The following is a 142,635-nucleotide window of genomic DNA, read 5'->3' as shown; positions in this document are numbered from 1 at the left end:
AGCAACCGTGCCGCTGGCAACACATTAGGTTTTAAAGGGTTAATAAGGCAACCCTTTACTGCTTATACGTATTTGAGTAAAACATGTATTCTTCATTATATAGGGAGCTACCTAGCATAATAAGGAGGGGTTTGGTAGTTAACTTCTCTTTATTTGATCTATGTTTGGCCAGAAACAGTTTGAGTATTTGAACTGTACTTCCACAGAAAGCAGAGAAGTTTTCAATAAAGCTTTCATAAAGATTGTGTAGAGTTTTTTTTTTAGGAGTTCTCAGTTGATCTTTGAACACCATCACACTGCTGAACTAACAGCAAGTGTTAGCAGGGTATATTACAAATATAATCTATAACCAGCACAGAAAAATACCACGTCGGGCTATTTCTCTCTACATCAACACCACAGAGTAAGAGTGAAAAGATGTTCAGAGAGCAAAGCACAATATAGAATAAGAATAAAATGATGATAGATATTTTATCACCGGCGCCATATCTTGAAAGTGCTCTATAATTTAGTGCCTTGCTCTTGCCACTGCAAAAACCTTTTTCTGACAGCGACAATGCTATGAAACGCATAAGTCTCGGGGAAAAACAAACAAGCCCAGCGAAGAACATATGTACTGTAAAATGCACTGGAGCACTGTGGGACTGTACAGCCTCTACCTGTTCTGTCAGAGCAGCAGCGGCCAAGAAACCAGCTTTAAAAAGAAGCCTTCTCTTCTCACAACTGGTAAAAGCTCATAGCCCTTTATTAATTCAGCGGCCTTTACTGCATTTCTGGATGACTCTAGGTTCTCCTGTCAGTGTGTCTCTGGGTATAAATAAGTTAAAAGCAGTTGCAACTGGAGCTCTGGTTGCTGATGACTGTAACAATGTAGCCTGAAATTCCTTTTTCATTTCCTTAGCTGTGGCTCTTGTTTTCACATGAATATGTATAATCGCATATGTTTTTATTTGAAAACTGGACACGTATATCGATCTACTTGTGCAACGTGACATTTATCTGCACTGGTCTATCGCCAAATAGTATTTGCATACAGCTCATCCTATTTACAGCATATCCACTTGACTCAGCGTGAGCTTGTAAAATCGGCGTATAATGAGCGGAGACTTGCGGCGGCCCAAAGGTTAAAGCAGCAGGCATCTGGGGCAGTTAATGAACACTCGTTGCTCCACACTCGTTACCCACCTTTGAGGTGCCCTTGAGCAAGGAACTTAATCCTGCTGAGTGGCTGAGACTGAGATAGTGGTTGTAGCAGGAAGCTCCCAGGTGTGACTGTGTGGAGCAATTTAGCATCGCAGGAAAAGTGAACGAGGGCTCGGCAAATAGAGTTGGGCTTTGTTAAATAGAGTTTACATTTGTGGCATGTATTTATAAATTAATAATTTTTTTTCACTTTATTAAAAGTATTGAGTATTGCCTTGTTCTACTGGATTTACCTCCCACAAAATCTTTGAAGAAATATTTCCTTCTGGTAAGTATTCCAGTGTTTTGATTTATTTTTTATCGTTTATGTCAGCTGAAGTCTGTTCGAGTCAGTCACTTTTTTAAATTCTTATAACATGTGAGCCTTAAAACTGAACACCGGACTGATACGCTACATTTTACTGCCGCGTCTGCCAGAAAGTTCGCAGCCCGTTTCATCTCTGACAAGATCCAGCATCACTCATGGGTGTGAGAAACGTGCTGTGTTGCTCCAGTGAAAGTTAACCCCCCGACACTCGCCGGCTGGAGTGGAGCGAAAAAACTCTGTGTTTTTGGAAGGCGTCGGCCCAGTCTGATTTGACAAACAACACATCGTGAAAGCTCAAATCCTCACAACTGAGCAGCAGAAACCATTTCAAGAGTAACGGTATATTCTGGTATGCTGTAACGTGTGTAATACGGATGCGTACATAGCAAAGTTGTAGTATCTTAGCTAAAAAAAAACTCAGCAGTTGTAGAAGAAGACACGTCAGACTGTAAAGGTAGTCAGCTCATTTCAGTACACAACTATGTCAGAGTATATCATCACAAATAAACTCATATGTGTGTATGTATGCGTGTGAGTATAGTATAGTAAATATATATTCTATCTGTATAGATAGAGAGATAGATGCACACATACATATATATGTATTTATATATTTATAGGTGACTTTAATTCTATATTATTTCCTCTTTGCATTTTACTCCCTATACTATTCATGCATATTATTTAGCTTAGTTTGAATATGACCATTTCAGTCCTCCATAAAAATGGTCTTATTCAGACAAAACCTAGAAAGATAATCTCTCTTGACTTTGGACTCTGAAAGGCCTAATGGAGGTTTCCCTGTCGTATTAATATATTTATTGAGTCATTTCTTCCTCTCTTTCTTTCTCTTTGATGATGACAGTTCCCGCCTTAAAGACTTGTGACTGATATACTCACCTCTACTCAGAGTCAGGTACGCGATACTACCGCCCTAGCCACAGAGCATCCTAATAAATGAAATTGTTTTCTTTCCAGTTCTGCTGAAATCCCGTTTGTCATTCACCTCAGCGTCTGCCTGACTCAGTGTGCTGTATCTCTGGCGCAGAGTGACTAGGCTAAATTAGTTCAATACACCAGTGAGACACAACGAACAACTATAGTAGTCCTCTAGAGCCCAGGACATAATATTTAAACATATGTCTGCATCCAGCCAACTACACTGAGCTTTGCTGTTGAGGCCGGACTGTGTTGTAGTGCGAGCTAAAGGATTTATTTGATGTGTAACTGTGTTGTTATTCCGCCAACATTCCGCCCTCGCCATCGAACAGTTTGCAACAACAACTGACAAGAAAGGGCGACAGATAATAACAGGATCAAATCTTAATCTGTTGAAATACTTTTGGCAGAAGCACAAAAGGGTCCGCGGCTCTTTAACAGTTCGTTTGATACGGCTGAAAATCCCCTCCAGCTCTCAAAGCTGACAATTTGAACTCTTAACATCACAGCCGCAGTCTCATTTCACAGTGAAAGTATGGAGAGAATCGGGCCAAAAAGCTCGTAATGTGCTCTGTCTGAGTACTCGCAGGGTGGATGTACGCCCGAATCCTCACATTTTATTATTCCAAAAAGTGCTGAAAGAGAGTCTGACCTTCACCACGTCAATCTTTCTCCGTCAGTAGCACTTACCATTGTTCCCATGAATAACGTGATTGTAACTCCATCGTGCTCTCAAGGGCAAAACACAAAAGTGAAATGTATATATTAGCAGACTTTACTGTGCTAGACATCTCGGAGCAGTGTTGTTTTGCTTTGAGCTTTAAGCTGGAGGAGGTTTCACTCGGATCTTTATTGTAAAGATGAGCAGGCTGCAGAGCTCATGGCACCCGGTTACTTTGGCAACATGAAGCGACAGAGCCGGAGTCGGTTTATACTCCTCCTGTTTAGTGAACATTTGGAACAGAATGTGTGGCCCTGTCCACCTATGCATTAAGTACACTGATCAGGCATAACATTATGACCACTGACAGGTGAAGTGAATAACATTGACCATCTTGTGACAATGTTCTGCTGGGAAATCTTTGGACCTGGCATTCATGTGGATGTTACTTAGACATGTACCACCCACTTAGACTAAGACCAGGCACCCCCACCCCATAGCAAATGACACTTCTGACATCGGTACACACACAAAAATGGTTTAGGAACAACTAAAAAAAATAAAAAATAAAAAAACATAAAGAACAGCACAAGGTGTTGACCTGGCCTCCAAATTCACTAGATCCCAAACTAATCAAGTATCTGTGGGATGATCCACAGAGGCCCCTCCCCTCATCCCATAGGACCCAAAGGGCCCCACTAACAACATTCTGTTGCCAGACACCACAGGACACCCTCAGAAGGCCCATGTCCATTCTCTGATGAGTCACAACTGTTTTGGAGGCACAAGGGAGACCTACACAATATTAGGAAGGTGGTCATAATGTTATGCCTTAATGATTTGGATCTAGTTGGTAAATGAACAGCTGGTTTGAACTACTTTATTTAATTATCATAAAATCTTTTTTTTAGTAGTGATTTGAAATATTTTAGTCAATAACAACAGCTGTGCAATACATGTAGTGTAATAAGTTAAATATGCAAATATAACATTTTCATTATATGGATTGGAGACACTTAAGCAGTGTTGCTGCATGCAGTATATGTTCTTGTGTGTGGGAATAATCCCTCTCAAGTTAATTTATTTCCTGGCTGCATCATAATGGATTCCTGCTTATAGCCTAGTAAGGTTTGAAATCTAACAATGCAAATTATTTATTCATTGGTTTTCATATTCAGCGCAGTATTTTTGAATAATTTTTTTCTCTCGTTCGCAGCAGTTCATCATCTCCTCGTTCTGTCAGTGTAAACTGAGGATCAGTGCGCATCAGCTCTATTTAAATCAGTCAGCTGGGCTAGAGGAGGATTGATCAGGCCTTGGAATGGGTCCAGACAACATGTATACTTTATGGATCACTCCCCTTAATCCACAACCATCACAGCGCACTGTCTCCAGCCTTTGCTGCAGTTTGTGCACATCTGCGACGCCCCCAGGAGACTCTCACGAACCGTCCTGCGTCTGATCCCTGTTCTTCTGCCCCGCACACCCACCTCCTTCTCGGTGGTCCACCTCCCAGGGGAGAGGTGCCCTGCATGCCTTCTCAGTTAATCCAAGCCTGCCAGGAAACTGCAGGGTTTGTGGAAAGACATCTGTGTGACCTTCCTTGATGAGCACACAGTGGGTACATCACTCCTGGCTGTGCCATCAAGCTCTGATACTTTGTCATCTTCTCATCATCGACTCTGCTCTTGCCACTTCTCATGGGACAAAGTCAGCTCACTTTAAGTACCTGTGCTGGTATTGTAGACAGTGGCACATTGTTTGGACAGCAGCGCGGTCACGGTGATGCGAATTTGAGCTTGAAAATATTCCTTGACTTTGAACCGTCTGTTTTTAACTGCTCAGTTGAGCCCCTCGGCTGTGGCTTCTCCCCTGCTTTGATAAAAGCGGAGTCACGCCACGCTCGTTGGAGTATCTCGCCTTCAGCACCTGGCTGTCAAGTCAGTGACGACTCTTTCCTCCCAACGTTTAGAGCTTAAAATGTCTTCCAGTCTTTCTCTTTTGAGGATCACGGGGCATAATAGTCAGTCAGAAGAAGAACTTGGAGAAACTGAAGGAAGACTAGAAGAACTGAGCGAAAACATGACACAATGAGGCCTAGCCTATCGCTGCTAAATTCATGCACCCTGCTGCTTTATTCCTAACATCTTATAGGTGGGTAACTTTGCTGCACTGCTGCTGGCACTTTCTCCTGCACCAGTTGTCAGTGGTACTACTTCTTCCTGCCTATCCAGATGGCACTGGCTCAGTAGCTGAATCTCATCCTGCCTTTCCACCAAAGAACATCCCCTCCACGGATTACCACAGAAGATGCAGCTTTATTTTGCCCTTTTCATCAAGTTTAATCCAGTGCCACCTCTCAGCAGTATTTTGCACGCCGACCCAGGCCCTGAACCCGCCATTGTTCTAACGCTTAATCTTCACAATGAATGCTACGTTCTAAAAGTCAAAGCGTGGATTGAAGGATGAATAAAAATCAGTGCATAAACCTCCACCTTAAACAGCACAAAGCTCGATTTGCTGAAGCTCATCTCAAGGCAAGTAAGGTAAACCCTGAAGCCTTGCTCAGATTTTTCAACTACAAAATTGCGTTTACATCACTAGATAAGCCGACGTACGTTCTCTTTCACACAGATGCGTCCAATTTTGGAAAATGCATCTGTAAACACATGTATTTGGAGCATTTTTTTCCCCTATCTGATTTCAAACCCTACAGCTGCATTTTCAATTACATTTTCAGCATGTGTGAGTCAGAATCGCTGGTGCTACCCCAGAGCGTTTGTACATGAAGTCATCTGGCTTCTTCAAGAGACGGAAAAAATACCACAGGCACATAAATAATACATTGTTTTGAGTTGTTTCAGAGCACTCAGCGAGGGGAGAGAAAAGCAAACGCGACATATTAGAAACATTACAGTTTGTTCTTGTTCTTGCCCGCGTCTCACGACACGGAGACCATTTTCACACATCTGTCCCGTCGCCGCGCAAGAGGCCTTCGTCAGGGTTATTATATCAGACAAGTTCAGGCAAAATAGAGAGACAGTTGTGACTTGTCAGAGAATGGACATGGGCCTTCTGAGGGTGTCCTGTGGTGTCTGGCAACAGAATGTTGTTAGTGGGGGCCTTTGGGTCCTATGGGTTGAGGGGAGGGGCCTCTGTGGATCATCCCACAGATACTTGATTAGTTTGGGATCTAGTGAATTTAGAGGCCAGGTCAACACCTTGTGCTGTTTTTCATGTTTTTTTAGTTGTTCCTAAACCGTTTTTGTGTGTGTGCCTGTGGCAGGCTGCATCCTGCTTGGGATGGCTGCTGCCATCAAGGAGTGTCATTGCTATGGGGTGGGGGTGCCTGGTCTGGTCTAGTTGGGTGGTACATGTCTAAGTAACATCCACATGAATGCTACAGTTTCCCAGCAGAACATTGCATTGTCACAAGATGGTCAATGTCAATTACATCTCCTGTTTGTGGTCATAATGTTATGCCTGGTCATTCTGCATCATTTTCTACTTCTTTGTGGTTGGTTTAGTCACTTTCTGGTCTTCTCACAATAATCCTATTAAAGTAGTTTAGTTTAGAATTGTTGCATCCTTGTTTTTATTCTTTTTATAGCAGTGTTGATTAATGTTAAAAGGAAAAGTGTCCTACAGCTTGCAGACTTAAAGTAGTTCTCACACACATTTTGCACTTTCAGCAAAGAAAACAATAAAACAACAGTTAAACATCACAACTACATTTAAAGTCTTGCTGTATACTGTGCAATGTCATGTTTTGATCCAAATGAAAGTATGTCTGCGTTGTGAGCGGTGCCTTTTAACATTGGTCTGGATTTCCAGTCAGAGGAGTTTAAGATCAGGGCAGGGTGCCACAGCCGCAGGGTTTATAATGGATGCCGTATCACTCACATGCAATAAAGCTGATACTCACTCAGTGGTTTATTGCAGCATTTGTTGCCTTCTCGAAGGGTGCATCGAATGACGGAACACACTGCGTGAGATAGATATGCTCAGTGACCCTCTTCGTAACACTAATGTTCATTACTAGCTAATGTGAAACTTTGAAGCTCCCCAGATGGTGTTGGTTGTTATTATTCAAGCTCACTGTTCAGGCCTCATGACCTGTAAATAATACTTTAAACTATGCTGTTTTCAAAGCTGAAAGTCCATTTAGGGAGAGATTTCTGTGTGTCACATCCACTGGTTCTTTTAAATACATAACCGTGCTGTTGTGGCTGTGCAAATTGTGTTTATTATTTCCCAACCTCATTTATGTTAAGCCTCGTGACAGTAAATTGAATGACTTTCATTAGTTAATTTTTTTTTAATCGTGGAAGAAATCTGCAAAACAACAGCATGCAAACTCCAGTTTATAGATTAATAGAGGTAATGCAAGCCCTTCTGGCAATGCAGTGAAGATGACACAGCATAAACTGCCGTAACCTATACTTGAGCCTCGTCAGTCTGGCTCGCTCTGCAAAAACGCCACTCAAACGCTGGTCAACGCTGCATGTTTTTTGGCAGTCGGGTTAATTTTTATTTCTACTTCCTGCTTCACTTTCAACAATGGCGACTGAGACTTTTGGCAAAGTTTCGCCTAAGACAACTCCTACAAATGTTTGGATCTCCAAAACCTCCTCAGTTAACCTTTCCTTGATGTGTTCCATCTTTGTTGATCCAAAATAATCATGCTGAAATTTGCAGAGATGGAGAAGCAGACGGAAATACTAAAGAAGAAACACGCTACTACTAGGCAGACCAATGACAGATCTTGTGGTCTGCTTACCCCCGGCGTTATATTTCTGGAGAGGTACACATGCGGCTAGTTTTTTTGCACCATGGCTGAATATTTTTCCGACTCTGAGGTTGTGGACGAACCACAGCAGTAGCAAAATAGCCGACCATCACGGGTGCGCAAGGCGATCAGAGACGACACCATCCAGGTCAGAAGACATCATCCAGGGTCTGTAGGTCAATCTACAGACCCCGGATGATGATAACAGGTAACTCCGGACTCAACGGGGAACAGCACTAGCATACGATAACAAAATATTGGTGAAATGAACGAGTTTCGTGGCATTTAATGCGTTATTTAGAGCCTGCTGGGGAGGCTGTTTCGGTGCCCCAGTCACTCCCACTATGTGTATACGCTGATCTAATTATCTCCCGAAGGAATACGAATTACACAAAAGTTATATGGGTGAGTAAACGACCATATTTTATGCCAGAAATAAGGTCCAGGTTGTAAAAAACAGTAGTTCCCCTTTAACCCTTTTAGCAGCAGAAAGTCTCAAGTTAAAAACCTTTGTGATATTTGTGTATTGGGTAATGAACATTGTAAGCAGAGACATGTCTAGGATCAGAACTTTAACGGTTCTTAACCCACAATCCATATGTGTTACACTACATACAGTATTGCCTTACTATTCATTTAACATTATACACACTGAAAAAACAATAATATTTAAAAGAGCTCAGTGGCTACCATTTGGACAGTGACGATGTGGACCACTCTGACCTTCACAGAGAAAGGATTCATATGCTGTATTCCATGGCCTACGCACTAAAGGAGCTTGTGCGCCAAGTCGGTACTGGTCATCCGAAATTGCAGTACACGTGAAAGTTGTGTCAGCGCGTTCACTCGCCAATCCTGAAACTTTTTCTTACAACTTCCACTTCATGCATTATCTGTCAAGTTTGTCAAAAGGTTTTTTGAACGCTCGGAGCCCCAGTGCATGCAGTTACACAAAAATGGTCTCTGCAATTTCATCGTGGAAATTGGCGACCTTATTTGTGCTTCCACTATTGCTAGCTACGTGTCAAACTGTATAATATGGTATCGTGGAATAGATATGTGCAGCTCATCCCAGCAGGTGGAAAGTCTCCTTGCTCTTGACGTCATCTCGGGAGTCGATGGACCCAGTATTTTCTTTTTCCACTTTCCAGATGTGAGTCATTCTCACTGTTTGCCAACTCCGTTTTGTCTCGCATTGCGTATTTTTAAAAGGGATGAAATAAGAAAATGCATTGGACTCGGATAAATGTGGACTTGGTGTGTAAGCATAGGAGGGAATACGCTGAAAAATAATTGACAGCTTTTCAAAAATGGGCTCTTTCTACAAACTAACCAATCGTCCATCGTATATAATCAATCATGATTTAATTGATTAACATGGTGTGAAATAATAAGGAAGAATTAGCAGTGAATTATGTAATCACCTCATATGCTCTGCTAAATTCAGGCAGTATTTTAAGCTTATAGCAGCATCAGTCCTGATATTCCTTTTGCTTTATTTGCTGCATAGAAATAGGATCTGAGCTGAATGTGAGACCCTCCTGTTAAATATGCCAGCAAAATTTACATAGACCAAGTCTGCATATTTGGATTTTTCTGAAGAGGGTAAAGGTTGAGAGTCAACATTCATCTTTTATCAGGGCTCGTTGGTCGGGCCATCCACTACCAAATCGGATCTTGTTTGGCATGTTAAATGGATAACTGATAAATTAGTTTTTTTGTTGTTTTTTTTTGGGGGGGGGGGGGGGGGGGGGCATATTTAGCTTATCACCCACTGCGAGTTTGAGCTGAATATCTCTGCACAGTAATTTGGATGAATAAAAGACTCTCTTTAGTATTCAGGTGTAGTTACGGCGGCTATTAGACTAGCTTTACACCTCAGGAATCAGATAGAGAGCTGCTGATCCTGACTGATCCTGTGCTCAGGGCGTGCTTCTGCTAACAGAACAATGATTCATCCTTTCATAAGATACATTTATGCAGAGGATCATATCTGAAGAAATAAATCCACTTTTAGTGCCCTTAAATCTACAATATTGTCTGCAAACGCTAACCCTTCTCTGTTATAGCCTTAACTTACTACAGTTTTAGCTTCTTTTTATTGGCTTTTCATATTCATTTACACAAGCTGTGAGCTTTTTGACGGACAGCTCGCTGTCAGTACATCTGGTTAGTCTGGTCCACAGATAAGATAAGATAAGATAAGATAACCCTTTATTTATCCCACAGTGGGGGAAATATGCACCATATCAGCAGCAGACACACAGGAGATGAAAATATGTAATAAAAATGTTAAAATAAGTACAAAAAATAGAAAAATATATACAAAAGGAATATTGTTTATGCTGGTAAAATCAGTTTGTGAAAGACTAAAGGATATGTCAACATATAATATAATATACACAGATCAACCACAACATTAAAACCACTGACAGGAGAAATATCAAGTATCTGTGGGATGATCCACAGAGGCCCCTCCCCTCAACCATAAGACCCAAGTGCCCCCACTAATAACATTCTGTTACCAGACACCACAGGACACCCTCAGAGGACCCATGTCCATTCTCTGATGAGTCACAACTGTGTTGGAGGCACAAGGGAGACCTACACAATATTAGGAAGGTGGTCAAAATGTTGTGCTTGATCATGTATATAAAGTGGTCTACTGGGAGCAGGCTTGATTGTACAGCCTCACAGCAGCAGGAAGGAAGGAACTGCGGTAACCCTCCTTCACACAGCGCGGGTGAAGCAGCCAGCTGCCGAAGCGGGGTTTTTCCACCAGGGATGTCTTCCTCCACTGGCTCAAGGGGGCAACCCAGAACACAGCTGCCCTTCCTAGCCAGTCTGTTCAGTCTCTCCTCTCTCCTAAATAGATGGTTGGTGCCACCACAGTCCTCCCTGCTCTCCTAAGGAGCTACGTCTCCTTAACAGGTAAAGTCTCCTCTGGCCTTTCTTAAAAAGTGCTTCAGTGTCCCAACCAAACGATTCCAGACCAGCTATCTGATTCCAGGCCAGATGAAATCATGAAATCAACTGTAACCCGCAGGAAGAAAGAGTCTTGTGAAGAAAAATATGAAGTCTGCGTGCTAGTCAAAAGTGTGTAATTCTAAATTTGCTGAAAAGTCAGATAAACAGGTCCATGCATTTTTCCCAAATATACTGTGGTGGCAAACATAATGTCCACCAAGACTGTTACATGCAACATTTTTGGAAATTTCTCAGCTCTCACTGGACAGTTTGACCAGTAAACATTTTTGCCTAATTTTAACAGAAAATGTGATTTTGTGTTGCCAGTTAGTTGTACACATTACATACTGCATCTTTCTCGAGGGGCTGTGTGTGGAGAACTCACAGGCAATTACCTGGTTCTGAAAATGCATGAGTGGCACACAAAGAAAGCACTGAGATACGTTTGTGTATACTACAATGCACGGTTCGTCTCCTTATCCAAACTAGTGTCTTGGATTTGTTCAGTCATTTGCTTGTAAACCAAATGAACCTGTTTGTTCTACAGCTCAGTCTTCATTTATTATGTCTGACCATCTGTTACATGAAACACCAAGTTCATAACACAGGAAAGACAGCAACAATTAGTGCTACACCCTAGTTCATCGACCCATTCATCCATCTATCCATCCATCCATCCATCCATCCATCCATCGCCGATTCCTGCTGTCTTCTCTTCAGGCTGGAGCTTATGCCAGTTTGCGCTGGTCAAGAGGCTAGGAAACACCCAGCGCAGGTCAGCAATCTGTCACAGAATAACACAATTTCACACCCACATTCACACATCTGGGAAAGTCAGTGGCTGCAGTGAACCTGACCTGCATGTCTTTGGACTGCAGGAGGAAGCAGGGGCACCCAGAGGAAAAGCCTTGTGAAGTCAAGTCAAGTTTATTTACACGGCCCGATATCACATAAAACGTCTCAATGGGCTTCGCCGGCTCGCAGCAGCCCCAGCTCCTAACCTTACCCAAACTCTCTACGAGGACAAGGAAAATACCAGCAGAAGATAACCATCAAAGGAGAAAGAGGCAATCTCCAGAGAAACCAGTCAGCAAGACATTCCCCTTCCTCTGACACCTGGCATGCAACTACATAGGAAAGAAGATGGCAAGAAACAGAAAGATTTAACAGATAATGGAAATATCAAATTGGATAATGGCTGACCTGGAAATACGGCTTAAAAGCTTCACCGCCACACAAACCCAAACTTGTGTAAATCTCTTCATGCTACTTACAGTCTTTTTATTACGTGGCCCCTTATACTAGACAGCATGTGGTAAAATACTGTCATTATAAGTTGATTGACCCCAACTGTGGCGATGGAGTATCCATTTGATTAAGTCTGAAATTCAGCTGTCTGCTAAAAGGGTTAACAGAGCTTCCACAAATAATCTGAGCAGGGTGTATCTGCAACGCTGTAAACGGATCAATTAAAAAGCAGGTTTGTTTTTTTAGTTGGAATTCACGATGTAGTCCAGACTGCAACACATCATAAAGTTTCACCACGAGAGAAGTGGATCTGCACTGTAGGATGGCTGCTGCATACAAAAACAACTGAACTGCAGCAAAGGCAGTAGCAACACAAAGACAGGATATGCTACTATTTTACTCTTAAGTGCAGGACATAGACGCCGTAACCTATGCGCGTGGCCTACGTCGGTGCGAGCCGTTTACGCTTGTGCGCTCATCAGTCTGGCTCACTCTGTAAAAAGCTAGTTCGGTTTGCCAGCCGGTTTAATTTTCGGGAACTCGAATGTGATTGGACATCATGTATGAAGGCAAAAGGTCTGCTGTGAACGTACAACTTGCATTCAAAAGAGCTCTCGGTGCAAGTGAAACAAGCCATCCGAGAGCTGCAAAAAAAAAAAAAAAAAGAGAGAGAGAGATTTCAGTAACATTAATGGCTAAATCAGCAGGATGGTACATTACTAATAAGAGCGTACTGGTGAGCTAAGCAATGCATGCTAAGTATATAACCCATATCTGTATTGGATGACAATTTGCACAATGCTGTACATACAACTGTATATTCCATATTTCATTTTGGCTTAGATTTAGATATTTTTTCTTTTCACTGCTGTTTTTTTTTTAAATCTTTTAAATGCTGTGTTTTTACTGTTTATACTGAGCATCTTGCAGAGCTGTAAACAAATTCTTGTTGCACTGTACGACCTGTGTTCTGCAATGGCAATGACAATAAAGGATATTCTATTCAATGAACATGCCTGGATAGTGGTGCATGATCTCAGGTTCCTTTCCATGGAAAAGAAAAAAACCTCCACCACCTCCAGCGAAGAGCACTCTCCAGGTGGTAAGCCTATAATTATCCAAGTCTACTATAAAGAGACGGCTCCACGAGAGCAAAAGTGCAAACCATTCATAACCCTAAGCCCATATTCACTATATAAACACTATATAAAAAGAAATGTCTTCAAATATACATGGACTTGACTGAAAAGTCTCTGTAAAACGCCACCCAATTTCAATGAAAACATGTGAGCGCTAAGTCTAAATGTGCAGCTATCTATCCTATCATTTGTTTGGGTGAAACTGTAGCCTTTTTTTTTTTTTTTAGCTCGCTGATTGATCTTAAGTTCCGTAAACAGTGTGACGCTGAACAGCAGTGTGATCAGCATTAGACCGAATATTGTCACACACTGTTGATGTTCGGCTGTGCAATCAGTGCTGTTGTCTCGCACAGCGGGACATAATAGTAAACGGGAGAAAATGAGATCTGAGTCAAAGCAGTTTAGCGTAGAGAATGTATTATTGTATAGGTATGTGTAGGTCTCCCTTGTGCCTCCAAAACAGTTGTGAGTCATCAGAGAATGGACATGGGTCTTCTGAGGGTGTCCTGTGGTGTCTGGTAACAGAATGTTGTTAGTGGGGGCCTTTGGGTCCTATGGGTGGAGGGGAGGGGCCTCTGTGGATCATCCCACAGATACTTGATCAGTTTGGGATCGAGGGAATTTAGAGGCCAGGTCAACACCTCGTGCTGTTTTTGTGTGTGTGCCTGTGTCAGACTGCATAGGTGGGTGCTACATCCACATGAATGCTGGGTCCAAATGTTTCACTGCAGAACAATGAATTGTCACAAGATAGTCAATGTTATTTACATCTTCTGTCAGTGGTTTTAATGTTGTGGCTTATCGGTGTAAATTGATATGTATTCAAATAAAAGTATGCAATAAAAGTTTGACCAAACCATTCATATAACATTTTACAGACACTGTTTTCCATTTTAACTAAAAAGCTTAATGCTGCACACACTCAACATTCCAAATCTTCCAAATGTCACTGAAGCACAATCCCTTCTTTATCGTCCTTCATCATTCCCTTTTTTCATTCTTTATTGTCAGCTTTTCAAAACACTTAACAGCTCCATAACAGCTCCAAACGCACTAAATTCAGTGCAGAGACACGTGGATGAGCGGAACATCTCCGGTCAGATCCCAACTCGCTTAATTACTGTGACGCCATCTTCTTGTCTGATGTCCAACTTAATTCGACATTGATTTTTAAGCCTTTTCATTATGTCATCAAGCTGCTGCCACGGCTAAATCTAACAAACTAGTTTCAGCCTCGCCATACAGCTACACTACAATCAGTGCTTGGCAGGCTTGAGACAGGATGGATGAAAGGCGAAAAAAGCAACGGTGGTGTCCTTAGTGTGAGCACTTAGGGCAACGCTATACGAAACACACGCACGGGCTGCATATATATCACATTATGCACTTGTAATAGTGTATTTTATGTTAGAATAAAACATGTAACAATTACAAAATAACACTTCCCGGCCTAATTTTATCTCTGCAAGACCCAGAGGAGTCCGGCAATTATGCAGGCTGTCAGGTACAGCTCATGCCGCGTGGGGATGCTTGTACAAAATGATTGAGATGGCCTCACATGGAGCCCAGTGAATGCAAAACTCTCTAGACGGAGAAATATGGGGGGAGGAGTTTTGATGCAATTAGAAAATCAATTGAGATTACTCTGGATCACTGGGACTGATAGTTGCAGGTAAGACACACATTTCTGCACGGGATTCTTCTTGCTTATTTATTTGAAAGAGGAGAGCGTTGTGCCAGCGCTAGTAGCCATTAGCTCAAATTACATTCAGGTCTTTTCAAAGAATCATGAGCACTTAACGTAACGTCAGATGCATCACAACATAGACGGGATTGTTTAAGCAGTCGGCTCTGAAAAAAGATCCACAGCCCTCGTCTGAGGGAGGACACTTTTCCAACAAAGCATGTCTAATTTGAAAAAGAATGAAGGGGGGGAAAAAAAACAATTTCAATGAGCCAGGAAATGTAATGCATCTGGCCCAGCAGCTTTGATGGGAGTCTATCAACTCCAATATGAATGTGAGGATTTGCGTAGCCATTCATGTGTCCCACTCCCCGGCTGAGAAAGAACACAGTTGTTCTATTACATGGGTTAGCGCTTCTATAGGGATCACCTGAGACCTGCTGGACATTTTCCCTCCATATCCGCTCTCGCATTGTCGCCGCTGTGCTAAGTGAACTCAAACAAATAACACCTACAGTATGCAGATGAGACCGGCGAATGGCAAATATACCGTTTGTTGTTTGATTCACTTAAGAGCTTTTATGATGTCATCAAGAGGCAAATTATAGGAGCTCTTTCATGGCCAGTGAATGGGTGGCTGATTTGTAGACATGGTAACAGCACCCAGGTTGATTTTTACAGGAAATATGGGGATACGGGGATATTTTCTGGTTCAAAACAGCACAATAAAATGAGGCAGATGAATCTCATTTAAATGTTAAAACAGTCGCGCCGCCTATAGCGTCTCCTTGTCTAACGAAGGAGAGTCTAGTCTTGTGGATGCGCATTTGTTTTACTTCTTGGTTTAATTAAAGACACAGCGTGACAGTTTAGGAAACATGTTCAATTTTTAACCAATGCTTACACAGAAACATTTGCGCTGTTAGAAAATAATGTCCTACGAAGAAATACTCACTAAATGTGGACTAAAAAAGAGCTCAGAGATCAGCAGAGTGCCATGTCTCCACTCTGAATATAAAGCTACAGTTGTGCATGTGGTTAATTTAGACAGGGAAAGGGGAAACGTCTCTTGCGGACTACCAGCACCTCTGTGTTTACTTGTTGTTTTTACACTTTTTTAAGAAACAGGATACAACAAGACGTATTAATTAAAAGTCTGGTCGAAGATAAGGAAAGCCTCCCACGTACTATTGGAAGAAAAAATCTCTTCAGGTTCTGAAGCTTCTTTCTTGAAATTACCTCTCTAATTCGGAGAGAGACAGAAGAGGGAATTGGACTAGACCAAGCGTTCAAACACCGCAGCAGCAGTCAGGCAATTCAGGAGTGCAAATGTCAAAGGGCGTTTAGGTGCAGTGAAGAGCATGCAGGGGCTGGAGCTTCTCGAACAAACAGCAGAGCAGCTCACCAGTGGTGGGGAAATAGAGGACATCTTGCCAGGGTTATGACTTCAAACATGTAACAGCCTCTGCTGCTCCAGGCCAAGGGAACAGATTGCTCCAATTACAGCAAGCCTCACGCACCAGAGTCCCCTTGACACATGCAACGGTCTATTGGAGTGGACTTAGGGTAGTGGCATGTTGCTCTGGAGCACTGGGGGCCCACACATCCCACTGCCAATCTGTATTCCGTTTGAACCTGCATACATCTCCTTTTAGCCCCGCTTTCGTTTCAGATTCTGTTCAGACTGGCTGTTTTTGGCTGCCAGCGCAGGTGATTGGCACTTTCTCTCTGAATTTATAACAAAATCAATTCTCTAACAGCATCCCTGAGCACATCAATCTAAGAAAGATGCCTTCTACCCCCTCATTTTCAGCTTCGCAGCCTCAGAGTGGTTATAGATGAATCCCTCAGTATCCTTACCCATATCGGCTCTCGGAGCTGTGGCAGAGTGCTGCTTTAATTGGCAGCGTCAAGTAATGCACAACATGTTAAGAGCCAGCAGCATTGGGAATCACCTTGTTAATTGAGGGCCGCAGTTGAAAGATTGACTAATTGATCAAGGCCTTTACGGAGTTAGATAATTCATGGCGGCAGCACCGCGGGGGGAGGAGCCTTGTCAGTGGTGATTCATGCGTCTCTTGGAGAAGAGTTGGTCTCCACGGCCTCTTTTGTTCGGCAGACCCAGTGTGAAGGGGATTGTATCATCAGCACCGCGGCCTATAACTGCTCGCTTCTCCCTCTAAATCAGAATTAAAAAGGTGAGACTGGTGTTGATAGGTTGCCACAAATGATACAGTGTTGTATGTCTGTATGCTTCCCCAGATGGCTGCCGCGCTCCCCATGCACCATCAAGATACAGGGAAGATGTATGGCTGTGTTGTAATGAAAGCATGAAGGGACCTTTAGTCACACAGGAAATGTCTCCATCACGCAGGTGGGGAGGCAATCATGCCCTTGTGTACTGTACTCTGGGAAGAAAAAATGAAATGTGTGGCAACAATGCAAAGATTATAAATTTAAGCACGGGCAGACCTACCTCTGATCGGGAGCTTGGGTTGAGTTGTAGCATAAATATCAACTGAGGTTTTTCTGTTTGAATACACATGTGTGTGAATGTGGGACAAACAGGGCGGTGAATGGAGGGTAAATGTGGCAGTGGTGGCAGTAATGGAAGACAGGAATGTAGTTTGAAGGAGGAATAGGGAGGGAAATGATGATCTATCAAAGTAAGGCCGTATTTTTGTTACTGTTTAGACCAAAACTGTGGAAGTTTGTATTCCTCTGTGCCATATATATAGAAGCAGGAAAAAAGACAGAAATACTATACAGGTACAACTAAGACTGACAACATACCGGGCATTGTCTGTATGCAGGTCAAGCCATTTCTTTAAATTAATATAAAAATATTAAATTCTTGATTTAGTAATATACAACAGGGATAGTAAACACTATGAGCAGGGATTAACCAATTTGCCATGTTGCCATCTGCTGGGTTGCATCAATTTTTCACTGGATAAATGCAATTTGTTGGTGTTTGTTTTTAAAGATCTAATTTGGATAACCGAATACGTAATTATTAACCATATTTTACGTTACTGCTTTTCTAATGACCCTTGATTTTATATATAATTGCATTTAATTTAGGTTTTACTAAAATCCTTTTTGTTGTGCTACAGAAGTCATGGAAAACAAATGTCAATCAGCAGACAGTTTGTTTGCGTTTTGCATTATATCTGGTTACATTTCATTCACATGATCATTTCTAGATAAAGTAAAACTTTATGTTATGTATCGGTTTTGTGCAGTGCCTCATAAGCTCAGCTTTCCTACATTAATTACCATACTCACCATGTGTTCCAAGGACAAAAGCCCAATCTCATCCTGTATTTAAGCAGTGGGTAACATCGTTAGTGACATCACTGGGAGAGACCATGAATGAGGGGGGGAGGAAATTCAGAATGTGTTGTGTAAAAGTTGTATTAAGTGCATGATACATGTGCCCAGTTTGTAAATGGTGGGGAAAATTTGTTAAACATAAGTGTGTTTAAGGAAAGGAAGGTAAAACTGAATAACACTGTCATTTACCTGTTTCTGGAAGGTCACTGTGCCTCATCTTTGGTTCAGTCTAGATTGGTTCCTGCTGATCGAAGGGACTACATAAGCACGACATTTAGTTGAGATTTCTCACTAACTGCATTTGGCTTCTATTTTTTATTTTTATTTTTTTTTTTCTGTTTCATTTTTGTGTACATAATTCTGTTTTTGTTGGAATATGAATATGCCCTCTATAGTTTATTTTGATACAAACCTACTCCATCTTAAATACTCAAACTGTAGATATATTGTACACTGACAACCTATTTGTTAAACTATAAGAGGGACCTAACTCTTCTAAGCACATTAGCCTGGCCACTGCATACTGTACAGCACTCACTACTAAGTGAGGGATTAATGTGCTGATTAATTGATGTTTGATAAGTACCAGCCATTGAACAGGAGCCAATGTGTTACTCAGCTCATTATATATAAATACACAACATCTTATGATCCACAGGGAAAGATAGACGTTGTGGCACATTTAAATGATGTTTGAGCCATTTACCATATTACTAGTATGGCTTTTTTTTATGTATATATGCACACTATCAGAGGAATGAGTATATGAACGTGTGCGTATACGCCGATCAGCCACAACATTAAGACCACTGACAGGAGAAGTGAATATCCATTCACTGATGAGTCACAACTTTTTTGGAGGCACAAGGTAGATCTAGTCAATATTAAGAAGGTGGTCATAATGTTATGCCTGATCCTATGATTTGATGACACAAGGAAAAAACAATAATGAATAAAAAGCTTTTGGATATGGGTTTATGCTGCAAGCACAGGCATAGTTTATATACAAATGTGAAGGTATAATTATGTATGTATATACAAGTGTGCGTATACTGTTCGTTTATTTCACACATTATTTGACATGCCTTTGTGTGTCTGGTATAGAGCTACATTAAATTGGCAGTAATACCAGTGATAGAGATAATGATGGTGATTACAGTGACCACACATGCTAATGTATCATTTGAATACACAGGAAATAGCCTTTGATGCTGGTAAAACGTAGCAGGGCTATGTTTCTCCTCCACGTTGTTCAAGTCACTACCTTATAATAATACTATAACTATAATATAATATAATGTTTGATTATTTCCTTCCTCCTCTATGTTCCGCCTGAAGAGCCACCAACTGCACTGAGGAATGAGATGAAATGAACAGCTTGAAGTATTTTCATGATTTCACACAGATGACTCTCTGCTGCAGTACTACCATTATGAAACGATGTTTTACTCGGCCTCACCATCAAGATTAGAGGGGCATATCAAGAGAGAGGCTTGAGTTTGAGACTCTGGTCTGTCCAAGCTAAAACATAACCTAGTGAGGCTTGCCAGGTTTGCCTGGAGCCAGTGAGCTGCCAAATCTTTCACATCCTACAAGCAAAGGATTCATCACGGCGTTGCTACAGCTGAAAATATGGAAGCTGGAAGTGTTTTCTGTGGCCAGACAGTGAATCAAAGGGTCTTCCCACTCATATTTTAACCTTTCCTGAGCATCAAGTCCACGAACGACTCTATTGATGACTGCAGAACTGCTAAATCATCTTTGCTTTGCCACTAATAAAGCTGAGATGTGAATTTGTGTCAATAAATAAACCCTTTGATGAGGAAATGACCACCAGCGTCTTAACACAGGAGTAATTATTGCTTGGGAACTTAAAATGATTAATTAACTCATCAGTATTTCAGTTGTCAATGTCAAAAATACAGTCTGTGAACATTAAACAAACTGTGAGGTCCACGGCTAGGCAGGGACAAATCCCTCATAAGGCAAATCTGCTCTGAACTAACAGACTAAGCTTAGGAATCGCCTGGGTTTTGATTTCAGAGGACATATAAGAAGCTTATGGAGGACAGCAGTCCTTCAGCCACTTTAGCTGCGTGTCCTAAGTGTTGTTTTAGACTTTTCTCTGATCTCCCTTTGAGCAAATTTTGGAATGAGAGAATATAAGAGACAATTTCAAACATGGCAAAGGTGCATTCTACTAAATACAAGATCCTTGGTAAACATTAAAGTTATATAATGTATGAATTTCCATCCATTCATTATCCATCACATTTTATTAGATTAGATTAGATTCATCTTTATTATTATTGCATATAATACTGGTACATACACAACAAATTGCAGTTTGGCATCTAACCAGAAGTGCAAATTGCAAAAAGTGCAAAATAAAGTGCAACATTGACATATAAACATAAATATACACATGTATATACCTGTAAACATGCATCTTATCCTCTAGAGGGTCACGGGGGCGCTAGAGCCTATTCCATCCCTCATCGGGTGAGAGACAGGGAACACCTTGGACAGGATGCCAGTTTGTCACAGGGCTAACATACTGTTTAAGAAGTTTTGGACCATGGGAGGGATCGAAGCACCCAAAGAAAACCCACGAAAGGCACAGGGAGGACATGCAAACTCACGCAGAAAAGCCCCACCCAGCCTGCGAGTGCAGAACCAAAACCTTCCTGCTGTGAGGTAACCACTGCACCACCGCGCTCTGTGGAAACTTAACGTCAGACATACAAACTGTGGCTACATCAGAATGTTAAAGTTTAGCTAAGGTTTACCTTTTCTCAAAACCAGGTTTAAAGCACAAAAATACACCCTACCTACTGGGGCTCTTGGGGTTCGATGAGTTCTAGGGGCTGCGGCTCAGCTGGCGGTGCAGGTCGTACTAATCCCAGGTTTGATACCTGCCCGGCCCCTCCACGTGGACAAGTGTCCTTGGGAAAGATACTAAACCTCAACTTACTCCCAATGGCAGGCCAGTACCTTGAACACATTGTAAAGTGATTTACAGAAATGGTTAAAAGGTGCTATGTGAGTTCACACCATTTATCATGTATTTATTGATATGCATTTATATACATTAAAAGCCTGTCTTTATAAGTACATAACTTGCCATGCAGTCTTATAATTCTGTTCTATGAGGAAAATGCAACAGTGGCCACTTTCATGAGTAAATTATTTAATTAAATTTCATTCAGTGCTGTTTCAGCTATCTAGTTCTTTTTCATATTGTTTGAAATTTCTTTCTTAAAGTGGAATCACAAGAGCTAATGTCTGTCAATAATCCCCACGGCTGCAACGTGTCTCGTGCCTCCCAAAGACAAAAGACCCCACAAGAGAGTTGCAGTTTTCCATACGCAGCAGAGCCCCCCTCGCAGCAGAGAAACACGAAGGAATGAGGTTCAGCTTTGTCTACCAGTGAAGTTAATTGTTCTTTTCCAAGGTTGCAGCCATCCTTTAACCTCAGAATGTTTTGCCTCCGGATGTTAACGTCCAACTCAGCCTGATGGAAGGAGAAGAGACACGGATCCACCTATGAAATAAAGAGTAAAATAACACATATTATATGAAAAGTAAATATGATAAGTAGAAAATGACATCTGGGCACGCGCAACGTCGATTCGCCGCATTTTACGCCGCTATAATTTAAAAGTTGCTGCACGGTTGAATGGCTTGAAATTTCAAAGGGTCGTTGTTACAACCATCTCAGACAAGGCTGCAGTTTCCTAGGTTACCAGTAATGCAGCTTTGTTGTTTTTTTAGGTACGGGACTTGGGAATAGATCATAATTTGTTTTTGATGAGGAGCAAAAAGGAAGAGAGGGGGAAAAAAAAGTGTAATAGGAAATCTGTAAATGTGCTGTGGGTAAAAAAAAAAAAAAAAAAAAAAAAAAGAAGAAATACTGGCCACAGTGTGTCTCCTCTTTCAGAATTGTTCCTCAATAAGACAATAAACACCTCATGAGGGGTGACGTCTACACAATCACACCGGCGCAGCATATGATTGTGTGTCGCAGATGGATACTCAAAAAAGAGAGACATTTTTTTCTTGTAATATGGAAATGCTTCGCTGTAAATTTCAGCACAGGAACTGCAGACATCCAGCTCTTTCAGACATTAAAGATTTATTCAGAGAGGTCAAAAGTGTCAAAATGTGAACACAGAACTTGGCTGATGGATCAGCACCCATCTGACAGCTGGATGTGATAAGGCCCCTTGGGCATGTTCGGGGATGTGTCTGTGTATTTGTTTAAGAGAGAGGCAGGTGGTTGAGGAACTGAATCACTTTGCTCTGTTTTATTTATATTTTCCTCCAGCTTCCACGCAGAGGAGATTAATGTATATGAGTGCATTGCAGTTGTTAAAATGATGATTAAAGACGGACAAAATGGAGACTCCTCTGTCACACATGCATGGAGCGAGAGCCGGCGAGGTGCTCGTTGTTCTGTCTGGAGTGGAAATCATCAATCAGCACCTCAGGTTTCCTAAATCAATACCATGTGATGACATTCTGGCAGCACTCTGCATACTTCCTCCCCAGACTGTTGGGACAGAAAACAAAGCCTCTCCCTCCAAATCTGCCACGGCGCATCTCCCTCCACACCCCCTTATTTACCCAGGCAGTTGTTCGTGACAAAAACAGCGGCGGGTCACAGGTGCCACCAGAATTAACCGTCTTCTTTCCCTGCGCCAAGTGCGAACGTTTACCCTGCCGCACACTGACACGCGGCTCGGCGGACGCGCTCACCCGAAAGCGTTGGGTTTCAGCTTGAGAACAAATAAAGGATGGACTCCTCCTCACAAGTAGAGGTGACTGCTGACCCAGTTTGAAGCCGGTAATGTTTGCCAAGGTCAGGCGCCCACAGCTTTTTATTTGTTCCAAAAACAAAATAATAAAAGAAACACTTTCTTGACTCAGGTGTATGTACTGTACTGTGTGTTTTTCGTGAGTGTTCACTTTCAGTTGTGTTGCCTTTCTGGTTGTCTGCCACCCTTGTGATCTTGGAAATGATCTTTTCTGTACCTGCAACATGTACCTGTAATAGCAACAACGTTTTTTTTTTTTTTCTTTCATTAGCAACTATGCTGCCGTCACAATGACAATTTTCGCAGTTTTGGTCTTTGTGGGGATTTAAAGCTTTCAAACTAACTGGGTAAAACTGTAGAAAAGGAAAGAAATGTGCATTTTAGCTTTTTTTTTAATAGGATTGGACGCATTTAAGCTACAGTAACAAATAAATCAGCGCTTTCAACAAGAGGTTCTGTTTACAGCTGAGTGTAAAATACCTTTAATTTACCTGATATCATTGTTCTGTGCATTGAATGAAAAACATAAACCTTTTCTGTAGCGTACAGAGCACACATATATATATTTATATTTAATTTTTTTCTGTGTCTTGAGTAGGCTTTGAAGCCTTAATCTCAGTTTTACAGCCTCACTCTGGGATACTGTGGATGTCATTCATAAATCTGACCTGATGGGGAAAAAAAAGCCTTTGGAGTCAAAAACTGTCAACAAAGAAAGCGTGACATACGCAACTATCTCTGTTTCCTCTTTGCATGCTAAATTATGAAGCTGTGGTGGAGGTGGTGGTGCTGGTGGTGGTGCTGGTGGGGGGGAGCACTTTGCTGCCACAATACTGCTCTCTGCTGGTAAATGATCCTCTCGTGTTGGACTGACCTTTGAGTGCTGGAGAGAATGAGGACTCAAGGTTCTATTCGTTAAAGGAAAGAATGGGCACCACAGTAACACAAAGACATAAAAGGTGTCCGCATTATTGGTATTGTTAAAAATGAATACGCTCCATATTTGCATGCGAGAAAGAACATCCTTTTTTCCTCTGTGCCTCGGCGGTGGAGTGTTTCAGGCATGCGCTCTAGAGACGACGTGCTCTCCTTAATGCTTGTGCCCGCCACGCAGATTTACCGTCTGCGTGGCGGGCTTAGTTTTAGTAATAATTCAGGCTTCCCACCTGCGGGGCCCTCCAAGACATTTGGAGCAATATCACTTTGTTGAGATGCTACGGTTTGTGCGTGTAAACGCCACGCTCGCACCTTGTCAGGAGCTAAGAATTTCCCGCAGAGCCCCCGGAGCTGACCACCCACCTCTTTTTAGCCTTGTTAAAGAACCAAAGGGAAATCATATTTCAAGATGATACACTCTCACTTCATCTCCACTATGCTTATTACTGCATCCAGGAAAGATCAAAGCTACCTAAACTACCCTCAGAGCTCGCAGCCCACAGAAGATTCTTCACAGTACTAGAATAACGAGGTGAAGACTGCCTCCACTTTTATCTTTACATTGCTCAGCAAGTGAGTCATATTTGTCAAGAGTAAATCTTTTTGGCCAGAAGTGCCATACTGTTCTTGTAAATGCACCGAGGGAGAGTGGAAGGGTGAAACTGTGTTCTCCCCGCTGCCTTGTGTTAACTCATGTATCGGCATTACCCAAGACTTGCAGCAGTAATCGAATGTGACCAGTATCAAGTGGTGAGTGAGGCAGCAGACTAACCTGGGGACCCTCCCTCTTTCTGTCTATCCTGAAACAGCTGTTTGCGCTCTAATTAAAGGGAAGCAGCAGGTGTCACCTGAGCCCCAACTGCAGGGGCACACCTGGTTGCATTAATTTGATCCAAAGTGGTTTTGACGGACTGCCTGCACTCTAGCGTCCCAGATTAAGCCCACTGAAGTGAGCACCTGCTCGGAGCGAGTGGGCAGGAGCGCTCCACTGACACCGCTCCGTGGAGGTACGCCAAGCTGGCGAGCCCATGTCTTCGCCGTGACCCAGGGGACGGCTCCGTCATCCCTGCCTCCGAGTCGCCGGCAACATCTGTAAGCGAGCAGACCCGCGACGCTGACCTGTGGTCACACTGAGCCGAGGGCTGGGCGGGCCCGGAGATAATTGTCGGCGTAAAACCTCCCCGAGGCTGTAAAGGCAGCTTGTTTCAGATCTCCCGATGATTTCACAGCACATTTAACTTTACACCTCTCATTTGTTACCCCTCCAGGGCATTTCCAAATATCCATTACCGGGTCTCCAAGGAATCCAGCAACCCTTAACCTCTGCTAGACTTTATGCATGCATAAAATGCCTTGGGGATAAATGTGGCACTGAATTTGAAGGTACTGACATGATACGTGTTTGTGTGCCAGGTTAAGCAAACAAATGACCTTCACACTCAAAAAAAAATAAATTATTAATGCAATATTGTGCTCTCTCTCTGATGCTCCAATTGCCTATGAAATTTACATGACCCAGGAATGAAGCTATAGCGGTTCAGATAGGTACTGCTCCAGGTCACACTGCACTCTCTGTGGCAACACTTTCTTTGTGCCATGACAATACATTAATTTCATGAGTCAACAGGCTACGACTGGCAGTTTGTGTCAAGCTAAACAGTGTTTAATTGGATTCTGATCCATGGCAACACGACTGGAGGCTTGTTTCCATCTTTTATTTCAGCAGCACCTGGAGCGTAATGGAGGTGATTACATCCCTCCTGTGGCTTCCCGGTGGTTCTAACCCTCGCAGGCCCCTGGGAATACACCGCTGACAGTCACGGTCCACGCTGCCCTGCTGCCCTCTTTGACTGCTGGCATACCCAGAGCCGCTGCTACTGCGGGTGCTGCTGCGGCTGCTGCTGAGACTTTTTTTTTTTTTTTTTTTGTTACAGCACCACCAAGACAAGCCCAGGTTCAAAGGGAATTATGATAATACAAACCAAATTAATTGCTTACCGCACAAACTCAGACACAGTTGAGAATCCAAACAATGTGTCAGGAAAGACTCCTATTTGCAGGGGCATAAAATCAAAACCGCTCACTTCAAAGCCGAATTAAATTACGAAAATCTGCTCAGAGTGAAATATGAAACAGAATCACTTCACTTTTGATTAAAAACAAACCAAGCACGTAACTCTCATAGTTAATATTAACATGTAAACTATCTGATTTAGTGGGATTTAGGGGTTAAAACGACTTTTTTTTTTTTCTCCACCCAAAAATAAAAACTGCACCACTTTAAAATAAACAAAATACAAATTAAATGTTGAGATTAATGAACTGGGATAATTGTGCACGTCAGGAAAAGAAATAAGTGCATAAAACTGTAAATAAGTGTGCATTTAGTAACAATAATGGAGCTTTAGATCACATCGCAAAGTCTTGCACAGCAAATTAGATGCTAATGAAAGCAATGTGTGTGCTGAAAAGCAAACGGAGGCTGTTAGAAGCAGAATTATTTAGACAATAAAGACTAGAAACAGAGGAAGCAGTTCACCTGTTCACACGTAACAAACTCCACCTGCCAGCAGAGGTGTCATGTATGGTCAACTTGAAGGGGCATATGTGTTTTTTTAATAGATTTGCTATAGGTACTGTTAAAACATCAGCAGTTAAATGTTGTTAAAAGCTTTGATAAATTAATATAGGGACCAAAACTACCTTTATTTACATGCTGTCAGGTGACCCACAGACCTTGGGAAGCAAAAACTGCTGTTAACCCAGAGAAGAAAGCTTTATCCCCAAATCTTCTCGTACAATGTGACTATTAAATTCTATAGTGAACGTTAAGTAATAACAGCAGCAACAGTAAACTTCATATTATATGCAAGGCCCTTTTCAGCTGTCTTCTACACCCACCTCACTGACAGACTGGAGAGCAAAGACTCCTTTGTAGTTTCAGATCTAAGTTGCAAATAAAGATTTAAAGATGCTAATTTATTTTAGTTGTGGCAAATGTGTAAAAAAAAAAAAAAAATGCAGAAATGTGAAAACAGCTTGAGTGCAGCCACTCCTGGTCAATATAAAAAAACCTAATGTCATATGAAGTCATTTTAGTTAATTAAAAAAAGAAAAAACTACATAAATAGATAATATTACTCATGACATTGTACAATAAAAGCCTGAAATATTTTATGAAGGGCACCAGATAAGTAGGCCCGGGGAGGAACCGGCGCAGCGATCGCCCTCTCCTTCCACGTAAACAGGGGAAAGGTCGCTGACCCCTGCCGATGAAGCTTTGGATGGACAACCTGCCCATGAGGTCAGTGCTGACAGCACAGAGAGTAGCAACATCACCGGGCCTCTGACCTTCAGTGCAGGCCCACGCTGTTTTACAACCACAGCGTCAGGCACGTGTGAATAATGCAACGGCCCTCTCCTGCTGGGACCACCCTCGCCGCTCTCACAGACACAGAGGCACAAACACAGCATTCACATCGTGATGTGGCGTTGCTCTCCCTCTGACTCCCATGCAATAATGAACGATGAGTTCCGCCAGATGACGTGAGGTCGATATATCTTACAATACATCTTATAAATACTAGCTTTCTGTTTAGTTACGCCTATTTTTTAAATGAATGATATTCATTTAATGTCATATACAAGAATGGCTCTTGTGCAGGTTACAAAACACTCAAATACACTTTATTCTACTAACTTTGTAATTACCTTTTTTGTCTATCATTTCTTTTATTCCAAAAGCAACAGCAAAAGCTTAAAAAACATAAAAGAACACGCTGCTGTTTTGGCCACCGCGGTAATTTCTCACCTCCGTGCAAGTAAGTGAACAATAGATCGAGCCTCGAGAATTCTTCTGTTTACACAGTGAGAATGAATAGAATTGCCTGAAACATTTTAAAGTCCCCCGTGATTCGTGGAATGGCAGGCTGTCTTCTCTCCAGTTTCCATCTGCTTTACATACACCAACAGCTCTGCGGTTCGCACCGAGATTATTTGAATTTCATAGAGTGTTTGACATTTGATAATAGTGCCGTGTGTTTATAGATTCTAGACTTCCCTGCCGAAGGTTTCATATCGTGTTTGTTCAGGCCTCCCCGTCCCCAAAAAAGCAATTGAATATAGAAAAAAAAGCCCTCAAATATCTCTGTGTGACATCGAAAAGACAAACCCAATTACTGTTTTAGCCTCACATGAGGAGGTACATATCAATCAGTCTTCTAGGAATATCTGTGTTTATATACATTTCTGAGCAGCAGGAGCAAAGGCAGGAAAGGGAAAAGATTTTGCCATCATTTCTTAGAGTTGACTTACAGTGAACGGACTCACCTGTTGAGACAGATTTATAAATTAACTCATGCGTGTCTTTGTGCTGTCACCAGAGCCCTGTTTTGCTATAACTGACTGAGCTACGCTACAGATGGTTGGTAATCTGAAAAGAGGAACAGGCTTTTGAGTTGCTACAAGACTGAGAAGGTTGGGCGAATGTAACTGTGTAGGAGTAGAATGTAGGATGGTGTGTGCCTAGTAGGGAATTGGCAAAACATGACAAACAGGTGTGTGCAGAGTGTAGTGTGCCTGCGTGCGTGCTGGAGTGTGGGTCTCTTATGCGCTCCAAGCACTTAGCAAGATGTCATCCAGTTCAATGTGAGCCTGGCTTCACAGAGTGGTATGTCTCATGTTAAAGCATGTGCACGTGCCTCCACTGGACCAGTGTTAAATACAAATATGTTTTAGAATCTGAAAGCATCCTTGAAATTGAGAAATAGCACTGACAACTAGCTGGTGTAATTAATCATTGCAGTTTACAGCTTTTCGTGCAGTTCTAAAAAATCCTTCAACGCAACGTGGAACCAACGTTTTCCGCTGTTCGAGTTTCCCTCCGGTATGTTTTTGTTGTCCCACCGGCAGCACAGTTCTGTGTGGAGTTGGAGCACCTTCGTTGCCGGTGTCAGTCCTCACAGTTACTGCACAAATGTTATTGGATAAACGGCGAAAATGTGACAGTAACAGGTAAATGCAAGCTTTTAGGATATTAATTCACTTCACAGTAATCACAGTATGTCAAAACGAGTCGTCTTTTGAACGCGCCGTTGTTCAACGTGTTAGCTTCCACTTACGTTATTCTCCACATTTTTTCCAACATTTCACACATAATTTACATAATATATAGATATTTTATGGGGTTAACTAGTAGAAGAACTACGCAATATTCATAATGGTGCTTCATTTTTTTTGATACATTGGAGTCAATAAAGCGTTATAAATATATACATTAATATAATATATGATTCATATATATTTAAATTAAAAAGAGCAACACATTTATAAAATAAAATACAAGTATTAAAAAATATTTTTATTTATTTATTGGATTTATAATCGAGCAGTGTGTGGGTCCTTAACCTTAATTTGTTTTAATTTGTTGCAAAACCAGAACTGACTTCCGGTTTTCCGGTGCATCTCTTCGCGTTTTAGCGAAACTTAAATAAAATTCAACATTTCAAATTTCAGTGATTTCAAAGAGAATGTTGTTGGCTTCCTCTTCCTGCTGCTGCATAAAAAAAAAAAATAGTAAAGGTAAATGGCAAAGGCTCGCTCCTCCCACCTTCTGTAGTTTCTTTCATAATTAAAACTAACTGTGATTCTTCATCATCCCAAAAAAATCTCTTTATACATCTGTCTCTTTCTCATCTCACTCCATCTCTCTCTCATTTTTCTCTCTTTAGCTCTTCCGGCCGTATAAAAATCAGTCTTATCAGCACTGCCAGAGTGCACTTCAGGGTCGTGGCATACCTCGGGCATATGGCACATTAAATGCATCCATTCAGTTCAGTTTAGTTGCGTCAGAGTTCACAAGGCTGCGCTTTCTGTACTCAAATGAATCGGGCGCTCAGAGTTGGCTGCCTCGCACGTTGGCATCATCACCAGCCAACACGGGGCGTCCAAACATGCATGGAGTCACACAGAGGCAGAGGTGCCGCTTCCAGAAACCTTGTGACAAAGTGTCATGGCTGTGCATGTGTCACACTCTTGGTTCTGGCTCGTGATGCCCTCACCTGCGTTTTGTAGTTGCCAATTTGGAAATTTGGCGTGTGCACCTGTTTCACTGCTGCGAAGAGGCTTTCGGTGATTGAAATGACAAGTGTCCTGTGTGTGCGTGTGATGATGACAGGCAGTTTTAGCAGATACAATGATAGGTCCATGACCAGCTAAGCACAGAACGGGGAATTAAATCACGACTTTACCACTGAAAATGTCATTGAATTAAAAGTCAGACAGTCTCTAAACGGTGTTTATGTAAATTTTAATTAAAATTCTAAGTGCTGCCTGAGCAATTGCAGCCTTGACTCACCTCCATTGTCCGCCCCACAGCAGAACTAAAGACCTTCTCATCAATGGCATCGCTGTGGTCAAAAGTCTCTGCCATTCTGCCTCTTAATGAAGAGCAGTTTCCGCTGCAGTTCGGTGACAGCGTGGAATCGAGTGTCGTGGAAACATTGAAGCGGTCGAGGCAGCAGCTGTATAGTGACTCACCGAGTGCCAGCCGCATGCTTAATGCTCAGGTCATTCTGGATATTTCATGGGAGAGACTCAACACGGGGACATGGCGCCATGTGGACAAAGAGTGGAGGCGTGTGTACTCTTATGGCTGTCTTTTCAAAGTGGCCGCGTTGTGCCGTGAAAATCCGTCGGAAGATGAGATCCTGCAGGCTGTCAGGACTTGTGACATGGCTTTCCTCATGGGCGCGGCCATCATGGATAACATACTTCAGGATGTTGTTCGGATTCTGCAAAGTGAAATAAGGAAGTCTGCCAAAGACGAGGACGAGAGTGAACATGCTGAGGTCAAGGTCAGTGGACTTTTTGCATAAAACACACTATTGTGTGTTCAGTTTATTTAACCATCTCACTAAGCATACCTTTAACTGACTTAACTGACATTCAAGTCTCTATGGTTCAAAGTTTGCAGCACACATTTCCTATATTTACATGAATGTTTCTGGCTGCGGTGGTTACGTGAGGAGGTTTCATTATGATTGTGATTTTATTCAGATTATTAGATACTGGGCTCATTGTAAATGTAGCTAGAGCTTTCAGAATAAAGCATGAATGTCTTAGATTATTATTTATTTTTTTACCCTTCATCATGTTGGACTCCATCAGATGTCACTGAAAGTAAAGTGCAACAAGCTCTCAAATGTCAAATTACAATTGACATACACTGATCAGGCATAACACTATGACCACCATCCTAATATTGTGTAGTTGTGACTCATCAGAGAATGGACATGGTCCTTCTGAGGGTGTCCTGTGATTTCTGGCACCAGAATGTTGTTAGTGGGGGCCTTTGGGTCCTATGGGTTGAGGGGAGGGGCCTCTGTGGATCATCCCACAGATACTTGATCAGTTTGGGATCTAGTGAATTTGGAGGCCATGTCAACACCTTGTGCTGTTCTTCATGTTTTCTGAGTTTTTGTGTGTGTGTCATGCTGCATCCTGCTGGGGATGGCTGCTGCCATCAAGGAGTGTCATTGCTATGGGGTGGGGGTGCCTGGTCTGGTCTAGGTGGGTGCTACATGTCTAAGTAACATCCACATGAATGCCAGGTTCTAAAGTTTCCCAGCAGAACATTGAATTGTCACAAGATGGTCAATGTTATTTACTTCTCCTGTCAGTGGTTGTAATGTTATGCCTGATCGGTGTATAGCAATTATTAATAGTTGCTTCCGCTCTGACAGTTCACTCATAATTAACTTGTATTTTCAGCTCTGATAAGAAGTCGTATCGCAGCCCCTTTGTCTTTCTTGTTATTTTCCTTTAAGGTTGAACTGACTCATCTTTTCTCTTTTCATTTTGACATCATTAACAGAGAATAAAGATCGCGAGCCCACATGTTCCGGTGATCAAAGCAGAGTTGGCCGTTCCCAGGATAAAGTGTCCTTCACTGGAAAGCTTCAGTACAAACTATCTGCTCCCCCTCAAGCCAGTGATCTTAGAGGGAATCATTGACCACTGGCCCGCCCTCAACAAGCACTCCTGGAGGTTTGTTCATTCACATCACCACGTCAGTTGTTTTCCCTTTTTGGAACCACTTTATCATTACTTATGTTATTACTTTGAGCTCAGACACTAGCAAGAAAGTTAGAAAGAAAGAAAGTAGTTAAATTAGAAAACCTTTTTAAAACTTTTGGTTCTGTCTGTGAAAATAAATGTCACAGTATTAGCATTAGCGTGGATTTAGCACCTAACAGCTCTACTTATGTTCAAAAGCCTTGAAATCAGACTGAATTACACAGCAGAGGGCACTTGTCTAGATGAGAGCCTGTACCTCCTTAAAAAATGTGGATTAATGGGAACAACTTGGACTGAGTTCAGGTCGATTTTATCGTCACTGCATCCCCTCATTTCTGACCCTTAAGAATATTCTTCACTGTTCTCCTTCCCACACAGCTGACTAGTCACCCCGACACCTGACACGGGGCTCCTGGCATCTGATTGCTTATGTAACATTTTCTTGAGCATTGCTGGGATCCAGAATGAGCAGATCTTGTTCGTAAACTATGCTTGAAATTGTCTCCCTCTCATAAGCATAGAGTACTTGAGGTCCGTAGCCGGCTGTCGGACTGTTCCCGTCGAGGTGGGATCCAGGTACACGGATGAGGACTGGTCGCAAACGCTGCTCACGGTCAATGAATTCATTGATAGGTACATTTTGCATAAAGTAAGTGCATCCTCAGCAGGTCTTGAACTTGAACAAAAGGTGATCCATGCTGTGATTTCTAACACTTTAATTTTTTTCTGTGCATCAAAATCTCCCAGGATGGAGGGAACTCTCCGGGCTACCTGGCTCAGCACCAGCTTTTTGACCAGGTGCGGCCAGGCTTTTATTCATTACGGGATGATTGTAAAAACTTGAATTTATTATTTTAATAATCAGATGGCATTTTAAGCAGTATGAAGAATGGGATTCTTTCCCCTCCAGCTGTCATCCTCACATCATATTGCTAGGAACAATATTAGCTTTCTTGCCCTGGTTTTACCATAAAAGTGAGTGGATTGTCTGGATTGAACTTTCCAGAAAGGGCACCTTGTCAAGCTAATAGTTGGGTATTTTCAGCTGTTTCATGGATCAGAATGAGGCCAGGAAAGGAGTCATCACTCATCCTGAATTTCCCCTCTACATCCCCATCTTTCACAATCAGCTCTTTATTTATACTATGTAACATCACTTTAGGAACCGAAAAAGAAGCATTCAGTGTTTTCTTCTAGATAATCAACATGAGAATTTGCCCAAGGAGCACATTATAAGCATTAAAATGATTATTTTTATATGTATTGGCAAATATTACAAGCTGAAAATTTCAAATGTTCCTCCTGGTATTGAATCTCCAGCTGCACACGCCCTAATTCGAGGAATCGGAAATTGGTGCTGGGAGAGAAAAGGTCAGGTTGTCCCTAAAGTAAAAGTCACGATGAAATTGCATTACACACAGGACAGCAGACTGAATGGTGCTAAATAAAAAAAATATATATATAAATATATGCTAAAGTTGCAATCTCACATTTTAGTTCTAGTCGGTTTGGGGATGCCTGTAGTTACTGGCAGTAACAGCAAATATGGTTTAATACTACAGGTTGTGAGGACAACCAAGACAAACTGTTGTCGTTTTAATAAATTAGTCATGCAATAACTGACCATTTTGCATCTTTCTGTGGTCAACAGTGATGTGATGTGAGTTGTGAAAGGCATAGGTTATCGTACTTAGAAGATGGAGGTGCACAGCCTTTATTCTTGCAGCTCTTCATCTAACAGCTCACTGTGGCTGCTCCTTCTTTGTTACTTATTGAAAATGACTTATGGAAATATATCAAACTTATCTGATGTAATAAGATGACAAACTAGATACAGGTTACATTAGCAGTAAACTAATACAGCGTTTCTTTTGTTTTCCATTTTTTATAGGAATGTCGCCACAGGCAAGACAGTTTGTAGACTCTGTACATCCTTTCAGTCCCACTTCGTTAAGAACACTTAGCTAAAACCAGAGCAGTCCGACACAGCAGCCCTGCAGTGATGATGTTGGTTGATTGAAACAGATTCTGAACAGTAGTTCAAGTGTACCTTATGAACCGGAAACTGAGTGTATATAAACATTGAGATCGCCAGTTAAAAAGAGTCTTCAGCCGTGCTAGTGGTCCTATGAGGTGACAGTTTTGCTCAGCAGTGACAGTTACCTAAAAACCAAAAAGTCAACCCAAAGGAGGTGCTACAAAAGATGAAAACTTAAGAAGATGCGCATTTTTTAGCTTTAGGGGGCTGGAGCCTATAAGAAACCAATTTGGTAACAAAGCAAAAACAAATTGGTTGGAAATTGGTTGGAAATGCCTTGTACCTGTTATTTGGTTTGATGTCCCTCAGATACCAGAGCTGAAGGAAGACATCTGCCTCCCAGATTATTGCTGCCTCGGTGAAGGAGACGAGGACGACATCACCGTGAACGCGTGGTTCGGTCCCGGAGGTACAGTGTCTCCTCTCCACCAAGACCCTCAACAGAACTTCCTTGCTCAGGTGACAATTAAATTAGCAGCGCTGCTTTCTGAATCTGTGTCAGAAATCTATCACGTGATCACATTCGGTTCACCTCATGGGATTCCCCTCCCTGTTTATCAGGTGGTGGGAAGCAAATACATTCGCCTATACTCCCCAGAGGACACAGACAAGCTGTACCCTCATCAATCACCGCTGCTTCACAACACCAGTCAGGTGGGATTGACAGTCTCCAGAGATAGCACGTGTTGAACCTGCAAATATATGCAGCATTTCCTATTTCTGGCTTCTTCTGTGCAGGTGGAGGTGGAGAATCCAGACGCTGAGCGTTTCCCAGAGTTTGCCAAAGCTCCGTATCTTGAATGTGTGTTGCAGCCTGGAGACGTGCTGTTCATCCCTGTCCGACACTGGCATTATGTCAGATCCTTAGAACTCAGCTTCTCTGTCAGCTTCTGGTGGTCATGATTGCGGATTCACAATAAAAAAAATAAAAAAATCGAATGAGTTCAGCTTGATTTGTGCTGCTGCGGAGGGGAATCAATCAAGAGTTTTTAAACTAATGTGAGGCTAATTCTCAGAAATGTTAAGACAACCGCTGATCAAGCAAACCTTTCATCCATTAACAATGAACACACATTGCTGAATGATTAGTATAATTGTGCCGCTGATCATTGCAACAGCGCCTATTGTGTGGAAAGCTACCAGCAGCACAAAAAAAACCACGAGAAAAACAAATGAGCGGTTAAAATTGTTCGTGCTCATTTCCTTCGGCATATAATTTACAAAGGGTTGTTAGTCATCTCATTTGACAGGGATATGTTTCTCTTTTCAGATTGGTTTATTTAATTGTGTTCTCAACCTTATTCCTACAAATAACCTCAGATGTGTGATTTCCATAATTCATGGAAATGAGGCAAGTCGTCAAATTTAATAAACCGAGCCAGCTACAGGTACAGGAATATGGTAATAAACACGACTCTCTGGTTAAACTGACAGTCTGAGGCAATCAGGCAGATCACAGATGAAAATTTAATTAATAAATTTAATGAATTAATCCCCTGGGCACGGACAGACTTTGAAATTAAAACCATCCCATTGGTTAAGTACCCTGACAGTGCAGCTCTTGTCTAGGACCAAAAACACAGAACCCGACTACAAAGACGGCGGCAGATCCCAGACCCCTGACAAGCCCCGGCCATGTATCCCGTAGGTCCTTTTCAATCAAGCCTGCTTATTGCATCTATGATGTGGGGATGTGACAAAATTAAGCAGATCGGCCCTGATGTGCACATTTGATCTGATTTTCAACCAAAATCACGGCCGGATAAAGTGGCGTCGTGGGAAATCAATACTGTGGAGCTGGAAAGCTGTGGGAATACTTTAATAAAACACAAACAGGAAGGCATTTTTATTCAGCAAATGATGAGTGAATATTACAGAGAAATTACAGTTGAAACACAAGAAGCTGCTCGAACTTGCTGCAAAGAGAAAATGGCTCTAAAAATGAGAGTTTTCTATGTATCAAAATAGTACAGTTTTCAACCGGTGTTGATGTGTCAACAGCTTACTTAGTCTTTATATCGCACACATAACGTAGCAGCTAAACCATAATGAAGAAAAAAAGAACATAAGTCAACCCTGCTAGAAGGTAAGCCACGCAGAGCTGCAGTACCGCCTCTGCAGCGTGAGTGGTGACATTCATTTTATGTGGTTCTGCTTTCTTTAAATTGCATATTTTAATTAAAGATAAACCCTATTAGCTGAAATGCACCGTTTACATTGTCATAAAATGCAGTATTTAGATTTTGTTAAAGCCCGGCAGACGTAAAAGCATTTAACGCTTTAAAAGAAAAAACGATGACACTACAACTTTCTGCAAGTGCAGCTTGCGGCTTAACAAATAGCTCATGCATTAAACATGCCGGTGTTCGGGTAATAGACTTATCCCAACCTAGTTACTTTCCTTACAAGGTTATCTCTCTAAACTAATAATATGAACCCTGCCTGGATTTAATTCTGTGAGTAAATGCTGTATACTTCATTTAGCCCTTAGGCGCTTCGTCGTTGTCAGGTAAGTGGCACAATTGACTGAGGATCACACAAAACTGCTTACTCTCATTATAATGTGATCAATACTCAATTACCAGTGAAGTAATGTGAGTCCTCTGGGCTTGTAACCCTTTCTCTTAAACTTGGACCTTCCCTAGCGCCTTCTCTTTTCTCTCCTTTCTGCTTTTTGTTTGATTAATGGCCTCATTGATTTTCAAATAAATCTGGGAAATTAGGATTAAATCCATGAGATTTATCTTGTGCTACGATATAGTGACGCATGGATGTACAGCTTAAAAAGACGAAGATTTGTTTCTTGTTTATCCCTTAGTGTGAACGTACTTCAGCGTTAAGCTGAAGGGATAAAACATAAAATTAAAAAGCCCAGGCTCACTTATGGTGCTCAATCAATGGGAATGACCACAGTAAATATTCCCCTGCATCAATATTTATCTAAAGATCGAACCTTTTTTTAAGCTCTTTGCATTTTCGCCATCTGAGCTACAAGAGGATTACAAAATGCTAAACAACGAGGACACTTGAGCTTGGCAGTTTTAATTAGTGGACATTACATATTCATGATTCAACATTTAGATATCTGGGGATAAAGCACTTTAAACACAAAATATACAAAACAAAAAAGTAGTGATTGTCAGGCATTAATTAGTCACATCTAGTTTTATCATTATAAACAGCTTTACAAGTTCTGACGTAACAGTTTAGTTCCAATAAAATATATTCAACAAAGACATTGTTATAAAATTGAGCTAGATAGAAGCAATGCAAAGTGAGACATAACGTACGTGTTATTAAAACCCTGCAGCAAGACGGTGTAGTAGAAAAAATAACGTTAAAGATTAACAATGATTGCTCCGTAGTGTTGGCAAATTAGGACACAAAGTGTGCAAAGTACATTCCAGGCTGATTGATGACCATAATGCTATGCAGAGGTTTTAAAGGCAACTCGGTTTCAGTTGTGGCATCAGTCCTCTCCAAATGTATCTGACCTTCAGTGCATCTTAAGTGCAAGGAGGTTTTAACGTGAAATAAAAGACGCGGGATTGTTTTTCCGACGGCCCTGCTTCCTCCCCGAAGAGCGTCCGTCCCAGCGAGCGGCGATCAATGCTGAAACGGAAAGCGCCTTGTTTTCTAGTACTCCTGTAAATCTGGAGGGAAGTTCTGCATCCTCTCCACCACGAAGAAGCAGAGCGTTCCGGCGAAGCCCAGGATGATCATCAGCAGGAGCTGCCACGTCAGGAGGAGGTAGCCGCTGTAGAAGAACGCCAGTGCTGCGCAGACGGACTGCGAGGGACGGGACACACAGATTGTTGGATAAGAAGATAAAGGTAAACCCATAAAGGTGCTCCTTTATCTTATGTTACTCTGGTAAATTAACACATCCTAATGTCATGTTCAAGCTAGATTTATGCTTGGCAACGTAGGTATGCTGTGTCTAAGTGGTGGACAAGCGCAGAAAATTCTCCGTCCTTCTGCCTCAGATGTCTTCTCTCTTTGCTATACCAACGTTAGCCATTAAATAGGTTCAACAGGTAGGACATGGGTTGACGGTAGAGACATTGCTGGAGTATAAACAAAGCTTTGCTCTAAACCCCTCCCCTTACAGCAAAAATCAAGTCATAGCTTAGCAACCACGTAGCTGTGGCAGTAATGTCAACATGGGGCTGTAATCAGGGTATTGTGTACATAGAGGTAAAACTGACATATCTGTAAAAGCTTTGGATATCTGTCGAGACTACAAAGAATTTCTAGGGTTAAATCCTGTTAGAGACCAATTTGGCAGCAAATAAAATATGTCCTGGTCAAGAGGTGTGTGCCTGCCTTCTTCTCTTCCTTCTTAATGTGAACCTAGGTGAATTTATTTCACACTTGGGGGAACATCCTGGATCCGGCTTGGCTTTGCTCGGGTGTGCTAACAGCGTCTGGGAATCGGCAAGTGGGGATTACCTGGATGAATTTGAAGATGGCAAAAGCGGGTGTGCTTTGTTCGGCGTAAACGCGGCCTAATATGCTGTAGAGCTGCGTGTTGAAGCAGCTGTCCCCGAGTCCGAGCAGGAAGCTGCACAGCAGGGCGATGGACACACTGAGAGAAAGAGAGAGGACACAGACTGAATCATGACTGGGCTTACTAAAATCTCCCTCTTCCTTACGTTCAATTATCGGGGCGATACCTACCTTGGAGTTAAATATGGGCTCCTTTGGGTGGTGGTTTCAAAGACAACGGGGGCGTCGTTTGGGATGTTGAGGAAGATCAAATAAAAAGCAATGAAATGCACGACCATTCCCAGGAACACCACAGAGGTCCGTCTGAAGCGATTGTTCTTGCACAGCAGCCCGAAGAAGCCCCCACCTGGTTGGACGGAGCGCATCCCGTTACGAGCCTACGTCGACTTGGAGCTCATCGGAGCACGCTCTCAGAGAGGAAAAAGTGAACTCACCCACTATTTCTCCGACGCCTACCACAATCCCAGAGATCCCGATCAAGCCTTTAGCTGCTTCTCCGAACTGTGTGGTTGCTCCGATGCACGTCCCGTACACTCCGCTGTAGAAAGATAGCTCGAGGCCTGGAGAACAAGGAGATCTTGATGTAGCTCCAAGCCCTTTTACATGAAGCTAGGTTACTTACTATAATACTACTACTGACTCACCGCTGTATGCCATGCAGGGACTCAGCAGCAGTATAGTTTTAGTCTTCAGTAACTGCATCATAGTCTCTGAAAAGGAGGAGATGGAATACACTCATCTGGATTGCTACTAAATACTATATTACAACCATTTATACGTTTCTTTTACATGCGTATTGAGGTCTAATGACAATGCAGACATTCAGACCACGTTTTGCTCTGACAATTAAAGTTCAATACAGGTAGAATATGGGGGAAATCTTCTGTCGCAGTAAGCCAAAAAAAAAAAAAAGCAGCCACATTTAAATGCAGATGGAAAAGCACCCAGGAGACACTCTCACTCGGGCCGTTAGGGAAACTTTGTATTTTAAACGAAGAAATCCCACCAGGTTTGTCTGTATACGCCTCGGTGCCCTTCCTTGACATGAATCAGCGTGCATCTTTGATAAACCCCCCGATACCTTTAAGGCAGGTGTACACGAGTACAGATGCGCGGCAGATACACACAAGACAAAGAGTAATCTGATCCTCCAAACAACTTGGGGCCGCACTCAAGGCAGGTGCGAGTGCAGCGGAGTTTCCAGTCGGCAAACAGAGATGTAATCTGAAATAAACCCGCGCGCAGGCCGTTTCTGTGTACTCTGGTCTGAAGCCGGGAGATTTTTATCCGCGTGAAAGCAATTTTCACTTGAAGAAAAACAAAACTGCAGTTGAGTGTCTGCTAGACTAAGCTGTGGAGTGCAATGCTAATAACTGGGGAAGAAGAAAAATAACACGCATTGTATAAGGTCTTCAGTGCCTTGTGGAAACTGTACTTAACAGGAAGAACTTGTTAACAGTAAGTGTCACTGTACTGTTAGCGCCTTTTTAGCTACGCTAGCAGCACATGGCTCAAAGGATGGTAGTTAGTCAGTCAGTTGGTTCACCACATTGGTCAAGACAGAAATATCTCAACGACTAGTGGCTGGATTGCAGAAAAATCTGGTGCCAACATTCATGTCTGAACTGATATACACAGATCAGGCATAACATTATGACCACCTTCCTAATATTGTGCAGGTCTCCCTTGTGGTGACTCATCAGAGAATAAACATGGGCCTTCTGAGGGTGTCCTGTGGTGTCTGGCAACAGAATGTTGTTAGTGGGGGTCCTATGGGTTGAGGGGAGAGGCCTCTGTGGATCATCCCATAGATACTTGATCAGTTTGGGATCTAGTGAATTTGGAGGCCAGGTCAGCACCGTGCTGTTTTTTGTGTCTGTGCCTGTGTCAGGCTGCATCCTGCTGGGGATGGCTGCTGCCATCAAGGAGTGTCATTGCTATGGGGCGGGGGTGCCTGGTCTGGTCTAGGTGGTAGGTACATGTGTAAGTAAGATCCACACCAATGCCAGGTCCAAAAGTTTCAAAATGTTATTTACTTCTCCTGTCAGTGGTCATAATGTTACGCCCAATCGGTGCAACTTTGGATGGATCTCAACGTTTTAAGTGCCATCATCACTTTGCCAAATATTCTGCATCAATTTTGGATCTAATTCATTCACAGCAACTGAAACAAACTAGTAAACAAATTGGTAAATGTTACACACCAAAAGGTCTGCTAGAAGTCCTGCTGACCATAAGCTGTGTCCTAAACCTGTACTATATACTAACTCTATGGAGTAGTTTAAATGCAGATTGTCATAATATACTATTTAGGCAGTTCGTTTACAAAAATAAATAAATAAAACTTGACATTTGCTCTGTTTTATATCGACAGGAAGTGATAAAAATGAAATGTTGTTGTTGCTGTCAGTCAAACTGAAGTCACTCTGGGGTGTCACTGCCAGTGAAACTACACAAACAAATAGAATTTTCCACCTTTTTCCAACAGATGTCTTTACAAATAATCTCACAAGCACTTTGCATCGTGAATGAATCGTGTGCATTAACAGCAAAACGTCGATAGAATTGTACTTAGTATGCGTGTCGTCTTCTTGAATAATTCCTTTTGTCATTTTTCCAATACGATCGTAATTCATGTGTAGTACAGTAATAATACACACAGTTTATTATGTATGTGTGCACACACACGTGTAGAGTTGCTAATTTGTATCAGCATGCATTCACTGTATGAACATAATGAATACAGTTAGTGCATGTTAAAGAGAAATTCCAACGTATTATTTTAATAAAGCTGACAACGTGTGGTTTATTCCAAAAACAACTTACTGAATTCCGACTTGGTATCCTGCATGGCAGCGTCTGCTCTGTGCTTGTACCTAAACAACAGAAATATAATCAATACTCCACAACGCTGACATTAATCAATAGAAATAAACTATACACACAGGCAAATAGCGTCCCCAAGTCAAGAGCAGGTGAAGCGATTTATAAGCCAAAGAGAGGAAGGATTCCTATTTACATGACTCCCTGTTGCTCTGTCGGAATCATTGTTTAGTCTCCGGTGAGGAAGGCTCAAATATTTTTCATCTAGCAGATACCCAAAACAGTCTCTAACACAATCTGCTGCCACAGGACGCACGAACACAGGTGGACAGAATATGTTTTGTCCAAATCAGCATGCCAAAAAGAATTCTGCAGGATGTACTACTTCCAGGCTCATGTTTTTCACAATGGATGCCTTATATTTTTTCATCAAACGTCCCCAGATTCAAGTCATAAATATTTAAGCGTGTCTGAAACAATGCTGAGGGCTGTTCCTGGAGAGGCTGGGGTCTTTATCCGCCGCCACTCCGGAGGAGAAAGTCTCCGACCCGTCCGCTCCAAATCTGCCTGATTGCACCCTACTTGTGTAAAGTGCTATGATTGGGCTTGACTATCAAAATTGCATTGATCTAGAGAAAAACGGTCAGTGTCATTTCTGTGAAGGGCAAGAGTGGTTTGAAACTCCTGTAGAACTGCGGCGGTAAGTCTTCTTAAAAACCTCTTGCAAGATCCAAGGTGTTATTTGAAGAAAATAATAAATTTTGGGGTGACAGCTTAACAAGGTCAACTGGTTGCGAGGTAAAAACAAACAACTTATTTAGCTAGCCCTGATCCACGCGCTCCTCTGCGTCCCTTCCGAGCAGAAATATGAATATATTCTGAGTGGCTTTCGTGGCACTGCAGTGAAAAAGGTGCAATTATCTATAAGGGTGTTCTTTTACGTCACACGAGTGGATAGCAGCGACTGCCCTTCCTCTTCAGACAGCATCTCCTCCTCGTGGCGGATCTTTCTCAACACCAGGAAGGTGAGAGTGCCGAGGACGGAGGCGACGAGCAGGGCCAGGAAGGTGATTCTCCTGCTGTTGTCTGAGAGATTAAAACGCACCGCTTAATTAAAACGCACCAGATATAGCGACGACATTAAGCCGCAGCATATTCAGATAACCAGCCGCTCCTCTGCAGTCACGGCGGCGCTCAGTCGGGCTTGACCCTACCTGATATTTCCGTTTTTCCGTTCCATTCGAAATAAATGTAAAGATTGCCAAACAACATGCTGCAAATGAAAGGAATGGTGTGAATTAAATGGGGAAATCACAGACATGAATACAGTATAATGCTGACATATATTGTAATTGCTGCTGGGAGAAACCTTTGCACAGTATAGCCAGTATTGTCTTTATAGAAAATGACCAGAATATACCGTGTTACTTTACTATATGCCATGTTATTAGTTAAAAATTTTAAACTCCTACAATGCAACTCCCTAATTCCCCTTAACAAACACACAATACAAGACATTGCAACTTATGCAATATGCAAAAACTAAACTACTGAGAATAATAACTAAGAAGAAAACTGTTTTTTAATATTATTATTGTTATTTTATTAAAATTTTTTTTGGAACAATTCAGAATCTGAATTGTATTTATGGCCATGTATGCTCACACATACAATGAGTTTTTCTTGGTGTTTGGTGCAATAAACATAAGAACCAATATAAAATACACATAATATAGAAAAGAATATGTAAAAAGTATGGATGTAAATATAGAGTATGAATGAATTGTGCATTAGCAACACATAGACGCAGGTGGTGTGTAACGTACAGTGTATCCCCTTCAGAGGGTGGATAAGAGGCCGTGCATGTGTGTGTGAGAGGGTGCTTGTTCTGGGTTGTTGGCCATTTTGATTCTATGAATTAAAACACTTATTAGTGCCCTCCTGCTTTGAAAATAATTATAATTTTTACGGCAAGTGTGCTAATCTCTTTTCACTTATTTTAACGGAACGCACATGAAATGACCCACCGAGCTGGGGAGCACTTACTGTAAAGCTACTTCTAACCTTTTGTAGTGCTTCATTTTACAACATGACTCAGACAAGAATTCCAAAAATGTAATGAAAAGGTTGCGCGAGATCCTGTGAAAGTTACTTGGGGGCACGCAAAAGTACATCTTATTATTTTTCTGCTCCCCATGTCCCTCGCAGGGCTCTGTAGTTCTATAGAGAGCAGGCAACGAGCGCCTTTTGTTTCCCTGAAATGATGCCGGCAGATAAATCCTTCAATTTTCTATCATAATCAGAACAGCTTAGTGTGAGATTTAGGTTAGTTAAACATTTAATTATAAGACCCTCTGTGCAGTTTATTGTATACATGGAATTTAACGTATATCAAACCTTCCAGGGCCTTTCATGTGACCTTTTAATTAAAGCGTTCCCATTTGGACAATCAGTGAAAGTGAAAAAAGACTGAGCATGGTGATAACTGAGTCCTTGGAGAAATGATGTTTGATAGGCAGAAATTGTGGAGTAACTTTTCTTTTTTTACAATCAAACGCCGACTTTATAAACAAAATAATCTGCATTTCTGTCTCTGAGGATGCTTCTTTCATTTTTTTTTAAAGTTGTTTATTTGCCTTTCTGTAAAACACTGTGATCTATTTCCATCTTTAATTACAAATCCACCTCAACTGAGAAAATGGAGATTAGTCTGTCCTGGAGCCACGGCGAGGGACATCAGGGGTTATTCATGAAAGATAACAGTGATTTTCAGCGGCATTCTGTGTTTGTGTCTGCAGGCTGTGAAGAACCGATTCGGAAGTTTACTGTGGCAGCGATCACCGCTGCGGAGTCAGATTAGCGTTGCCCTATTGGGAGCTTTGGTGCAGGTGACAGCCAATGTAATTATTACACTAATTCAATTTGCATATTTTAGCAAATACAAATTAGTTGTCCGAGCCAGTGTGCAAGAGCAATTTGCCAAATACAAGAAGTGAAAAGGCCAAAGCTCTCACCTGCAGAACTCTCCTCTTTAAGAGGCTTCACGGAGGAACTAATGGTATTTATGAAAATGAAGCCTATAATAATGTAGCCTGTGCAGCTAACAATGCAGATCACGGCAGGAGTTTGGCTGCTGCAGTGCAATTACACATTTGATCAACTGAAATGCCTCAAACAAAAAGAAAAGGAAAAAAAATAAATTTTAGGAGCATTTAAGCTCCTGGAGTCCAAAGGGGATGGCTGGGGCTTAGTACATAGAGTCGGTTGTTGAGGGTTAGCAGTGCATGGCATCTGGTGTATGGACCACATGCCAAGGTGTCCTTAAGCAAGACACTGAACCCTAAGCTGCTCCCAGTGTTTGGCGCTAGTGTGTGAATGTGTGTGAATAGGAAGAAAGGCGCTATATAAATAAGACCATTTACCAATACCAAATAAGACGTAATGCCATTAATTGCATCATATAGAGTGAAATATCATATACAGTGTGATGAGTTAATGCATGGAGGTAAGTACACTTAATAGTGATGCAGACGTTGTGTAACATTCCTGTGTCAGTAGCTGCGTACCTGCACTGCAGGAGAGCCCAGAACATCCCAGTGTTCCTGTTGATAGTGGAGGCCTCTGAGTTTTCCACCAGAAAGTGTCCTTGAGCTGTCCAGAGCACTGCGAGGGTGAGGCAAAAAAAATTAACCAGTCAGTTAATTACCCACATCAAGTGAAAAATTATCTTTCGGCGTCGGTAAGTAATGCATCTAACCACACGGTAGCCTTGGGACATGATAAAAATGAATCCCACTGCAGTGATTTGAGATCTGCATTAAAAATAATAAAAATAATAATAATAATAATAATAAAAACATTTTTCTTCATTTCTTCAGTAAACGCTCAGCAGAGGGGACTCTTTCTCTGTATTTTCACAAACACTTATGAGCAAGCTCAAGGTGCTGCGCTCTGTTTGGAGAAACAGCCCCTAACCCCATTTAAGGTCTAATTTTGGATATACTGTTTGTACGCATCAGCGCGTCCCGGCCATGATAATCCCTGTATGCATGATTAAACACCATTTGGATTTCAACACAGAAATTGAGCTCGCATGGGCTACAAAAAAAAACAAAAAAAAAAAAAAACAGCACGTATTTATACGCTTTAATATCTTGGGCCACTGTTAACATTGCATCCTGCTCCAGTGTTCATACACACAGCCGACTTTGCGGAATGTGACTGAGCATGTGCCCGACATGCTGCAGTTCTGCGTCTGAAACGTGAGGACGCCTGAAAGCCATGCTTTGTCTCCGCACGACGTGCAGTCGCCGAACTGTCCCGTAGACAGGACACGAGGTGTTTGGATCATTGGCTCCTGGAAAGTTTTAATTATATTTTCACTAATTTCTGGCATGATACAGATGAAACGGTTAACTAATAGAGGAAGCCATCACTAGGCTAATCACTAATGAAAACAGTCAGTTGAAGCCAAATAGGAAAAATAAATGGAGCAAATTAAAATTCCTGGCATTCAGTTGATTTAGAGAAAATGTAAGTACGACTCCTAAAACATAAAATATCTGAATAGTTTTCTTTAATATAGGTCAGGTTTTAAGCCACTGAATTATATGTTTTTCTTTACTGTCACCTAACAACACTGTAATAATGGATGTGTTTCTCTAACTGTCCTTTAAGTTATTAATTGTTACCTTAATAACAATGGGCATGCTTTGCAAGTGTGCTAATAAGATGATTATAACCAAACATAAAGTCAATGAAATATCTGATCACATGTTATGAGACAAGCTGAAGGCGAGGAACTTACTGGCTGCTCCGATGCCGATGAGCACAGAGGTCAAGTAGAAGGACCATGTTGAAGGTATGATGAACACTGCAATGTAGCCGCTAGACACAAACCCAGTCGTGAGCGACACATTTCAGCAGATATCCTGAGTACAGTCTGCAATCAGCATTAAAAGCTTACCTGTAGAGGAGACCACTCAAAAACATAGTCAGCTTAGGCCCGATTACTGTGACAACAGTCGGCGCAAGTAAGTTGGAGAACGAAAAGACCCCGTAGATGATCCCCAGACTTTAGAAAACAAAAAGAGGCAAAGAGAAGACAAAGTGAAGCAAACTTTTTACAAAGAAACATTTGGTTAATTTGGTCTCTGAGCTGAGGACTTACCTGTGGTACCCGCTTCCAGTAAAAGTAGCATTTCCCAGGCTTTTTACTACAGTTTGCTGAAATTCATGAAAGAAAAAATCTTTGTGTTAGGCAGTGTTTAAAAAAAATAAAAATATGTCAAATGCCATTCATCCGGTTTGATCATTTCCCTGATCACTGAGGAAAATTAGAAACACGAGATGCGCCTGACATGCTCCTCTGACTGGCCTGTTTCCTGCTGCACATTTGAACTCTTTTTTTTTTTCTTCTTCAACAAAATAAATATACAGGATTATAGGATTATAGGAGAAATGCACACGTTGCCATTATATATGTGGAATTGCACAGCATTGGAATCTCTTGCAGTTTTTGAATAGGTTTCGGAGCTGCGGGCCAGGAAGTCTGCTCCATGCATTCAATTAAAATCTCAGCTCACGGCACATGCCCTCGGAGCGCTTTCTGCAAATCTGCTGAAACGTTTCTGAAAGTAAAAAACTGAAACGTTGGTTAACTTACTTCAATGTTCCCGCAGGTGGTGAAGGCGGTGAATATAAACAGGAATCCCACACCCAAAACCACAACGTTGAAAGTCCTCCTGTCTGCCATGGTGTCTTCCCAGCGCTCCTATCAGTACATTTTAAGTTTGTTGCACCGACAACTAATTTGGGTGAGCATTTCAACAAAGTCGCGCCGGGAAAGTTGACTTTACTAACTGTTTAGTTACAGTTTAATGCGCAAATAGCGGTCAGAGGACGAGAGGCGCAGAGTGCGGGACACAGACAGGATTTAAGGACGCTTCCTCTCTGTTATACCAAGTACGCATGACAACTTGTGACTTTCATTATCAGCAATATTTCGTGGTCTTCCTTTTACTGGGACTTCTCCGTCATGGTGTCGTCATCCTCCTATTTTTCTTTCTTTTTTTTTTTTTTCTCCCCTTCGTTCTTCTTTTTCTTCTTCTTCTTCTCTCATGAAATTTGCGGTAATTTAAACTCATTTAGCTTTGCTGCCTTCCAGAGGTGACTAAGAGAAACAGTCCTCAAATTAAAACGAAGCGTTTTAGTGACTTACCCTAAAAAATAAAAAAAATAAATAAGATAAATAGCTTTATAGTATTATATATATTTTTTTAATTTCTGTCAATGAGTACACACTATTTGGATTTTTTTCGTATTAATAATGTAATAATTATTCAATAACTAATAACCACTTACATTTTCATTTTCAAACTAATCATATATATTACAAAAGCGGTACATGAAGGTAGAAAAGTATGTCAAAGTAACAGTCAGTGATGTGTGTTTTGAAGCAGAGTCTCAAAATACTGTTGACAAGCAATAACTGAGAAGTTCATGTCAGTTATTTGAAATTGTTCACCCCCTAATAACTACAACATCCAATAGGTAATAATTTTAAATATCGAGCCTATACATCACTGAAGGAAATAAAAAAAAACTTTGCCAGTAGCCATTGGTTAAAGTGCCACCTCTCGGTGTCTGCGTTTGCTGCCACTCAACAAAGAAGCGTAGTGGAGCGAGAGGCTACACCGCCACTCACTTCCGCGTTTGCTAAAAGTCCCGTATGTTACATGTGTTTTTAAGTCAGTCAAATTGAAATCTTTCCTTTGCGAATAGTGTATGTGACTAAATTACCTCTGTGTACTATTGTGGTGATCTTAAATATAGCTAAATGTGCCAAATAATAACTTTATGTGCAGTTAGTTTCTTGAGCGCATGCGTATTGCCATTCTGCCCGTTAACTGTCTACTCACTGAAACTACAAACGTTTTAAAGTCGTGCGGGTAACTATAGCTAAATCTTAATTCCATTTTAATACATGTAATCATTTTTCTTCCCCTGTGTTATGTTGTCACGCGTAGATGTGTGGGCACGGACGCAATTTTAGCTCTTCTCAACTTTTGTTTCTTGAATATCAAATTCATCCTGCTTCCTGTAATCTCTTTGCCACAACCTACAACAGATTGTACACAATCATCATGGCGACCCAGGATGGTGGGTATTGAGAAAATATAGCAGTATTTACTTAATATCTTTACATTGAGCGTATGTGGTATTACTGGAATCACGTGTACTTCTTAATGGCATATAAATATACTACGCCGTTAATAGACTGTTGTGAGCATTTACGTCTCGCCCGCATCGTTATTCTTTAAATGTTGAGCAGTGTTGCAGCTAGCTAACGTGAACGACTGCTAACAGTAGTTACAATTAGCTAGATGTGAGCAGGGCTAATGTGAATTTTAGAAGATTTAACAAATGTTGGGTTTGAACTGGTTAACTTAAGCTGTTAACGTGCTAACTAAATATGGTCAAGTTAAAAAATGGTAAGAACGACGTATCCATGTATAGTATCCTGCGGTAACGTTACCAGTTTTGAAACCAGTAAGGCCAAGCGTATTACAAGACCCGGGTAGATTTTAAGGTTTTTAAGAAAGCAAGTCTGTTTTGGTTCAGGCGTGTTTCACGATATTAATTATCCCCTCGCCGTAAACCCTGGGAAGAGTTTCTCAGTAGAGGGGGGGAGAAAACAGCGGTGGAAAGAGCTAGAAAGACCACGAGTGAGAAAGTGAGTGAGCAGAAAAAGCGAAACTAGACTTCATACAGACTTGTCAGTGTTGACTCAGTTATCTGTCTATTCTTTAGCTACGTATAGTGTGCACGTATTCGTGACTGCTGTATTTTAGTTTATATAAAGGAATTTAAAACTGAATACGTGTTAGACAAACTAAACCATTGTTTAGTAAATTAAAAGACTCGTTTTATTCATGGTTTGTACCACATTAAAGCAAAAAATATAATGATAATAGTATAATTTAAAGTCGCTCAAAATAAAATGATATATTATTTGACAAGGAAAAAAAAGAAGAAATAAAAAAACAGATGTAAGTGGGGGAAAAATTAAAACAAAAGGATGAGCTGGGTTTCCCCCAGGAAGTGTAAGCCTTCCAGGTCAAGGAAGGCACGCCTCTTCCCTTCATGATTAGTTTAGTTTTTGGTCGTTAGCTTAGCTGCAGTAAGATTTGCTGCTCCTTTCTTCTTATATGATTGTAAAAATGTGTTTGTATAATTTTTTTTTTTTTAGACCATTTTTTTTTGGTCTAACAAAACACGATGCCTTTTTTTTCCCTACATTTTTGCAGCAAAGCAATTCATGGAAAAAATGGACATGCTGAAAATAATCATTAGTTGCAGCCCTCTTGTTGTATCTCATTTGCTGAGTGAATCAGCATGTCTGCTCTAATGCGTATTCATTCTTATTCATAAAAGTATAAGCTCTCCTATGTTAGTGGAGATGATTATCCTTTCAGGAAAAGTGGTTCATCTTTAGTGATAAAACTGCAGGACACACCGGTGAGGATAAATACAAGGAATCTATTTATTTTAGCAAATATGTAATGTTTATCAGAATGACATGTTGGTTATGGTATAGTAGGAATATAAGAAATTTGGCGGTTAGTTAGAGACATGCATTTAATCAGCTGTGTCTTCAGCCTGCACTGTTTCCATCTGTAGATAAATTTTATGTTGTCATACATTTGTATTCGGTTGTTTTCTACTGGTCTGTTTCGTTGGCATTGATAGACTTGTCCTGTGCAAAAATTGCAAGACACACACGCTAATTAAGTTCGTAGTAAGTCGGACATACTGTATGAGGTAGGTCTTTCTGAAAATTTGCACATATATGGGAAATCTGTGATATCCTATTTTGAGAACTAACATTGTTGTACTTGGCAGCTTCGAGAGGATTTCATTGAAATCAAACATTTTTGCTCTTCCAGGAAGTGAAGAGGTCATAATGGAAACTGAGGCAAAGCCAAAAGAGGCTGAACCAGTAGGTGAAGATGTCGAGAAAGGCGACGCAGAATCTGCGTCTTGCACGGATGCGGGAAATGCCACAACTCAGGACTCTAGTATTAGCAATGGGGACGATGCTGACGACGGGCAGGAAACAGTGGACTTGAAGATTATCTGGAACAAGAACAAATATGATCTGAAAATTCCTGTTGATAGCACCGGAGCCAAACTAAAAGACAGGATCCACTCACTTACTGGTAGGAGCACACAGTGGTGAAACACTATACTTATAGTGGATGTTATTTGTTTTTTTTTCTTAGTGATTCACAAAACCACTGTTTTCTTTAATCTTCATAGGTCTTCCACCGGCGATGCAGAAAGTGATGTACAAAGGACTGCTTCCAGAGGACAAGACGCTACGTGAAATAAAAATTACAAGTGGTGCAAAAATAATGGTGGTAGGCTCTACAATAAATGATGTATTAGCTGTAAACACACCCAAAGAGGTCATTCAGCAAGAAGTTAAAGCTGAAGAAAATAAGAAGGAGCCTTTATGCAGGCAAAAGGTAATAATTCTTACATTACTGTTTAGTGTTGCAGATATTTTATGGTAGTTTGCGTGATATTAAAGCTCTACTATTATTTCAGCAACACAGGAAAGTTTTGGACAAAGGTAAACCAGACGACATCATGCCAGCTATTAAAGGAACAAAGGTGAGATAAGATAAAATAATCCTCTAATTTATCCTACAGTGGGGACAATATACTGTACAAGATGCTGAGCAGACGTACTTTTGACCCTTTTGTCAACTGCCTTGTCCTCCTTACAGGAACGATTACCGACAGTGCCTTTATCCGGAATGTTTAACAAATCCGGAGGAAAAGTTAGACTCACTTTCAAACTGGAGCAAGATCAGTTGTGGATTGGAACAAAAGGTGAGATTACTGGCTTACTTTTTAAAAAAATCCACTGCAACGCAAAGATTAGAATTTAATCATGGCCTGTGTTTTCTCATCTACAGAGAGAACGGAGAAAGTTCCAATGGGCTCCATTAAAAACGTAGTGTCTGAACCCATCGAAGGCCATGAGGACTATCACATGATGGTAACCGTTGTCTGCTACCTCCACGTCTCTGTTTCATTAAAAATTCCAAATGCTCAGAGGCCAAGACAGGTGTTCATATCACTGAGCGAAGCGTTGAAGGTTAAAACTGTGTGGTATTTGTTTGAAGAAAACCAAGGGAACAGAGCAGCGCAGTTCAGTTAGATTTAATTTGTAAAAGGTCTTCTGTGTAGGTAGGTAAACAGCGGATGTAGCTGTTCACTGAAGTGACTGGAGTGTGTGTGTGTCAGAGTGATGGAGTTTGCTGTTTTGGGCTCTGCAGTGGAGCGGGAAATGTCAGTGACTTCTCTAGATTAACCTTTATGTGTAAAGGCACTTCTCTTCTTCATTGTCTGAAATAGCAGTGTTGGGGGAAAATGTAATTGAATCAGGTAGAAGGAGAAGATCATAGTTGTTTTCAAGAGAACAAAAATGGTGTGTCATTATGTTCATATAAATCCTTTTTTAAAGAGAGTGTTTTTCTGAGGGACTTAATCTTTTATATTGGATTCCTATATTTTTTCCATGGGTATAAATTATCCATCCATCTACCCAACAAGGACATCATGTAATAATAATAATAATATTAATAATACAAGTTTACATGTGTATAATGCTGTGAATTCCATGGCAACAAGCCACATGTGCATTCAGTCGAACGCGGCTGGTCCGGTATCTGCGCATGTGTGAGTGAGGCACTGAGGGTCTTCCATGTTGCTGGGATTTTGTGCTGCCTCATCACACATCGCAGCCTGCATCCTTCCATTCTTCCATCCAAATCCACGTGTTGTTGCGCCTGCGGGGCACAGGTATCATATCATAATGCACAATAGTGAATTCACAACAACGCAGCCTTGTATTCAAATGTTAAGTAAATGTGACTGTAGCAGCTTGCTCCGAGTGTGTTCCTGCATCACTAAAAAGGTTGAAGAGTAGATCGAAGAGGAATTGGTATTCATATTTTAAAAGAAAGAGAAGGTTGTAGGGAAAGGTTTGGAGATTTACAAATTGCAAAAATGTTGTTATATCCTGCAAATTACTTTTTTGTTATGAGGAGCTAACAACAAGTGACTATACACAATATACTGACTCATGTCACACTAGAGAAATCAGTGTTTCCATATGCCATTAATCATATTCTAATATATAATAATCAAATATATCTTCCACTTTTCCAGGCTTTTCAGTTGGGTCCAACGGAAGCGTCTCAATATTGGGTGTACTGGGTGCCTGCACAGTTCGTCGATGCAATCAAAGACACAGTCCTTGGAAAATGGCAGTATTTCTAATGTGCCTCTTTTTTCTGACAATGATGAACTGGGATTGAGAGGAACGGCCAATAAAAATGAAACTGGAGTCAACAGTGAGGCTTAAAGGAACTTCTCTGGATATATATCCGAAGGAAACTGACAGATGCCTGTGGACTAATCATATTCTTTTTAGGTTTAAAGTGCACTATGTGGCAGCATAACATTTCTCAGCCCTGTTGATCATTCAAGGTTTTCAGCAAATGCAAGGGAAAACTATGAAAAAATTGTACAGAAATTGCTAACACGTTTCTTCAGTTATTCTTAAAGAAATAAAAGTTATTTAATGAAATTAATGCACCAGGTCATTGTTGTCTCTATTCTCTGTTTGTCTACATCTAATATTGTTTTTTATAACTTTTACTTTAACTTTCTACTTCGTATACGTCGTATATTTGCTGTTAGTGAACAGCAATACTCAAGTCCTGTCACAAATTGATAAGACTGACGTCTGGAGCCACTCCGCAACTTTTCAAGCCGTTCCTGTCTGCTTTTGGCTTTTTGTTTTGGGGTCGCTGTCTTGCTGAAAAACAAACCTCCACACAGCAGCTTCCTCGCTGACTGCAGCATATTTTCCTCCAGGATTTCTGTGTTTACCTATTAGCCCTTCTGTGATGTATGTAGTTTTCCGTGTATTAAACAGCTTAAAAAAAAAAAACTAGCTTGATTTTGGTCTCAGGCCAGAGAACTTTCTAGCATTTAATTTTTGAGAAACCTACTTTTGCTGTGTCATAGAGTTACATTCTAGATGGAGGAAATTAAGCTGAATTTACAAACCATATTAGGCAAGTATTCAAAGAGACTTATGCCACACCTGGAATTGCATATATTCTAGTAATAAACTCATCAATCAAGATTACTGTCCTCACTAGAACTGCATCACGCAAAAAGTTAATTTCTTTGTTTCTTGAACACAGCATTGCTGGTTAATAAACAGCCTGGCATTTTAAGAGAACAACAACAATGTCGGTTGGTTGTAGTTTTAATTAGTGTCTAATTATTAGTATTGATAAAGTTTTTATGTTTTTATGCAGCTTAAACAGGAATTTAGACTCAAGTGACAGAGTTTGCGGTGAATACTACACCACAGATGAGTTTGTTCCTATCTCTCAACACATATGCAATTGCGCTTTTATTCTTTTGGTCTCCAGTGTAAATTTATTTATTAATTTTCTACCTCACTGTTGCCAAGTGTTTGCTGTTGAGGGAAGGGATTGTTGGGTTTGTCTATAAAGTGAAAAGCCCTTACATGACAAATGTTATGATTTGGCAGTACAAAAAGAAAAGAAGTGATTCTCACAACTATTGTAATGAAACGCACATAAACTGAAGCCAAAATCCAGTATGAAGTCAAGTTTTATTTTGACTGAAATGCTATGCTGTATGAATAAAAAAAAAATGCCAAATATGATAGAACTGCAGTGTATTTCTTGGAAACTGACCTTAAATCATAAAATAATTCTTAATGAACAATGTATTCTAAAAAAAAACATTATTTTTAACCACAAAGGTTGACGTTCAGATGTGATGCTTTTACTCTGAAAATATTCTGGGCCGGATGTTGTTGCTGGCGGAAAAAAGAATACCACAACTATTTTTTAAAAATTTACTTTCATTATTAATTGTCATTATTATTGCATTAAGAAAGCTAACCGCGATTTGTATTTTGAATTTGATTTGTATTTTGAACTTGTTAATAAAGTTTACACAGGAAAAAAAATCCCACAACTTCCGGTTAATTTTGAGCTCGGCGCGAGTCGCGGGAAATAGAAACTTCTCAAGCCGTGGTCCACTGATCCAAGGCAGCAGCGATGTCCATGAGACAAACAGAGAAGACAGACGTCGAAAGAAAACGTCTTCCGCCCGTTAAAGTGTTGTCCAGCCAGCTGAGGATGGCAGGGAGCCGGGGCAACAATGACTGCGGGGAGGGATGTGTCATCAGGCTGGGCAAGGGTCGTTCCCTGCAGGTCTCATTGGTGTGGATGCAGGGGACTGTCCTGGAGGTCCAGCTGGACAGAAGCACCGTGCTGTTGATGGATGAGACCGGCACTTTTATTGTTCAGGGCGTCAACAGCATCCCCAAAGGGAGACCATGTTTGTCCCAAGGTAAGTGAGCTAACTAACTAACTAAAGATGGTGCTGTGTTTCTCTGTAAGTTTTCAACACATAACTCATAAAGCTTTAAATTATGGATGCATGTAACTGTAGTTGTCATTAATAATGAATCTACACCTTTCTGTCTTGATCATTTGGTCATTTTCGATCAATAAAATAGTGAAACATGTTCATCACAATCCTATTGGGCATTTAGTTGGTCTGCTGACCACCAATCAGAGAACTCATGCCTTCTGTCAAGTCCTGACTTTCTGTGCTACTGTTGCTAGTTTAGACAAACAATATAATGTACAGATATTAGAAATATTAATAGTCTGTTCAACAGTTTTCACAGTTTTTGAATGCACAAAATTACGTGTTTTAATGCTAAGTCTACAAAATTTCAACGTTCCCTTTCGCAATGGACCTCCGCATTGCCATCATTTGTCACCCCTAGCAACAGTAGCACGGAAGTGCGGACTTGACCAACGGTATGGAGCGCTCTGATAGGTGGTCAGCAGACCAATCAGAAGGCCTGAAAAGAGTTACAATCAGTACAAAAAGTTCCAGAAATTATCCTTCTCCATTAACTTGGATATTTGGTATTCTTGCTAAAACTGTTAATATTTCATAAGTACGTATGGAATATTATGTTGTACAATATAATATTGTCCCAAAATATAAAATATTGTACAAAAGAAACAATATTTGCACATTCCAAATGTCCTACCACTGTGACAGTACTGCACAACTAGTTGCACTTTATATTCTGACTACCCTTTTGTACTTGCTTATTTTATTTATTTATTTTCTATGCTTAAAGTAAGTTTATTTCCTTTATTTTAGTTTAGCTGTTTTAGTTGTGTGATGGGACTTCACACACTGTATTGCTCAGTGTGACTCTTACTGTTTGCTGTTTCTTGAATCTTAGTGGATTAATTTATTAATCCCTTAATCCAGAGGTTAAGGGATTAATGAAGAGATAAAACCTGTCAGACAATATAAGACAAGATATTTAAATCGCCTGCCTTATAACGCCTGCTGTATTTGGAAAAAGATAGAAAATGGAGACTTTTACTTCTAACAGAGGATCAGTCAAAAGATATTTTTAGTTATTTATTTTTTTTAACTAGCTATATTTGCTGCAAAACTAAACAAAAGGCGTCTGTGTAACTAATAGCAATCCTGTGATCCATATCGCTGAGACACCAAAAGCAGGGACCAATGATTGGTTAAACTATAATGTATCTGTTGACCATGTTAGTACTTAAACCTGTATTTGTGGGGAAAAGTCTATAAGGCTTTAACTCTTATGGACAGAGTAACACTGTAAGTTCACAGACTTGAAATATGAAGCATCACTGTAGTGGCAGTAAAGTTTTTTTTGTTTGTTTTTCTATGGTAACCAGATAACAGTGCAGTTTATTGTCCGTCATTCAGTTCACATGATTCAAGTTAATTCCCTTTAAGTGTTTCCACAGCGAGCAACAAGAATCGGAAATGGTTCGGCCTAAAGAGGAGCATTGCGGCTGAAATTAACGACTGCACAGCAATGTCGACCGCCGCGTCTCTCTTTCTCTCCTTGAAGCCTCTGTCAGTGAACAATTGCCCACTCGCTGCTCTTGTTGCAGGCAGATATGTCATGGTGATGGGTGTCATCCAGGCCGTCTCCCCGGAGCCAGTCATCCGTGCCGTGAAGATGGCAGACCTCTCTGAACTCGCTGAACTTCACAGGCGGATGTGGAAGCTGGAGGTGGAGGACCTGCAGCAGGTGCTGGCCTGAATGCAGAGCTGCTGGGTGGAAATGTCGCGCCCGTCCTAGCTGGATGTGCAGTACTGGAGTGACTCTTGACAAATGCAAAATGACCAAAGAGGCAGGTCTTCTAGGGAAGAGGTGCTTTATATTTATTGTTCTGTGTACTGAAGTTTAACCAATATTAAAATGATTCACTTTCTAGTCCTCTGCCTGTTTTTCTGTTATGAAGAGTATTTAAATATTTGTAGTATATGCATTGTATCAGGACTGACGAATTGAGACTGTTGTCTGCACTTAAGTTCTGTGTTTTCTAGTTCATGTTCTGTTTGCTTTACACCAGTTACACAATTACTTTACAAATTAAAAATGTTACCAAGAAGCAGCCTCTAAGGATAAAAAAAAAAAAAATGAAACGATGCAGAAAACTGCAGTTCCTCCAACAGCCTCTTGAGGCAGTCTGCAAAAGCTAGTCAATCCCCACAGACCTACATGTTAATAATTCATTTTATCATTCTTATATAATAAAACATTTAACTGTATTTATGACCTGTGCTCTTGATTGTGTGCTTTCTTCCAATCCGATCACAAATATATTCCTATGGGAACCTCTGATCTTTGTGTTTATGAAACCAGTTCCCTTTATTCTGTCCTGACTTTACTTCAGGTCCACTGAATAATATGAACTTGCACATGTCGGAGAAACCCTACTGTGGGTTCAGTTGGAAACGCCAAAACCTCAAGGCTGAAAAATTAAGCATGAACTGAGTTCCACGTTAAACTTTACAGCAGAAATAAACAGTGAAAGGAGGGTGCACTCACCCTGCTTTCTGTATGTATGTACCATTGTTATAGAACTATACATCATTGTATAAAGTGTGACATTTAGCAGTACTCAGGCTTAATAAAACAAGTTTCCATAGATTAAAAAAAAACAAGCTTTATTTATGTTGTGCCCATTACATTGGTAACACTATCAGATAAATGGAAAGTGAAAATGACCTGTATTGACTGATTAAAAGAAAATAATGTCAACTGAACTGTGGATTTGAGTAACTGATACTTGAAACAGTAAAAGTCCATTAACATATACAAATTGCTTGTGAAAGGAATTTCTTTAGGTCAACTTAAAGTATCTGAACACGACTCTGATCAAGGTTTACACATGCCGTTTTTTGTCACCATTCATTTTCAGGTATTTTACTGACTGGTGCATAGCAAAGCGTCGAGTGTCTTCTACCCAGTATTTGCTCTTAATGATAACACTTCCGTATTTCTGATCAGAGAAAACCAGCCACCAATCAGAGGGTCGGTCCGGAACGCCCTCCTTTAAATCATGCTGTGATCAGGCACTTTCCTGTGCACATCAGAGGCCCTCATGGATGACCGGACTCAAGACTGTTTGAATACTGCATTATTTGCAAGTGAGCATGAATATTGTTACCACATCATTATTTAATGTCTTTAAGCAGAAAACTGTATTTTCCAAAGTCATTGTCATTTGGTGCTATAAGATGGTCTTTTCTGGCTTTGGCAAGCTTCATCAAAAGGAATTCCCTGCGCTCCATCCATTCTTTTAGCTCCTGCTCCCCGTGTGCCAGCTTACAGAAGTCGTCCTCTGTGCACGTGCCTTTGAGGAACCTGTCAAAACCCATGATCAAAAGTCAACCATCAAAAACTAGCGGAACGTGACGGATAACCAGAGACATACGTCGTGTCTGATAATCTTACCTCTCACAAACTTTGAAAGTGCCCGTGGGAAATCGATACTGCCAGCAGTTCTGATCATCCTCAGAGTTGAAAACTCTGTCTTTGTGTTTTTCTGATGTGATATGCTGCTGCCACTGCTTCTCACTGTTGCAGTTTTTACCACACAGCCAACAATGATTGCCAGCCTGAAAAAAAAAAACAGAAAAAAAAAACAGATTTAGATTTATTTTGATATAGTCAGCAAACATTGCTCTCTAAAGATTCACACAGTTTAAACACTGGGTACGAACGAAATAAATCACATGGTGGAACATAAGCATTGCAACAAGGGCTGTAATGTTTATGATCATCTATCTCCATTTATGCAGCGTAGCCCCACCAAAGCAAGATGAAAACGACACCTTATCTGATAAAGCTCGATCATTAAAAGTGTGGAAATTCTTAAAATAGATGTCCAACAACATGGATGCTTTGTAAAAATGAAATAACAAATCACAGCGGGACAACCGCTACACATGAGCATCTTAACGGAGAAACCATCTCGGAGCTTTCCGACCTCAAAACAATGAAATAGCAGCGCAAATATTTAAACAGCTGCAGTCAGTGGTCAGGTGAGGTCAGTGCAGCGACCTCGAGAACAGTCTATGAAGTCACATTGTCCTATAAAGCTATTGTTGATTTCCATTTATGTTATGCTCTGTGTTGTTGTATGAAACCTATTATAGATATAATACAGAATATTTCCAATTATAAGTCGACACTATTTATGCTAATAAATGGCAGAAAAATTAGGCTAACTAAGCTTAGACTGCAAAAATCTGAACTTGTGAGAGGAATAATATAATTTCCATGCTACACTGTTTCTTTATTCGTATATTAAGTGTTAAATTGTGTTACTATGACATCATATCTGAATAAATAATGACAAGATTAGCAGCAGAAGTTAAGGTTAGTATTTAGTGGCAAGTTAACCAAAATTTTACTAAACTATTCAAAAAAATAATAATAATGGATAAAATTACAAAAATAAGAAAGAAATTTTCATTTATTTCACAGCAATTTGCTGCAAGCTACCAGAGTCAAGCTGCGATAACACAAACTAAATTCACTAACCAGCTGTATAAAGTGAAGCAGCCCATCACAGATTCTGGCTCAACAACTCACCACTTCCTCGGCGTAGTCTGTTGGCATGTGGATCTGTTTGCCGTTCTCTCTGACCGAGTTATTGGACGCCTCTTCACCCCAGCCAGGCTTCTGAGACTGCAGCCACTGCTCATAAAGCTGATCCATATCTGGAACTAAAGCAGAGGAGAAAATAAAGTGTGCTGCATCAAACACTATTTCAAATCTACTGATTCAATTTTCCCAATAAGAGAGCCATTCCCTCTAACAATACTCACTGTTGTTTTCCTTCATGTAGGTCCAAAGGTCTCTTTCTTCTATGCTGTGAGCAAATGTGCAATTCCCAATGTACTGACACTTCTTGCCCGCTGTCACATGCATGCAAATCTAAAAGAACAAAAGAAAAAAAAACATTTGGTGACTAATGCTGGAAATTTTAGTCAGAACCATGCATATTTAATATTTATGAATGGAGGTAATGTACCTCAAACTGAGATGGGATGGGTTTTTTGGTTGGAAGTGGTCTTACTGTCGTCCACTTTTTCCTTTCATGGGAACTTACAAGCACCACCCGCCTGTCTTTTGCCCACCTGAGAAAAGAAAACAGAAACAGACTTAGTGGTGATGTTGAGACCGTTTTAACAAATACACTTTTCTTCAAAATAATAGATTAATACCAGATTAACGATAGAAATTATATGTCTACATGGCAAATAATTTACTAGTATGTGGAGTAGAGTAATAGAAAACCAAGAGGCTCAACAGTCATGACATGCATGCTGCTGTTTCTGTGTAATTGAAAGGACTTATTCAGGTCGTACATTCTGTTAAAAATAAAAAACTGGTCTCAAACAGGTGGCTCTTATTTAGGGACGGACATGGCAAATGTTGTACATGCTGGTTATAGTGTATTTCTGTCTGAAAATCTGAGTAAAATGGGTCATTCCAGACACTGTTTAGAAAAACAGCGGACTTACATAGTACTTAACATATAAAGAAGGGCAGAAAATGATAGGTTGCTCAGCTAAAATGATCTCAAATCCTTTAAAATGGCAACCACAACCAGAAAGATGTGGAAGGAAATGGAAAACTACCATTCGAATGAATGGAAGAATAACCAAATTAGCAAAGACTCAGCCAATAATCAGCTCCAGGGAAATCAAAGAAGGTCTAGAGTTACCTGTGAGTACTTTAACAATTAGAAGACGCCTGTGTGGAGCCAAGCTACCAGAAAGAAGCCTCTCTAAAGTCCCATTGTTGCAAAAACAACATGTGCTGAAGAGGTTGCAACTTGTCAAAGAACACGCCGACTGATCTAAAGAGAAATGGTGCAACACTTGGACTGATGAAAGGGAGACTTTTCTGTTTGGAAATAGTGGCCGCAGACACTGAATTCAAGTGACAGTGAAGCACGGTGGTGCAAGCATCATGATATGGGGATGTTTCTTCTACTATGGTGTCAGGCCTATTTATCGCATACCAGGGATCATGGATCAGTTTGAATACATTAAAATACACCAAGAGGTCATGTTGCCTTATGCCAAAAAGGAAATTCCCTTGAAATAGGTGTTTCAACAAGACAGCCACCTCAAACACACCAGTAACTAAGCAGCAAGAAATGCACAGGGATTGTGGAATGTAGCCCAGCTGAAATACATGATCACAGGTGCCAGAAGTTGGTCGACTCCATGCAACACAGATGTGAAGCAGTTCTCAGGAACAGTGGTTATACAACTAAATATTAGTTCAGTGATTCACAGGAAACATAAATCTTCACGCATTTTCCAGACGTGTAAAGAAACATGCAGACACGGCTGTTTCTCTGAACAGCCTAATATTCCTTTTTGGTCACTTTCTGTAAATTAGTAACAGATTATTTTTTTTCTTCATGTTTTGATTTAGAATGTAATCTGCAGTGTCTGGAAATAAAAGCTATTATATGAATTTTGAGCTTTACTCACTTTTTTTTTTTTTTTTAAACACATTGCTATTATTTTGAACACAACTGTACGAAGAGCTAAATACTTACGTGTGTCTTGCCTTGGCTGAGCAATACTTCTTGTTTTTGTCAGCTTCGCTTAGTTGGCCATTTCTCCAACACTGACCACAAACAAACATCATCTTCAGATTCGGAGGCCCGAACCTCCTCTGTGCAGTGGAAAGCTGTTGATGAGATATGAAGGACTGGTTAAAATCTGTGACTCATAATAACACACCGCGTAAACGGCAGAAAACGAAACTTTACTTAAATATCAGTTTAGTGTAGGAGCCAGTGGGACTATAACTTTGTAGGAACCAGTAACTTGATCATACCTGGGTGCCCTGCAATGAAGCTGTTGCATTCCAAAATTTCTTTGCCTCTTGGACAATACTTTCATGGGTGATACCTGTAGGATAGAGAGTGAAAAAGAAAGGCGTGAAATATAGTTTGCCGGAAAAAGATCCTGAAAATGTGGTGTGGCGTCTTATTTTCAAAGAGCAGTCTTACCGAGCTCATGCTGCATCATCCAGACCTTCAGCTCAATGAGGCTGTGGGCGTAGAAGCAGTCGTCCTCTCTCACGCAGCCGTAGCGGACCTCGTGACGACACAGATCCAGCTGGGACTGAGGACTCAAGGGTCTAATTTTGGAATACCGGACTGTATTCTCCTTCAAAATGTGGACCAGGCACCTGAAAGACAACCAGGACTTTAATACTCAACGTATGATCATATTCCTTAACCTTAATTTATCACTCATTGCCAGAATCTTTTTACCTTAGAGGCACAACTTTGTTCAGTGTTTGTAAGTTTGTATAATGCATGGACTACACGCCCTACTGTTCAATGTCTCAACATGTTGCTACTTGAAACAACTTTCAGGACTAAAATGTACTAAATTCTTCATCCTTCAGGTTTGCTCAACTTATTTCAGTACTAGCTATATGCCTTTAAAATCTACTTCACATCATTTCAAACTTTTATGGAGAAAACTGCTCGGACAACTATAGAAGCTATTTGTGTTGTTCACTAATAAAAATTTCAGTCACTGCCAGTTCTTAAAACCCGATGTTTGTGCTCTTGACTTTTAAACCATAGAGATTTACAATTATTTAAAGAGAGTAGGTCAAAACCCGGAGGAAAAAACTCCAGACGTAACATGAACTAGCTAAACTTTATAAGCACTAGCTAGCAAAGTTAGATTGAAAGTCAACCGTTTATTATAAATTAGGTTTATTCGCTGATAGTTTATTTAATCTTACATACATTTGTCCATAGAATGTCACATCTTAAAAGCATTTTGTTTAGTATTTTTGTATATGAACTGCACATGCTGCTGCTAATTGTCGCTAAATCCAATATCCACTTTATTACGGTAATTTAAAGACAGACAGATATAAAAAAACAAAACAAAACAAAAAAAACACGCATGATTTTATTCTATGTGAAATATACTGCACAAATAGCATCATAATTAGGGTCTTTTATTAAGACAGTGAAATTAAGCTGAAAACATGTTTACTTCTGCATTTTAACATGGACGTCTATGGGGATTGACTCAGTTTTGGAGCCACCCTTAAGTGGGCATCTGAGGAACTGCAGTTTTGGGGATTTTTGCTAAATCTCTATAGTTAAAAGACAGTCTGGTATGTCCACACTCCACAGCAGAAGTTCTCAACATACTTTTATGCAATGTAAAAAAAAAAAAAAAAAAATGGAAGTACGTCACTGAGGTTTCAGTGACGTACTTCCACTGAAAGAGGAAGTATGTCACTGTAGGTCAGGTTACTGAAAGAGTTAACAGACTTTCAGCGGGCGAGCATTCATAGAGTTATGCGGAAATGAGGCTAAAATGCAAGTCATTAAATGCTGCCGCAGTAAATGAAACAAAAATGAACGATGACTTACTTATGATCCTCGAAGTCATGCTTTGTCACTGGATGAGAACAGAGTGAAGGGTCATCTTTGTTGGTTTTGCTGATTATTCTTGGTTTATGGTCAAAGCATACCTGCAGAACAAATACTGTATTAAAATACATCCAATGGAAACTTCTAATTAGAATAAAAACATTCATGGCCTCTTTGGATGGGTCATTTACATTACAACAAAGCTTCTACCATAGCCATACTATGTTATAATTAACATAAGATCAACAATACAAAAAGCTAACATTCATATATTATTAAATTTAGGCAAGATGAACTTGTTGTTGAGATGAAAATACAAGTTAATTAATCAACTAGTATGACAGCAAGTATGAGAATAATTAAAATAAATGTACATTCAAGAACTAGAACTAGTTTATATAAAAAAAAGAAACCACTGTGTTTCTCATATTCCACTCATCTCATTTACAATCTTTCATTTATGACCCTCTTTTTCAAATATTGTTGAATAAGTGCTGATAAATGATTGTCTGCCGTCTTGAAATCATAAGATAGTTTTTTGTAAGAAACATATTTGAGGGAAGAATCTATTTACAATGAGTGTTTTTCTCGTCACCCTGCAATGAAAAACGCTGCCAACAGGCATCATCAACAACATCAAGTTTCCACAGCACCACTGTGATTACACTCTATCGTTAAGTATGTTTGTTCTTCAGACTCCGCGCTTCATTGGTTTGAATATTAAAAACAGTGCTGTATAGCCCTTCTAACACACGGTGCCAACATTTCAAGGGTTTAAAAGTAATTGGATACGCGGCTACTAAATATTTCTTCACACATGGCTAATTCAGTCCGAGATGCAAAGCAGTAGAAAGCTTTAAATACAGAAAGGCAGGCTCGCAGTTCAGAAGAACATGCAAAAAACCAAAAACCAAAAAAGACTGGTGGAGTTGCTGAAGAGGAAAATGAAGGAAACAAAAAAAGCGTATGACCCATGTAAAATAATCGTCGAACTGCTGATTTTCATCACTTCACTGAAGAGTCAAATATCAAAAGGATACGCAAGTCACAACCTGACTGGACAGATTTTATGATGTATACAAACAAAGCCAGTGTTTCCTCTATGTTAATTTTGGAGCGGCGGCCTGCCACAGTTTAATTTTCTGCCGCCGCTGTATCAGAAATGGGGCAGACGCACAATAGTCGCGGTTGCCTATTAAATGATCCTGCCGACATAATGCACCCCGCGTTGGCTGCCGCTCACATTGCAATTTAACAAGTAGAACTATTCAGAGGTTATTGGGGCTGTCCAGTTTAACTCCACATAGCCTACTGTTCTGTTGATGTAGCTTTTTGTCAAAACGTTAGCTTTCTTCTGAGTCGACTATTAAACTTAACAGCTCCACCAAAAACGTCACCGCGGTGGGTCCGTTTTAATTGGACAACGTTCAACTTGTCAGTTCTGTCAGCTCACGTCCTGATATCAAAGCATCTGGAAACAACGGTAAGTGAGTCACTAATATAATACCAATTGGAAATAGTCTATAAATGTAGTAATAGACGTAATGATGTTAAAGTAAATAGTTGTGTTAGCCTACACAGAAAAGTTTAGGTTTTAATGAATTAGGCTACACACACGCACAAAGGCCGCACGACCGAAACGTTGTTACCCCTGCTGTTAAATGTGAAAATAAATTAGCAAAAAGAAACGATTGTGAAGTGCGATGAATTAGGCTACAGAATGCTTAGCCTATATGTCAAGATCAAATTAAGCTGACAGTGTAGCCTACACGCGAGTGTCCTACCCTAATCTATAGGCAAGGATAGCCTAGCCTACTGACAATTTACAATAAGTTGTTACGTATTTGGCAGTAGCCTAGCCTATTTATGCCATTTAGAACATATTTTATGAGGGGTCACTTTAAGTAGCCTAATCTTGTTTCTTGACGAAAATATGTGCAATATTACATTAGCTATTAGACAGTAGACAACGCTGGTGTGACCCATTTATAGTTGTGCGCTCGTCAGTCTGGCTCACTCTGTAACAACAGCACCCAAACGCTATTCGGCGCCGTGTCATTTCCGTTTCATACTAGGCGGGACGGGACCGGGGGATGGGTGGGACGTTTCCGGGGTGGGGGGGGGGGTCTTTCGGCAGGCCTGCCCCCACTGCTAAAAAAAAATCCTAGAGGAAACACTGAAAGCTAAACTGTAAGGTGACTGCAGTCTTAGGGCCCGTCCACACGTACGAAAACGATCTTTTCCCTCTCCGTTTTCGATCATCATTTCAAGAAATATCCGCGTCCACACAGGTCCGTTTCAGCACGACCGAAAACGCTACTTCCTATTCCAGGCCTATAAGTGGCGCTGTTTCGGTTTCAGAAAATCACCAAAAATGGAGAGGAAGATGCGGAGCATGCGCATAAAGCTTGAGCGCTGTTTACAAATCGCCTTTTTTGCTCAGCGTGGTGGCACAGGAGCATGATATGTTGCCCTAGTAACCCTAATAGGCTCAATATCTTCTCCAGCATGAAAACTAGCATGTAGTCTGCCATTGTTGTTGATGTTGTTACGAGACGTCTCGCCGGAAGTGGAAGGCTGCTCGGGAGTGTGGCGATGACGTCATCATTTTCCCCGTATTCGCCGTCCACATGAAAACGCAAAAGCTGCGTTTTCGAATTTCTCCACCCTGGGACCCGTTTTCAGAAAAGTGCGCTTTAGGGAAATGCGTTTACAGGATACGTGTGGACGAAAGGCCAAAACGATGAAAAACGTATGCGTTTCGGCGTTTTTGCGTTTCCGTGTGGACGGGCCCTCAATGTCTTTGTTGAACAGTAATGAGCAGCGTGGCTGAGAAAGTGTAGAAGAAAAACCAGGCATGCTTGAGTACTCTGTGAAATCATATCAGTAAGTACACTACTTGTTTGTTTGGATGAAATGAACCAAGCTAATAGAGCAACCGCACTGTGCCTTACATTAATCTGATCATTTGGAATCTAAGACATGCCGCTTTAACGTGGATGTGCTGAAGCACAGGCAACAAAAATATGTAACTGTCAGCATAATATATATGTATTTTTTCACTGCATGCACGCCACCACACAAAGAAACTAAATAACTACTCACCCCACACAGAAACATGAATATCCCATGATGCTCCTGTAAAATCTTGGGCACGGTCAATCTGACGTTGGAGCTGGGCCCGAAAGGATCGAAGAGCAGTTCTCTGGAGATGAACCCTTTCCGCTCCAAAGTCCAAACATCAATCTCTTCCTGGCAGTATGCAAATGTGCAGTGGCCAGGGTACAGGCATTCTTTTCCAACAGCCACCTCTGAAGCAACCAAGGCCATATTTTAGTACAAGCTATTAGTCTAGACACGACATGAGAGAGCAATAAAACCTAAGACTGCCAGAAACAAAGTGACAGTTCAAATGTGGAAATAAAACTAGGAGAAAGTAAAAGTAAACACATCTGAGGAACTTATTATTCAGTAGCAATAATCTTCAAAGGAAACTAATTTTGATGTGAAAACAACTATATTATATTTCAGTTTTCTAAAAGTCACCTTTGCAAATGTAATAAGGTCCAACATATTGGGTTTTAGTTGGTCTGGGTCGAATGAGCTTCCACATTTTGTCTGGTGAATGCTTGATTCTGCCGAGTAATACATCCTTTTTGCATTTATGCTCTTCAGTATGAAGGGTGTAATCCAGCACTCCAGGGCCTGCGAATATGAAAATAAGAAACACGTTACACCAATTCTAACTTCCCCATCCTGGAGGACGAAAACTAATTCTAGCTCTCTGCGGGACAACAAAGCAGACGGTCAAATTCCTGCAACGTCACAACAATTGCTCACCGGTTTTGACGTAGCACATTGAGCAGGCCTGCTTGAATTCGTGAGTTTCAGCCAAGGGGTTCTTTGCCAAATCCACAGCGGTAGTGAGGCCTTTCACATCAGGCATACCCACAGCCATTCCCATCGGTGTTTCATTATTGTTGAGCTGTATAAAAAAAGAAGTACAATATGAGTCTGTAGCCAAGTCTAACCAGCTGATCGGCTATCGTTATTGATAAGGAGTAATTACCTGTGGAATGAACGGACTTGCAGCATAATCTGAAATGTTGACAGATGGATTAAAAACATTAGTGCTCAATTTGACAGTGCGTCATTTTCATTAACAATGATATGGGTGCATAGTTAAACTACATGATTGTGCATGGAAGGTAATATACCTGTTTTATAGTCTGATATGGTGAGACTATCCAGTGAGTCCATTGGTGCGTGCAGAGAGTCAAACGTGTCCATACCAAAATAAGCACTTGACCCTGACTTGTGATATAGAGGCGGTAGAGTTACAGTGCATTGCTGGCCACCACTGTGGAGAAACGGGTTGATGTGAGATGGCATCAGGAATGGACTTGACATGGAACTGCCTGAGGCAATACTGGTTGGCAAAGGCAGAGGCCCCTTCACCGTGGGAATAACCTGACGGAGGAGACAAAGAAGCAACACTTCTGTTCAGAGATAAGCTCATTGTCACATCCTATTCATCACAGTCCCTGTGGTTAGGTCCGCTCACATACCATGGTCGACTCAGGACCAGCTTGGTCCAGTAGATCATCCAGGTCGTCACCAATGATGTCTGCATCAAAGTCTTGACTAGTTTCAAGAATCGGGCAAGGCTTGCTGGTTCGGCACCCGTTTACGAACACAGGTAGGGGGACTGAGGTGGGTGCAGACACGGGCAGGGGGACAGATTCGAAGCCTGGAGGCTCACATGGGGGTATAGATGAGATACTGTTGTTTGGAGGAAGGTCATCTACCAACGTTTCATTCAGAGGTGTGTGCACGGCCACTGGAGGTTGGATTGGAGCCGGCCCTGGAGCCAAAACACCGCTATCCTGTGTCAACTGAGGCACTTCTAAAAAAAAAAAACACACACAAAAGGAAGAAAACTGGGTGAGTGACTTTTGTCCTACCCCCTCAAATCAAAGCTTCTCAAAGACTGAAACTTACCTATTTCTATATCTTCAACTGAAGCTGAGCCATGAGAAGACTGAAAATAAAAAAAGTCATTGATTATTATGTTTCTCTGCAGCGTATAGATACATATTTTATGTTGTAGATGTTTCTTACCTTGTCACATGATACATCTTGATAACTTGATCCTTTCATAACATTCAAGGCAGGCTGTTAAAAGAAAAAAAAAAGAAAATCTACTTTACATTGAGATATGTCTCCATTTTAAAGCGATAAATCATGGAGGGAGAATTTAAACTTGTTATAAGATCAACTAGAACATGTAGAGCAGTGAAATATCTTCAGAGTCAGAGGGTTTTCATTTTCCCCAGAAAGTGCTTTCAAGCATACCTTACTCCTCACATAAGCTTTGCGGATTTTCAATCCCAAAATTTTGGCAAGGTCCTGAGTCAGCTGTGTGACACTGGAATCCTGCGGAAGCAACGCAAATGAACAGCTGCTCAGACTGAGAGAAAACAAAACGCATGTACAAGTGCATTTAAACAGAAAGGCCAATTCCTTCCTGCTGCAGAATCACTCAACTGTAAAACATATACTTGGCAGCGCATTAGGTACACGGGTAATGCACTCTAATATCACAGTCCTGCACTAAAATCCCCTTTATGGCTGTTACAATGTTTAGTTTATGTTGACACAGCATCAGAAAGGTGAATATTTAACTGTACGATAATTTTGTGGTGGATTAAATTAAACACGAAACCTGTTTTTGTTATTTAGCCTAGCCCACTAATTAAAATGGGGTTGTCAAAATAAGCGAAGCATGTGTCAATACAACACAACAGTAAGAGTACTACAAACCACAACCTCCAAACAGTTGAATTAACAGCTATTAGTTCGTTTGAACTAATGCTGAATACCACAACCTTTATGAAGCTAAGATTTATTGCAGGACTGTTACATCAGAATGCATCTGTTTGTGTGTATTTGTAATAAAGAATGAATAAGGAATGTAATAAATTAGGACTGCACAAATCAATGGCTATAATCCCTACGTGGATGGACTGTGTATGTTCATCTGTAATTTCTAACTCAAACTAAATTTGGATTTGTTTTTGCATGTTTGGATAAATTCACTTGTTAAAATATGCCCCCGTTCCACCTTACCTGAGGCACTGCTAGAGAACATTTGGCAACAGCCTCATAGGCCTCTTGATGTCTCCCCATCTCTTTCAAGGCTTTTGCTTTTCTGTACAGGGCTTTGTAGTTCCCCTTGTTCAGCTGGAGAGCTTTTTCACAGTCTTCTAGTGCTTGGTCATACAGTCCCTGTGAAAAATAATAAAACATGCAGCAAAGTTAAGAAAAGCTTCTGTAGCGCTGCAGTGAACACAGAACAAAGAAGCTTTTCTTTGATCGTAAATTGACTTTACGTGTTCAGTGCGTGGAGTCAGGTATGTCTGTGGCCTCCCTGAACACAGCAGAGTGTTTTTATTGTCATGTGACATGACTCAGTTCAGACAGACACCGCCTGGGAAGAGGGACTGAATGTTCTTCAAAAAACACCTGTTTTCCTACAATGGAAGTTCTGGTTTTTTTTTTTTTGTTTGTTTGTTTTTAACTTAATTCAACCTTCTAATCTGGAGAAAAGAGTTTTGTTCAGAAAATAACATCAGCTTCATCCTCCAGGTGAATTGCTAAGATGTTTTTTTTCATAAAACAAAAGGCTTACACAAGAAACAATTACTAATAACATTTGTTTTAACAGGGAAACGTTTCAAACCTGAGGGAATTTCTATGCTTGCTACAGTCTTGAATTAGATAAGATAAAAAAAATGTGTGTCTGTGCTCAAAGTAATTATTATGTGGAGTATTTTCACCTTGAGGTTGCCAGGCAACCAGCAGGAACTCCGTGTAAGAGGCTTTGTCTAGTCAAAAACCAGTTTGGTACCCCCATTAAATGCATGTATTTTTCAAACTGGTGTCTGTGCGGTTGTAGTGGATGAAATATATCATGTTCATTAATGGGATTGAGACATGCCTTAAAGAAACAGTGTTTACGGTCATTGTACAAACGTAGCCTAACCAGTTGCTAGCTGTAGCATATGACTGAAACTAAATGACACTTGGCCTGAAGGTTAATATTTCCTGTTGTGCATTACTAACAATAATCTTCACGATGATTACTGTAAGTCAACAAATTAGTAATTATGCCTGTTCATCTTGCATTCTTTCCGCCCTTGTTTACATTATTATTTCCAGACTGAATAGAGTTCACCCACACAAACCTCACAATTGTATGTAAAACCTCCTGCACACTCAATTCAGTCTTTGTCTGTCTCTATATTTCCTGAAACACTGTTATTTTAGGGCAAAAACACTGATCATTATGAAGAAATGAACAGATGTGAGTTAAAATGTATTTAATATTATGTTTTCTTTATATGAAATCGGTTTCACAATTTCCTTGTGATGCACCTTCAGAAACACGATGGCTAAAATTAGATCAGTAAACTGCACGAGCAGTCAACCCTTTGTTGTTTATATACCGGCATGTATGCAAGGTAGTTTCAAAGGAAATTCTAAAAAATAGATCGTCACAAAAGTCTGCCACACCCCATAATATAAAACTACCCTGCATGTCTTCGAGCAAAACAATACTGTCAAACAGGAAATGCAGTTCAGTCGTGTTTCAAAAACACATGCACGCTCTGCCACCCGAGTATACAGAAGTACCGCGGGCAGAAAAGTGCAAAATGATGTCGTGTGAGAAGATCACTTAAGAGTGGATTCAATAAAATCCACGGGCACCGTTTCAGTCTTTTCTGGCGTATCCCTGAACTAACGTACACCCATCTGTCAATACGTCAGAGACACGTGGCAGTGAAACAGAAGCAGTAAAAACGTTTTAAGAGGTTTTGTGTTTGAGGACCTGAGGACAGTGAAGGGGACACTGGGACACATGGGAAACCCTGCTCCTTCAAACAGGACGTACATCTGTAATTTAGCTTTCCAACATCTTGTTCATTTTTTCATTGTGTTTCTTATTGAACGGCATACGTAAACTAAGAGCAAAGGTAAAGAACAATATTCAAAGTGGCTGATGAGCGTGAGCGCCTACTCACCGGAACAATATTTAGGTAAGCAGCAGCTCGATTTGCATACAGCTTTTCTAGTAAACCTGTTGGAACACAGATTTCTTCAGTGTCGGCGTAATCTGCAATGCTCAGTGCTTCAGTGTACATCTCGATGGACTTTGTCCATTCCCCTTCTTTAAACACGTCATTTCCTTCTCCAAACAGATTCCACACGAGGTCCTTTATGAACACCTGGAAATCACAGTAAAGGAGGGATAAATACACTACACAAGTGCAGACAATCTTTATTTTGCCTTTTATGACACCCAACCCGTGCCCTTAAATTAGTTTGATGATACAAGTGTTGATGCAAAAATGAAACATGGCACACCCACGGTCAAATTTGCATGGCTTACCTCATACTGGTCTTGACTTCCTGGAAAAGGAAGGGTTGATCTACAAGGAAAAAAGGTACAAATGCATGTCAGCAGGACAGAAATATACATTAAAGTGAGAAATGGCAGCAGTTATCTTAATAAAAAATAAATAAAATAAATCATACTCGCCTTATAGTTGATATTTAATTATCTGGATAGCCAGTTAAAAAGAATGCACAAAAAATGTGTGTAGGTGTTTGTTGTTGTTTTTTTTTTTTTGTTAGTTCCAAGAAGAAAAAAAAAAAAAAAGGAGTTTACAGTCACTGTCAAGCTTTAAACAGTCAAACCAGTCTGTTACTACACATGGTGATTCATGCCTTTAGATGTCATGCTTGATAAGTCAGTTAGAAAAATACACTGCCTGGCCAAAAAAAAGGTCACACACTAATATTTCGTTGGACCGCCTTCAGCTTTTATTACAGCACGCATTCTCTGTGGCATTGTTTTGATGAGCTTGTGCAATGTCACAAGATTTATTTCCACCCAGTGTTGCAATCATTTTTCACCAAGATCTTGTATTGATGATGGGAGAGTCTGACCACTGCACAAAGCCTTCTCCAGCACATCTCGAAGATTGTCAATGGGGTTAAGGTCTGGACTCTGTGGTGGCCAATCCATGTGTGAAAATGATGTCTCATGCTCCCTGAACCACTCTTTCAAAATTTGAGCCCCATGAATCCTGGCATTGTCATCTTGGAATATGCCCGTGCCATCAGAGAAGAAAAAATCCATTGATGGAATAACCTGGTCATTCAGTATATTCAGGTAGTCAGCTGACCTCATTCTTTGGGCACATAATGTTGCTGAACCTAGACCTGAGCAACTGCAGCAACCCCAGATCATAGCACTGCCCCCACAGGCTTGTACAGTAGGCAGACAGCGTATGTCATGTAATGCTGGTTTCCCGCTCACCTGCTGTTGCCATTGTGAAATTGTATTTCCTCCTTTGTAAACTGGACTATCAAGAGTACTGCATTTTAATTGGGCCACGCTGAGCTGTTCTGTCACAACAAATGGAAGTGCGACACAAAGGCGAATGAATGTTTGAATATGACTTTAGGATAACAGCTGCGGTACGTGAAACTGTTCTCTTTCCGATACACTTGTAGCATAAGTCATTCGTAGTAAGTGTTCAGGATCACGAGTGCCATCAACTTATTTACTAAAACAACAAAGTTACATAAAGTGGTGGAGTGTGTGTATATATCTTTGCACACCGTGGTGTTGCGGTATTCCAAGTATCACTTTTGTTTTAGGAACACACAGCGCTGGCCAGTTACATGAATTAAACTATGAATCTGCTTTACGCAGTCCTAATACTATATATATATAGACAAAGTGAAAGTTCCTGACAAGTGACTACGCACCGAGTTATACTTCTTTAAAAACAAAACTGAAGTCAAGCCAGTAACCTCATTGACCTCCTGGTGATCTGTGACATGGGTGGCAGGCTACACAGGATTTCTTTGACAGATTTGATTTTATACACTCGCCTGCCAGTTCATTGGGTACACAAATGAAAACAAAAGCATTCTAATATAACACTTAACCCTCCTTCATGAGTGTTTTAATGCTCAGTTCATGTTGAAACAGCATCAGAAAGGTGGTAATTTAACTGGATGATCATTTAGGAGGATGCTGTTAAGATGGATTGAAGTATTTTTGTTATTACAAAATAACAGAAACATGTACTTCCAGAAGATTCTTTAGGATGCATTTGTTTATGCCAGTGTACCTAATGTACCTGCGAGGGTATTTTATGTAAAATGTTGGATTGGGAGAGCGCACTGAACGGACTGATGCAACAATGTAAAATCCTTGTTGAGTCATGCAGTGTCATTTATTTTGTCAGTACAATTACAGTAAACTTGGAAATTTCCCATCTCCAAGGTGATATCATCTATTCTATTCAGGCTAAAATCTAAATGTATTCAGTTTACCACCATGTGACAACAAAAAACATAAACAAAACCCTGGTTAGCTACAAACATCATATATGACAGTTTGGCCGAGAAATGTCGAAGGATTACCAAAATAGTTGCCAATTAGCCTTCTGTAGATCGATCGACTACTCGTTGCAAATTTAAAGCAAGCATGGCAGCAAGACAAACAATTACTAAACCACACTTTTCATCAGCACGGATCCCTGACGATAGCAGCCAGTGACCTGAACGACACTTACTGGATGAACTGTAGGCCTTTCTGAATCTCCTGCCAGCGACTCCTTCTGTCCTGACACGCTCCAGACATGCTTGCGTGTTTAAATATCCTCTCCCCTCAGTCAGCACCTGAAATTACACAGTTTGGAATTGAAGTGTGAAAAAAAAAATAAAAAAAATAAAAACTGTGACGACAAAACCAAACTTCCTTAATATCTATCAGGGTCACTGGTTAGCTGACGGTTCCCTCACTCTGACATTATGTCACTCACAGTCTTTGGGGAGCTTCTCTCTGCCTGCTTTCAAAATACTAACAGCTTCCGCATTCAGTAATGACGACACGTTTGTAGTTCCGGAAATTAAGGCTGAACATTTCTGCTGGCTTGCGAGAGAATAACGTTTTAAAAAAACCCGCTAATGGACTGTTTTTGCGACAACGTTGCACATCAAGCTCCAAGTCTGAAGATGTGGACAATAAGTTGAGAAGTTACTGGCTTCGGGGAACTATTAAAACTTAGCATCCTAAAACAAGAGCTCCATTATCGGACAACTGCTCGATGGCATCAACAGGAATTCCCCCGTCATCATTTACAAAGTCGAGCATGAAACCATAAATAAAAGGCGTTTGTTTTGGGTGCCAGAAATTAAGTATATAGGGTTATGACCGCGTGTTTGTGGTGATTTGAAGTGAAGGACTGCTGTCACAGGGCATGAAAACACTGAAATGAAGACGTCAGCCCAAGCTCGACATACATAATTGCTTATGCCAGATGTTATTACGGACACGGCACTTCATAAAACTTATTCAACACTGATTTCTAATCATTTCTAATCTGATGATGCTGATCTGGGTCACAGAAACAGATGGCGGTGTTTAGGCGGTCTTTGGGAGCCTGCGCCCATCATGTTTGGTTAGCAAATGCAAAATGTACTTAATTCCTGCAGCATTTTTAGTGTTTAGAAACTACCCTCGTTACATAATCTTGTCTCTTTAGAGCAGGTGGGCTGTCTGTGGAGAAACACGCATTTAAAATGAAGTTTCACGGGAGAGGAAGCGCCTGGTATAGCCGTCCGATAATGGACGCAGCACTTTTAGCGCACGTGTATTACCCGCGGCCGGGGACCATCACATCATCTTCTGCTAGCAAAGGTTAGCAATTTCTGGCTTTAACAATTTAACAGCCACCGCCACAATATTATCTTAACTGGTGAAACGCAGTAGTTTAACCTGGGTGTCGAGAAGACGCGGACCCAACCAGCGACACAACGCTACCCACCTAAGTTTCTAGGAAGTAGACTGAACCTAACAAAGCATAGGCATGTCCAAGTTAAACTAGTTCCTCAACGCCAACAATAGCGAGCTGTAGATGCCCATTTCCTGGTTTATATCACAGACATTATTTAAAAGCAGCTATAGTACAGACTTACATGAATGTGTCTTTGTTCCAAGCAAACCGTACGTCGGTTGTCTAAATGGAGGGAAAGTGATTTTTCCTTTTAGCTAAAAGAACTTAGCTAAATGTGCTTTGTCGCTGAAGGCCGCCCTTTGATTCTTCTTCTACTATAATATGAGGATGCGCAATCATCGACTCCATTGTGCGCGGCTGCCCTCCTCAGGCGGTGGGAGGACACCGAAAAGTCTCCTATACAAACGTTACAGGATTTTATTCAATGCATATGGAAAATAAAGTGATAATAAACACACATTATTAAATGTAAATTTATATATATATATATATATATATATATATATATATATATATATATATTTGTATTTGTTCTCTCATTTTTATTTTGCTCCCTTTCCATCTGATTTGTTTTCACAATAATGTGCCTTTGGTGGTTGCCTCTGCGTGATGTTACATGCATCATAAGATTTATTTCTATGCTTATCAAATTAGCTTCCACAGATCAAAGAAAGTTCAGAACATTCTTTAGGGATTTTTTTCCCTTCCCTCATTATTAAGAAAAAACTGTGATGTGACGGGGAATGCTAAAGATTTAATTTTCCATTACTGCTTAAACTGGTGCCAAATTAATCAAAATTACTTGTTTTGCTCTCTTCTAAGGTTGCATTTGATACTTAGCTTTGAATACTGTACTTATCATTTTGGTTCTAATTACCCTTGCTATTTATATGCTACAAGGGTGGACAAAAAAGTAATTTTGATTTGATTTAAAATCACTTTGGACGCACAACCTCGAACATCAGAGGACACAGACAGGCGAAGCTAACATTGTCGGTTCTTCAAACTGACAAATATTGGCAGGACACCCATATTAAATCAAACTTGCAAGGAGCATAACATCTTAGTTACAGTCCATCTGATCTCCATGTGGCCTGATCAGTAACATAACTGCATAATAACCTATAAATAACAACAATGTTTCCAAGTACAAGTACATTATGGTAAATGGTAAATGGCCGTGTTTTTATATAGTGCTTTTCTACCTACTGGTACTCAAGGCGCTATACAGTCACAGACACATCTTTCGGTGTCTTGCTCAAGGACACTTCGGCATGTGGCACATTCCGGGGATCGAACCGCTAACCCTCTGGTTCGTGGAGACCCGCTCTACCTACTGAGCCACAGCTGCCCATTATTATGAAAATATTAACATTTAATAAACTATAATTTTACATAACATTTTGTAAAAACAACCAGAAATGTCTTAAGAAAAATAAGTGCAATTTTGGCACATTGCTGCCATCTACAGTTTAGTTCTGGGTCTGCAACTCTTACTGAAACAGCGCGACCCCTAGTAGACAAATTAGGAATAGCAAATACTTTTATAGCTAAAGCTAAAAGAGCTGTCCTGTCGTAGACTGGCATCCTGTCCAGGGTGTTGCGAAAAATAAATAAATGAGACTGTTGCTTTTATTGAAAAATGGCAGTTAATGTCTTCTATGTAAATTTTGCACTTTGCAAATTTCATCCCGCGTGAGCAGCTTGGACGCTCCTGGGGGCCGATCTTGGCCCGCGGGCCATATGTTTGACACTCCTGCTCTAGTGTCCATTCTAACATAGTTATTACTATTATTGTAATTATTTAAGGTTATAAAAATCCATGTGTTCACAGTTTGTTTCTTTGGTCAGGAAAAGTTAAACACATTAGCATACAACGTGAAATTAAAAAAGGGACAAAAATGCGATACAAAAATATGCTGTAATTAGAAAATGTTTCTACACATTGCGTGTAAATGTAAATTCTGTCATGAAGACAGTTTACTCTGTTAGCAACAACTATAAGACAGTCATTCATTTTTTTGTCACTTGTTTGTTCTTAAATCATTAATGGAAGAATATCAATGTTTTTTACTGGGACAGTCTTTTCAGAACAAAACTCATTTAATCAGATGTTTTTTTTATTAATTCTTCTTTCACGTAGAAGGTTTTTCTAAAGCTTCATGAAGCTGTTGTTGAAAAAAAAAATAAACGGTGTCAGAAATGATCCAGCGTTGTGTTTTCTGTTCAGTTCATTGCATATTTATGGAGAACATTTTCATCAACGTGTGTTCAGCCTGATGCGGTTGGATGTACGGCTGGATGTACTGTGTTACTGGATGTGTTCAGATGTACAGGAATTCAAGGATGTGCCTCACGTTCCAGCAGAGTCATCCAATAACTGCCTGGAGGAGGCACTTATCTTACATTCTGTAGAAGCATCATCAAGTAACTGAATCACACACACGCAAAAAATGAATAGATAAAGAAAGGAAAAGAAAAATACGTCCCTAGTTATCCAAACCCCAAGCTTGTATCTTTTATGATTTAGCCTCCCTGACATTATGGATGACAATATACTCGAGTACAACAGAGCTGAAAATATACTTTCAGAAAACATAATAAAAAGATGAAAAGGGTAGATACGGTGCAGTTCATGCCGTTTCCAGATCAGGTCTGAAATTTGTCAACCAAACAATTTCAGCGGTTAAACCCAGACACTCGGAGCACTGCTCAGTAAATCATTCTGACAACTACGATAGCTACAATATGTGCTGAGAGTTTGTCCTGTCCACCCCACTCACTTGTTTATTTACTAGGGAAGAGGATGGATGACAGACATGCACGGATCTCTTTATAATTATGGGAGAAAGGGTATGTTATTAGAGTACAATTACCATATATTATCTAGTCTGGATGCATTTGTTGTAGGAAGTGAGTCTCACACAACATAACATTGTTGACAGTCACTACACACGTACTGTGTAAGCAGATATTAGCAATTAAAGTGGCAATGCAGCGAATTTGAATGTAAATAAATATTTGTTCAGTTACTATTTGTCAGCATATGAAGTAATATGAAGTAATAGTAGTATTCAGAGGTCTGTGTCTGTGGAGACATTCCCATACATAATTGAAGCTAGAGACAGTGGGCGGAGCTAACATTTTATTGACAGACAACAGTTATGTTTACATGGACAATATTTGCTCAGCCAGATTGAAATCACTCTGAGTGGAAATTGCAAGTTATCCGTTTACGTGGAAACTAAATAAAATGACCCAATCAGATATACAGTATGTGTTTAAATGCCCCAATAATACTCATCATCTAGCTACTGTCTGTTTGCCACCACCATTTTTGATGTATATGTAGCCTAATGCTGATTTATTGGCGTGGCGTTCTGCAGACTCTTCATCAATCACCACCAACGCAGCAGGACAGTATACACCGATCGGGCATAACATTATGACCACCTTCCTAATATTGTGTAGGTCTAGTCTGGGGAGTCTGCCATGTAATTTCTACTGCACAAGAGGCGTGAACAACGGGCATAGTTCAAATGACTCTGTACGCAATTGGATAGTCATTCACCAATCAGACCATCGATCTGGGTGACGTACTTTGCAGAGCGACGCGAAACTCCAGGCAGGCAAGTTTCTGTTCCGTTTTCAAAGAAAACTTGCCTTTGAAATCTTTTAAAACAGCAGCGACAGCGGCGTCGACGGATAGCCGTGCTCTGGTGGCTGCCATGTTTCATGTAAACAACAAGCCGCTTTTTTTTTTTTTTTATTGCAAAAGGGTGCAAATGCAAATATATAGAATAATCTATACCCAATCAAATAACAGTATTCATTTCATCAACATATAAAACAACAAGCCGCTTGCCGACTTTACCGTCGCTTCTCTGACGTCAGCGCGCCAGGCGGATAAGCCCGTTTGTGATTGGCTCCAGAAAAAGTGGATCGGCTGCAGGAGAAATGAATAAGCGCGTTCGACTTCATGCAGATCTGTGCAGATCTGACTTGACGTGATGCATGCTGGGTTGTCATGCTCATAGATCTCGAATATGATTGGTTAAAATGAACTTGTTCTACCCAGCATGCATCACCTCAAGTCAGATCTGCTCAGATCTGCATGAAGTCGAACGCGCCTACTGTGGTTAGTGGGGGCCTTTGGGTCCTATGGGTGGAGGGGAGGGGCCTCTGTGGATCATCCCACAGGTACTTGGTCAATTTGGGATCTAGTGAATTTGGAGGCCAGGTCAACACCTTGTGCTGTTTTTCATGTTTGAGTTGAGTTGTTCCCAAACCGTTTTTGTGTGTGTTCATTCATTCATTCATCTTCTGTAACTGCTTGTCCTGTGAAGTGTCGCGGGGTCTGCTGGAGCCTATCCCAGCTGTCATCGGGCGAGAGGCGGGGGTACACCCTGGTCAGGTCGCCAGTCTATCTCAGGGCCAACACAGAGAGACAGACAACCATTCACGCTCACACTCACACCTGCGGCCAATTTAGAATCACCAGTCAACCTAATGAGCATGTCTTTGGGCAGTGAGTCAGTCTGCATCTTGTGGTTCATAAGTAACAAAATTTAGGCAAGAAAAAGTTGTTTTAAATGACTGTTTTGTTTTTTTTTTATTGCTGCCAGTGTATATTTGCACTACTTTCTTGCCCCTCTGTAATCTGTTCTTTATTATTTTCCATGCACCACAACATTGCACCATGTGCTCAAAACACCGGAGCACGCAACACTGACCCCGGAGGACTGAGAAAGAGCCACGGAAACCTCCAGGCTGCTTCCTGGAGGGGGAGTACAGTTCAGCAAACACTGGATTAGCCTCTGGCCAATGGTGATGCTCGAGATTATTCAAGCAGCCTCTAAAAAAAGCTCCCCACTCCATGCTGCACTCACAGAGTGGAACTGAAGAACACTTGCCGCGGAGAGTTTGGCCCGCCTGTTGCATGCCATGACGGCGTTTTACCGGGTGCTTCTCCTGTTATCTGGTAAGTAAAGACCGTTTTCTTTTTAAGTGGAGCCCAGAGGGAACACAAAGGGAGGCAGCACAGGTAGAGCGATGAGGGGAAACTACCTGTGTACATATACTGCATGTGACTCAGTGAAGGATTTTCTAAGGGAGCAAACTCATTATATTGCACTTTATCTGATGTTTATGTCTGTGAAAAAATCAGGAAGAAGTCTCATAAACAACAAGAAGTTACACTCTTCCTGAGCATCACAGGAAGAGTGTAGCTTTGGACATAACATGCAAAAGGCAGGGAGAAAAACATTTTATAAGAGTCCATAATGTTCAACTTTAAGACTGTGTGAATGATCCTGTTATTCTGTCCACCCAAACTGCTCTATATATCAAATTCTGAGTTTCAGTCTGCACTAGAGCACGTGGATTAGTGTGCGAAGAAAACTATAAGTTTGTCCCTCCTCCCCCATTGTTTATTTCTCCTCGCAGTGGCTGCGGCCTCTATGGCAGCCCGCAGATCCCAGCGGACGAAAAGAGGGTTACTCGAGTTGGCGGGGGCCATCAAGTGCAGCACAGGGAGATCCGCCCTGGCGTACATGATGTACGGATGCTACTGTGGACTGGGTGGTGAAGGCTGGCCCAGAGACAGGGCGGACTGGTAAGGCAGCAACTTTTAATCGCTTTTAAACCAAAAAAAAATAAAATACAAAGGAATTTTAGGGCTGCTATTTACAGCCTGCTGATAATGTGTTCCAAAAACTCTATGTGTGAGCCACCTATACATTATGCTTTGCAAAGGATATCATTGAGAGGTCCTGGTGATATTTAGCCCTCCACTCCAAGGATGGTGTGTGCATATTATTTCCTCCTCCTCCTCCTCCTCCTCGTTAGTTCTTCCCTGCCATCCTACATGCTGATGTGCCCCCACTGTTCCTGAATGAGCCGTCTGAACCACAAATGCACCACAAATGCGGTGCGATGGGAAGGAAGTAGGTTGTCCAAATTCAGCAGACTCACACTGTCTAACTTCAAATTAGACCCAAAGAATTCCACACCCAAATCCTAATTACCATCTCCTTTTTTCCTTCTGCGCCCTGAGACATGTCACCCCCTCAAACCAGTTAACTTCTAACTATCTGTTGTGAAATCTCATGCGGTGATCCTGCCCTGCCTTTTAAAATAGCTGTGGTGTGATTTAAACCGCTTCCATGTGACGACTGCTGACTTGACCTTGTCTACTCCAGACCGACTCGGCCTCCAACACAATGCATTTATCACGTTGTTAATCTTTCTGTGTGCGCTGTAGGTGTTGCCACCGGCACGACTGCTGCTACGGCGATGCAGAACTTCTCGGCTGCCAAACCAAAACAGACCAGTACCGCTGGACGTGTGAGGGCAAAACAGCTGAGTGTGGTACTGAATTTTTAATGATTAATAGTTCCTTTGACGGTTGCTGCTCTGTTATTTGTTTTTTTTTTTCAATGATAGCGCATGTAAAATTGATGTGCCATGTAACACACATTCCCGAGCACATTCATTTAAACACGGATCAGGCCGTGTTTATGAAAACAGCAAGGAGGCAAAAGCAGGATGTTTAGATGTTCTGTATATTTAATGGTATTTTAAGTACCCACAAACCACGGTATTTGAAATGGTAAGAGCCTCAACGACACATTTACGTACCGAAAATAGTCTCATTTAGGATTTTTTGAAAATAAATCAATGTGGAAATCAGTTATCACCTTTAAAAAAAAAAATGTTTTTTAAATAATTTAATAAATCTTTTGAAAATTAATCTAATTTAAATTAATCTAATTTACCATCCAAGAGCAAAGCAAACAATGGTGGAGTTCTCTTTATTACTAACAGATCAACTTTGGCCAGCACTGGGTTAATTAAACACAACGTACAGTATATCTGCATTTCTTAAGGCTCATTTATAGTACTGTAGGAGACACCGTCACTTATGGACGTAGACTGTGCCGCTGCGAGCCATTTATACATGTGTGCTCGTCAGTCTGGCTCGCTCTGTAAAAACGCCACCCAAACGTGAGTCAGTGCCGTGTCTTTTTTGTCAGTCGAGTTCATTTTTGTTCCCACTTCCTGCTTCTCTTTCAATAATGGCGACTGAAACTTTCGCCGAACCTCCTTAGTTAACCTTTTCTCAATGTGTTCCATCTGTATTGATCCGAAACAATCAAAAATTGCAGAGATGGAGAAGCAGCCGGAAATACTAAAACAGAAATATGCTACTACCAAACAGACCAATCACAACTCTTGCGCTCTATGTCGCTGTAGCGTGTAGTTATATTTCTGGGGAGGTGCACGTCAACTACGGCACTAGGGTCTACACCAGGGTCTGCACTGTCGCCGTAGCCTCTGCGTTAACGCAGAAGCTACGGCGACAGCGCAGACCCCTGCTGTGATTGGTCCGCTTGGTAGCAGCGTATTTCCGCTTTAGTATTTCTGGCTGCTTCTCCATCTCTGCAATTTTCGAATTGATTGTTTTGGATCAATAAAGAATCGGTAAGGTTAACTGAGGAGGTTCGGAGATACAGACATTTGTATGACTCGTGTTTGGCAAAGTTCAGCCAAAATTTCGCCGAAGGTTTCAGTTGAAGGTTTCAGTCGAAGGTTTCAGTTGAAGGTTGTTGAAAGTCAAGCAGGAAGTAGAAACAAAAATTAACCCGACTGGCAAAAAAGACACAGCGCCGATATGTGTTTGGGTGGCATTTTTACAGAGTGAGCCCGACTGACGAGGTACAAATGGCTCGCACCTGAGAAGGCTACGTGCGTAGGCTACGGCGTCTATGTCCCGCAGAGGTATAAACTCCCATTGACTGTATATAGGCACCTCCCCAGAAATGTAAGTATGCGCTGCAACGATGCAGAGCACAAGAGCTGTGATTGGTCCGTTTGGTAGTAGCCTGTTTCTGCTCAAATTCACTAAAAAAACTTTTCACTTTTGAAGTTGTCACTAAGAGGAGGCGCTTCTGTTCTTCATTGCAGATGACCTGGAGGACAAGTGTGAAAAGCTGCTGTGCAAGTGCGACGGAGAGGCAGCCAAATGTTTGAGAAAATCCCCCTTCATTGCAAAATACGCTGTGTGGCCGGATTTCATGTGCGGCTACGTGCATCCCACGTGTAACATGTACTGACGCAATAAACGCATGCCTTTTGCGAACGCACACAAATACGTGTTTTCAGTTGTGCTTATTAATACTGTTTATAGTATACACATCATTACCGGGCTCTGTAATAAGGTTGTGAAGGCGAGGGGAGTGACACATGTAAAAGTGTGTGGCTTTTTGCAGATTTAATCTTGTTTCATTAAAAGAACCTCTGTTGAAACCCAAAGCCCGGCCAGAAGGCCAAATGTAATCGTCATGGGACAGATCAGATAGTCAGTCCCTTACAGCGCTACCTCTATTTGTTAAAAATGCGCAACTGAACACTGCTTTACAACTCTAAAGTTGACTCCCTGCATGTGCTCTGAGAGGGTTTCTGAATGCACTTCATTCACCGGGGTTTAAAAAAAGCATTTGGAAATTTAGCGAGCTAACAGGCAAACTGAGGTTTTCATGCTTTCCTATTTAAAGTGAGCTGTGGCACACCTTTTTTTCAAACGCCTCTGAGATGTTATGGGATTAATATGGTACCATGATTTGCAGGTGATTAAGCTAATCACTTTCCTGTTACGCTGTCATACCAGTCTGACATATGTGGTTCGTGTTTTATATATTGTTATGATGTGTTTTATCTCCATCAAAAATAGTTCACATGGTCATTTGGGACGCCACATCAGGAACCGCATTCTGACTCACCGAGCTGCTTCACATGTGGAGGTTAACAAATACAACCTCAGCATGACTGCATCAGCAAATTCTCTTTAAAGTCGCACAGCATTTTTTTCCACATGTCTTCCACATCCCTCCTGCAGTGGCTCTATGTCCTCCCTAGTCGGAGAACGTTTGACACACACTTTAACCAGGCAAAGTTGCAACTGAATAGGATGGTTTCAGAAGGTTGAAAGTCAGTGCTTGAATGCTTAAACTCTCATTAAACAGTTTTCTTAGACTAGGCATGTTTAATATTTTTAAAGTCTGAAAAAGGTTTGAAACCCTGACACATTTGTTTTGATGAGAGCAACACCATACTTTGACCCATGCACAGTTGCACTGATCTATTCCTGCAGAGCTGACTTAGCTACGCCTACTTTTAAGAGATTTGGTTGCCATCAGCAGCACAGCACATACATATTTCGCTGAATGGCATGGGGAATATAATCATACCATACCTTGAAACTGAAACAAAAGATTCTGAACTCTGTGGTAATCGCTCTCGAAAGGAGGCGTAGTGAAGTGCGTGCAATACAAGTGCAAATGTGCAAGTTTCCCGCTTTATCACAAACATATGTGCAGCAGTTTTTGGATCACAATTTACAAGACTTCAAACCTGGAAAACGAGCCACTACTATACTGGCAGAGTAGTGACAAGTGTGAAAATCTGAAAATGTGTTAAACAGTAAAACACTCCATTTTCCAAGAAGGAAAACTCTAATACGAAATAATACTTGCAAAGATTTGACTTTATGCATATCATAATGTTTTTCCAAAAATCTTTCACAGAGAAAAGGGTAGTGGCCACAATAACAACAACAAATGATGGCATGATATTAATCCCGTACATATTTGTTCTGCAGAAACTTGTGAAAATCCCACTATGGCTACACTGTTATGCACCTTCCCTGTGAAGTCAACAGATTAAGTTAAATTCACTGAATGGCTACCAAGTGACATCATGTACCCTTACATAATACGACTGCATGTGTGAGGAAACCAGTCTCACATGGAGAGCAAGCATCACAGTTTCCTCTTTGACCCAGGACCAAGTCAAACAAAGCATTTCACAGCAACCACTCTTCTCTTAGCCAGGAGCTTTTACAGAGAAAATAAATAGTCTCACCAAAAGGGCATCGCTTGTTTTCTTTTGTAAGGTCTTGGTGGTGACCTGTAGATGGCGCCATAACCACAACCAAACAAACATTGACACAGGTTGTACTCAGTACTGACCTCTGCTACAGCAAATGAGGTGCTTATTATTGACCGTGGGTTTGATTGTTCTGTGTTCAAACCCGTGACTCTTTTTTCCCACCGCAGTCGAACCTCTTTCAGATCAAACAGGTGAAAGTCAAAAATTCTCTGACGCCCAGTAAACAGTACTGTTACCTGTAATCAAAGTAACCTAAGTCCTCCCAGGTGTTTCTCAAGTGGATCTTTCATGCTCCTGTGGCTCGTCAGCGGGCTCTCAGAGGTTACGCGGTTTCTTTGTCGAGTAGGTGCACGGCGCACGAGCGTGCCCTGCAATGGGAGATGGTATCATGGTGGGATGCTGGGAATAAGTACCTGGGTCACAGGCCGCGAACACTTGCCCAATTGTGTGCAACCTTTACTGGGCTTGACGTTGTGGAAGCTGTACGCTCCTTCCAGTGATTCAAAACCCCTTAAGCGTTTCTACCACTTTCCAAATGAAAGGACAAAAGTGGTGCTTCTGCACTCGAGCTTTTGCTGCACGATTTGCAAACAATCTATGTATAGTTAAATTATATTTTCTTCTGTTTTGCAGTGCAAAAATTGAAAAGTGATTAATATTTTTTTTTCTCAGTTCTCACACAGATCACTGTAAATTCTGCTGAGTTAATGATATTGGAAACTGGAAGTAGCTTCGTATTTACAGCATTTCTCCAAGAAAGTCCTTTCTCATGCAAAATATTTGTTAGAAAAGTAACTGTACCTTTGCAAAGAGAAAACAAAGAACCACTTGATTCATCAGAGTTGCTGGGAAATAACATCGGCTAACATAGAGGCAAGCCTGCCATCCCTTAATGGGTGTAACATTTCATTAATGCTGAATACAGCCTGGTCTTTTTTTTTTTTTACCTCTCTTTCTGCTGGTAATGGCTGATGAGGCTTTTTATCAGAGTGGACTTCTGGCAGCACAGCTTCACAGCTTCTGTTCCCTTGAAACGATCCCAGCTCTTGACTTTGCCGATGATCTCTCACTTGTTGGCCTCCGTCGCAGCCCGTGTCACTCTTGTTTACACCTTTTACAGGCGCACCGTCTGCCTTGCTCTGGGCCTGGTCTTCCTCAGGATTAAAACAGGGGCACCCGTTACACCAGTGGTTGTCAAGCTTCTTCTGCCACGGCAGAAGCCATATCACAAGTAGAAAAACACAATCATGATCATTTGTAACAATGACAGGGAGCCCCAGAAGGGACGTGGAGGAAAAAGAGGGAAAAAAACGTGGTTAAATTAAAAAAGTTCCAAGAGAAGCATCAATAGGGGTCATGATGCACATGCAAAGAGACCCAAACTTCAGTAAAAATGGAGCTTCACTAACTGTAGCTGATTGTAATGCTAATCACTTCCCTATAACACATGTTGTTCAGTCTTTGGATACAGTGAGTTTTATTTACATCAAAAGTGGTTCCCATGGTAACATTAGGTGCCATGGCAGGGACCACATCCTCTGTTGCCAAACTGTATTACGCGTGGAGGTTAATAAGCACAGCTGCATCAGCAAACTCTCTTTTCGGTCACCTTCTCTTTTTTTTCCACATGTCACCCACGTCCTTCCTGCAGTGGCTCTACGTCCCTCTAAGGGGGCTAGTCCCCTCGCTTGAGGAACCTTTGACATTCACTTCACCCTGACATCAAGTTTATTCTCCATGAGCTGATCAGCTGACACCCACACGCAGCTCATTTGCAGAATTTAATGCAATGAAACAGCTCACTGAATAGTAATGGGCAATTTTCCGTATACACTTCAAAGGCGTCTGAAGAAAACTCTTTTATTTCGACTGCGATAAATACACATTTAAAGTACGTATGAAATTAAAGATTTCAAAAGCTCTCCAGTTGCAGGTGCTTATTCCATCCCATCATTATATTCCATTATCACTTCAGCACAGTGTGAGCTCAGCTGACTTACAAATCCTGACTGGACTGACCTCTTGTTAAAATCTCTGGGACAGTGTGGCACCCTTCCTTGAAGAAACCACGTTTTGCACTTGATGGCTGTCGCAATGAATGAGCGCATTCTTTAATCCCTGCCGGGAGAGCTGACAGAACGTGTTCCACGCTAATTGCGTTCTTTAATCAACTGTTTGGCTCCCCAGCTGAGAGCCAGATGGCGCACAATGAAGCCTTGGCTTAAACAGCGCAAAACATAAACAATAACAAAATATGGGCGCCTCAAATCAGGACGTCCTACCAGCATGAGATCTGTGCTATTTATTCCACTGTCTGCTAGGCATTTTTAATTCATGTTAAATGTATAAATACCGGATTACAGCTGAGAACAGGATTTCAGTGGGCTGTATCCTGTGCATTTATTGTATGAAAATCTCCTCTGAGATCAGAATATGCAGCCCACACAAACGAGGAAATCAATACGAGTGCAGCCAAGGCCTGCTGCCAGTGTACTCCACGCTCTTTTGTTCTCCTCCTCCCGTTTGAATCTGTCTCCTCTTTGTGTTTTTTTCTTTCTTTCTCTGTGCACTTATTTCATTTGCAGGTGGCAGAAAAGAGAAGAATGGGCAAAAATAATTAAGGACGGCGCAATAGTTCACCCACAAAGAAAATGAAATGTTTATAATTAACAAAGACATAAAAAGAAGTGGAATATTTGTAGTCTGTTATATTTAAATGTGCATAGCCGAAATGAGTAACAGTTTAATTTGCCACACGCATTCACATGAATAATAATAAAAAAACATTTTATGAGGTGGACATCTATCATTACCTAAGCATTCAAACCAAAGGCTGAATTTATTGTATTCTGATTTTGTTTTATTTTTGCTTGCGGCTGCACATTGGATCGTTTCTTAATTGAAATTACAGCTCTCTTTAGCCAGCGTGGAAATTCAATGTGTCTCAACTCAGGATACATGTTCACTCCACTGCCTCTGAAATAAAGAGGGAAAGAAAAAGTCTGATCATTAAAACGCAAGGAAGTCAGACACTTACACTCTCATACTATATCTGGAATTTAAATAGCGCCCGTGAAAGAGAAAGCTATTTAGAAGGTGGCTGAGAATTGCCTTTCTAATCTCGTTGGAGGAAATGTTACTCATTTCCACTAAAGTGAGACAGCGTCATTATGCTTATGCAGGCATATAGTGAGCCTTAACAGCGGCACCAGGGCTGAGATTCATCCGGTCTGGAACCTGAAGTCATCCATTAACATCTCAACGGCAGCTTAGGGAGGAAAAAGCAAGACAACAAAATATATACGGTCATGTTTTCTCAGTTTACTTTCTGGGATTATGGGATATTATTGACACTATTCACAAAAAGGTTACCATGGAAACAAGCTGCCTGCACAGTAAGCTTGAGCATCAGCCATAATGGCAGTGACTGCATGTTGCATATGAGCAATTCTTTAATGATTGCCCTACATGAACTTCATAAGTGAGGGAGAATGGAAAAGCGTTTGCTGCGTTTGTTTGGCGTACATACCGCTCATACATTCATCACCGAGAACTACTTTCTTTTGCACTATCATGATGAACTTTAGAGCCAGGGATTGTGACATCCGGATCTTATTTTCAGAGCTGATTTGTGCTGTGGACGCCGCTGAAAAAGTTTTTTTTTTTTTTTTCGCAGACCACTGTGACAATTTCCAGTTGTTTCCTTTCCATAATCATGAGTCATTTCACAAAGGGTCTCTTCAACAGATGGAACGTGATGGTGACTGCAGCACAAAACAAACATGAATCATTGATGTGGACCGTTACCCAGGAAACTGCAATGCTCTGCTAGATCAGTGTCAGCTACTAGACTTTAGTATCCCAATGAAAATGAAAACATATTTTCATGTTCATGGATTTTTTCCAAAGAGTCATAACCAAGTTCAGGTTGAACAATCTTGATCTCTGCATGAACGACAGGAATTTTAGAATTAGCGACGCTAAATCTTATACAGGCTCTATTTACATCTGGTGTTAACATGTAATCTGTATCTGGATGTCTGGATAATGACATGAAATCCATTTCTCTGTGCACTTGATATCAGTGTGAGTTCTTGTTAACTCAAGTGTGCCCCCAATGTGATCCCATCTCAGATCATTTCTAATCATATATACCCCAGCACACATTTACTAGTGTTTTCCCTTCTAAATTATGCAGATACACAAAAACATGTTGTACAACTATGTGGATTTTACTATACAGTATTCCTCTTTACATTTCTAATCAGCTTTACTTTTGATACTACTCTTACTGTTTATCAAATACTTTCAAATACCACTTCTTCTCTTCTCTTTTTTTTTTTTACCTCCATTTGATCATTACTTGTTGCTTGTGTACATTACATATCAAACATTTAAATTGCTTAAGTTGAGGAAAACTCCTTCATTATTAGAAGTGCAATTTCTGTTATTTGTGAAAATGTATGGCTGACAAGGCCAACAGTTGTTTTTGTAGAAATTAAAACGTCTATATTTCGAGGTTCTGAGAGAATTCTCTGTATCTAGGTCAGAGACGTGAATTCAAAAGGCACGGACGGGGTTCGAACCCGCGATCTTCGGTTTACGAGACCGACGCCTTACCACTTGGCCACCGCGCCTGCGCTGTCCTGGGCCCTTTGATGTTTTTTAGTATCTACCATTCCGGCGACTACTTACTCTGTCCGACAGTGTGATTCGTGCGAATGACGGCACAGTCATCGTTTCCTGTGTTTACATCTGTGGTTCGACTTCCTGCCCCCAATAAGCACAGGAACCATCGAGTTGTTGAGTTGGACAAAAGCGGCAATGTTGGAATGTATTGTTGCAATACAACCACAAGGGGACGCTGTCACCCACCACGTGAGAGCAGGACAAGTCTGCAGTGTTTAGCAGCAGCAGGCAGAGGTCTCCGCTCGCCTGTTGTCAGTGTCTGCAACAAAGAGCTACAAAGAAGGTGAGCTAATCACACCCACATTACAAACGTATAGCATGAACCTTATGATGCACATGCAATTTATTAGGCAAGCCTATAGAGGCGTTTCTATCATTCATAGTCAGTGAACAGGCTGGTAGTATTTGAGCTGCAGTAGTAGCAAGTAATATTTTAAATGAATCACAATTGCCGTTCTGTTTTGGCGATGGCAACCTATTTTTCTGGATTCAATCATTTTTTTATGTGTGAATGTGCACAAATTAGCTTTAGCGTTGACGTAAGTGTAGTGCGTCTGATGTCATTACACGCACATGTGATATATGAAAGTTTGAAACACAAGACAGCAGCAAAATTTAATTGCAACCAACTACACATTTTATGAAGGAGAAAATGCATACATTTTTTGGTAATATGTATGGAACAGGTTGATCTTGTGAGAGCAATCTGCCATATATCAGGCTTTAATATCAGTAACAAGGCCAGTAATAGAGACAAAGGTCAATGGGCCATTAAACACTTAAGCTACCAGACTAATAGTTAGCAATTCTTACCAGAATGTGAGACTGGTAACAGACTATTTGGATTTCATTATGGGGTATTTTTCAACCATTGCAGATAAAAAAAAAATATATATATATGCATGCAATTGGATAGCTCTACAACCAATCAGAGTCATTTTGTTGTAAACTAATTCAGTTCCACTGAATTCAGAAGGTGTACATTAGTATGTCACTGTTACTCTTCAGTGTACACCACATACAGCCCACGGAAACAAGTTGATTGACTCGGTAGATCTTTGCCAGAGCATAATCACTTCCCAACTGAATGACCCCAGGCCAACTGTCGGAAGTTTTTCTGGCTTCCAGGCTGCCAGAGTAATATTAACAGCAAATGTCGTTTTGTGATATCTCAGACCGTCTTCACATACCTCAATACTGGCTAAAGTTCTGGCCTAACAGTGCTGCAAAGGTCAAACTGACGTCAATAGCAATCCGTGCATTAAGAGATTTTGATTTTCCTGAATAACTGTTTAACTCACAAATATGGGCTTGCATAACTAATAATTGTAAGAACCAGTGGCTGCTTGTAATTCTTTTCTAAGCAATACAATATGCATGAAGCCAGGCTGCAGTGCTTCACTGCCTTTCTTTGCGAAACATCAAAGGTGAATGCTTGCCTGTTCTGCTTTTTTTTCCTTCTGTTTTTTTGGGATAAGATATCCTAGAGGCTGTTTGAAAAATGAATAAGACTCATTTCCACTGGGAATGAGTGTGCAGTGGAAATCACAGATGTGGAGTATTCACCTTGACGTTAGTAACCTCAAAATCCGGTCTCGCTTTAGTAGAGCAAAGCAAGAAAAACATCACCTAAAATACTGACCTGGCAACTGATAGAATGCAAGCACCTTAAGGAATGTGACTGATAAGTTTATTTTTTAGCTGCCTGACGTTGATGATGGCATAAGATTTTAAGGGACTGTTAAAATACATCTCCCCCTGTTGTTATCGTTTGTATTGTAAGTATTGTTGAATCAATCTAATGCATTTTAAATTGCTGGAGGGTTTCTATAGTTTATTTTACAATGTCACATAGAAATGATGAATTTTTTTCATAAACCCCCACAAACTGAGAAATACAATATGTTCCAGTCTGTGATCACATGGGTCTAGGGCATTCTTGTTCATGTGGGGAACACCAAGAAGCTCACTCCCTGAGAGAATAAGAAGTATTACTGCAGCAGTCTGTTTAATTATTCATTGATCTGTTGCCGTAAAAACCCTCTTATTTTGCTGTGCTGCCTGTCAATGAGTACTCTTGAGCCCTGAATCTGTGAGAATATTTATATTTTGTTGAACAATGTTTGCATTTTTCTGTTAACAAGACTGAGACTCAAACACATTTGCGGCATCTCAAAACTGAAAACTGGCAGGAGGCAAGCAAAAGGATATTTGGCACAATACTGTGGCTGCTTCATATAGTCTTTCTCTAAAGATTATAGTCATGTTGGGTAGGCTTAATAAAATGTATTCATTTCAGAATAAATAATTACTGATGAGTCATCATCATATAACCACTTGAACAAGTCTTGCTGGGATTAAGTGCTTTTGACCAGCGTTATGTTGTTTCACTGTGAATAGAGTAGAGCAGTCAAAGTGAACGCATTAATAAAGCAGGAATTCAGTTTCCTTTTGATGACAGTCATTTTGTTAACACACATGTTATTATGACCTTGGCCCACTCCGTAATTGGGGAAATCAGGGAAGGGATCAAAATAGCAGCAGTGTTGTGGAAAGCAAGCAGAATCTCAAGTTCAGAAGTAATGTTACCCTAGACAGGGCAGTAATATTCCCTGTACTGTCAAAACTGTCAAAATCCCTAAAGAAGCAGGCTGAGAAAACAAGCAGAAACAAACATCAGAAATAGATTAACTAATTTAAAACAGATTTGTTTAAAAGTGTGATTAATTTGTATTAAGATGCATTAACTATGGAAATCATACCATCAGTCACAATGAAATATTTTAATCTATTGAGGGGCCTAGAATAAAGATAACAATGATGATGAGATTAGAGGAGATTAGATTCATCTTTATTGTTGTTGAATATGGAACAGATAGATACTAAGCAAAATACAGTTTGGCATCTAACCAGAAGTACAAATAGCAAAAATGCCATAATAAGAAATTATTTATGACTATTGTACATACTATGACTATTTTATTAAGTAAGTATTTTACATCAACGTTTTATAGTAGTAGTACACATAAATGTATGCGTATATACCTACCCATAAATATGCACCAGTGTATACACATACACATATATATAGAGAGAGAGAGATGTAAAACTAGGCTGATGGCATTAATGACAGAATTCCGGGGTAAAATGAATCACGTCCAGAGTACGTTGTCTTAAGAGAATTTTGCTATGTGGAAAAATACACCAATAGCTTTGGACTACAAATACAAGTCAGCTAGAAAGTAATGGATCTTCTTTTTTACTAAAACAAGGTCAGCTGGTCTTGTCAAACGGTATACTATGATCTGGACGACTGAGAAGACCACAGATGATCTTCTTTCAGTTTATTTCATCATTAACCTCATCATTATTTTATTATTGTTATTTCTTTTCTTTTTTTTTTTTGCCTTAAAAAACAAGCCTCCCCAATGGATATCTTTGAGAAAAAGTACTTTTTGAGCATAAGAACCAGTTTTATTTGTCATGTTGGGAAACTTTCCCTGAGATGCCTTTACATCAAGAGGAGGAAGAATTCACAATCAAATCCTTTTCTCAGGTCAAACATGAATTATTACGAGAAGTATGAAGCAGTGTATAAAACCCACATGCAATAATGTCAATTTTGTGTTGTTTTAAAAAGAGATCGGACAACTTAAAAGAACCAAGTACAAAGCAATAACAGACACAAAGCAAATGTTAGTTAATTTCGCCATACAGTATAAAAGTAAAAGACACCCCTCTCTACAAGCTATCGAAAGTCATAAAAGCAACCTGAGACATGTATATGTGTATGCAAAGAATTTCTGGTGCTAGAATAAGCTAAGGTGATCCTCTTATTTACTGATTAAGACATTCCAACATATTTAACGAATAAAAACAAATCTTACTAAATAAATACATATTTCCAACTGAATAACATGAATCCCATTCTAGATTTGCAGGATCATTCAAGTAATAAAACATGTCTTGCATCTAAGAAACATGGTTTATTTAGTCAAACTGACTGACAACAACCTAAATTTCATATGCGACACATTGAGGTCTGAAAATAAAACGAGTTTGACATCACAATCCAGACAATAGCTAGTAGCGACCAACACCGCAAGTCCTTTTTGGTGCAGTTTGAGTAGAAAATTGGTCATTGTGAGGAGGTTATGCTGGATCTGACCCTGGTCAGAACAAGACATGCAAGTGTGAAATCCACTTGAAAGGTAAGCAGCTGATGAAGCTACATAACAAAGGCAATATCATCTCTCCCCCTCTCTCCAATATTCTTTTCAGCGATCTTTCTTTTCCTTTGTTTGCATTCATCTGCTCATTCACTGGGATGTTTCCACAACTTCATACAGACAATAGATGGACATTTTAATGACAAATAACCTTGTGGTGCAGCTGATTTTAACAGCCTCAATGGTTAAAATGTATGCTTTCAACAATGTTAATAATAACAATGCTTAATTTAGTTTCTCTCTCTTTTTTTAATGTCTTTTTTTTTGTGCTTAGTTTGTGCAGCACAATTAGGTGCCTGTTGGGTCTGTTACCATAGCTACAATGCGATTCTGCAGACAATCATCTGGTCCTTGTTTCGTCCAATAGGGTCGCACGGCTAAAGCTGTAATATAAAGTAAAGATGCTCGTCTTTCAGCAACACACTAGTAAGATTCACAAACAGGTTCATGAGTAACACAAAGTATTGCAGAGTGGCAGACAGGGGACGGCGCCCAGTCATGGCGGACCGCAGAAACAAGATCCGACGAGCCGCACAGCAGGAGAGGAAGGTGAGAGCATCTACCATTTTGAAATTCCACTCATTTTATTGTTCGGCGAAAGAGTTTGGCGGAACAAAACACTGACAGTAAACAAGATGGGTCTTTGAATTCAGGCTTTGAAAGCAAAAAGGGACCAGGAGGAACAAAAAGGAAATGTCACTTTAAATGAAATGCATTAGCTGGAGGACAGCAGACCGAGAGAGTCTGCTTATATTTATCAATGTAGTCCGAGGGTGCTCAGGTTAAACTTAGTTTGTGAGATAGAAGAAATACAGCTAAACTTTGCTTAAAAGGAAGATGTTCATTTTACGTTACATATGATGGAATATAAAAAACAAAGCAAAAAAACAATGACAACATAATTTTAGGTTTAAATGGTCAGAATGTATTGTAGACTCATTTTACAAATGGCAAAGAAGTTATACAAATGTGACGTGAATCAAAGAGAAATGCAAATCTCATCAGTCAAAACATGTAAGGAAAAGATGCATTTAGGGAAAAAAACATGGAGGAGCGTGGCGCCAGGCTTGCTGAAATCAAAGGCCTGCAAGCTGAAATATTATTTGCGGTCTGCAATACAATTTCCGAGAAAAATAAATGTGGTCAGTTAATCTGCAGCTTGAAAAAGGACAACAGCCAATGCTGCATGTTCAAGCTGCACCCCTACTGGGCGGCCCGTGAGCCCGTCGATATGGCGGTTTGATGTTGGATGGAAAATAAGAACCCCCCCACAACAAACAGAGGGCTGGAACAGAGAGACTGGAACAGAGAAAGAGAGGGTAGAAAGGGAAGAACCATCGACAGATGGACTCTGTTGTGATTAAAGATGGCGGCAGTCTTTACTGCAGAATACGAAGGACTACGTTCGATCCCTAGAAAAGCGGTGGGAGTAGTCTGCGATTCATCACAACAAAACCAAGAACCATACAGTAAGCTATATGAGCAGGTATGATGTCTGTTTTTGTTTCGTTGTAACCAGTTTCCACTGCATTGTGCGTCGCTCTATTATGGCTGTTATCGGTTTTCGTGTAAGTGCCATACTGTTTTATTGTGTCCTCCGCCTCATCAAAACAAAGCACATCATTTGATTTGATCAGTGAACCTGTATCCCATGACCAGACTACTGAAGACCACCGAACACTTTACTTTCGAATTTCTTCAAGCCGGCCATTGTCTGGCAATGTACTTTCGCCATTCGGTACATGTTTCCGCACGTATGTCTTTGGTATTATATCACCATGGGAAGTGTAGGCCTTTTATTAAGATTTTTCCCCTCCTTGTGAGGATATGGCGCTCTCTAAGCTGTAATATCCAGCAAAATAAACTCAAATCTGCAAATTGCTCAATCCTCTGTGCATAATCCACTCCAAGACTTGTTAGTCATGATCTATTCAGCCTGGACAAAGGACATCAGCAGGACTCCAGAATACATTTTCTGACAGTCTTTTGATATTACTCTTGGGAAGAGTTTCAGAACTTAAAAACAAACGTTGAATAGCTTAAGTATTCTTGACGCATTCTTTTATCGATATAACCTTGTTCATCAGATCAGTGGTTTTTACGTGTCACAATTTAGTCCATAGGTTTGTGTTTTTGGTTTTAATTTTTAAGGCTTTTGAAAGATTGTTTGTTGTGTCTTTTGTTCTTCTTAACTTTTAGTGAATTCTTTGAAGAAATCTCTGTTGTGTGAACTCAAAATGGGAGCATTCACTTAAACGTCTTAATGGTCTTTCATTCATCACCGAGTCTTCAGCTGAGATAAGCCTATTTCAGCCAAAGACTTCAAGAGAGAGTCTAAATCTACACTGACAGGTGGAACAAAGGACTGCAGGAAAGACTGAATTGGGGGACATAAAGTTGTTCTCTGGCAACTCTGAATTATTTTAAAACATGGGAGTAATTTTTAGAAGGCAGCACCTTTGAGGAGCCACAATTATAATGAGTCTTTTGTCAAGAAACAAACTAGTGCAAAATAGTGTCAATGATGAGAGAACACATTCAGGTTCTTACCAATATCTCCCTGTAGCCTTTTTACCACTGAATCTCTTCAACAACCCTAACACAAAACACTCGTTTTGCTGATTTTAGTAATAACCACCTACTCTTCGGTATTTAAACAGAGGAACGTCTATTGTTCCTCTGTGGGTTGAGCAGCTTGGTTGGGCCAGTTGCTAAAGGGCTTCTTGCTTGTAGTTACTGGAGAAAGGAGGAGTGATTTTCATTCACCTTCCACATCCAGCTTTTTCTATCTGTGTGAGGGATTCAGTTTAGAAGCCCTCTGGTTACAAGACGCCTTAATCTGGTTCTACTGAAACCTTTTATTACTGCATTTTGGTGTTGTAGTGGAGTGTAGTCTTTGGATGGTGCACTAAAACACATCTAAATTCAATATAATTGAATACTCAATAGTCATTCTTGCCAAAAACCTTAATTAAAATAGCAGTACAAAAAACAACTAGAATTGCAATCAATTATAAAGGTGTCCACCCCCCCCCCACGCAACTCAGACCCAAAGCCAAGTCGGCCCAAGATAGGCATCCCCACTTCTGATGCACTGACTTGTTTTTATGTTATCTCTGCATTCTTGCCCATTTCCTTTCAGTGTATCACCTTTGACCGCCCCAGTTCCCATTCCTCCTACCTTCCCACCCACCACTTCCCCCCACCACCAAAGACAAACATTTGCCTTTCTTGTTTTTAGAAAAAGTTGTCTTTCCACACCCTAGAGGTCATCAAATCTTTTACACAAAAAGATTAGCGACTTCAACACGCAGAAATTTTCATGCCATCAGGAAATTGCTTGGCCAAGTAACTGTGATGGTTATGTGCATATTGGGCCATTTTGTGCAAAAAAATGAAAAGCATTGTGTGACCTTTGACCACTCCAGTTCCTCCTTCCCTCCCACACTCAACTTGCCTCCACCAACGCAGTGAAAGAAACACACACAAGACAGACACTGGACAGGAATTGTCTAAAAAACTGATTTGAACACCCCCTAAAGGTGCGACGTGCTCAAATGTTTTACAAAAAATAGATTACTTACTTCAACATGGACATCAGGACCGCGGCATACCATTAGAAGGTTTCCTGGCAAAACTTTCCCAAAAGCGACACCCTATAAACATTAACATCATGTTACTGGCATACGATGTACAAAATCAAAAGTCTTTGCCATAAGTATTGATGAGTATATTTTGCAGAATAATTTGACACCAAACTTGTCTGTGTAAAAGAGACAAATCGAGAGAGTAATGCAGTGTTTCCCACAAAATTGCAAATGGCACATAGAATAATATTATGGGTTTTGTATCAGTCCATCTTTAAATTAACGTAATAACGCGCATTGGATTTGGCGACAAAGAGCAGTACCCTGTGCAGTTCATATACATAAATACTAAACAAAATGCTTTTGAGACGTGGCATTCTGTGTGCAGATGTATACAAGAATAAATAAAGTATCAGCAAATAAATATAGTTTATACTAAATACTTGACTTTCAGTCTAACTTTGCTAGCTAGCGCTTTTAAAGTTAAGCTAGTTAACGTCCCAAGTCGTTTCATTCGGGTTTTGACCAAATCTCTTTAAGTAATTGTATATCTCCATGGTCTAAATGTCAAGAGCACAAACACTGAGCTCTAAAAAGTGGCGGTAACTTACATTTTTATTAGTGAACGCAAATAGGTTCACATGCTACCTGAGTTGACCGTGATGTTTTACTCCATCAGGTTAAATTGAGTACAGAGCATGTGAGTGGAGGGTCTAGGGGGAGGGGATGGAGGGAGAGATGCTTTCGGGAGCAATAGGAAAAACAACGCGAGCACATGAATTCGTTGTGAGACCATGGTGGAGTAATTTAGACCCTGGTGGGCCGCCATAGTATAGCCATTGCATGGGAAACACTGGGTAATGTGTCTAAGAGCTGTTGCACATCCTGGGATGTTGCTCAAGAAGTGTAGGGTGGAAGTGGGCGTGGCCTATATCTTGAGTGTGTTATGTGAAGCACCTGAAGGTCTAACCTATCATTCATGCTGTATTGCAGGAAAACGCTTCCACCATTACTGTGACACCGCTTTGTGTTGACATGTGTTGCATCTTAATGGCATGTGGCTAGACAATTCTTTTACCTTGTTTTTTACCTTTCTCCCACAACCCACGGTTAGATGTGCAGATTTGACTAACTCCACACAGAAAAGCACCAGTCTTTCCAATTTGAACCCGGGACCTTCTTGGGTGCTAACCACCACACCACTGTGCCGCCCCCTGCATGATGCATAGAATTGATAAAGTACTGATGCCTTATAAAGTAGCATTTTATGAAAATGCAGTTAGGAGGTTGCCTGTGACAATGCTTTTCCCAAATTGTACATTTGGCTAAAAGTTTTGTTGTCACAATGCTGTCATACAATGTACAAAATCAAAGGCTATAAGCTTGCTATAGGCCTAATTATTGCTCATGTTCCTTTCAGGGAATAATTTGACAGCAGTCTTGTCTTTTTAAGTAAAAAATCCAGTGGCTAGTTCGTCAAGGACCTGCTGCACATTTTGCGATATTCTGCTGTAGGGCGGCAGTGGGCGTGGCCTAAATAATCAGATGCTGATGAATACAGCATTCCCCATTACTGCAGTGCCACCATGTGGTTGACATATGTTAATATTTTTATTTCAACCATTTTGGTGGAATATAATCTATGAAAGTCTGAGCTTTGCACCACCTACGCTGTACTCCTCAGTCCTTGCTTTGGAAACGGAAGAAAAAGAATCAGTTGCAAATTACCAGTGTAATAGAAATATTAATTATTATTTTGTTGTTTTTACTCTTGCTTTACAAATGCTGTGCTCGCAAGCTACTGTGCTATCTGTCAATAGAACTGTGCTTTGACAACTGACAGCCAGTTACATTAGCATGGTCAGACTAGCCTGAGCCCCAGCTGCCATCTTTTAGTAGCTTACAATGTACTTGGCCCACAGTGCCACTGTACATTTAAATGTGTGCTGTTGCTAGCAATCATCTGTGCTCTTGTCACTCTGCTACAGGTATTAATATTAAATCCGTGGAAGTAAATGCTTATGTTTACACCGCTGTTAGCTCAGTTAGGCTTACACAGTGAAATGACTTGTTTTATACACTGTCAAACAAGTGGCGCAGCAGCCCAAACACCTTAGTTGTGATTCACTGGCACACTCTTCTCTGCCTTCTTGTCCTTAACTCCATCCCAACTGCGTTCAAAGACAAAGTCTCAGCGTTTCTGGATTTACTGCTGTAACAAACCGCACGGCACATCTTCAATAAATCACTATTACTTGAAAACTGTTTGTTTTGAAGTGTTGCAGTATATGGGACTCTATCCCTCTAAAAGGGGCCAAATAAGGCGAAGTAGTACTTGTCTGATGTGTGAGGTGTGCCTGTCTGGTGACTTTTTGACCGAAACTAAAATGTTCCTTGCACTGCAGCAGTTCTCACACAGATTAAATCAGCTCTTTAATTAACCACATGATATTACATTTGGCTGCTGAAGTTATATGGCACCTGTGGATGCAGTGAATAAAAGGTCTGAACAGCGAGGGCTTAGTGTATAATCTAAACCACTGGTGTTCAGCAGTATTAGTCTCTATTAAATGTCTCTACTTTTATAAAACCATAAATACATTGTGTTGCAAAAAACAGTCTTCAGGTGTGACTGTGTCCAGATTTGAGAGTGTTCCCAGTGACATATCTTGCTGGAGAACACTGAGGCTTAGAGAGTTTAGAATATACAGTAAATGTTGGACTACTTTCAAATACTTCACACAAGAAAACTATTGCAAATTGCAAAAATAAAATAACACTATTTTTTTTCTGTTACCTGGGAACTGAACTCAGCAATATCTCTTCTTTTTCAGGAACAAATGGATGGCCAAGACATGCTGTTATGGCGACACTGTGCTGCAGCCAGACCTTTCCATTTCATCGGGATGAGAGTGCCGTTACTGCAGCACAGTGTGTTAAATAACCGAACAATGGCATCTTCAGAAGATGAATGTACTGCTGGAGGATGCAGGAGGAAGACAATCAAACTCAAGGTAAAACCTGCCGATGGGTGTGCGGGCTAGCATTCTCTATGTCTTTTGCGTGTGATCCATTTAGAAAGAAGCACAAAGAGACAGCACCTGGTCGCAAAGACAGTAGAAAATACTTGCTGAAGTCAAACTGTTAATGCCGACGCCCAGCTCTCCCGGCCTAACTTTATTATTAAATATTGTGCGTTACCTTTTGAGTACCAATTAAATGGCTGATCTGTTGGAATTGTTGAGGACTGTTGCTTTGCTTGCTTTTGGAGATGCCAACAATAGCATAAAGAAGTAGTCATAGAGCGTAATTCATGCTATAAAGAGCAAATTAGTGTCAGAGGATCTGGATGTTCAAAATGTTTCTGCACTAAAGTCAATTCTGCCTGGAGGAAGCTGCAGTGTATTGGATCTTTTACATGTTTCATGATGCTGGCATAAATATTGCAAGCACTGTGCACAGTTCACACATTTCAGGTGCTGTGATGAGACAGAGAGGGAAACGTGTATCCTCGCGTCTCTAATGGTTTCATTTAATTACGCAATCAAATGTTTTTATGGCATTCCACTGGGCCTTTAATCTTAGATCCAGCGAAAGCATGTGACTGCTCAGTGATTGCCAGGTTTGAAAGATGTTGACAAGAGCCTTTATTGCAGGATCTGTTCTGTCCCCTAGTCTTTGGACTGTAAAGTTATAAAGTAATAACATAGTTAATTGCATCTTAATGGGCGGCTGATCACACCAAAACAAGAGTTGTTCCTGTGCAGTCTTTGCAGTCTTTGTGACTTACCAAACTTCATATTTAGGTTTTTGTCCATTGTTATTTAGTGGCATGTATATGGCTTTCTTTAACACTCCTTTGTTTATACAGTGTAAGTGTGGTACTACTGTTGTGCCTTTCACCACAGATTCTTTGGTTTTATGCTTAAATATTATAAAACATGAGCAAATATATCTCCAAGGCTGGCATCCCAAGTGTTTGTGTGTGTAGTTGTCATGTCACTAGTATTTATTACACATAAAAGGACAATGAAAAGGCCAGTGTACGTTGTATATGTTGTAAGGAGACGTAACATTCACTGTTTGCACAGTGTTTGGAAAATGACTTCTGCGAATGCATGTCGCATGCATTTACCACTTACCTGGTTCACTGCTGGCCAGTCATCCTTTAGGAGTAATCGTAACTCTACCCGCGGGGTTTCCCTACCACTGCTGTTTAAAGCTTTATTCTAGTGAAACCTGTTGGTGGTAAAATTGATGACAAAGACTGCCTGAGTACAACCTCATGACAGGAAAAGACTCGTAATCGTGTGTGAGTGATCAAAGCACCTTCAGCCCGCGTACAGTAATCAGTGAGGGCATCTAGTGCAGTCTGTGGTTGGAATGAAAAGCTACAGACTGCATGTCTCCAAAACAAATTGTTGTCCAACCTGCTCTATAAACACCTCTTACCTTGCGATAGTGTTGCACTTATAACTGTCAAGCTTTGCACATTATGTGGGTCAATATATGGGATTCAAACATTGGCTGTATGTAGTGTAATACACTATGTAACCATTGTTTTTGCCCTAGAATCAGATAAGGAAGATATGATCTGGCAAGGTGCACTTCAGACTACTCAGCCCGTTGTTCTACAAATTCACTGGAAGCCTGAATTGAAAAATGGGGCATGGTGTTTTACGGACATTTGCAGAGAGGAGAACTGTAAAAAAAAAAAAAAAAAAAAAGGTGCAATCCAGTTGCATGATGGGAAGTGTAGGAATACAGCATTTTTGGAGTCAGTGCCTGGGTAGGAATTAGCAGGGAAATTAGGACTCTGCTGCATCGATTTTGTCCACAAGAAATGTTTTGCCTGTTTGATACGAGTGATATGATTTTTATACAGCATATGGACAATCCTTCGTTGTTTGTAATCTATATTGTATGGTCATGTGGTGTAGGGAATGTAGGGACAACACACTAGCGATTAGCTTAGCATTAAGCTATTTAAGAAGTCGGGTAAGGTTTATTTATTTTATTTCTTTGGCTGTGTGGCATAATTTTTATTTTATTTTATTTATTTTTTGGGGTGACATTTTTGTGGACTGTGGATTATTGTGGATTTCAGTGTACCACATGTACCACTGGCAGTGTGCAGACTGTCTGTCTCCAAAACAAATTGTTGTCCAACCTGCTCTGTAAACACTTCTTACCTTGAAATTGTGTGTCCATACAGTAGTATGAAATGTGGTCACTGTTCATATGATACTATACTCAATGTCTAATGTTTCAGTTGTGAGTGGGTCCGGAGACCACGCATTTATAAAATAAAGCCTGTTCCTGATAGACATTTATGGTGACTTTGCATCATGGGAAGTGAAGTCATTTTGGAAGTTGCATGTGATCTATGCAGTAGGTATGCTGCAGCCCTGCCGCTGTAGCCTTGCACGCACCTCCCCAGAAATGTAATTATGTCTTGGCAACAGAGGCCGTAATAACTGTGATTGGATTGTATTTCCTCTTGCACATCTCTCAGGGGCCGGACGTGCGCAGATAAGACCCCCCCCACCCCACCCCACACACACCCACACACGCACACAAGTCGGTTCATGGGTTATACACACAAACAACTTCAGAGGAGTTTTCTCTTTTCCTCATTGCAGTGATTTTAGTCAAAGTTATTCTCTGTTCAATGGAAGCTGCCAAAAGTGACAAAAAACTGACAGGTACTGCTATGTGACGGCTGTGATGACCTATATATCAAAGCTGAGCTAGCTTCAACTTTTTTTTTGACACCAAATGTGACGCCTCATCCCATCAAATGTGTATGTATCACCTGCAAACTTTTCAACCCAAGCTTAACTAGGGGATCGAAATGTGGACAACTCTATCTCTTTGACATTTTGCACCCTTCAGAAATTTCTACATAAAAATTACTCAAACCATTAGTAGACAAATAGAACCAAATAAAAAATGAAAAAGAAATAATTTTGAATTAATTATTCAAGAAAACAAAAGTATGTGAACGCTTAATTTCATTATCAGGTGTGACCCACTTGTGCGTCAATAGCCGTGACTAAATGTTTCTGGTAACTGCTGATCAGTCATACAGTTGTTAAGAGGAAAGTAAGCCCAGTTCTCAACAAGGAAATGCTTCAGTTGTGAGATGTTGGCATTTCCACACATGAACTGCTTATTGCTTTATGTCCTTCCACAACATTTCTATTGAATTAAGGTCAGGACAGTGGCTTGGCCATCCCAAAACATTATTGTTGTTGTTTTTTAACCATTCTTTTGTCTAACGACTTGGGGGCTTGGGGTCATTGTCTTGCTACATGACCTGCTTTCTTTTAAGACTCAGCTCATGGACAGATGGACTCTAATTTGGCCTTGGTTTTGTTACTGGAAGTGCACTTGCAACTCTCGGATATGTAATATTGGCTCATTTTCCAACATAAACAAATACACAATTAAAATATTTCTGCTAGTTTTGCTGTTTGATCGGGTTCTCTTTGTCTATCTCTTTGTCTTTCAAGGCCTGTGTGAATATCTGCAGATGATCTGAGTCATTTTTGTGCAGAAATGTATTCAATTCTGAATGGCGCAAAAAACCTTTAAGTCTTTGAGCACAACAAATGCTAATCCATACTGTACGTTTTTCTAACGTTGAGACAACAATTGCGTGGATTGCAAATGAAAAAGAGAAGAAAACTTTCCCCCCCAAATGCATTTAGTTTAACGCTTGAGATAGCCATAGAGAGAGAGAGGGGGAGGGAGAGAGAGAGATCAGATCAGATCAGTGTACCACATGTACCAACTAAACACTGGCAGTTTAGTGTAGTGAACGGGCGAGGCGCTGTGCATCATCTGACGTGCAGCAGCCTCGGCTCCTGCACAGACACCGAGAGACAGCCATGGAGAGGTGGAGAGCGGACTGTTTTCTTTGTTATTTTTAAACTCTTGCAGTCCGCGGCTATGACACTCTTCGCCGAGACTCGCGTCGGTCCAAATGTCCGACGCGCCCGAAAGCAGCAAGAGGATTTGCACCGGTTAAGTATATGTCACTTTTACCCCCCCCCCCCTCCCTCCCCTCCCCTCTCCTCTCCTCTCCTCCTCTCTCGCTCTCTCTGTTCGTGCTCAGAGATTGGGATTGCGGTAGTCGGGAGGTTTACCATCGCTTTGCTGGTTGTAAATCTGTTAGTAAATCGGTGTGGGATTCCCTGCGTGTCCTCTGACGGCAGGAGGAAACGTTTGCGGCCGTCGGGTCGCCCGTTTAGTTTATAGTGTGACAAAGTTGTGCACTTGTCGGTCGGCTGCTGAAAGCCCCCTCTCCTCCTATCTCTCTCTCTCTATCTCTCTCTCTCTCCCTCTCCCTCTCTCTCTCTCTGAGTGTGTGTGTTTGAGTGTGTATGGAGTTTGTTCCCGGCTCCCCTCCCCCACTACCCGCTGCCGCTCGGCTCATTCTGGAGAGGCCAAGACATGAATGTGACGGGAGGCTCACTTCAAAAGGAGCCCCGCACTGATGCGGCTTCCGAATAAACGGACGCTCCGCGAACGCGGCGGGAATCTCGTCTGAAATCTCGTCTAATATCGCCGCCGAGCCGCACACCTGTGACCGCGCGACCACTCATTTAAATACTGATGCGCTAACCGACCCTCTCGAGCCGATGCATCATCTCGCACAGGTAGCAAGATGCTAGTTGGCACACGTGATTAATCCCGTTTTAGCATGTTTTAGCAAACTAGACATGTATTTATTTATTTGTTTTTATTATTAATGACTTCATTATTAATTATTACGTATCTTTAGTAGGATTTTTACCCCGACACATCTGGAATAGTGCACGTGCTGCTCACACTTAGGGATTGTGCAGTGAATAAACACTGCTGCCAGTTTGGCCTGGGCTTCTTTTGTTCAATCAGGGATAATGATTTGTATCTGTATTGGACTAGACAGAGAGTGGGTGTGCCCTAAAGGGTGATGGCAAGCATTAAAAATAGTGTCTTGCGAAATCACACCGCACTTAACCCGGCTGTCAGCCTTTATGATTTCTTTTAAATGCTCATCTGTAATCCTTTTTTTTTTTTTTTTAAGAGTCAACAAGTGCGCAGAGCTATAAATAGGACTGTAATTTAGATTGACAATGTAATTTCCACCGGGCCCGCAGCTGGCAAGGAACAGTGGCTTGCCACAGGACGGGCGGATTTGAACGGGCATGTTAAATTGAATGCTGACACTTTATCTGGGAGGCTTAAGTCGTAAGCTGCGTGTGCAGTCTGTAGAGGTGGAGACAGAGGAACTGGTGTGTTCGCCTGCTACAAGGAGAAAAAAAAACAAGATATGTCCTTGATTGATCCATAAAATCATTGCACTCTTCTGCAGCTGGTCCTGTGTCTTCACCAGCAGCAGGGGAATGATATATGAGAATATAATATCGTTTGCCGTACTGCACACGTCAGCTAACAGTAAAGAGGCTGTTTCATTATTGAGTTCATCCTGTAAACCCCATGTGAATTTCGCACCCTCACGATGAAGCCGCTAATGCTAATTTGGATAAAACTGGAATAGCTGTATGAATTAATGATAGGCATATAAATCATGTTACTAAATTAATGCTACGCCATTCATATCGCAGTTCAGTAAAAAACGTTTCTTAATAACCAGAGATTTCGGTTTCCTCTCAGGTTTGCAGATGCTGAATGCCGAATGGAAGTTTTTTTTTTAAAGGCTATTCTTTTTTTGTGATTAGAGACACATTTCTTCTAATGTGTTGATTCGGTAATTCAAATGTAAGATCACTGTGCACGCACTGTAGAGGCAAGAAGCTACATTTTGGTTTAGAGCTTTACAGAATTGCCCTTAGTGATAAATGGTGTAGAAATTAGTTAGACATGAATCTGAAATGAGCATTACTCTGTATGTTATAATGGCTACCAGTGGCTTGTCTGTCAATGATGTGATGAAGCTCCTCCTCATTATATATTTTTCTTCCTTGCAGGAGTTTTATTACAGTGGCATAAGTAGAATTCTGGACCAAGTAGTTGTGCGGCGTGGGCTCTACAGGATATATGGATGCTGGGACTATGAGCATCGGCGACAAAAGGGACTACCTAGCAGACCTGGGAGGGAGCTTCACTGAGGATGCTCCCAGACCTCCAGTCCCGGGGGAAGAAGGGGAGCTGGTGTGCAGCGATGGTCGCCAGCACAGCAGCCTCGGCTTCTCCTCGAAGAGCGAGAGCCTCAAATGTGAGGCGTCGGGGGCGACGCCGAGGCGGCCCGACTTGGACCTGGGTTACGAGCCCGAGGGCAGCGCTTCCCCAACGCCGCCCTACGTAAAGTGGGCCGAATCTCTCCATTCCCTGCTGGATGACCAGGACGGCATCCACCTTTTCAGGACGTTCCTCAAGCAGGAGGAGTGTGCAGATATGTTGGACTTCTGGTTTGCGTGCAGCGGGTTTCGCAAACTTGAAGCAAGCGAAGGCAACGAGGAGAAGAAAGTTAAACTGGCGAAAGCTATCTATAAGAAATACATCCTGGACAACAACGGGATCGTCTCCAGGCAAATCAAACCAGCCACCAAGTCCTTCATCAAAGACTGTGTGATGAAGCTTCACATTGATCCTGCAATGTTTGACCAGGCTCAGACTGAGATACAGACAATGATGGAGGAAAACACCTATCCTTTATTCCTCAAGTCTGACATATATTTAGAATACACACGTACAGGCGGGGAGAGCCCTAAGCTGTGCAGCGATCAGAGCTCTGTTCCTGGGAATGGAAAGGGACTGTCGGGTTATTTACCGACTTTAAACGAATATGAGGAATGGAGGTGTGACCAAGTGCCGGAGGAGCAGCCTGAGTGTGACCCCACACCAAGCAGCCGGCTTACTCAGAAGCTGTTAATGGAGCGAGTCGCCGGCAGCGCAAGATTCCAGGACGGTCACGAGTACAGGTAAATCTCCCGGCAACCTACAAAGCTTCACTTCACCTGAATTAGCAGTAAACCTTAAAACCTCAGCATGAGCGCTGATAACAGCAGAAGTTAAATATGCTACTCTACTTGTTGCTCAAAGGTTGAAGCAGTAATTTTCTTGTGCAGGGACTCTGGGAATCATATTTTCTCACTGGACAGGGTTTTGTAGTGAGAGCCTCCAACATGATTTGTTTAAGAGGGAGCTTTGACGACAGAATTGAGCTGGACACTGTAATCCTTACCTTCCACTTCCTGTTTACGTTAAGTCTGCATTTCTCTGAAACTATATACAATGAAAAGTTGTAAATATTAGGATTGACTATTCAGTCTAAAGCTCCCAGACCTGTTCTGTAATGTTAACCAGTCACATCCATGGATAATAATAGTAGTAATGTTCTTCGCGACAATGGAGTAGTTTAGTTTATATCCTCGTATTTACATTAATGTGCACCTCCGCTCTGAGCTTCCTACTGGGAAGCAAAGACTGTATGCATAAAAAGTGGTATCTATTATCCCGTCTGAATTAATACACATTTAATATTTGATTAAAGTTTGAGCTTAGTAGAGCTATGATTATTAGTTCATTTAGGAGGTTTGCAATGATTTTCTGGCTTTTTTTGTTGTTGTTGTTGCTGTCGTGCATTGGGTTTGTTTTATTGGCCTGCAATGTTTGTGCATCAATATCGTCATCAGGGCTTTGAAATGCTTTTAATTTTTAGTGAGGAAGGTCGAAGTACATTCATCTAGATGCTGTTATGATGTCTGTGACGCGATATCTGCTGATGCTTCCTGGAAACATTAGCTTTTTTTATCAGTTTATTCCTCCTGTAAGTGCATAATAAGAAGTCTAAAGTGAATATATTACATTTTTTAAAGTTAACTTTCGCTGCTTATCAAGATGACTTGCATATCTCCCTGCCACTGTGTTGACCGAGCTGCCTGCTGCCTTTTTAACCTAACGTTGATGCTTTGCAAAATTTGCACATTTGCTGACTTTGGCACTACAGATGATTTTACATTTTTCTGCGCTCTGAACATTAATAAACTCTCAGACACATCAGACTTGTTCCTAACATTATAGCTTCCATTCGGCTGTAGATCTGAATGAGTCAATTTAGAATCACCAACGGATTCGAACCCAGAACCTTCTTGCTGTGAGGCATCGGCGCTAACCACAACACCACTGTGCCGCACTATGGACTACATATTATCATTAAATAACCTCCAGCTGCTTCAGTTTCTCGGCCCTGGTACTGTGCGAGCCTCCTCACTCACATTTACATGCACGAAATATTCAGGGCTTTTGGCCTTACACTCGGCGTGACTAATGAAAATGAATACCCCTGCTATACGTGCAGCATAATTGTTTTCAGTGTTTTCCACTTGTTCGACTGTGCAGGCGCAGCCTCCCCCTTTCGTTCCTTCAACCACCTCCTGGAAAAGGTCGGCGTGGTGATATCATATCCAAACGCCCTTTGGCATCCAAGTATAAAAGTGTTTCTCTGTTCAAACAGAGACATGGACTTTTCTTTAGGGCATGCAGCTTTACAATAGCCTTAAAATCTGTTGGCTAGCTTGTTTGTGTCCAAAGCACATAGCTGACCATAAACAGAGGCAAGAGGCCATGTGTCATAAATGCCTTTTCCAAATGAGGTCCCGACCTATATTGTTATACACCACACGTCTTTTTTTATTTGTTAAAGGCGGCTTTTAGGAAAAATGTCCCCTAATGGAATATGCACTTTTGTGAACTATATCAAATTTGGAATATTTGTGTGCATGCAAACGTATTTACCACAATGTAATTATCATTAAAATTATTAGTAACATCTGCATGACTGAAACAGGTTGTTGCTGCAAAAGAGGGGAAAAACCAAGACAATGCTTGTCTTTTTTATGTGCCATCTGTTCATTACAAAGCTTGCTGGTAAAATGTTCCTTCTAATTACGTATAACACAGTTATAGCTCCAGTCCTGGAAAGACTGTATGTTCAAATCAGGGTTTTTCAGAAAACCGAGTGTGTCTTTGCCAATGAAAGTTAGTGTAATCATGTAAATCTTATTATGTAATGAAGTTACATCCTCAACAGAACACTTTGCGTTTAAAGGCACGTTAGTTGCCATTGTTCAGATGTCACGAGGAACAATGTGCGCCGCTCCAAATTCAACAAGTGAGATCCTCATGTGATGGCCGCTATTGTTTCATTCACTGTAATATTGGTCCTCAGCAGAATCATTTTCACTTCACAATCATGTCACTGTCAGGCCTCAGCAGTGACCTTCTGACACTCTGCAACACCAGTGTTCGGATGAGGTACGGTAAATTCACATCAGCTGACGCACAGACAATACCTTCCAAATAAAACCCTCTCTGTGACTGAAGCACTGGGCACAGTTGTGTAGTGTGCAGTGGAGACGGAAAGAAACCCTGATAACAAATTGGTTAAAATACCATGACTGTGCAGCTGCAGATTTCTACTGGCCTTTCTTTCCAACAACCAGCCTTGTTGTGTCTGATTACATTCTCTGGTGCGAGCATGTGGCTTTGATGGTTGATATCTGCAGAATGCAAGTGCTTGTTTGTACAAGTAAGATTTGTAAAAAGTAACCAAAGGCGCTTTTCTTGGAGATCAATGTTTGAAATCTCTGGGAAAAAAAAAAAGTCTACACCACAAACCACCGCAGGCATTTCAGCCATGTTCGCATGGAGATTTGAATGGCAAGCTATGAAGAATACGCTTTATTCTGTGAGCGAAACACGCTCTTGAGCTAATTTTCCACATCATTATTTCAGCAATCAAGCATTTGGCCAGAATTACAGAGAGACACGCTCCATTTTTAACTAGCCTTTTAGCATCGCCCGTCGGGTTTCTGTGAAAATTTTACAGCAGTTGTGTCAGATCTCTTCAGAGACGGGCAACAAAAGACATTACGCAGTCTTTCAGATCAGCTGTGAGAAATGAAGTGACATGAAAGAGAATGGCCTTCGTGTTCATTAATGTTTGGGGAGTTTCTTTTTTTAAATGTGATCAACTCAGTTTTGTTCTCATTCAAGTTAGACGTAAACTTCAAAGGCGAGACTTGGTTGTCTTTGTAATTTGAATGCAAGTTGTTGTTGCCTTTGAGTAACATTAAGAACCCTCTAACAGTCTGCAGGCCATTGTAAAGTTGACAAAAACATGTCGATAATGATGTATGAACAAATGTCTTGTGAAATAAACATTGTTATGCATCTTTGCACGTATTTAACAGCTGCAGGCAGGGTAGCAGGAGAATCATGAGGATGCAGGAGGGGGACATGGCATTGTAACCCATCATTCAACAAAAAAACAGCTTTTAATCTGCTGAAATTATTTCAGTTGTGAGCTGAATAAACTCAGTTGATCCGGTGTCCTTGAAGGACCTTGGGTTGGGACCCCATGTGGTGATGATACACAAAAATTATACTCTTTTGGTAATAATGACATAGCTTTGCAACAAATCATTTCTGTGTGGCATGTTCAGTGCATCTGAAAATATATACTCTACATCTATCTGCAGAGAGTTGTAAAAATTACAAAAAATACAATAACTAATATTTTGACGTAGATTTAAAGGATTTACGGGAAGTACGTTTTAAATAATTCACTTAATCTAGCCTTTAACGCTTATTTTAGCTTGGTGTCATTCACAAAATGCAGCAGATTGTAGATTGAAGCAGATGACAAATAAAGGTTTTTTCTTATCTTCTTATCTTAATATGGCCCTCCCACCTGTAAAGAAGTGTAATTAAACTGATCAGCAGGAAGCTTTTATGTTGTTCTAAAACCAAAAACATGACATGGAACAATTGAGTATATATAAAAGATTGACAAACCCTCTTGACATTATCCTGGTTTTGAATCTTGGTGTGGTGGCTCTGGCTGTCGCCATCTTGGAAGTGCCTGACTCCTTCTGGATAATTTAGAAATGGGCAAGGAGGTGGAGCTGAGGCAGATGAGTGATGCAGACGCCTAGCTAGTTGTGAGGACACCCAGCGGTCATTCAAATCGTCTACACTCTCGATTATGAATAGCCTTGATATAATTAAAACGTCTTATAAAACTCACTCTGCGTACAGTTGTCATGACATTATTAATTGTAGAAACCAGTCTGCAAACATGTTTATTTCTGCTGTGTAGGTTGATATTTTAACATGGGTTTGGGGATTGACTCGCTTTCGGAGATGCCCTCAAGTGGCCATTTGAGGAACTGCAGTTTTTGGCACTTAGCGTGGCCTTTCAAGAAGTTACCACTTGAGCGTCAGTATGTTAGTACTGGACACGGTGTTGTTTAAAATATGTCCATTTTTGGTGGTGTGACCATGTTGGCTTCATTTTTCGGGCCCTATAATAGCTAGAAATCAAAACCATGTCCAGTTCTCCCGTTACTAAGGCTAAAATAAAAAGCGCTCAAAACTTTACACAAACACTGAGTCTAGTTTGTATGAGAGAAAACCTCTGATCTAAATTTTTGTGTGTCCTTAGTTTTCTCATCATGACAAATGTTGCCACGTGCAATCACGACTTTAAAAATCACTGTCTCTTCGCTGCATTGCACATTTCTTTGTCCCAACTCTTCGCCGACCTGGTTGTTATTCGCCGCTGAATGTAGATGCTAATGAAAATCAGACGGTCACAAAGGTTTCATTCTGAACTCTGAATGCTTCTGAATCTCAAACAGGCACAAAGCTCGCGTAAATGCTTCAGGGAATTCCAATTTGAATAAGAAGTAATGATGCCAAACATCTATAATTCATGTGTACGGAGCCCTTTAAGAAGTGAGTTCAGCATTGTCGATGACTGAAAAGGTGTCAAATGAAGTCTCCTTATCTTTCTCTTGATGTTTTCCAAAGAAAATGCATTAAGCAAACTCAGGAGTCACAGGATGTGAGAAAAGCAACACACATGACGGTGGCTTGATATTTCATTTTCATTGCATGTCCATCAGGAAGGTCACATACAAGTCATTGTACAATGTCAGCCTAATTCTTGACCAATGTGTCAAAATTATGACACATGCACATTATGTTGTGTATAAAGAGACTTTAGAGAGTGTTGCAGAGAATCCAACACGTTTGTGTTGTCGCCTCTTTTGTAACTGTTGCAGAAATAAGACATTTACTATTATTCCTAAAACCCTGTGATAGTCCTCCCCTGTTATACATGAGCTATCTACTCCCCTTGTTTGTTAAAGTGTTTATATAACGGTCACGAGTTCTGTAAAATCCATTTTTCCTCAGCATTTCCTGTACTCCCTCATTTTTCCAGGCATGCAGCGTGTCGGGAGCCCGTCATCCCGTACTACGTCAACACCGGTCACGTTATGGCGCCTGCCACCAGCGCCAATGATAGTGAGCAGCAGAGTCTGTCCAGTGACGCCGACACGCTTTCCCTTACTGACAGCAGCATGTATGTATCTATCTATCGACCTATCTACACACACCACACACACAATGGCACTTCTTGCACATTTGCCTGTAGAAGAATAATAACTGGAGCAGCTACTAAAGTCAATTCTGCAGTAAAATCAATAATTGATCGCTAATGCTAACTGGGAATCTCAAAGTGATAGTGGAAGAGAGAAAAGAGGGGAGTCATGTCTTTTTTTTTTTTTTTTTCTGTTTGTATTATTGCACAGTATTTATATCCCATGTGCTGTAGTAATAATATCTATAATACATTGTACATGCTGCTGATTATGTGTACATTGGCGGAGCTTTGGGATGATTTAGTGACTTGGCTTGGGAAGAGTTTGAAATGATGGAAACAGATACAAAGATAATTGGAATTGTGTACTTTTTTGTTGTGTTTTTGTCAAAAAAAAGAAGGAATTGAGAAAAAACTATAGGAGTCATTAAACACTGACACAATAAAATCCTTAACCGCTGCTGTCTTTTGAAAATACAAGTAGGGGTACAACAAACATTTTTATCTGTGAGGGTTCTCAGTCATCCAGGTCGTCGTATATCCAAAATAAAAGCCGAAAACGAGGGCAGCCGGGCTTGTTTCCTGAAGATGTTTCACCAGATGTTTTGACAAAGTAGTTTCTTCAGTTCTAAGAGACTCCTCAGCTCCCCACCGGTTTCTTAGAACTGAAGAAGCTACTTGGATAAGTGGTGAAAGGTCTTCAAGAAACTCTGCTTGTCCAGTTGTCCTTATTTTCAGCTTTTCTTAACAAAAAGTTTTGTTTTCCAAAGTAATTAATCTATCAATCATCTTTAATGGCTTGTGTGGACTGTCATACTCATCTATTATTCATCTGCAGAAGGCTGCCTACACCCACTTATGGTGTAAAGTTAATGGAAATCCGCAGCATTTCATTTTATCGATGTGTATGTGCATAAACAAGCTGCTATAGTCCTGTCCCGTTGTTTTGAGTTTAGATCTTCTGTGTTGAAGTGCTTGTGTACTGCTGTTGTAGGCTGTTTAATTTTTAGTAAGCTTATTGGATGTACGTTTAACAAATTCCTACACTTGAGGTGATCGGGTCATTTTCAGCATCCCTGTGAGCAGAGGCAGCCATAAATGGGGTTGAATATAAGCACTGCGACGGGTTGACGTATTCCCCGTACATCAATTATACTTATGTAATGAACGCTGGGTGGTTGCAACCCTAAATGGTATAGGTATGAAATGATTCTGAATTAAATGAAGTTGGGTCTTTAAAGCAGCTGATCAGACAGCGTTAACCTTCAGAAGGAAATGTTTTCTATCATCTGGGATCTCTTAAAGCCTTCGGATTTGACGAACTTGCGTTTCAGCAGAGTGTTTATGACTCAGAGCCAGGCATCTGCTGTTAAAAGAAGATTTGAAAAATAATGTTTTCTAGGTACAGAGACTGCACTGGGGAATTAAGCCAGAGAAGCTTCAAAGCTTGCACAACTGGACGAAAATATGTTTGAAGCAGAGTGGATTAGAGACTGTTATCATCTAATTGGTCGAAAGCTTCCAGCACAGGAGAGTGCGAAACCCAGTATGACCAATACCACATGGAATTGCAGGCTCATGCATGTGATAGCATGTAACTGTAATTTGCCAGACCACTTGTGGTGCAGCAGGGACACCGTTAGCCTGAATGCCTGTCCCGCTGTACCGGTTAATCAAGACTTACTAGGTGTTCGTTTTAGGCAAAGAGATGCTGTGAAAAGCTTTCAACTTCAAAGCTGCCTGTGTTGTTTATTCATGAGGAGGTTTTATGAAAAATGTCTTTGTTGTTAATTCCAGAGATGGGGTTCCACCCTACAGATACCGCAAACAGCATCGCCGGGAGATGCACGAAAGTGCCAAAGAAAATGAGCGAGTGGCACTACCTCATATTCCAGTGAGTTATTCATGGGTTATTTCTCGTTCCTCTCACTTTCTGACTCTACACCTCTCTCTCTCTCTCTCTTTAACTGTCTCTCTATGCCTTATTTTTCTGTGCTCCACCATTGGAGATGTGCATATTTAAGGCCTGCCGTGTCGCAGGGCCTGTGATGGGGTATAAGAATAGCTGATGGTGAAAGAGAAGGCTGTCTAAATGCAGCTTGATGCTTTCCTAAGCTGTGCGTGCTGAAGCCTAGCAGACATGAATCCTCCCCAGTGACAGCTTGATGCCTCCCTCTGCAGCTTATGCTGTCTCTCGGTAGGAAAACCCTGGCCCTAATTAGGCCTCAGTGTAAAGAGTCAAATTAAAACTCCACACGTAGCATCCTATTAGAATGTACAGTATAAACTGACGTTATAGTAGAGCACAAATCCTTGAAGCGCAGCTCTTACATTTCCCTGCTCCAACAAATTAATCATGATTTCTTTAGCAATAAGAAAAAAATGACACGGCTCGGAAGTATTTTGTTTTAAATGTCACTTTAACTTTAACGAGTAAACGGCTTTGAATACGCGTGATTGCTGCACAGTGACTTGTGCTGGCAGGAAAGGAAATTAATGTGTCTTGTGTTTAAAATTACAGTGTATTTGTCATCTGTGGTGAATGTCACAAAATTAGGTCATTATTACATATAGGCTGAATTCTTGTCAATAGGAATGTCACGATTGAATTCATAGGAATGGTAACGCATAGAGTTAAAGAAAATAAAATCTGCTTCATTAATATTTAGTGGTAAAGTCTTGTTGTCAAATGTTTCTAGCTTATTCTTTCAAATGATCACTGGCAGGATACGAGGGGTCAAACGGCCTGGGACTGCCCGGATGGCTTTGACCGTGACGAAAAAAAAAAAAAAGAATATCAGAGTGCTTACAATTTGACATTTTCCTCCTCCAGCGCACGAACCGGATTCCAAAGGATATACACGTGGAGCCGGAAAGGTTTGCTGCAGAGCTGATCGGGAGGCTGGAGGGCGTACTGAGGGAGAGGGAGGCTCAAGAGAAACTGGAGGAGAGACTGAAGAGAGTACGACTGGTACGTTCGCTTTGTTTTCCTAAACCGGCGCCTGCCGTTTAAATCGCAGGCACATCCTATGTTTTATTCATTCAGACATGTGTAAATAAGAGGAATCTTTCAGACCTCCTACATGACAGCAGCAGAGCAGGGAAGGGAAGGTTTTTTGTTAGCGTAATCCTGAGCTGCTTTCCCCAAGTTACACATTCAAGTCATGTCAGGGAAGTGAGTATTACTGCCACCATTTTAGCCTCTGGTGACACCAACTGAATGATATTAGTGGCCACCAGGAACAGAAAATTGAAGTATGGATTCCTAAATTTGAAATGGTAAAAGGCTAAAACCAACAGTTTTTATATATATTTATATATAAAAGAAAGAAGGTCTGTGACAGAAATATTTCGGTCCATTCACCAACCAATTGGTTATAAGAGGTAGTTATAAAGATCTAATTTAAGTCCTCAAAGTGCCAATGCTAATATGAAAGAGTTCTTTTTTTTCACTTTAATAACTGATTCACTTTAATAAAAGAGTGCTATCATAAATGGTGACCAAAGTTAGGGTGTTGAAACGCAGAATAGCATCAGTGGATACCACCAAAGCTTGCATCAGAGCCAGACAGTGAGCCGTGCGTCTGCCTGTTGGGCTTTAAGTTTCCCCTAACAAAGCAGACTTAAATCCGTCTGGCCTTAATGAAATTAATGAGGCCATCCCATTTGAATGGGGGAAAAAAAAACACCATGAATCATTTGGAGAATTCTGTCCTTGGCCTGTCAGCAATCTGGCTTCGTCGATGAATCAGATGGAGCACCTGCGCGCTCTGCCACTTGTAAGCCTGGAACGGCGATCCGCCTGTTTGATGTCACTTGAACGGTGATGAAACGGTCGCTGTTACCGCAGATGAAATCTCCCTCAGAACCCAGAGCCAAGTATTAAGTCTCAAGGCGGGCGATTTATGTGGCTGGCCCCTCGAAAGGAGAGAAGCTGCCATCACGCAGCAGGTTTGCTTTATGAAACCTGGAGGCAAGGATGAAATGAGGGTTTTCTCCAAGTTAGACTCTAGCCATCTTGAAAAGGAAGTGGCTTTTTTTTCTTAACTATAGCGTAAGGAGTAATAAAATGATATACTCTGCAGCATAGAATTCACATTCTTATTAAAAATGGATTTAAACGACACACAATCTGATTTCATGGCGATAACTCGTCTTGCTGCAGCTCTGTCATGCAGTCAGCTAAGAATGAAATTAGTGTTGATTGCTTGTCTGGATCGAATTTATATTTAATAAATAAATGTATATTTATTTGCAAGATAACGCAGCATACAGCCATTTCTCCTCATAAGAAGAAGTCGCAGTATTGCAAAGATGTGCCACATTGGCATCAGGGAATCTGTATGCCCATTTCATGTCATGTGCCCTCTGTTGATTACTAACTAGTTTTAATTTGAACTGAAAAAATGTGGACACTGTGGTTCTGTGTGGACATTCTGGGTTAATACAGATATGTGGATCTGGTGCAAAGACACATCAATTATTTAGAACATGCCAAAAAAATATTAAACTGCATATAGGATCCCCAAATCTAAGAAAGCGTTTTGCACAGTGGAGTTAGGTTTAAAAAGAAAGAGGCTAACAATCCATTTGATGCAGCGAGTGTAAATGGATGATGACGGTGAGTACAGAGCAATAGCAAACTCAGGTGGTTTGGCATCTTTACAAAGTGAAGGTTTATTTAATTATTAACATAACTGACATAAAAAGTTTGGCCTTGGGCTGGCTAACAAAAATAAAAGTGGAGCTCCTACCTACTGTTGTCTTTCCACTGTGTATCTTTGTTCTCTTGGTTCCCTTCTCTCTCTGCCAAAATGTTTCTTGACACAGGACGATTTAAGCTCAGCCGTATGGTGCTCACATTTTCGTGTAGATCAAATCTTCATGTGGAATGAAGCAGAATATATATTCTGTTATTGAAAGTATTCTTACTGCAGTAATGTGCCGCATTGTTTTCTATCTCTAGATACTGTACTGTAGATTAAATATGTGGTTTAGAGCCTTTTTGCAGTGATGTGATTGCAGCGCGACCGTTGCCAGTTAGGACTGAGCACTCCCATTCACTCCTGTTTTGTTTTTTTTTCTTTTAACACTGCACAACCTCCTCCTCCCCTTATGGTGCCTGCCTATCAAAACCTATTATGAATGCCTGCAGCACCCCACCCCTTAAATCCCCCTGGACCAGATTCTGTCAGAGCACGATTTTGTCCCAGTCAGCCGGAGCCGAGGCTTTATCGGTTCCACTTGCGATGAACATAAACAACAGAAATGTGCTGCGCGCATACTGATACTGTTGTATTCATGGTTTGTCTCCCAATCTCTGCAGTAACAGTGAGAAGATGTGCATTAGCATATGGTGGAAATCTGCCATCTGCAGGTTGAAAGAAATACAACAACCCTTTGTAACAACATACACCGACCGGGCATAACATTATGACCACCTTCCTAATATTGTGTAGGTCTCCCTTGTGCCTCCAAAACAATTGTGACTCATCAGAGAATGGACATGAACCTTCTGAGGGTGTCCTGTGGTGTCTGGCAACAAAATGTTGTTCGTGGGGGGGCTTTGGGGTCCTATGGGTTGAGGGGAGGGGCCTCTGTGGATCATCCCACACATTGATCAGTTTGGGATCTAGCGAATTTGGAGGCCAGGTCAACACCTTGTGCTGTTTTTTATATATTTTTTTAGTCGTTCCTAAACCGTTTTTGTGCGTCCAAAAGTTTCCCAGCAGAACATTGTATCGTCACAAGATGGTTAATGTTATTCACTTCTCCTGTCAATAGTTATAATGTTGTGGCTGATACGTGCATATTGTGTGAATAATGAATAATGAATGAGCTGGCAAATAAAACATTAGTTTACATATTTAGCATATTTTCCGTTGCTTTATTTATACGTAAAAAATATCATAGAATAATTTTTGAATAATTTTTATTCTATATTTTCCCTGATATGAGTTTTGTGTGTGTTTTGTGTTTTTGTCCTGAAGGAAGAGGAAGGCGATGAAGCGATCCTGTCCTCATCATTATCCAGTCACAGGTTCCCCTCTGGTGCTTACTCGCAGAACTACAGCTCTCGCTACGCCGACATCACCTACAGCGGTCCTTTTCTCAAAGATGCTCATGAGGAGAACCCTGAGAGCATCTTGGACGACCACGTCCAGCGGGTCATGAAGACTCCCGGCTGCCAGTCGCCGGGAACCGGCCGCCATTCCCCCAAGTCGCGCTCACCGGACGGTTCCTCGGGAGTCAAAGGGATGTCGCTGTCAGGCCAGGGTAAACATACATCCAGGCACGGTTTTAAAGGAGAGACCAGCCACCTGCACCACCACAAACATGTACACCACCACGCAGGTGTCGGGAAGCCCAGAGAGCAGGCGGAGGCTGAGGCTGCCACGCGTGTTCACGGCAGCTTTCCCTGGAGCATGGAGTCGAGTCATTATGGATCAAAGTCTCGCAGCTACGCGGATGGCATGGGACCCAACCCCACGGAGCATACAGGGTATAGGTAAGGACTTAAACAGCTTCTTTTGACATTTACATGCTTAATATCCTTCTTTTCTTACCGGTTGTTTCTTCCAATATGCAGTAGCAAAAGTGGCCCACAGTGTAAAAGAGCATTCAAGAAAGGTGAGGAAGGGCGGCCTTATGACATGCCAGGTCCTGCAGAGGAGATGGAGAAAAAGCAGAAGATCCTTTTGTGGCTGATGGAAGGACAGAAGGAAATGGTTCAACACAAGAAGAGCCCATACGGGTCAGTGGTCACAGCTAATTTAACACATGTGCAAGCGTTATTTATTTATTTTTTTCACAGTAAAAAAAAATATTTTAGGCACGTGAACATGCCCTTGCCCGTTCTGTTGTGTTCTTGGTGGAGATTAGTGATTGCATAACCTTGAAGGAAAGCTTGTCTTCTTTGCAATCTACCATTAATGTGCTTCTCATCACTTTGTTGGTTTAATTGCTGACATTTCAGAAGTGTCGCTGGATCCAAGAGGACTACAGGCCTCAGCCCGGCGGAACGACCCGGGTCGATGCAGCCTTTCATCGGCGACCAACTGCGTAACAACGTGCAGCCGTCTCACCCTTTCATCCAGGACCCCACCATGCCCCCCAACCCAGCTCCCAGCCCCCTCATCCAGCTGGAGGAGGTCTGCCGGCGGCTTGAGGAGGAGAAGATTAAGTCTGGAACCCTACAGCCCAAGCAAAGGTAAGAGGACAGTTGGCTGCTCAGTTAATTGGTGCAATTATTCAACAGAAACTATTGAACGTGAGCCACGAGGGAGGAAAAAACTAATCCATTCCTTTTTTTTTTTAGTCACAATTAAACAATTACCCTTTTGCTGTCTCGCCTGTGTTCTCCTTTGGAGCGGTCTGTGTCTAACTGCTGGGCTTGTTGGGTCCCTCAGGTATGTGATGGAGGTGATCCAGAGGGGTCGCACAGCAGTCAGGCCTGCACTGTTCCCTCCGCTCAGCGTGGTGCCTGCCGTTTCTGACAGCGAGCTCTCCGAGCCCGAGTACGTCCGGGTTTGTTTTAATTTGGTGTCTTGTTTCCACTCCTCATCAGTTTGGGTTTAGCAGATTCTACGTTGTATGTTGCATGTTGAGTTGGTGGACAAGTCCAGCATACATTCCCACTCCTATACTGTAGCCTCTTAATAAAGGACTATAGGATAGGGCCAAGGAAAGGTCCAAGAAAGCACTGTTACTATGGTTACTTGCAGTTTAAAACATTTATGATATTGATTTAGGACCGTCGTTAAACTGACTTGAGCAGACAGCTGTCAGCCAATAAGAAAAGGTTATTTTCTGTATATTTCTTCCCCACCCTGTCATAAAAAAACTCTGATGAGATTTGAAGGTTAAAAACATCACATCTCTACCTTGTTATTTCCCATGAAGACCCAAAGAGGGATCACAGAGAGAAGTAGAAGTGGATGTTTTTACTGCATTGCTGCAGAGTATTGAGGAGAGGGTCACTTTTTGATGTGTTGAGAGGAACACGTATCTGTTTGAGGAGGAGAACTGTAAGAGATGGGTGCAAGGCAAATTACACAGCACCATCAGCGGGTGAATCCTCCCGTCGGACCCGCACCAGAGTCCAGTACTTGTACGTGTGCTTGGATCACAGCAGTGTGGTTCCTAGCTGAACCTTTCAGCACTCAGTGTTCAAACTTGAACATCTCTTCAGTGTAAGATTTCAAATATAGTGGCAGTAAACAGTGATTACATTAACAAGGAGACTAAAACTTGATTTAAGGACAACAGGCAATTATTCATAATAACTGCATTGGTATATGAAACATCCAAAATCTTCTCTATGATTTGAAAAAAAATAAATTCTAATGATCAAGCTTCGTGTTTCACAATCAACAGTGTGGCTCTCCCCTCAGACAAGAGGGGATGTGAGCAGAAAGTACATGCTGCGTTTGTTTTTATTCTGGCAAATTATCACCAGTATGAGTATTAATATCTTGAATTATTTAGTCTGATATTGAAGAAAACTTTTAATGTTAAGGACCATCTTTGTTTTCCGTCATTTCCAAGAACGTTTATGGGCATTTATTTGAGATGCACGTACTTAAGATTGATATCCTTGGCTTAGCAAATGTAAGTGATGCTGAGTCTGCATGTTATCATCCATTACAGGTGGATGTAATTCTATAAGTGTTGACTAATGATGAAGTTTATTGATTGCATTGCATCATATTCACCATGACCTTCCATTAGGGAAGAAACTAAAGTTTATAGCTGGAACTTGATCAGTCTCAGACTACTTGCAGAGACAGATGTAGATATAAGCTTGCATTAAAGATGAGGCAAGAAAAGTAGATTTCTAAGAATAACACTGCTGTGGTGTGCATTGTGGCTGCATTATGGTAATTCAGGGGCTCTCACTGCGACAGGAAGGGCTAACATTTAAGTGATAAAACAAAGCTTGTTACCGTCCTTAATTATGCATAGAAACTCTCAGAGGTGCTTTGCCCAGAAAGGATTACAAGATAAAAACATTGCTTTGAGATTCACTGGTCTGTTCTAATCCAAAACTCATAAATGTCAAAACAAACTCGGCAATCATACGAACCAGAAAACAAGAATGTGTTAGCCTCCTATTGTGCTTTTCACGCTCTACCTGTAATTGGACCTAATGATTAGAAAGCTCAACCATTAGGACGTGAAGTATGGACTGACCTCAGCTTTCTGATCCTAATATCCTCATTCACTGCATATGTATATTTGTACAAGACTTACTGTCACTAAAGACGGCTGCATGTTTAAGTCAGGAATTTGTTTCGAAACATGACACAGTTTACTATTAATACCTGTGGTCACACAAATTCATTCCCCTTTGTGTCTGTTTGTCTTGCAATCAATATCACAGATAAACCCACAGACATATACTCAACTTGTTTTTTTGTTGTTCTGTTCTTCCATCTTTTTATATAAATTGTACTTAAATTACAGTGTCATTAGAAATAAATCCTCACGTCAAGTGAAAAGCAGTTCTTATAAGTTCAGAGAACGCTTCAAGTTTTCTAAATTGTCTTTCATTTACAGACATAAAAGCACTAAAAAGCAGCCGTGTGAAAACATCACTGTGGCCTACTACTTCTGCGAGGAGCTGATACCGTACAGGACGTCCGTCAGAGGGAGGGTTGTCACGCTGGGCCAGTTCAAAGAACTGCTAACAAAGAAAGGGAATTACAGGTGAGATTTATAGTGCTGTTGGTTGTAGCCGTCTGTTCGCTTTGAGATTTCTGACAGGTGAGCCTGTTAAATGACACTTAAAATAACTTTTAAAATGTGGGTAGATCTGGTATGGTCGAGGCTGTCTGTTTACACTGACGTAATGAAAGTTAGAATTTTTTCCTCAGGTGATTTTGATGTCTTTATGAATGTCTTTGACTTTCATGCTACATACTGTGTGCCGCAGATATGTATAGCCTGTATAAAAACAGGTAGCAACTCAGCACCATCGACCATCACAACCTGGTTTGTGTTTCTAACGTGCAGGTATCCAGTGTGCCTGCTGCAAATAGTGCCAGCCAAGTTAACTTTGTTCTTTCCCTCTTCAGGTATTATTTCAAGAAGGTCAGTGACGAGTTTGACTGTGGGGTGGTGTTTGAAGAGGTACGTGAGGATGACGCCATTTTGCCCATTTTTGAGGAGAAGATTATCGGGAAAGTCGAAAAAGCCGATTGAAGTGCACATTAAAGTGGAGGTAATGGAAAAGCCAGCGTGTTACGGAGCGAGGAGCGATTGGATGGTGAAGAGGAAGTGTTTTACGATAGAGGCCCGAGGAGAAAGTGAAGTTGAAGAGCGAGCAGGCATCTCTGAGTCTGCAGTGACTTTGGACTAGAAGAAAAAAAAGACCTCATTTACTTTTTTGAGGTGTTATGTAGCATCGTAAAGTTTACTAGAGAAATGAAGAACAAAAGTGCTACTAAAGCTACATATTTTTGATAACAACTTATCAAGAAGGTTTCCTTTCTAAAGTAACTGCACTTGTCATTTTTATATGTATTGGTACACAATGTGTACAGTTTGTGTTAAAAGATAACAAAAATTTTATATCTATTTAAGTATTTAAAATGCTAATTTTCAATCTTATTGAAGCAAGATTGTTGCCCCTGTTGAAGACGATCAAAATCCTCTTGTAGGGCTGATTCTTCTTGTTTTGTTTTTGTCATTCATCGTAAGAGCTCTCTGGACTGCTTTTAATATTTCACCTACCAGAACTTTATTTTGTGACATTAAATCGGGCTGCTTATTCACTGTATTATATACTACTGAATGTCTCCGTATTGGCCTTTTGAAAGGACCAAACCATGAGTAAAGTAGAAACCTATGTACTGTTCTCTGGTAGTGTCTTAAAAAGGACTTTGAAGAAGCTTGACACTTTTGGAGAAGATTCAAAACATTCATGTGTTTCACATATTCAAAATACAACCTGTATAAGCAACACTTTCAAGTATAATGAAGTCCTCTACATCACCTGAAACCCAGATATTTTCTACATGATCTGAATGCTGTCGTACGTTTCTGGTTATAATGATTTGGTGCGTACTCCATTAAATATAAATGCGATGGCTACATTTACACTGATCAGCCACGACAGTAAACACAGAGGCCCCTCCCCTCAACCCATAGGACCCAAAGACCCCCACTAACAACATTATGTTGCCAGACACCACAGGACACCCTCAGAAGGCCCATGTCCATTCTCTGATGAGTCACAACTCTTTTGGAGGCATGAGGGAGACCTACACAATATTAGGAAGGTGGTCATAATGTTATGCCTGATCAATGTATGTACATGCATCCTTTACATTGATCCACCCTTGATGCAATAATGCTAAAAAAAATCTGATTGGGAATCACTGAGTGAATGTCTATGCAGATGATTTCTAATGCAATTTCCCTAATCCTAAAACTGCACTGGATATTAATGTTAATTAGATGAATAAGTAGCATTATAAAAATGTTACTAAATAGATACGTTCAGACTCATAATTCACGTAATTTTCAGCTGGATTGCTTGGTTTAACAATTCATAATCATTCATGCTGATTGTTAATTACCTTGTACCTTTTGCATCCTTCACAAAGTCGGTGTCAGTGAAAGTTTGGAAAGCAATTGCTCCTTGGAGGCCAATTTTCTTCTAATTGTTTCTCGGTCGAACATCGAGTTACACCGTTTCAGCTCCATTACGTAGACGACCATTAGAGGCAGGTAGACTGGCACACTTGAGGTCTTCCTTGCGGCGCAGAGAGGTACTTGAAAGTGCTCATCTGAGGTCACGCCGCAGCACTTGACTTTGGAAATGTGTGTAGGCATGCATATATAAAAATACCCCCCCCCCCCCCCACACACACACACACACACACCTTTGATTTGGTTGCCCAGACCCTGACTTATCACAGCTACATCTTGTGCCTGGCAGGAGCTGTTTAGTGCAAGTGATCTATGTGTGATAGATCACATTACACCAAAGAGGAAAAGAAAAATAAATCACAGCTTTGCTCTTAAATTCCCCTTAAATAACCCTAACACTGCACCATCATTTCATATTCTTGTATTTTAACATTAAAACACTGAAGCTCTCTAATAGAAACCCTTCATGAAGTCATCCAGTTTAGATTTGCAATTTCCAGTATTTGAGGCGCATATGACACATTTGCTCACAAAATTGCCCTTGAGTCTGAAAAAACAGGCACGGCACAACGTGAGCAGGGGTGGCTGGGCGTCATTGAGATTCAAGGCTACCTTGTTTTTCATATTCTGTTCACCATCATTGTGCCCATAGCGAGGCATGTGCTACTATGAGAGTGAAGTCGGTTATAAGGAGCAGCAGAGTGGACCTTGAATCCACCGTGCTGTATTGTATTTGTTGTTGCGTAAGAAACCCATTGCAAGGAAGTTTTTTTTAAATGCTGCTTTTTGAGATCTCTAACTTAATTTAATATTTACAGAATAGTGCATTTGTGATCATTTATCTGTTAAATTATTGATTTTGTGATCAGGTTGTATGTGCGCTTTGGATTTCTTTTGAAATATATATATATCAGAATATCGACTCAACTGATTTCTGACTCTGAATGCCCCGAAAGTGAACTACTCTTATTTAAAATCATCAGAGTGCCTTTCTTATGACGCTATCGATGTCTACAGTGAAACTTTCAGACGGATTCGGGGACGTACATTAAATACCAGGGACTAGCTTTATATATATATTTTTTTTTTTTTCTGAGGCTTTTATTTTTTATTTGTCAAAGTTTGTCACTGTTCCATCTTTTCTGTGTATATATGTACAAGTTAAAATGTCATCAGCCAGCAGCCCGGTCATCACATTCAGCTCCCCTGGACCTGTGCGGGTTCACTGACTAGCATGGTAACCATTGAAAGGTACCTGGACAATAAATACATGCAATAAACCAGCACTTGAGTGTGTGTGTAATTTGTCGACGTTCATGCAGTGAATGAACTATGATGCAGTTAAAGTCATTCCTTTAACTGCATCATAGTTGCAGTGTTTTTCTACAGACCGTAGGTGGCACTCTTAGTATACTAGTGAGAATGGGTTTGCGCCGCACACTATGCACCTTCCCTTCCACCCAAAATGGTTAAGACAAGCGTATCGGATGAGATGAAAAAAACGTGGCTTCTTGTTTTTACATACATACACATCCAGAGGGTTTTCTCTAGATATGATTAGAACTTGCAGTGAACTAAGATCTGAGAAGACTTAGAGTACCAGAGCCTGGGAAACACTGCTCTCTCTCTTTCTAAGAGTCAGTCTCCTGCAGAGATCACCAAGAATTGCATTCTTTCCACCTTAACACTTACCGGCACATCATGAGAAACAAAATGGGATGCGTGGAGAGGATAAGGTTGCGTTGCTGCCGCCTCAGTTGAATTCTCCACCCACAGGCTCATATTGGACTCAGTCACCACCACATTAGAGAGTATTGGCAAACTCTTCTGGGAACACACAGTTTTGCCCATGCACAAAGCCACCTAATGGAGACAAAAAAAAAAAAAAGAAGAAAGAACCTTTATTTAGACGTTATTTCATTTTCCTGAATTGCTTAAATTTACAGCACCACATAAACATAGTGTGCATAATGTGCATCTGTAAAATACAGCGTAGAGCACCACTGCAGAGGTTTTGTACAATTTCACACGTCTCAGAGTCACCGTACGATTTCATCCGGCGACCCGTCGTGCCACACTTGACAGGCCTTCTCTGCAACATGCTCGCCTGCCTGCACACGCAAATTCATCTCGCCACTTTTCCTCTGATTCGTCGTGACAAGCAACACGGGCTGCTACGTCTTGAATCAGAATCGGAAACGGTCAAGGGGAAGTTGGGAATTTAAAAAGCAAGCCACGGAGAAAGTTGAGGCAAATGTTTAAAAACGTTAATTACTGTGTGAATTTTTAAATAATAATAAAAAAAAAAGTCACCTGCAGACCAAAAGACCAAATGATGATAAAGATGCGGGCTTTGGCTTTATGTTGCCCAACAATACTGTCAAATTGCACTGACAGAGAGCGTGCGATGGAAAAACTTTCTTGACTGGTTTCTTTGTAATAATGAAAAGAATCTCCGGTATTGACTTTCAGTGAGCATACAAGTCCTTCATATTATCCACTTAAGCCTTGTGATCGATGATTGCCTCTTCAAACAGACTTTCAAAAAGACATTTTAAATAACAGTTCATGACAACGAGGCAATTGGAGTGGCTGGATTTCAGTTTTTTGAAATGTATGCATGCATGCATGCAAGATTGGACACAACAGAGTTATTATTATTCTTTAAATAAATGAGTTGATCCATATTCGGCAAATGCACGTTAATGTGGATTAAGCTAATAATTTGGGAAGGTGTATGTGTATTGCACATACAGCACTATAGAAGAGTTTCATGGGTGTAATAGGATACAGCATATTGATATGGTATCTGCATATATTGATCTTTGTAGACAAAGAAGTCAAACCACTTTCAAACACAAAAAAAAAGGTCAAATGTTTTTATGACACAGTGAGAAATGAAAAGGAAAGGCTCTGTATTTTACTTCATATTGTAAATATACAGATGTCGGTGGATTCTATAGCTGTAAATACAAACTGATAGTACGCCAAGTGGAGAGAGGTCATCTTTCCTTGTATTTTTCTCTTCAAGGTCTGTCCCTTTGTCCTGATGAGATTTTCCATATCTTTAAGGTCCTTCCAACGGACTCAAAAAATCCTCACCGCTGTTAAATGCAAACAATCACACACATACAAAATCTCATTTCCCCTTTGGCAACCCGGTGGGATAATTGACCCGAAGAGCTTGATGATGTCTTCCCACGGATCAATCATTTGTTGTTAATTTCGGTAAAACTAATGGAAAACAGCAGCCTTAAGTCTCTCCATCAGCTGCAACCTGATTATACCATTAAATAACATCCGAGATAAATTATAGCACGGTTTCCAGAGCAACCACAACAGCTACAGATACGGACCTTGACAAGGCTGTCAGTGGCAGAGCTATACGTTTCCAAGAATCACTCCAAACTTATGAAGGCTAATTTCTGCAGCTTTATCATGTAGGGCATTAAAGAAAAATAAAGCCCACTCTTACCCCACTTTGCAGACACGCATTTAGACATTTACGTGGTACAGCAGTGGTACATTTAGTTTATCTGATAATGGAGAGCGCAGTTGTATGTTTTTTTTACATTTTTCTTTTTTTTTTTGTAATTTTTTATACAAAACAGCCAAAGATGCCACAATGAAATACCTTTATGCTGTCATCGTGAATACTCATCAGTCAGACTTTGATCCTGCATTACCCTTTGCAATATGAGGTTTTGTGTGACAGTATGAGTACGAATTCAGACAAATACACTCACACAGGAAGAACACACATCATTGTGATGTAAAATCATCTGTTTTGTACGGGTCGTGCCTTCTAAGAGCTGTCACCATTCTGTTTATCCTTTTCCTAGTGAAAATTCAGGTTGCCTTTCTTTCCTTGCATAGTATCTACACGGAATGTGAAATCATATTAGGCTCTGAAAATACTTTTAATTGGATAGAATTGCATACTGGATTTCTAAATTCAAAAAACATTAATATAAAAGAAAAACAGCCATTTGGTATACCGAGTGTAGCTGCTAGGAAAGCTATTACTAAGAAGTGGCTGAACCCAGACCCACCATCTCTGGATGATTGGTACAAAATTATACATGAGATTTTCGTAATGGAAAAAAATCACTTTCTCTACAAAGTTGCAGGAAACTAAATTTGGAGACATCTGGAGGAAGTGGAAGAAATATATTTACCCCAGACGCCCTTCCTTTGTTTAATGAGTATTGTGTTTTTAGTCTTTTTTCTCTATTATTGTTGTTATTTTGTCATTTATTACGTATATTATTTTTCATTATAGCAAAGCTGCCTCCAGGTCTTGTATTAACATCCCCGTAAATGTCCTTTTCTATGGATGCAGACCTAAGAGAGGTGCGTGAAAGTAATTCTTTAGGACTGAGTGTCCAGAAAAGGATGAACTGAACAACAGCAGCTACACCATTGACTGTATTTAAAGATGAAGACATCATCCATCCATGATGTTGCCCATAGAGGAGCAGTTTTCAGGCCATTTCAACAATGCCGGACTTCCAACTAAAAAAATGCATTGCCTTAAAGAGGAACTACTGTTTTTTTTTTTGTTTTTTTTACAACTTAGACCTTATTTCTGGCATAAAATACGATCGTTTACTCACACATATAACTTTGGTGTCATTTGGACTCATTCGGACGGTATTTAGATCCGCGTATATCCATATAGTGGGAGTGACTGGGGCACCGAAACGCAGCCTCTAAATAACGCATCGTTCATTTCACTAATATTTTGTTATGATACACTAGTGCCAGAGCCGTTTCTTGCTATAGGCGAACTAGGCGAATGCTTAGGGGCCCCAAGCCACCAGGGGGCCCCAAACCTGCATGTTCGTCCTCATCTGAGGAGAATTAAAATGTCCTGTCTTTATCTGTTGCTATCTCGTGTGTTTGTTACATCCCTTATATGCTTAAAAGCAAAATAGTAAAATAAACTGCAATGATAAGCTGTGGCTGGTGTTTTTGTGGCAATATTAGGTCATATTCGTTGGACCACATTGTCACACAGTGAGTGACGTACATGACATACCGGGCTGCCAACAGGTATGATGGGAATGATTGACAGCTACACGTCTTTCCCGTTAGCGTGAATATTAAACAAAACAAACACAGCAATGGCATCAAAAATAAGTTATCTCAGTAGCGCGGATAAAACGGAAGAAAAGAAAACGGAGGAAGAAAAATGGTAAAAAGATAACAATAAGGCATTTGTTGCTGATGTGGGCTGGATAGGTGGAGGTGAAAAACCTTTTTTGGAAGGTTTGTTTATTTGTCCTGCTAGCCAGCTAACTAGCCCTGGATAAATGTTGGCTAGCCAGCTAGCTAGCCCTGGATAAATGTTAGCTAGCCAGCTAGCTAGCCCTGGATAAATGTTAGCTAGCTGGCTAGGATTTGTTTGTCATAAACTCTAAAGCTTTAGTGTTTGCTTCATGAAAGTTGGCTAATATAAAATTAATATGTCGCATGTGAATGAACAGTCTGTCCTGACATTAAATGACTGACTGACTCCAGACCCATTTATTATTGTTGTTGTTATTATTATTACAGGGAGGGAGGGCATGTTGATGTAGTTTGCTCTGTCAGTGTTCAGCGGAAGTTGTCTCTCAGATATTTGACACTTAACATTATTTTAGCATTACCTAGGATTCATTTACAAAGTTTAGTGTGTGTTTTATATGCCTCTAATTAGAAGTGTGCTACTGTTTTATAATTTAAATCAATATTTTAAAGGTCTGTTTTTTAAGTGATTTATAAATATAAGGCATTGTGTTTATTATTTTAGACTACTGTGGCAGTGGATCATTTATCTTAGTTTTATTTCTTTAACTAGTCCAATGTGTAAATTAACGCAGAAAACTCTCCGTTAAGTGACAACTTTGTAATTAGGTACAAGCTTTAAAGGGACACTGTACATCACAATGTTTAATATAAAAACAGATTAATTTTTAATTTGTTTAATTTTAACTGTAGCCTGTTTTGCTCATGAAGTGTAATAGATTGTGGCGTCTTAGTGGACCATCTAAGGGTTAGGAATCTCTTCATCGAAGTTTGACAAACAGCATCTTGCTTAGGGCCCCCACAAAGCTAGAAACGGCCCTGGCTAGTGCTGTTCCCAATTGAGTCCACATTTTTCACGGATAGGGAAGTTAGCATTAGCAAACCATATTTATTTCTGCTGTAAAATTGGGCATGTCAGCATAGACATCTACGGAGATTTCGTGCCAGCCCGCAGTGGCCATTCGGGGAACTGCAGTTTGTTCTGTGGTAAAATCAGTCGGGTATGCAAAATCAGTCAATGCAACATATAGAGAGACACTATACAAAATGCGGGCTGCATGGGTCTCTAACATACGAAGACAGGGAAATAGTCTTGTATTTATATAGTGCTTTTCTACCTAAAGTTATTCAAAGCAATTTACAGTCACAGTGACACATCTACCCACCCGTTCGCACAAGCGCAAGCACTGTCACACAGACTGGGAGAAACTCAGGGTTAGGAGGTTAGGCTGCTAAAACAGTTATAATAAATGTAACTCACAGGGCGATTATCTTATAAGAAAAGCGTATAAATATTCCAGACACATTGGTGGGAATGTATGAGAGACATGAACTCTCCCAGAATATCATATTTTGTAGCAGATAATTGGAAAATTTACTGTCATCTTGGTAGAGAACCTCATTGTTTTGGTGCACTTTCCTCATTTGCGGTACCACTGATGAACTTGTCAGACCTGCCAAGTCTGAAACCAAACCTTCATGTGTGGCCATTGTCCCATCTGTCCGTACAACATCGCAGGTTATTGGTTATCGGCATCCTCTAAGTTTATTCATTAGTGTCTTTTTCTTTTTTAAATGCAGCATGGCTTGTGATTCCTCCGGCTCTGCTCTCTCTGCCCTGAGAAGCAACGGTCTCTCGGGGATCACGTCTCTTGTGCTGCTTTGTGCTCATTAATTTCTCTTACTCCTGCAGCAGAACACGCCTGTAACAACAACATAAGGCAGCATGAAAATCCACTGAAAAGCTTCTGATGTAACAGATGGATACAGTTAGATCTATGTATTTTTGGACGCAATTTTTGACATAGAAAACACATCCATCGGAGAGACAGCGTGAACGTTGGCAGTGGCCAAATCAACAGTTTGGTAAATTGTGAGAAATAAAAGAACACACGGGTTAGCTTCGCTTGGATGTCCGCAGAAGGCAGCGGCGCAGAGATCGATGAATCCTCTCCATGATTAAGAAAACCCTTCACAACATGCAGCCTAGTGGAAGAACACTCACCAGGAGGTAGAGATATCATTGATCATCCAAAGCTCCCATAAAGAGAGCACTTCACTAATAAAGAGGGTTTTCGACAATATTCAAGCTGTACACAATCCTCAAGAATTAAAATGTTTGATTGGACTTTGCCAAATGTTTGTTAAAAGAAAAGAATGAAAAAATAGATGGATCTGGAACGGGACCCTTTAGACAGACGAAGCTAAGATCGATAAGGCTTGAAAAGACAACATCCCTTGACTGGTAGAACACACTGGAGGCAGAGTGACGCTTGATTAAACAAAACCTCCAATTTCACAGCAGAAAATAGTTTATTTGGTCACACAAGTGTGAATTACATTGTGTTTTAAAACATTCTTGATAGATATCTATTTAAATATATTCTGCAAACGCACAAGAGGTTACATCTTAAATCCTTATGGGGAAACATAACAAACAGAGAGACACTAAGCATATATCATAGACGGAGAGGGCAAAATCGCAAAAACACACCGGAGGGAAATTGCGTAAAGGAAAACGTTCTGTCTTGTAGGTTGTCTCTCAAAAGGAAAATTGCATCTTACACAACCTGAACAGGAACACAACTAGGAGGCTTTCTACAGCTCTGAGGTAGGACACAACCTTACACTGAAACAGAGAGAGAGAGATACTAAGGAGTAGCTTTCAGTTGGAGAAACAAACAATATAAAGTACAGCGTGTAAACCATTTCACAGCTTTTTCAAATTTGAAATACACAAAAGTCACACGTTTTAAAATACATAACTCTTAAATATATAAGTGCACTCTTTGCTAAACATATTCATTTCGATGTATAATATTTCACATCAGAGGAAAAACATGCCGTGGATACAATCATTGCAAAATACAAGTAGAGTAAGAAAGTGTGCCTCCGATGCTTGGACCCCTCAACCACCTCTGTGCAACATAGATGCCGCAACCTACGCACGTAGCCTATGCTCATCAGTCAAACCCAATCAAGCGCCATCCGGCGCTGTGTCTTTTGTGTCAGTCGGGTTCATTTTTGTTTCTACTTCCTGCTTCACTTCGTACAAATGAGTCATACAAATGTTTGTATCTCCGAATCTCCTCAGTTAACCTTTCCCCGATGTGTTGCATCTCTATTGATCCAGAACAATCAATATGATAATTGCAGAGATGGAGGAGCAGTCGGAAATAGTAAAGCAGAAACACGCTACTAATAAGCGGACCAATCACAGGTCTTGCGGTCTGCGACGCCACGGCGTGTACTTACATTTCTGGGGAGGTGCACGTCAGGCTACGGCACTAGGGTCTGCGTATGCTCCGTGCAGTCACAGACGCAGAAGTCTAAACTGCCTATTACACATAGAATGTGTTCCAGCTCAAAATTTTGGATTGTTAATGTGGTGAAATGTAAATATTACTATATAATAATAAAATAATAATATATATATTTTTTTAATCATACGAATAATATCTTGACAAGACAGAACAGAATCTGCATGCAAGATACAAAACAAACAGACCAAATGACTGACCTGGTCCACTCGACAGGTTCAAAACGACTCACAAAGGAATAATCTGTCATTGACGATTGTAGCTGAGACAGTGCAGCAAGAGTGCTTGGAGTAGTAGCCTACCTGAAAGTCAAAGATACAGTTGAACACAGCGCTGGAAATACTGTGGCGTGCTGATGATTAGTCTATTGATGGCTCGCACAGGATGGGTTTCAGGATGGGCTTCACGCTTTGAGGTCAATCAGAGCAACAAATGGCACCTTACGTTAAACATCTTTGGGACCTAAAAAGAAACAATCTGTAACATTAGTCTCCAACCCTGCAAACTCCTGGACTTGAATAAAAGTGCAAGCCATGGTTAAGGCAAATAGTAGAAATACTGAGATTGTTTTTTTAAATACTAAAAAAAAAGCTTTCTGTCAGTGTAACACGGAAAGTAGAACAAAAGAAGTGTTTAAATGAAGATGAAACATACATTTTGGTGATAGATTTACTTTACACCTTTATAATCTGTCTTTTCAGTTGGATCATTGTTGTCCTTCCTGTTTGGCACGAACAACTTTAGACAAGAGGTTATTAGACAAGAATATTAGTTGCAATGTCTTTCACATAAGGCAATCTCCACTGTCAGCCAAGCTGAAACACGCGTCAAGTCTGCTGCTGAAAAGGCAAATTCAGCGTCACCGTGGCTTCTCTCGGCTCCACCCTCCGCCTGTTGACCATTTCACATTCGTTCTGTCTCCCGTGCTCCTCGTTCATGTGCGACACCTCCGTGGAGGCAGCCTCAAACCCGGGCACGGTGTTGGCCACGTGAACCACGTGGACCTTATTTCTCCCGTTTTTGCTGAGGATGCAGCTGAACACCTTCTTGAAGCCCTTGCGAAAGTGCTTGGACACCAGGGCGTACACTATGGGGTTGACGCACGAGTTGGCGTAGGCCATGCAGTGGGAGAGGAGCCTGAAGGCGTACGTGGTCTGATTGAAGGGGAAGTCTCCGTACAGGTAGCACAAGATCACCACGTGGTACGGCAGCCAGCAAATGCAAAAGAGAACGGTGACGATGATGATCATTTTGGTGACTTTGCGTTTGGCCCTCTTGGACTCCGACATGCCGTCCAGGGGGTCCACAGCCGTCCACAGGTACTTGATGGTCCGAGTGTACGAGAGGCTCACGATGAGCACAGGGATGACGTAGCCGAAGAGGAAGGTGCACGTGTCCAGCACCTTGCGGTTCTGCTCCTCCCAGCCGGGGATACACACAGTGCTGTTGGCGTAGTCAATCAGGTCGTAATAGCTGAGATATGGACCCGCGAAGACCAGGGAAAGACCCCAGATGATCACCATGGCAACCACTGCATTACAAGGGGTTCTCAGCTCTCTGGAGCGCAGCGGGTAGCGAATGGCCAGATACCTATAAAGAGAAGGAAATAATAATGCTAAATTGCAATCCAGGCTGGATGAAGACGGATAATTAGTGGATATGTCGAGTAAATGTGACTCTATATGATAATTAGAGACAAAAGCTAAAATGTTACGACAAATGCAACAGCCACAAAATCTAAAGTCAATTACTATTCTGCAGCATATGTTTTATTGATTAGATATTGAATATTTCATAAGAAAGGCTGTTCCATTTTTCACTTATCTCACGTTTTAAACTGGATCCTTCGGTAAACTGAACCTGGTAAACATGCGATTACCTTGGGACACTCTGCTACCCTGAGCTGATGCCACATTTCCTCAGATTTCAATTAAGATTTAAAAAAAATAAAAGGCAATTACTGCTAACCTCATTACTTCCCAAATTAAGAAACGTGCCTTTAGGATATCAGTAGGGGAGGAAGCTGCCACCTCCACACTCGTGGCCAGCATGGCTCACGCTGGGGGTTCTGTGTTCACTGATAACCACTCACACAAGCCGTTTGTTGGCTTTATTTAGCCGGAAACACCTCGGGGAAATATGTCAAACTGTCCGCAGCATCCGCGCGGAGGGTTTTCAGGCTCTTCCGTGGGATCTGATCTTGCACATGCTTGGTGCTGTGCTTTTGGTTTTACTGAACAGGTAGTTAGGGTGATAAATGTGTAAATCCCACCAGAGGCTTTCTGAATTCTTATTGCCTGATCCTACTCCGGTTTGTTCATTCTTGAATACATAAAGTTCACCCTTTTGCTGCATAGGCTATGTGCTAGAGAATATGAGCTATTGCAGCCTCTCTTTGTTCAAGGAGGGGATTCTGAGTAAAGCAGAAAATCCATGCCCTCGCTCCGCACATTTAAAAGACACTTCAACCAAGTCTCCAGCAACAGAGAAAACAGCCTCTCTGGTCTTTGAAACCTCTCTGAAACTGGCCTGGAGGCTTTCATGTTTGGTGTGAAGGGCGAAAAAGCAGATACTTTGAAGCTACTTGCCACATAAGGAGCATCAGTGTTTTGCACTCATATGTAGGACTCTCAAATCCAAGATGAAATTTAGGAAAAGAATTCTGTCCGCATTCACGAGATGCTTTGCTTTTTGTGATTCTTTAAAGTTTTTCAGAAACTGAAGAATGTGCTGCGGATTCACCACAGTTAAAGTGAAACTGAGCCATGACTCAACCCAGATGAATTATTACCCTGTGTGTGTTTGTACTGTTGCATTTTAATTAAAAACAATAATGCAAGGTGGTTTTATGATTATTTCAAATCATCCTCACGCAGCACATTTCTCCCACCATAAAATCACAGCAAGCATACGATCTCCCTGTGGGGAGCTCGCCGCAGCAGCAGCAGCTAGCGTTTTCATATAAAAGGTAGGTGTGAGTGAGCGGCGCTGGTGTTCATTCAGGCTAAACTGATTTCATTCCTGCCGGGGATCCCTGGCCTGAAGTGTAACTGTAAGCTGCTGCTTTTTCTTGTTCTTTACCGCACAGCCAGTGAGGTGGGAAACATCAGAAATACATTAACCCCCCAACTCAGACGCTGCTGCTGCTCATCTACGGATTGAGGAGGAAATGATTACTGAATCCTCTAAAGTGTAAACACAGCCGGTGTGAGGGCGTCTTCTGCGGGCGGCAGCTGCACACTGACTGTCCATATTGACTCAGCTGATTATGTTGCCTAACATCTATAATGACGGCTTAGCGCTTACTCTGCGAGGGATATCATTTTCGGCCCGGGGATACCGCATGATCGCCTCATAAGATATTCAATTACAGATTCGGTGTCGCTGTGAGGTCTTCCCTTAATTGTATTAATATGTACCCCTGGAGTCCTACTGTTCTTGATGTTTCCATCATTAAACACGAAAAATAAGGTGAAAACGAATGAATTCACAGAACGACCAAATAAACTACGGCTAATGAAAGCTACTTTAAGGAATTTCTAAGGCTTTCTACTCTTTCTAGCTTCAAAAACAATTAGAAAACGCTCTATTTGATGACCCTCTTTGTCAGTAATCTAACTTGATGCTTCTTTACGATCCAGTGCTAATGCCATGTCTGAAAGCAGGCAGAACATCGTACTTCTGAGATTCAGGCAAATGGGTTTTAGGTGATTTTATTGGAGTAAAACAACACTGCTTCTTTCAGCAATTCCAGCTTGCAAAAAAAATGTGTTTTTACCACGTTTGATTCAAAAAATGCATCGTATTGTGATCATTATACGTTGGCATGCATTCACAGAGGTTCTTTTCCTATGTGTGCAACTGAAATCCAGCTTATCTGTAAAGCCAGGGTGACATCATAATTATTATTTTTTTTTTTAATGGTGAGCAATAAAAGTATACGATGCATGAAGGAATCCCTAACCCCCTCTGTGCTGCATTTAACTACATTAATGCCTTGATGGCCAAAAGGAGTACAAAGGGGGATTCCTTTAGCATCATTGTTCAAATTATTATATATATTTTTTATCTAACTTGTCTTCCGATGCAGACATATTCTATACATGTTCTTTATGTCATATTTGGAGGCTAGGGACTGGAACGTGAAATTTTGCATGCATGGGAGCAGTTTTTTTTTTTTTAGGTGCACCTCAACCTTGAACGTAGAGCGGACTAAAACCAGTGACCTTAATCGTCTCAAACCACTAGACTGTAGCTCCTCAATGGTGTATTTCAGGTGGGTAAAAAAAAAACTCAGTCTAAGCTTAACGTGTGTTCATTCCCTTTACAATACTTAACAATTACATATGTGATGTGCATTTGCATCTGATCAAAATGGCTTCATATCGGTAATACGAACACTAACTGGGCTTCTGCAGAGGCCAGTGTTTTTTTATGCATATACTGAAAACCAGATTATTTGGTGCAATATATAATGTCCTTGACCATCCATGCATTGAAATTTCTAATAACACCTGTGCTGAATTGAAATTCAAAGATGGTGGCGAAAAATGGCACTGAAGAGGTTTTCCTTCAAAGCGAACATATCTTTCAAAATTCCTCGGATTACCATTGCATGTGGGCCACCTATAACGCCTCCTGTATCCTTATTTACCCCCTCTGATGACTCATCTGCTTGAACATTGTCGTTGATTTTCTCATAATAATAATAATAATAATAATCTGAGACCGGGCAGCACAGTGGCGTGGTGGTTAGCACTGATGCCTCACAGCAAGAAGGTTCTGGGTTTCTGTGTGGAGTTTGCATGTTCTCCCTGTGTCTGCGTGGGTTCTCTCCGGGTACTCTAGCTTCCTCCCACCGTCCAAAGACATGCTCATTAGGTTAACTGGTGATTCTAAACTGGCCGTAGGTGTGAATATGAGTGTGAATGGTTGTCTGTCTCTCTGTGTTAGCCCTGCGATGGACTGATGACCTGTCCAGGGTGTGTACCCCGCCTCTCGCCCAGTGACAGCTGGGATAGGCTCCAGCCTCCCCGCGACCCTCTGGAGGACAAGCGCCTACAGAAAATGAATGAATGAATGAATAATCTGTGCCCTTGAATTACTAAAAGGCTATGCTCTCTTGTGAAAATCAGCCAAATGCCTCTGCTGCAGAGACATCTTATGTTTCCAGGCTGATACAGACACCTTGTGTGGCATACTATTAAATGTCCCTGTGTCTAGTTTGTAGAGTCTTGTTCTGCATTTGGCATAAAGAACACCTTCTGCAAATGTCGAGAGGACAAATTGAATCAAGGTACGACTGCAGCTATTAATCTGATCTTAGGGAATGAATTAAGTAACATGGGGGCACGCCTAGTAATCTATATGCATGAAATATTCATTCAAGAGAATGGAGGGTTTCATTTGAGAGTAGGGATTGGTAAAATGAATCAAAACAGGTACATGAGTGCATGAATTAGTCATTGGAGCAGGTGAATTCTAATTCGAGACCACACATTACCGCTGAAAAAGGGTGGGTGGACCGAACGCATTTGCAACCGCCTCTTGATATTTATCGCTGTAAATTTCTGATAGCCAGTGTAATGTAACCCCAAGCGGCATGAGAGGATGAGCAGCGGCCACAGACAGACCAATTATCTGGTTAGTCATTTAATTACGCATGTTGTTTTTAAGCACAACAGCCAAAATAGAATCTAATTCAAGCTTTTCAGATGTGAGAAGTTTCAGATTTCTGGACAAAACAAGCAATGTGAAGATGCCACCTTACTGGGAATAAGGTGCAGGAATAATTTTAGAACAAGAAGAAAACAGCCTAATGGGAAATGTGGTCCAAGCGGCGAGAAGAAGTTAACTACCTGTCAACAGACACGGCGGCCAGCGTGAAGCTGCTGGCGTACATGGTGAGGTTGATGAAGAAGTGGACCACTTTGCACATGAAGGAGCCGAACACCCATCCCTCCAGAGAGTAGATGGTGGCTTGGAAAGGGACGCAGAAAATGATGAAGAAGAAGTCGGCCACGCTCAGGTTGAGGATGAACAGGTTGGTCGTGTTGTACCCGATCTGCCCGCTCCGCAGCAGCACGGCGAGCACCAGGCTGTTGCCGATGGTGCCGAGCAGGAAGATGAGGGAGAAGACCACTGACACGATGACGCTGGTGGGGTTCAGCTGGTAGCTTTCAGACACGTTGGCCTGCCCTCCTGGCCTGCTGAAATCCTCAATGTCAGACATGTTGCAAATCTGCAATCCGGAGGAAGAGAGAACACATACAGTACAATCGAATCACCACCTTGAAGGCTTTTTGCAGATATTTAAAATCAACTGAACCCCCTGTACATTCCCCAGTCCAGGTTTATTAGAGACTTGTGTACTGGTAGTCAGCGTTGACATGATGTCAAGACAAATTACACTAAAAAGTTAATAAGCTTGCACACACCAGGAGAGAATTTTTTTTTTCTATCCAAACAATCCCCAGTAGAGTCATCTCATGCATATTAATAAGACAAGAATGAAAGACTGTTTTTAATTGTCAGGCGCGTACTGGGAATATTTTGTGTGTTTAATTGCAAGTAATGCTGCAGTGCGGAAGTTAAAAAGTTTGACACAAAGGGAAGGATTTTGAGTAAGTTAACTAGTTCGGCTTTTTGTGTGTCTTAAAATCATAGCTGTCTGAGTTCTGCTCTCAAGTTCACTCCGCTCCCTGGAAACGAAAAGAGCACAATAAAACTTTTGCTTTCGGTCAAAATGACTTCTGTAAATGATTAGCAGCGATGAGCACGGGTTTGTCTCTGCACTTCCTGACCAGCAACAGTGCCATGTGGAGCCTCTGACGTGCTGCAATTGGAGAAAATGATGCCTCCAATGACGTCATTGTGCACTTTTATTTTTTTCGTCAAATTGGGGCTTGAAAGTAAAGAGGCGCTCTTGACGGTGAGTCACAGGCAAACGCACGCATGGCAGCATCATGTCTCAGGACATTTTATTTCAGACCATCTGCCCATTTGTTGGAGATTTATAACCATTCCAAAGTATGTTTAATGAGCAGCTGGGTCTAAAAACCATGTTCTTTCCTAGCTGTGGTTTGAAAGCGGTGTGTCAAGAATTGCGAGGTTGGTTCGGGTTTTGTTAGGCAAAGCCTCTATGCTTAATTTGGATTTTGCATCTCTGTAGTATTTCAGTCCTTACGGGGGGGGGCCACCGTAAGCGTCAACCCATTGGAGTACCAGAGGTAATGCAGCTGGGAGCAGATGCAGTGTATCTGTTTCAAGTGTATTTTAATGAGATTTTCAAGCTACTTTATAAAAGGGAAGGACATCCTTATTTTATCTGCTGAGTTGACTTCAAAGCAACACTCATTCACTGATCATAAGAGTGTTGAATTGGTTACTAAATGGGTGCACTGAAAAAATCCATGTCACCTTCAAGCAGCAGGCTGTAGCCTTTTTGTGTGAAAGGCTGAGCGGCACGAGAAAACATCTAAAGAAAACTTCCATTATTTCCATCCGCTGCTGCAATAGACACCACGGAGCAGAGCTGGTGTTGTCTTGTTTTTGCCACCTCCAGCCATGAAAGTGACTAGAGAAAGGAAACTCCCCACATATTTGCAAACGCCCACCGCTGCACACCACAAGAAGACAGGAAACAAAAACAGATTTTGCATGGATTCAGCCCGAAGCAAGAAAGCGGCGTGATCTGAATCGAACTAAAGATTGCATGAATGAAGGCTGCCAGTTTTCAAATTAGCATCCTCGCATTTTATATGAAAGACACGTCGCATGATTGATGCTTTATAGTAGTAAAAATGTGATCGCTTGTAAAAATGCATGGAGCTGAGAAGACATTGCCAAACTGGGAAGCTCATACTGCAGTGAAACCACTCACATATTTTGAAGAGATCAACAAGCAACCCCTTAGAGAGTAAAGCAAAGCCCAAGTGAGCATTTCCATTCCTCAGGTCCAGCAAAAACTAATTTAGGTTTAATGACTAAACGTGATTAAACTTTAAACATCCTTTCAGTATTAAACTATCCTGCCCGTCCAGGCCAGTCTGCATAATCAGAATCGTGACTGCGAGCCAAATGAAGAGGATAAACTGATGGCAGAGAATGGCAAATAAATGGCACTTAAAATGGAGAGAACCAGAAGTAGGACGATATCCTTATTAACCTTATAAATCGACTGGCTGTTGCTGCAGAGGAATTCCATCTCTGTCATGGCGTAGCTTGATTCCACTTCCTTCCCCTTTAGGGAGGACAATCTGGAGCGATATTACATTTCCAACTGCAGTGTGTTGTCGCGGCTGAGGCTCCAGTCAGCAAACAGCGTGCTAAAGTCTCAGTGGGATCAGAGGAAGCGGGGATAGACACACAGTAGCTTTATAATAGAGCGTGCAGGAGCTGACAGGTTGTGAAATTTGCAGACTTCGGTGGAGCTCGGCGTGACAAATGTGAGGGTAAAATTAGATATTTTGGAAGCGAAACAATGAGTAATAAAAAACAGCAGAGCCAAAGAAGGTGGGGGAGATGGGGGCACAGCCTGAAACCTGTGGGAGAGCATCATTTTGAGAGCTTTGGTGTGAACCTCAAAATAGCAGGGAAAGATGTAGGACAGCAAACAGCATCCCCATGTTTTGCATCTTCCCCAATAAACAACAGAGGTAGAATAAGGTACACACACTCAAACTTTAGACAACAGCAACCTTTCTACATCCTGTAATCAAGTTATTAAACAGATAAGGCTGATTGTATGTTGTAAATTTAAATAGATTTTTTTTATTCTGCACAGACAACAGAATTAGCATGCAGATCAGGCAGATGTAGTGTGATAAGCCTACCGGACTGATGACAGGTGAACAGTATGAAAAGCTTCAGCGCTCCTCTCAGATCAGGAATGTCACTCCCAGCAGACCTGCTGTATTAACACGCTCATACCCTCCGCATCGATGCCTCCTCTGTTCTTCCAGTGTACATTGCTATCTGCCTGTGTTGCTGCCGTCTTACTCTTTCTCCGCCTCCCCCCCCTCCCCCCGGCCCCCCTCTCCCCCCAGCCGCTCTCCCCCTGGTGAGGACTCCTCCTCCATATTCACTTTGTTCACACTCCACTGCAGAAAAGGATTGCAGAGTGGAGGTATGGAAGGAAGCGGCGGCGGCGTCTGGCAATCTATTCTCAATCACTGCATAATCAGGAAGCCGATAGTACAGTGAACTTCATTGCCTCTGAAGAATCTGC

General features: G+C 41.0%; 8 protein-coding genes across 11 annotated transcripts; 5 read left to right on the top strand and 3 right to left on the bottom strand.

The window, feature by feature from the left end:
* Positions 1-28,947: 28,947 nt before the first annotated feature.
* Positions 28,948-35,057, top strand: kdm8 (lysine (K)-specific demethylase 8). Of its 2 annotated transcripts, none has more exons than XM_084570080.1 (8): positions 28,948-29,039; positions 30,402-30,880; positions 31,900-32,072; positions 32,619-32,751; positions 32,850-32,900; positions 34,450-34,599; positions 34,702-34,794; positions 34,879-35,057. In XM_084570080.1, the coding sequence occupies exons 2-8, from the start codon at positions 30,425-30,427 to the stop codon at positions 35,041-35,043; spliced, it is 1,221 nt and encodes a 406-aa protein (XP_084426206.1). In that variant the 5' UTR covers positions 28,948-29,039; positions 30,402-30,424; the 3' UTR covers positions 35,044-35,057. The 2 variants fall into 2 exon arrangements, with proteins under 2 accessions (XP_084426206.1, XP_084426207.1); XM_084570081.1 differs by having other exon boundaries at positions 28,960-29,039; positions 30,405-30,880.
* Positions 35,058-37,166: 2,109 nt separating this feature from the next.
* LOC311506473 (UNC93-like protein MFSD11) lies at positions 37,167-47,704 on the bottom strand. Its single transcript, XM_084570436.1, has 13 exons — positions 47,138-47,704; positions 46,643-46,698; positions 46,439-46,546; positions 46,280-46,359; positions 45,039-45,135; positions 42,687-42,745; positions 42,414-42,558; positions 41,476-41,525; positions 39,294-39,359; positions 39,084-39,209; positions 38,821-38,995; positions 38,593-38,728; positions 37,167-37,929 (listed from the first exon to the last, which is right to left on the bottom strand). Exons 1-13 carry the CDS (start codon positions 47,225-47,227, stop codon positions 37,777-37,779), a joined length of 1,341 nt encoding a protein of 446 aa, XP_084426562.1. The 5' UTR covers positions 47,228-47,704; the 3' UTR covers positions 37,167-37,776.
* A 602-nt stretch (positions 47,705-48,306) lies between these two features.
* ubfd1 (ubiquitin family domain containing 1) lies at positions 48,307-54,312 on the top strand. Of its 2 annotated transcripts, XM_084570150.1 has the most exons (7): positions 48,335-48,633; positions 50,421-50,693; positions 50,794-51,002; positions 51,085-51,150; positions 51,267-51,372; positions 51,459-51,541; positions 52,717-54,303. In XM_084570150.1, exons 1-7 carry the CDS (start codon positions 48,501-48,503, stop codon positions 52,825-52,827), a joined length of 981 nt encoding a protein of 326 aa, XP_084426276.1. In that variant the 5' UTR covers positions 48,335-48,500; the 3' UTR covers positions 52,828-54,303. The 2 variants fall into 2 exon arrangements, with proteins under 2 accessions (XP_084426275.1, XP_084426276.1); XM_084570149.1 differs by having other exon boundaries at positions 48,307-48,633; positions 51,459-54,312.
* Positions 54,313-54,597: 285 nt separating this feature from the next.
* rmi2 (RecQ mediated genome instability 2) lies at positions 54,598-57,428 on the top strand. The gene is made up of 2 exons (XM_084570832.1): positions 54,598-54,951; positions 56,571-57,428. Exons 1-2 carry the CDS (start codon positions 54,657-54,659, stop codon positions 56,720-56,722), a joined length of 447 nt encoding a protein of 148 aa, XP_084426958.1. The 5' UTR covers positions 54,598-54,656; the 3' UTR covers positions 56,723-57,428.
* Positions 57,429-57,601: 173 nt separating this feature from the next.
* On the bottom strand, positions 57,602-75,594 carry zc3h7a (zinc finger CCCH-type containing 7A). Of its 2 annotated transcripts, XM_084571341.1 has the most exons (23): positions 75,471-75,594; positions 74,066-74,171; positions 71,863-71,902; positions 71,495-71,698; positions 69,540-69,698; positions 68,766-68,846; positions 68,532-68,585; positions 68,412-68,451; positions 67,979-68,316; positions 67,628-67,880; positions 67,480-67,508; positions 67,251-67,395; positions 66,957-67,115; positions 66,516-66,721; positions 63,411-63,511; positions 62,013-62,194; positions 61,838-61,911; positions 61,554-61,687; positions 60,009-60,114; positions 59,803-59,911; positions 59,567-59,700; positions 58,424-58,587; positions 57,602-58,333 (listed from the first exon to the last, which is right to left on the bottom strand). In XM_084571341.1, the coding sequence occupies exons 2-23, from the start codon at positions 74,131-74,133 to the stop codon at positions 58,144-58,146; spliced, it is 2,970 nt and encodes a 989-aa protein (XP_084427467.1). In that variant the 5' UTR covers positions 74,134-74,171; positions 75,471-75,594; the 3' UTR covers positions 57,602-58,143. The 2 variants fall into 2 exon arrangements, with proteins under 2 accessions (XP_084427467.1, XP_084427468.1); XM_084571342.1 differs by lacking the exon at positions 75,471-75,594 and having other exon boundaries at positions 74,066-74,418.
* Positions 75,595-80,000: 4,406 nt separating this feature from the next.
* Positions 80,001-83,439, top strand: pla2g10 (phospholipase A2 group X). Its single transcript, XM_084570079.1, has 4 exons — positions 80,001-80,270; positions 80,735-80,903; positions 81,552-81,658; positions 83,255-83,439. The coding sequence occupies exons 1-4, from the start codon at positions 80,234-80,236 to the stop codon at positions 83,401-83,403; spliced, it is 462 nt and encodes a 153-aa protein (XP_084426205.1). The 5' UTR covers positions 80,001-80,233; the 3' UTR covers positions 83,404-83,439.
* Positions 83,440-104,638: 21,199 nt separating this feature from the next.
* Positions 104,639-126,927, top strand: axin1 (axin 1). Its single transcript, XM_084571228.1, has 11 exons — positions 104,639-104,770; positions 106,721-107,674; positions 112,984-113,124; positions 114,940-115,036; positions 115,976-116,113; positions 119,133-119,650; positions 119,732-119,896; positions 120,119-120,352; positions 120,552-120,659; positions 122,701-122,850; positions 123,219-126,927. Exons 2-11 carry the CDS (start codon positions 106,791-106,793, stop codon positions 123,343-123,345), a joined length of 2,562 nt encoding a protein of 853 aa, XP_084427354.1. The 5' UTR covers positions 104,639-104,770; positions 106,721-106,790; the 3' UTR covers positions 123,346-126,927.
* A 7,164-nt stretch (positions 126,928-134,091) lies between these two features.
* galr2b (galanin receptor 2b) lies at positions 134,092-142,355 on the bottom strand. Its single transcript, XM_084571460.1, has 3 exons — positions 142,241-142,355; positions 139,265-139,647; positions 134,092-134,996 (listed from the first exon to the last, which is right to left on the bottom strand). Exons 2-3 carry the CDS (start codon positions 139,636-139,638, stop codon positions 134,234-134,236), a joined length of 1,137 nt encoding a protein of 378 aa, XP_084427586.1. The 5' UTR covers positions 139,639-139,647; positions 142,241-142,355; the 3' UTR covers positions 134,092-134,233.
* Positions 142,356-142,635: the final 280 nt, after the last annotated feature.

The sequence above is a fragment of the Chelon labrosus genome, assembly GCF_963514085.1.
Source record: "Chelon labrosus genome assembly, chromosome: 21".
NCBI lineage: Eukaryota > Metazoa > Chordata > Actinopteri > Mugiliformes > Mugilidae > Chelon > Chelon labrosus.
Note: the sequence above shows the minus strand (reverse complement) of the source record. Positions and strands in the feature narration are given on the sequence as shown.

What these genes read in the sequence shown, in the direction of transcription:
- kdm8 (XM_084570080.1), top strand. Translation starts at nt 30,425, where the DNA reads ATGGCATCGCTGTGGTCAAAAGTCTCTGCCATTCTGCCTCTTAATGAA. An exon ending in CTCAACAAGCACTCCTGGAG is followed by an intron (nt 32,073 to 32,618) that starts GTTTGTTCATTC and finishes CCCTCTCATAAG; the next exon opens with CATAGAGTACTTGAGGTCCG. An exon ending in TGCTTCACAACACCAGTCAG is followed by an intron (nt 34,795 to 34,878) that starts GTGGGATTGACA and finishes TCTTCTGTGCAG; the next exon opens with GTGGAGGTGGAGAATCCAGA.
- LOC311506473 (XM_084570436.1), bottom strand. Translation starts at nt 47,227, where the DNA reads ATGGCAGACAGGAGGACTTTCAACGTTGTGGTTTTGGGTGTGGGATTC. An exon ending in TTGAGTGGTCTCCTCTACAG is followed by an intron (nt 46,360 to 46,438) that starts GTAAGCTTTTAA and finishes GTTTGTGTCTAG; the next exon opens with CGGCTACATTGCAGTGTTCA. An exon ending in CGGAAAAACGGAAATATCAG is followed by an intron (nt 42,559 to 42,686) that starts GTAGGGTCAAGC and finishes TTAATCTCTCAG; the next exon opens with ACAACAGCAGGAGAATCACC.
- ubfd1 (XM_084570149.1), top strand. Translation starts at nt 48,501, where the DNA reads ATGTGTGGGCACGGACGCAATTTTAGCTCTTCTCAACTTTTGTTTCTT. An exon ending in CAGCTATTAAAGGAACAAAG is followed by an intron (nt 51,151 to 51,266) that starts GTGAGATAAGAT and finishes TCCTCCTTACAG; the next exon opens with GAACGATTACCGACAGTGCC. An exon ending in GTTGTGGATTGGAACAAAAG is followed by an intron (nt 51,373 to 51,458) that starts GTGAGATTACTG and finishes TCTCATCTACAG; the next exon opens with AGAGAACGGAGAAAGTTCCA.
- rmi2 (XM_084570832.1), top strand. Translation starts at nt 54,657, where the DNA reads ATGTCCATGAGACAAACAGAGAAGACAGACGTCGAAAGAAAACGTCTT. An exon ending in GAGACCATGTTTGTCCCAAG is followed by an intron (nt 54,952 to 56,570) that starts GTAAGTGAGCTA and finishes CTCTTGTTGCAG; the next exon opens with GCAGATATGTCATGGTGATG.
- zc3h7a (XM_084571341.1), bottom strand. Translation starts at nt 74,133, where the DNA reads ATGTCTGGAGCGTGTCAGGACAGAAGGAGTCGCTGGCAGGAGATTCAG. An exon ending in AAGCTTATGTGAGGAGTAAG is followed by an intron (nt 68,586 to 68,765) that starts GTATGCTTGAAA and finishes TTCTTTTAACAG; the next exon opens with CCTGCCTTGAATGTTATGAA. An exon ending in CATGACTTCGAGGATCATAA is followed by an intron (nt 62,195 to 63,410) that starts GTAAGTCATCGT and finishes GTTGTCTTTCAG; the next exon opens with GTGCCTGGTCCACATTTTGA.
- pla2g10 (XM_084570079.1), top strand. Translation starts at nt 80,234, where the DNA reads ATGACGGCGTTTTACCGGGTGCTTCTCCTGTTATCTG. An exon ending in GGTGCTTCTCCTGTTATCTG is followed by an intron (nt 80,271 to 80,734) that starts GTAAGTAAAGAC and finishes TTCTCCTCGCAG; the next exon opens with TGGCTGCGGCCTCTATGGCA. An exon ending in GGGCAAAACAGCTGAGTGTG is followed by an intron (nt 81,659 to 83,254) that starts GTACTGAATTTT and finishes TCTTCATTGCAG; the next exon opens with ATGACCTGGAGGACAAGTGT.
- axin1 (XM_084571228.1), top strand. Translation starts at nt 106,791, where the DNA reads ATGGATGCTGGGACTATGAGCATCGGCGACAAAAGGGACTACCTAGCA. An exon ending in TCCCTTACTGACAGCAGCAT is followed by an intron (nt 113,125 to 114,939) that starts GTATGTATCTAT and finishes TGTTAATTCCAG; the next exon opens with AGATGGGGTTCCACCCTACA. An exon ending in ACAAAGAAAGGGAATTACAG is followed by an intron (nt 122,851 to 123,218) that starts GTGAGATTTATA and finishes TTCCCTCTTCAG; the next exon opens with GTATTATTTCAAGAAGGTCA.
- galr2b (XM_084571460.1), bottom strand. Translation starts at nt 139,638, where the DNA reads ATGTCTGACATTGAGGATTTCAGCAGGCCAGGAGGGCAGGCCAACGTG. An exon ending in GCCGCCGTGTCTGTTGACAG is followed by an intron (nt 134,997 to 139,264) that starts GTAGTTAACTTC and finishes TTCTCTTTATAG; the next exon opens with GTATCTGGCCATTCGCTACC.